Here is a 144,179-nt window from a genome sequence, read left to right as displayed (position 1 = left end):
AGCTACCTTCCCAGCCCAGAAGCTTTTCTTAAGCAAGTGTTCGTCCCTGCAATTTCCCAGACTCCTCAATGCAAAGGAGGCATAAGGGTCAAGAGCTGTGAAAAATAGACTTCCAGCCACAGGAAATGGATGGGGTCCATGGTGAAAAGAAAAGCTAATCTTCCCCCTGGATCCCATTCTGGGACTCCACACTCTTTCATACCTGTGACTCAAGTACAAACCTTGACACAGCCTTGAATGTCCTGCCAGACTTGTCTGAAGCCACAGAACTTTCACTCCACACATACCACCTGCTCTACACCACACCTCAGGACCTTTGCCCATTCTGTACCTTCTGCCTGAGGCTCTCTGTCCTGTTCCAAGCCTTAGAACTCCTGTGGAATTTTGGCACTGGTTATATCACCTCCTGGAGCAAATCTTTCCTTCCTTTCTCTCTCTAGAGGTGGAACTTGTGCAGGCTTACTGGCAAATTCTCTTTCTTGCTTGTAATTGTGATCCTCAGATCTCAGCCTCCTGAATAGCTGAGATTACAGGGGTGAGCCACCAGCAGCTGCCCTCCACCTCTTACCTCTCACCTCGGCCCTCCTCAGTCCCAGAAGAATATGTCTCACCAGGCTCACTTTTTTTTTTTTTTTGCCGGTCATTGGGCTTGAACTCAGGGTCTGAGCATGTTCCTTAGCTTCTTTTGCTCAAGGCTAGCCACCGTGCCACTTTTGGCTTTTTCTGTTTCTGTATTACTGAGGAATGGAACTCAGAGCTTCGTGCATGCTAGGTAACCACTCTACCGTTAATCCACATTCGCAGCCCAAGGCTGACTTGTAACAGGAGTTATGAGGGTGGGATTTATTGGCTTACCACTTTCAGCATAGAAATCGCTGACTATTTCATATCTTTGCCAAGATTTTGGTCCAGTTTGTGACTCTGCAATGAGGAATGATGAATTAGTGAGAGCCACCTGGCCCTAGAGGTCTAGGCTTACATACTACATAGGGATAGATAATATGGATCCAGAACCTTCAACCACTCCTACAGCCTAGGAAATCTGAGGGCTTGTCCCAGCTTGCCCAAGTTGGGTGGGATGAGCATGGGCAACTTGCTGAATGACCATCATCCATACATCATCCATCCATACACAGAGACATGGAGTGATTGCCTCCTTTTGCGGGGGTGGGGAAGTTCCGTGTTTGTACTATGAGCCTAGGCCCTGTCACTGAGCTCAAGGATAGCACTCTGAAACTTGAGCCATAATCACACGCATGTTTTTTTTTTTTCCCAGTAATCTGTTAGAAATAAGAGTGTCACTGATATTCCTGTCCTGGCTGAATTCAAAATGGCATTCTCTACATTCTCAGCCTCCTGAGGAGCTAGGATTACAGGCAGGAGCCATTGACACCTGGTTCTTTTCTTCTTGTTGCTCTTTTTTTAATTGTGACAATCTGAAATCTTCACGGTGTCATTCCAATGGTTTGCATTCGAAGTAAACTACCCAGGCTTGAAGTTTGAATGCTAGGACTGCCACCCACAAATGGAGGGAGATACTGACAAATTCATTCTTATTCATGTGAATGCTAATGGAATGCTATAAAAGTAATAGTTAAATTTGCAGTTGATTCATGATTCTATTTTAGAATGCCACACAAATATTATTGGATTTATATCTTCCATTTTAGCACCATGGTATGATTCCCCTAATGGTTGGATATTAACTAATATTTAATGAATGCTTTTATAAGTATTCAACCATGATACTTCATTAAATGGTGGCATAATGTAATAACTAATAATTGGTAATTATATATATATAATTTAATATCCTCACATTCCCTCTCTCTCTCTTCATATATATATGTATATATATATATATATATATAGACATATACACATATACATATATATCAATGTATATATTGGGCACTACTGTGGCTTGATCAAAGGTCCTCAGAATTTCCTGGCGGCTCAGTTTCCTGGAGGCTGGTGTGTTAAGACTGTGACCTCATTTATGGATTGGGTATTGTAGGCAGTGAGATGAAATCCCAGCATGGCCAAAAATTTATTCGTGGAGTAAGAAGACAATTTTGACACATTTTTTTCCTTCTCTGTGAAAGTCCTGGGTCTCAGTACAATGTATAATACATATGCAAATATAATCTAGGTGATATGATGTAATAAATGAAGTGTTATACGTGTAATAATACTACATAACTAAGGGTAATAAACATCATACGCAGTAAAGCCATGTATGTAAATAGCTCTCATATACGAATATTATTTTTTCCAGTGCTGAGGCTTGAATTCAGGCTCTGGGAACTGGTCTGAATTTCTTGTCTTCAAGGACGGTGAGCTTCCCCTTCACCCACAATGTCACAGAGTTAACCATGTCCCAAGTTCAAATCCCAGGCCTGCTAGAAAAATGGTGCAAATTCCAAGCCAGGGCTCTATTATTATTATTTTTTTTTCCAAGCAAGGGGCTTGAATTTAGGTCTTGGCACCTCTGCCACAATTAACCCTGGGATTCTAGGACCCAAGTTCAAATATCGGGGTGGAAAAAAAAAAACAAGAAGGATAAAACTGAGAAGTTCAAGAAGGTGATATTACTTTTTTTTCCCTTTGTATTGTGACCATCCTGGGTCTAAATGACAAGGCCCAGAAAGTGCACATGACCTTGCATTGCCAATGTTTGGCGGGCTATTAGGGAAGCCATAGCCAAAACCAGCAACTTGGGCCTGGAGGTCTAATCCTGTGACTTCCACTAATGAATGGTGGGAGGGTCTGAGAAACCCATTCTGTTGATATATCCATACAAATGGAATGTTATAAAAGTAACAATTAAATTAGTAGTGTATTGTTTTCATATTATAAAATTTTACACAATTATACTGCATTGAATAATTTTGAATTAATTCTTTATTATATATTCAATCATGATAATTTAAAAAAGGAAGGAATAATTTATTTGCCAATAATTAGTAGTAATATGGTATATGCAATTTCATAATATAGACAATTCTCTTAGTTTATTCATATTCATATATCTATCTACCAATCTACACATTTATCTGTTTATACATTTGTCACTCCTGGAGCTCATTGGTAGAGTGCTCCCCTAGTACATACAAAGCCCTGGGTTCAATTCCTCACTACCACATGCACAGAAATATCCAGAATTTGTGCTGTTGCTCAAGCAGTGAGCACTAGCTTTGAGCATAAAAGCTTAGGGACTGTGTCTAGACCCTTACACAAGACCCAAGACTGGCACCAAAAATAAAAAATAAAAGAATGTTCTGACCGCAACGATATAAGGATAAGACTGCAAATTTCTCATCACAGAGCAAGCTGGGAGTCTCATACTGACAGCTGTTATCTAACCTGACTTAGCCAGAGGTAAACTGGTGCAACCCAGCTCCATGGAATCAGATGCTGCTGGCCACTCACCCCTATCATCCAAGATAGTCCAGGGATGAGATCTGACACTGGTGGGTTTAGAACCCAGCCCTGGCCGGAATTCTGCGTAACTCTGAGCTGTGGCTCAAAGTTTTAGAGCTCTAGCCTTGAGCTAAAGGTCTTAGGACAGTAGCCCCATACTTTTAGTGCAACCCCATGGCTAACTCTCCCCTAAAACAATCCCACCCCTTTCAACCATTAGATGTGAACTTCGTGCAGTTTGTGACATTTTTCTGAAAAAAATGGTGATACTGATGAAAAAACCCTAATTCTAATGACAGCTTGTGGGATACAGCTATGTGATGAGTCCTTCATGAGGTGTCGTGTGCTGAGTCCTTCACGGGGTGCATTCTTCCATCTGGTCCTTGTAAAAGCTCCACAAGTAAGATGATTGTGCACATGAGAAAATTGAGGCTCAGATATATCCCCATGTCAGGGCGAAAATTATGTATGTACTGAAATCTAGTGACTTGTCTCCTGCTGACAATTGGTTTGGTTTAGTTTTCTTGGTCATAAATATTGAACTCAGGGCACTGACCTTTCCTTGTTGGGTTCATGGCTAGTGCCTTATTACGTGGAGTCACGGACCTTAGGCATCTGTAGCTGAGGTCTCTCATCCTGCCTACTCAGGAAGCTGAGATCTGACAATCTGGGTTCAAACTATCCCGGACACAAAAGGTCCCATGAGACTATTATCTTCTACTCACCATTTAGCAATTCGAAGTGGAAGCCAGGTGCCACAGACTCACGCGTGTATTCCTAGCTGCTCAGGAGGCAGAGAGCTGAGGATCAGGATACAAACCAGCCTGGGCAGGAAATTCCTTGAGATGGTTATCTACAGTGAACCACCAGAAAGCCTGAAGGGGTGCTGTAGCTCAAGTGGTAGAGTGCTAGACTTGAGCTGAAGTGCTTAGAGACAGCACCCAGGTCCAGACTTCAACTCCTCCAACTTACAAGAAAAGAAAGCAAGAAACCTGAAATGGAGTGCCGAGAATGTGTCTTAGGGGTAGAGTGCTTTGCATATATGAAACCCTGGGTTTGAATCCTCAGTACCACATCCCTAGAAAAAAAGCCTGAAGTGTCTCTGTGACTCAAGTGGGAGAGTGCTATCTTCGTACAGGAGAAACTCAGGTATAGTGCTCAGGTCGTGATTTCAATCTCCATGACTGGTTTATGCGCGCACGCGCGCGCGTACACACACACACACACACACACACACACACACACACACACACAAAGATACCAGAAGAGAAGCTCTGACTCCAAATGGTAAAGCAAAGTGCTTCTGCTCTGAGCTCATGATTAGCACCCTGGTCCTGTGTTCAACCGTAAAACCTAGCCACCCAGGGCCCAACTAGGAGAGGTCAAAGGTTTCAAAACCTGATGAGCTTCACCAGCCCTAGATGACCAGAAATGTTGTGATATTACACATGTACTTAGATTTAGCAAGCTTCTGGAAACTTAGGGATGCACCATTGCCAATAATGAATCATTTCATTAGGTTCAGCTCCCTAGTTGTCTGCCAGAAGGACTCTTGATTTAATTGTAGCAATTTGTTTCAACACAGGGACATAGTCTAACAAAGACAGGATAAGTGCAGGGAACTTGGCCTGCCAAGGGAGGTGGCACAAATAAAGGTTTCCTGTCAAAACAGAGCACTGGGAGAGAAAGAACTTGAGTTACAAAGAGGCCTTTCTCTCCTGGACTTCAGATCCCACCCACATTCATCCTCACTAATTGCTCCCTGATGAATTGTTTGCTTCACAGCTGTACAGGAGTGAGGCTTTTTGTCTGCCTGTTCCAACAATGAGGCAGACTTCCTCCAGCAGCCTGGGGTATGGAGAAACCCTTGGCTTCACTGGGAACAGTGAGGAGAGCCTCTGAACATACACTGTCTTGAAAGCACTCTCTGTGCTATGAAATCATTCTATTCAAAGCAAATTTCCTAGCTGGGTGCCTTTCTTCATAGAGACTTTGGATGTTCACCAATAGAAATACATGCATACATACACAGACACATGGAGTTACTGGCTCTATTTTTGTGTGGCAGATCCTGAGGCTTGAACTGTTAGCCTAGACATTTTCCTTGAATTGATTTTGCTCAAGGAAGCATTTTATTCTTAAACCATGATTACCCTAGGATAGGGTGCAGCTTTTACACCCACAGATGATCCAGGGATCCTAGAGCCTGAATTCAACTCTCAGCACTGGCAAAAAAACATCAAACCAACACAAATGGAGAAGGAAAAAACCAGGAAGTTTTACACAACCATTTTACCTTTGTTTCCTTTGCACTGTGACCATCCTGGGTCTCAGTGACTCAGCTTGAAAATTGAAAATTGAACGTGACCTTGCATGGCTGAAGGCTGGTGGGCTGTCAGTGAAGCCTGAGCCCAACCCACACATCTAGGCCCTGAGTTGGATCCTGGGACTGGCACACACTGCTGAAGATCCTAGGATACTCATTCCTATGTATAGGAACACTAATAGAATGTTTAAAATGTACTAATTGAATTACTAATTAGCTAGTCATTCTTGTATAAGATTGTATGCAATAAATACAGGCCATTGATTAATTTAATACTTTATTAAGTCTTGTACTGTGATTAATTGATGGAGGCATAACTTTAGACCAAATAATTGGTAGTAATAGAACATATAAAAATAAGATATAGACATCACTCTTTATATAGAGTTATACACTAGAATCTACATAAATACCTATCTGTCTCTGTATACATTTATAAATGCATGTACATATGTAAGTACACACACACACTTCAATCTACACATCTATGTGTTTATATATAGGCCACTCTTAGGGCTTGATCTCAGGTCCTCAAATTAGCCCAACAACTTCACTTGCATCAGATTGGTGGGCTAACATTGACCATTCATGAAGTGGACCTTCTAGGCCCTGAGTTCAAATCATAGAACTGCCAAAAACTTAATCCTGGTAGAAGAAGCCAAAAGTCTCACCTATTTTCCTTATTGGTGAAAATCCTGGGTCTCAAGAATGATGTATAATACATAGGCAAATCTATGTCCTATGTAATAGGATGTAAAAAATGTTATTATATGTGTAATCATACTCACTAAAATACATAATAAATAAATAAAACACAAAATAAAATGAATAAGTACACTAACTGAAATATGCAGTAAGCATGTGTATGTAAATATAAACCATGGATTTTAAATGTATATGAAAGCTAGGACTTGAATTCAGCCCCTGGGAACAGGCCTGACTTTCTTGTCTTCCAGAATGGTGAGCTTCCCCTTCCCCCACTCTGCTGCAGATTTACCCAGACCCTGAGTTCAAATCCCAGTTCTGACAGAAAAAAATGGCATGAATTCCCAGCCAAGAGCTTCAAATATTTTTAAATATTTTTAATGTATGAATATATGTATGTATATATGTATGTATGAATGTATGAATGTATGTATATATTTTTATTTTGTCAAGGCCAGGGCTTGAACTCAGATGTTGGCAACTCTGCCTCAGCTTCGATCACTCTAGCCTAGGGTGCAGCCACTGGACCCACAGCCGAACCTGGATCCTGGTCCCCAAAGGCTGACAGGAAAAAAAATATAAAACGACACAGGCAAAAAACCCAGCAACTTGCAGATAGCTGAAGGTTATACATTTGTTTTCTTTTCAAGGTGACCTTCCTGGGTTTGAATGACATGGCTGAAAAGTGTTGGTAACCTGGCATTTCTGAAGGCTTGTGGGCTTCCAGGGAAGCCACAGGCCAACATGGCAACATAGGCCCTGGGTTTGAAGCCGGGTCCTGACCTCTACCAATGGAGGGAAATCCTAAGGGTCTCATTCCTATTCATAGTAATACTATTGGAAGATTGTGAATGTCAAGGTTGAATTAATTGTTCCTGAATGATACTGCTATAAAATTAGAGTGATTTTAGGAGGCCAATGGATTTTAATGAATATTTTTGACACATTAAAAGAATACTATTAATTACATGGACACAATAATTCCAGGACAGTGATTGATTTAATTAATAATTCATTAAGGATGAAAACAATATTAATTACATAGAGGCATAATAAATACCTAAGATTTGGTAAGAATATAGCATATATCACTGAATATTGTGTAGACATCTCTGGCACTCTATACAGATCTATATTTATTTGTGTACTACCATCTGCATATCAATCTGTTCTTATTTTGTCAGCTCCTGTGGCTTGATCTCAGGTGCTGGGAGCTACTTGTCAGCTCAATGTGCACCAGGGTGGCATGCTGACACCCATTCATGCATTGAGCCTTGTAGGCTGTGAGTTCAGATGCCAGCACTCACAAAAATTGAATCGTGGAGTAAGAAGCCCATGGTGATGCATTTTCCTTTCTTGTGAAAGTCCTGGGTGTCAGGTGTGAAGTTTCATACATAGGCAAATCCATATCCTCTGTAATAAATGTAATAAATATTCCATGTGTAATAACAGTCAATAAAATAAATTGTATATAGATGAATAAAACAAAAAATTAAATGAATAACTACACTAGGCACAACATGGAGTCAGCATATGGGGCTCGATCTCAGGGCCTGGGAACTAACTACTTAGGAGCTGAATTCGCTAGAGGCTGCTGCACTGAAAATCACCCATTCATGAAATTCTAGGCCCTGAGTTTAGATCGCAGCAATGCCAAAAATGTAATCTTGGAGTGAGAAGCCGAGAATGACACGTTTTCTTTCTCTTTGAAAGTGCTTGATGTCAGGTAGGATGCATAATTCGGGTGCAAATCTATATGCTATGTAATAGGATGTCATAGGTGGAATAATTGTCACTACAATAAATGATGAAGAGTTGAATTAGTGTATCTTTGTAAATAAAATTAGATGCAATAATTATAGGATGTGTATTAAGTTTTATTAATATTTTATTAAGCATTAACAGAATAAAAATTACATGGAGTCATAATTAAATACGTATTATTTGGTAGTGACACATGATGCATAATTTAATTATATATAGACATCTGTCTCATTCTATAAAATATGTAAATATATGTATGTATATATGTACACATATGATGATAACAGGATATTGAGTAATTGTAATTAATGCTTTATTAATTGTTCAACTGGAACACATCATTAAGTGCAGACATAATTTAATATCTAGTAATTGGCAGTAATATCTATAAGTTAATAATATAGGGATATCTCTCTTTTTGTGTACATATTTATATACAGCAATCTCTATCTATTTATACCTTGTTCACTCCTGGCGCTCGGTGGTTGAGTGCTTCCCTAGTATGCAGGAAGCCCTGGGTTCAATTCCTCAGTTCCACATAAACAGAAAATCCAGAAGTTCTGATGTCATTCAATCAATTGAGTGCTACCCTGGAGCACAAATGCTTAGGGTTAGTGTCTAAGCCCTTACTCAAGGCCCAGGACTGCTTCCAAAAAAAGGTAGAATATTCTAACTGCAAGTATAGAAGGCCAGGACTTCAAATACATCACCACAGAGCAAGCTAGGAGTCTGGCGCTGACAGCTGCCACCTAACCTGACTTAGCCAGATGTAAACAGCTGCAACCCAGTTCCAAGAAAACAGAAGCTGCTGGTTTACCTCCGTCATCATGGCTGCTAGGGGGCTTTAAAACCCAGCCCTGACAGGAAGTCTGTGAGACTCCTGGAAATGTGGCTCAAAGAGGTAGATCTCTAGCTTTGAACAAATGGTATTAGAACAGTATCCCCATGCACTGAGTACAAGCCCCATTGGTAATCCCCCCAAAAAAACTACCCTACTAAACCAGTAGATTTGAACTTGTATGGTTTATGAAATGTTCCTCAAAGAATGGTGATACTGATGAAAGCACCCTAATTCTAATGACAGCTTGTTTAATAGAGCTATGTGCTGAATCCTTCATAGGGTGCAGTGTGCTGAGTCCTGCATTGGGTGCTGTGTGCTGAGTTTTTCATGTGATGCTCTGTGCTCAGTCCTTCAAAGAGTGCCATGTGCTGTGTCCTTCACAGGGTGCATTCTTTCATCTGGCCCTTGAAAGAGCTCTACAATTGAGATGATTATGCAGACAAGAATATTGAGGCTCAGATATGTCCCCATAGCAGGGACAAAATTTTGTATTACTAAAGTGTGGGTGAGTTTTCTCCTGAGACAAATATTTCATTTTGTTTTTTTCTCAGACATGAACCTTGAAATTGTAGCCTCAGCACTGACGCTTACCTCTTGGGCTCATGGATAGCACTCCACCACGTGGAGCCAAGGACTCCCTTGCAGCAGAGTGCCACGGCCTAGGGGTGGATATCTGAGGTCTATCATCCTGCCTTCTCAGGAAGCTGAGATCTGAGGATCAGGGTTCCAAACTATTCCAAACACAAAAGGTCCCATGAGATTATATCTCCAATTCACTAAGAAAACTGAAGTGGAAGATGGGATACTTGTGGCTCATGCCTGTTATCCCAGCTACTCAGGAGAATGAGATCTGAAGATCATGGTTCAAAGCTAGCCTGGGCAAGAAAGTCCTTGAGACATTTAGCGCCAATGAACCACCAGAAAACCTGATGTGGCCTCTGGCTCAAATGGTAAGGCAGAAGACATTAGCTGAAGAACTCAGGGACAGCACCCAGGCCCAGATTTCAACTCCTACAACCACCACCAACAACAACAAAAAGACAGACACAAACTAAAAAACCTGAAGTAGAGGGCTGGGAATGTGCCTTAGGGGTAGAGTGCTTTGCATATATAAAACCCTGGGCTTGATTTCTCAGTACAACATTACCAGGAAAAAGCCTCGACTGGCTCTGTGGCTCAAGTGGGAAAGGGCTATCCTTATACAAGAGAAACTAGGTACAGTGCTCAAGTCCTGAGTTCAAGCTCCAGGACTACTGTATTCACACACACACACACACACACACACACACACACACACACACACACCACACACACACACACACACACACAGAAAGCAGAAGTGAGGCTGTGACACAAAATGGTAAGGCACTATTCTTCTGCTCTGATCTCATGGTCAGCCCCCAGGCTCTGTGTTCACAATCAAAGCTAGCCAACCACGGCCCAACTAGGAGTTGTCAAAGATTTCAAAACCACATGAGCTTCACCAGCCCCATATGACAGGAAATATTGTGATATCTGACATGTGCTTGGATTTCCCAAGCTTCAGGAAACTTAGGGGAGGCATCATGGGCTCATCATCATCTGCAATGAAACATATCCTTAAGTTCAGTGCCCTAGTTGTGTTCCTGAAGGACTCCCGAATTACATTTAGCACTGTATATGAACACCAGAACATAGCCTCACAAAGGCAGAATAAGTGCAGGGAACTTGGCCTGCCATGGGAGGTGGCACAGATGAAGGCTTCCTGTCAAATCAGAGCACTGAGGAGAGAGAGAGCTTGGAGTACAAAGAGGCCTTTTTCTCCTTACCTTCAGAGCCCGCCCACACTCATCCTCACTAATTGGCTTGGATGGAATTGTTTGTTATATAGCTGTACAGGAGTGAGGCCTTTAGCCTGCCTGTTTAGACAATGTGAGAGACTTCTTCCAGCAGGCCTGGGGTGCAGAGAAACCCTCAAGTTACACTGGGCCTAGTGAGGGGAACCCCAGAACATACATTGTCATGAAAGCCATCTCTGTGCTATAAAATCATTGTATTGAAAACAAATTTCCTAGCTTGGTGCCATTCACAAAAGCTACTCTGGAGATTCCCCTATAGGAATACATCCATACATACACAAAGACATGGAGATACAGGCTCTTTTGGGGGGGCAGGTTCTGGGGTTGAACTATGAGCCTAGGGGTTGTCCCTGAGCTCCTTTTGCTCCAGGGTAGCTCATTACTCTTGAATCACAGTCCCACTTCTGGGTTTTTCTGTGATTTCTTAGAAATAATCATGTCAAGGACTTTCCTGCCTGGGCTGGATTCAAACTGATAATCTCTACATCTCATCTGTCTGAGGAGCTGGGATTATAGTCAGCAGACACTGGCACCTGCCTTTCTTTTCTTCTTCATTTTTTAATCTGGACAATCTGACTTCTTCACAGAGTCATTCCAATAGTTTGAATTTATAAGTAAACTACCCAATGTTCTTTATAGCTGCTTTCTCTGAGAAGGATTCGCTATCCTCATCTTCCCCTCTGGTAACAGGATAGAAGCCAAAAGTGAGAAATGAGTGGAGAATGAAGGAAGGAGAATGGACAGGCAGAGTAGAAGAAGGGCCTTCAAATCTGACAGATAGAGAATCAAAAACCGACTCGCTAAGATCAGAGAGCAGGGTTTTTGTATTCTGTTCCTCCCCTCTCCCACAATAAATTGGCTCTCTATTGTTAACCTAAAGATTGCCTGAGGCTCCCTTCACCTGAGGGAGGAAGGTTAATTAGTCATTGTTTGAAGAGGCTGATAAAAGCCTGACCCTGGTGTAACTCTAACAAATGTTTCAGGTTTCCCCTCATTGCTGGTGTGCCTGGAATGAATGAAGTGGTTTTGCAGCTCACTTCCCTGTTAAGTGAGTACAATCTGCCTCCTAATCCTGAGGCCTGGGTCTCTTCACCCAGCCTGGCTTTTGAAACTGTTTCCTGTCCTTCAAAGACAGTGTTACACCGGAGTTCTTCCTGCGAACAAGGCTAAGGCTTGGATCCTGAGAATTTCATTTGAACCCAGGATGGGTAAATAATGTTTCTTTCATGCTTCTATAGCTCAAGAAGTCTAAGAACATTTAGAGTACAAGTAACTTATCACCAAGGAAAAGCCAGTAAGCTCTTGAACGTCTGACCTCTCAGCAGTGGAAGTCAGAGTGTCATAGACTTTCCCTCCCTGGTTGGCTTCACCCTTTGATCCTCAGACCTCAGCCTCCTGAGCTAGGGTGACACTCATGAGCTATTGGTTCTCTGCTAGGTTCAGAACTGTAATGACATTGACAATACAAGTCAAATGCTTATCAAAAAGGGCTTCTGGAACATATTAAGCCTTTCAACATTGGACCTTTCAGAACCATGTAGGACACAAGATTATAATGCTAGAAACTGAAAGTCTGGTCTTATGGATGAGCTAACCTTGTACCTTGAGCTCTGACTCAAATTCTTTTGTACATCAGGATTCATTTTCCAGAGAATGTTCTCCTAATTATCAGATAGGAAAAGTACTTTGATTAACTCTCATTTTTCCAGTTGTGTGTCTTGAACTCAAGCCTGCGCACTGTCCCTGAGGCCTTCAGCTCAAGGCGAACACTCTAGACTTGAGCCACAGCACCACATTGAAGGTAAGATGCTAAGAGGCTTTCCTTGCCTAGGTTGTCTTTGAACTGTGGTCTTCAGATCTCCTGCTGAGAAGCTAGTGGTCCAGGTGTGAGCCACTGGCATCTGATCGATAGTTTTTGGCAGTTCTGGGACTTTATATTAGGGCCTTGGTACTGTCTCTGAGCATCTTTTTCTCAAGGCTGGCACCCTACAACTTGAGCCAATCCACAGTTTCTGGCTTTTTCTTTGTGTGTGGCACTGAGGATTCAAACCCTGGGATTCATGCATGCTGAGCAAGTTCTCTACCACTAAGCCACATTTCTAGCCCCACCCTTACAATTTTATCCCTCAATTTGCTTCTGAGTATAAATCATTTAAAGAAATCTCTATAGGAAATTGTCCGAAGACCCAGAAGACAAAGCTCATGCTTGGGAGAGACTCTAAACATGTGAAGACCATGACAATGCTTCCCTTTAATTATGTATCATGTTTCAACACAAAAAAGTATTAATGAAAAATGAGTCAATGTCATACTATTAATTTTTTGCCGTATAATTTCTTTTATTGTGAAAATACTGTGCAGAGGGGTTACAATTGCATGGGCAAAATAATGAGTACATTTCTTATCAAGTATTGTAGCCTCCTCCTTTGTTTCCCCTTCCCATCCTTTCCCAGAGTCTCCCCTTCCCCCCACCAAATCCTCCCTCTCCTCCAAAGTTGTAATGTTTGTTTTCAACATAACGACTTGTACATCTCATTGTTGCAGTGGGTCCACCTGTATCCTTATTTAAACGATTTCTTTTTCCTTTCCCCTCCACAAAGTACACTGACATCAAATACAGTGAAAGCAGAGGTTATACCGTGGGAAGGGACATACAAAGCAACAAAGAAATAATCTTACAAATGTGTTAGAAACAATAGTATGAAAGAAAAAAAACATTTGAATACATATCTTAGTGTTCATTTTCGTAACATCAACTTACCTGAACTTTTCTGCTTGACTCAGATATTTACTAATTATTGCAAATAAAGGAAACCATGGGACCTATGCTTCTTTGGGCTTGGCTTACTTCACTTAATATATTTCGTAACAAATGGGGCAATGTCATTCTTTCTGATGGAGGCATAAAATTACATTGTGCATATGTACCACATTTTATTGATCTATTCATCTACTGAGGGGCATCTGGGTTGGTTCCATATCTTAGCTATGGTAAATAATGCAGCAATAAACATAGTTGTGCTGGTAGCTTTAGTGTGGTCTTGTTTTGAACATTTGGGTAAATGCCCCAAATTGGGATTGCTGGGTCATAGGTGAGTTCTATGAGTTTTTTGAGGAAAATCCATACTGCTTTCCAAAGTGCTTGAACAAGTTCACAATCCCACCAACAATGCAGTAAGATTCCCTTCTGTCCACATCCCCTCCAGCATCTGTTGTTATTAGAGTTCTTGATTATAGCCATTCTAACTGGCGTAAGGTGGTATCTCAATATTATTTTGATTTGCATTTCTTTTATGTCTAGGGAGGTTGAGCATTTCTTAATGTGTCTATTGGACATCCTTCGTTCCTCTTCAGAATAGTTTCTCTTTAAGTCTTTAGCCCACTTATTTATTGGGCAGTTGTTTTTTCAAGATTGTTGTTGGGGGATTTAAGTTTTTGAGTTCCAGGTACATTTTAGATATGAGACCCTTGTCGGTTGTATGGCTAGTGAAGATCTTCTCCCAATCCGTGGGCTTCCTATTAATCTTGCTTGCTATGTCCTTTGCCATGCAGAATCTATGCGATTTCATGCGACCCCATTTGTCCAAACTTTCTTTGATTTGTTGTGTTTCTGTGTCTTTATTAAGAAAATTTCGCCCTGTGCCAAGGAGACCTAGGGTTTCTCCTATTCCATCCTGTAATGTTTTCAGAGTGTCTGCTTTGACTCCGAGGTCTTTGATTTGTTCGGAATTGATTCTGGTGCAGGGTGCTATATAAGGATCTAGATTTAGTTTTCTACAAGTAGTTAACCAATTTTGCCAGCACCATTTACTGAAGAGGATGTCTTTCTTCCATTATATTTTTTGAGCTCCATTATCAAAGATTAGATGGCTATAGGTCTGTGCATTCATTTCTGGGTTTTCAATTCTATTCTGTTGGTCTTGAGGTCTGTTCTTGTGCCAGTACCAAGCTGTTTTGATTACTATGGGTTTGTAGTAGAGTTTGAAATTTGGTATTGGTATGCCTCCAGCACTGTTCTTTCTGTTGCGAATTGTTTTTGCCATTCGGGGTCTTTAATTATTCCATATGAATTTTTGGATTGCGTCTTCTATTTCCTTGAAAAATGAGGTTGGAATATTGATAGGTATCACATTGAATTTATAGATAGCCTTGGGAAGTATTGCCATTTTCACGTTGTTGATCTTCCCAATCCAGGAGCATGGGAATTTTTGCCATTTTCTAAGTTCTGTTTTGATTTCCTTTTTCAGATTTTTAAAATTTTCATTATAGAGGTCCTTCACTTCTTTGGTTAATTCCTAAGTATTTTATTTTTTGAGTGGCTATTATGAGTGGAGTTGCTTTCCTAATTTCACCCACACTTTTCTCATTGTTGGCGTACAGAAAAGCCATTGATTTTTGAGGGTTAGTTTTGAATCAGCTTGATTAATTTGGGAGTGGGATCTGTGGGATTCTTTAAATACAAGATCATGTCATCTGCAACGAGGTAGAGTTTTACTTCTTCTTTCCTTATTTGGATCCTCTTTATGTTTGCATCTTGTCTTATTGCTGTAACTAGGCATTCTAATACTAGATTGAAGAGAAGTGGAGAGAGTGGACATCCTTGTGTCATTCCTGAGTTAAGAGAAAATGGCCTTATTTTTTCATCATTAACTATAATGCTGGCTGTAGGTTTGTCATATACAGCCTTTTTTGTATTGACGAATGTTCCATTGATTCCTAATTTTTCCAGAACTTTCATCATAAAGCGTGCTGAATCTTGTCAAATGCTTTTTCTGCATCTACTGAGATAACCATGTGGTTCTTATCCCTGCTCCTGTTGATGTGATGAATTATGCTATTTGAATTCCGTATATTGAACCAGCTTTGCATCCCTGAAATAATCCTGTTTGATCGTGGTTTATGATTTTTTGGATAAATTGTTGAATTCAATTGGCCAAAATTTTGTTGAGAAGTTTTTCATGAATGTTCATCCAAGAAATGGGTCTATGCTTCTTTTTCTTTCATGAGTCCCTGCCTTGATTTGGATGAGGGTTATGATAGCTTCATAGAATGAGTTCGGTAGTGATCTTTCTCTTTCAATTTCATTGAAGATTTGGAGGAGTATTGGTGTGAGCTCTGCTTTTAATGCCATTTAGAATTCTGCTGTTAATCCATCTGGTCCTGGGCTTTTCTTAGATGGGAGGTGTCTTATTTCTGTTTCTATTTCAATGCTTGATATGGGCCTGTTAAAATGGTTTAACTCATCTTGATTTAGTTTCAGCATTCAGTATTTGCTAGGAAAAGGTCCATTTCTGCCAAGTTCTCAAACTTATTAGCATAAGGTTTTGAGAAGTATTCCCTTATAAAGTTTTGAATTGTGGTTGTTTCTGTGGTGATGTTCCCATTCTCATCTCTGAGTTTATTTAGTTGGGTGTGTTCTCTTCTTTTTCTGATAAGATTTGCTAAGAATCTGTTAATTTTGTTAATTTTTTCGAAGAACCAACTCTGTTTTGTTGATTCTTTCTATGGTTTATTTGGATTTTAATTCATTTAATTCTGATTTAATTTTAATTATTTCTTTCCATCAACTGGATTGCTGTTTTTCTTGCTGTTCTTTTTCAAGGAGGCTCAGATATCTCATTAAATTGTTGGTTTCAGATCTTTCCAACTTGTTGTTGTAGGAACTCAGAGTTATAAACTTGCCTCTGAGTACTGCCTTTGATGTGTCCCACATGAGGTGGTAATTTGTGTGATCATTTTTGTTGAATATCATGAACTTTTGTATTTCCTTTCTAATCTCTTCCATGACCCACTCTTGTTTCGGCAGTGTGTTGTTCAACCTCCATGTGTTACAGGACTTTCTTTGATGGCTTTTGGTGTTGAGCTCTAATTTTATTCCCTGTGGTCTGAAAGAATGCAAGGAATGACTTTAATGTTTCTGAATTTGGACAAGTTTGCTTTGTGGCCTAAAATGTGATCTATTTTGGAAAAGGTTCCATGTGCTGCCGAGAAAACCGTGTATTCTGATGCTTCTGGGTGAAATATTCAGTAGATGTCTATTAAATCTATTTGATCTATGCAGGTGTTTAGATCTGTGTTTTCTCTGTTGAGTTTTTGTCAAGTTGATCTATCTAGTGTGGAAAGTGGTTGGTTAAAGTCCCCAACAATTAATGTCTTTGTATCTATGTGGGATTTGAGGGAAAGTAATGTTTCTTGGATACAATTTTATGCTCTGTTATTTGGCGAATACATATTTAGAATTCTTATATCCTCCTGAAGGAGAGATCCCTTAATAAGTATGTAGCGACCTTCTTTATCTCTTCTCACTAATTTTAATTTGAGATCTATTTTATCTGATATTAGGATTGCATCTGCCACCTGTTTATGGGGACCGTTTGCTTGGTAGATTATGTTCCAGCCTTTCACAGTGAAAAGATGTTTGCTTTTTGGGGCAAAATGACTCCTCAAGGCAGCAGATAGAAGGATCTTGCTTTTTAATCGAACTATACAATCTATGTCACTTAATTGAAAAGCTAAGTCCGTTAATGTTGAGAGATAGAACTGAGAAGTATTTGGGAGTTCCTGCTATTTTATCCACATTCTTGGGGGCGTGGCAACTGGGTTCTTTCTATGGTTCTTGGATTCTCAGTTTGGCTGCGGTTTCTTCTCCTTTTTGTGGTCTTGTTGGTTTTCTATGTAAGACATCTCTAAGAATCATTTGTAGGGCTGGTTTGTTGGAGATAAATTGTTTCAATTTTTCTTTGCTAAGGAAAGTTTCTATTTGACCTTCGGTTATGAAGGACAATTTAGCTGGGTACAATATACATGGTTGATAGTTGTTTGTTTTACAGCATGGCATATATCATTCCAGGCTCTTTTTGCTTTAATCGTCTTTGCTGAGAAATCTGAGGTGATTCTAAATGGTTCCCCTTTAAAAGTGATTGATCTTTTCTCCTTGACAGCTTTAAGGATGTTTTCCTTGGTCTTAATTGATCCTGTGAGGCTTATAATTTGAGGCTGGGTTGTCCTGTTCTGTTCTGGTATATTTGGAGTTCTAAAAGCTTCTTCTATCTGAATAGACCTACCTTTTTGCATGTTTGGGAAGTTCTCTGCTAGTATCCTGTTAAATTTCCCAGACCGTTAACTTCTGTCTCTAGGTGCTCCTCTACACCAATTATCCTCAGATTAGGCCTTCTTATGCTGTCTTCCAAGTGTTCAATAGATCTATCCTATTTCTTGGATTTGTCTTGGATGGTTGTATATTCTTTCTCTATAATATCTAGGCTGTCTTCAATCTCCAAAATTCGATCTTCTGCATGGTCTAACCTACTATCAAGACTTTCTACTTTGTTTTTTATTTCTTTTCCTTCTAGTTGGTTGGCTTTTATTGCTTCAAATTCTTTGTTGGAGCTTTGTTTTAGAACTTATATGAACTGTTTTACTTCCTTAATTTGGTTTTCAGTGTTTATTTTCAAATCACTTAGTTGCTTGGGTATGGTTTCCTTGGACTGCTATTCTTTCTGTTGGGTTACATTCAGCATTCCCTTTATGGTCTCCCTGACTTCTTTCAACTTTCTGTTTATGGATTCCATGAATGCCTTTAGTCATCTTTGTGTATTCTCATCTTGCTCTCTCAATTCCTGTATTCCTCTTTGATTAGCTTCCTCACATTCATGCAATTCCTGTAATTCTCTTTGAGTGTTCTCAGTCCTGCCCATTTGGGATGAAAGTAACACCAGTTTTGTGCTAGAACACTATCTTAACGCAAGCATCAACCAAAGTCTGTAGTTGCACCGTCAAAAGTCTGCAGATAAAATCTAGTTCAACAGATATATCTATTCAACATCCAACAACTATGTAGAACTGCAAAGAAGAATTTGGCAATCCAGAAATTATTAGGTTTAGGGAGAGATGTGGGTATTAATAGGAATCGAGGGATGTGGACAGGCAGAGGGAAGGTTAACTTAACTAAGTCCTAATCTCAAAGCGGGACATAGGTTGGATAGAATGATAGTAGAGAAAGAAAAAACGAAGAAAGAGAAACAGATAAAAGGAGACAAGAAAAAATAGAAAAATAAAATTTAAAAGTTAAAAAGTGAAACACTTTAAAACTTAAAAATTAGGCAAATTTAAAAACATAATATTCAGAGAAGAACATGGATAGGATAAGAGAAGGGTAGGGATAGAAAGGAGATGTGAAAAATTAAAAATAAAAATGCTTAAAATATTATATAAGTATAAAGAGGGAGTACTGCTATTAAGGAATTTAAGTCTAAGAGGTTTTGAATTGAGTAATAAATTTCTGGATTAAATGTGTACACAATGGGGACAAGTTCTAATAATTGACTATGGGTACATCTGAGGATGAGCAGAACATCAATTAAGTCATGCAAAGAAGAATAAAAGAGAAGAAAAGGTGAAAGAATGAGAAAGAAAGAAAAAAACGGATCAAAAGGTCAATAAAGCTAAACAAAAATACAATTTTACAAAAGAAAAAAAAAAGAGAAAAAAAGCACACACACATACACTCCTAAAATAAAAATTACAAGAGGAAGAAAAAAGTTAATAGAAAACAAATTTTTTAAAGTTAAAAATTAAAAAACAGTTTTAGAAAAAAATTCTTTATAAATGGTACAAAAAAAGAGTTCTTTGAGTTTTTTGGGTGGAATGGGAAGTTCCTGTATCTCCCTTGTTTCCGTAACTAGTCTCTAGTTGGAGTCTCTTGTCTGCTTGTGGTGTTAAGTTTTCCTGTGGCTTGGTTGGTTTCTTAAGTCAGTTTGTTTGAGCAAGAAGAAAAATGCTCTGCTTTACCCGGGATTTTGTGATCCTTCTCCCAGGCTAGTTCAATGGGAGGGAGATCTGCTTTGAGTATCACAGAAGAGGGAGATGGCTGTTATATCTAGTTTGGAGATGCTGGGGGGAGGCTAGGTTCTGGGTAGAGTTGAGGCCTTTCAGAAAACATTAGCTTTTCCCTGAGGGGGTAGCTTCTGAGACACTCACAGAGCCCTGCCTGGAGCCATTCTCAGGGTTTATGTTTAATGAATTTCAATTTATTGTCAAGGCTGCTGTAGAGAGGGGAAGCCTCTGTCTCTGTTTACCCAGTGAAGAAAGACATTTCTGAGGTTGGCCGCCCAGGCTGGGTGACTTTTCCCTGGGTTGAGCTGAGCCTGGCAGGTCAGGTTAGGTTCCTGTGACCTGCTTAATGACTCCTTTGCATTCTTCCAAGGCCTGAGTTGGAGCTAGCTGCTTAGCCAGGCCTTTGTCATTATCAAAAATTTAGATCTTCCATAGTGGGGGGGAGGGGTGGCCTTCCCTCCTCTGCTCCCTGTGAGAATGTCAGGCTTGTACTCAAGCCGGAGTCTTGGTTCCTGGGTCGTCTCTGGTCTGTGAACTGCAGGATGATAATGTGTGCTCCTTGTCAGTTCTTGCTGGTGTTGAGTAGAATCCACTCACTGGCCGCATCTGGTACCTTTGTCCTGGACTCTCTGTGTTGCAGGTATGGCATCTATGGCGGCTGCCAAAACTGCTGCAACTGCCACTGACACCGCCACTGTAGCCATGGCTTTTGGTAAGTGCTCAGATCTGTCTCCTTGCCTGGATTTTCCCTCTCTAGCCTAACACACTTTACTGTGATGGCACACTTTGTGTGATTCTCTGGCTTAGGACTGTTCATTGTAGCACTAAAACTGCTTTCTATGGGAGAGCTTGTTTAGCCTCCAGCTTCTCCTCCACCATCTTCCCGGAACTCAGCCCTATATTATTGTGTATAATTTTATAATAGATGTACAACATATATTAAATATTATGTGTATAATAATACTAAATAGGGGCTGGGAAGGTGGCTCACTGGTAGAGCGCTTTCCTTGCATGTATTAGGTCCTGGGTTCAATTCCTCAGCACCACATAAGCAGAAAAAAAAGCCAGAAGTGGTGCTGTGGCTCAAGTGGTAGAGCGTTAGCCTTGAGCTGAAGATCTAAGGGACTGGGCCAGGCCCAGAGTTCAGGCCCACGACTGGACTCTCCCCCCCAAAACACTAAATACAATAGACAATAAGTAAATGAATCAAGTAAAAACTAAAATAAATACAAAATCAATAATAAAAATCTTAATATGTTATAAACATACATAAGAAAATATATATCATATATTACACATATATAGAAATATTTTACCATTGCAGGGCCTTCATTCAGACCCCAGTAACCCTAACCTGAATTTCTTTTCCTCAAGGACTGTGAGTTTTGCTTTCACCCATGATGCAAAAGAGTTATCTGGATGGTGAGATTAAATCTCAGCACTGAAGGAAATATTGGCCCCATTTCCAAGACAGTGACTTAATTCTTTTTTTTTTTAATTTAATTTAATTTTATTTGAGAACATACTGTACAGAGGGGTTACAATTACATGGACAGGATAATGCATACATTTCTTACCAAGCATTGCAGCCTCCTCCTTTGTTGACCCTTCACCTCCCTTCCCAGCCTCCCCCTTCCTCCCCCCCGCCCAATCCTTCCTCCCCCACACACCGACATTGTAAAGCTAAATTCTTTTTAATGGAAGCAGCTATGATTATTCAGTTCCATAATGAACATTAAAATAAAATCAGTGTGGAATTTTGTACATCTATTCAGACCTCTTTCCCTTACCCCCGAACTGCTTTTCTGAGCACTACTTTTTTCATTTTTTATTCTAAAAATATTGTACACAGAGGTTACTGTTAAATGAGCAAGGTAATAATTATATTTCCTATTTAATATTATAGCCTCCTCCTTTGTGTTCCACCTACCATTCCCCCCTCCCATCTCCACATCTACTCCCCCTGCCGAGCTCAGTGACTTAATTTTTATTCTTGGCTTTGCACCGGGTTTGAATTCAAGAAGTGACAACTCTGCCCTTTCGTGCACATTGCTACAGAGTTCCTGAGACCTGAGTTCAAATCCTAGGCTAGGAAACAAAACTGGCAGAAATTCCAAACCAGGGAACTTTCTTTCTTTTTTAATTTAGTTAAATAATTAATTTTTAATTTATTCTTTATTTTGCCAACATGGGGCTTGAACTCAGGTCGTGGCAACTCTGCCTCAGCTTTGATAGCCCTAGGCTGGACTGTAGCCTCTGGACCCATAGCTGATCCTGGGATCCTAGGCCCACAGGGCTTGCAGGAAGAAAAAAAATGTAGCATAGAAAAAAAAGTGGTGAGCTGCAGAGGGCTGGGGGTTTTACATTTTTTTCTTTGCACAGTGCCTACCCAGGGTCTGAATGACACGGTTGCAAAGTGGACCTGACCTGCCATTGCTGAAGGCTAGTGGGGTATCAGGGAAGACATAGGCAAACCTTTCAACATAGGTCCCGGGTTCAAATCCCGGTCCTGACACCTACCAATGGCAGATCAGAAGAGACTCGTTCCTATGCATAGGAATACCAATTGAAAGAGTAGTTCATGCTTTGGTCTAGTCTAAAATTGGATGCAATAATCCTAGGAAGCTGATTGATCCTAATTAATAGTTTATTATGCATGAAAAGAATAATATTCCTTTAATGGTGGTATAATACATGCCTAAGAGTTCGTAGGAACGTACTAGGTGTCATTCAATCATAGATAGATGGCTCAGGTGTTCTTTACCAATATATATTTATTTGTATAGCACCGTCTGCCTATCCATGTATCACTGTTTTGGCCAAACCTAGGGCAGGATCTCAGTACCTGGGAATCAGCTGACAGCTTCATTGGCTAGAGGCTGCCATGCTCACACTCATCCATTCATGAATTGGGCCTGCTAGACCCTGAGTTCAGATCCTAGCACTGCTAAAAATTTAATCTTGGAGTAAGAAGCCGAGTGTGATACATGATTTCCTTTTCTGGGAGAGTCCTGGGTGTCAGATATGATGGAGAACACATCTACAAATCTAGATGCTATGTGACAGGATGTAAACAATGTAATAAATGGTAGCGGTGTCATCTGAGTCAATAAAATAATTGGTAAATAAATGAATAAAACAAGACATAAAATGAATAACCACACCAAACACAATATGGACTTAATATCTGTATGGAAATATAAATTCTATCTTTAAAATGGATATAAGGCGTATGTTTTCCAGGTCTGAGGCTTGAATTCAGGCCTATGGAACAGGCCTGATTTTCTTGTCTTCAAGCATACTCAGATTCCCTTCCCTCACAGTGCTGCATATTTACCCAGACCTTGAGTACAAATCCTTGGCCTGGCAGAAAAATTGGCACGAATTGCGAACCAGGGAGCTAAATATTTTTTTTTTAATTGTGGGCATTTAAGGAAGCCATAGTCCCACACTGCAACATAGGCCTACAGTTCGAATCCCAGTCATGCCACTTCTGGATGGTGGGAGATACTAAAAGACTCGCTCCCATTCACAGGAATAACGATGGAATGTTATCAATGTCATGGTTGAATAAGTTGCTCATGAATGATACTTGAATAAAATTAGACTTTATGATTTCAGTCTGCTGATTGATTTTATTTAATTATCTTATGAAGCATTAAAAGAATACTATTTCTCACAAGGACACAATAATTTCAGGACACTGATTTACTTAATAGTTTATTAAGGATGAAAATAATATCATTAATAACATGGAGGCATAATAAATACCCAAGAATTGGTAGGAAGGTAGTCTTTATACTGAATAATGAATAGACATCTCTGACACTCTATAAAGATATACATTTATTAGCATACTACCATCTGTGTGTCACTCTGTTCTTATTTTTTCAAAACCTGCGCCTCAAGTTAAGGTCCTAGGAACTGCCTGTCATTTCAATTTGCCCCAGGATGATGTGTTGACACTCACCCACTAATGAATTGGGCCTTCTAGGCCGTGAGTTCAGATGCCATAACTCCCACAAAATGAATCGTGGAGGAAGAAGCTGATGGTGACACATGTTTTCCTTTCCTTTGAAAGTCTTGGGTGTCAGGTATAATTGTAATACATATGCAGACGTATATCCTATGTAATCAATGTAATCAATGTTCTATGTGCCATAATAATCAATAAAATAAGCAGTCACTACATGAATGAAACAAAACATAAAATGAATAACTACACTGAAAGCAATATGGAGTCAACATATGTATGTAAATATAAATCAAATATTTACAATGTACATGAATAGGATGTTTTCTAGAGCTTTGGATACATTTCAGACCTGAGGTGTACACATGAATTTCATGACTTCAAGGAGACCAGCTTCCCCATTCCACACAGTGCAACAGAGTTACCCAGACTCAGAGTTCCAATCTCAGTCCTGGCAGAAAAAAATGGCACCTTTATACTATGGGAGGCCCAATTCTTAGGTATTTCATTATGACTCCATTTAATGAATGTGATTGTTTAAATGCTTCATAAAGTAATAAAATGATCAGTGTTCCATAATAAAATTGTGTATAATTTTATCCTAGAATCATTCAAGAACTGCCCATTCAGTCGTAACATATATCACATTCCATTGGTATTCGTATAGATAGGAATGAATTTCTAAGGCTCTCCTGACATTTGGAGGTGGCAGGTCCAGGATTCAAACTGTGGGCTCCAGCTCCCACCACTTAAACCCGAGGATAGGGAACTCACTGGTCTGTCCAAGAACAGCAAGATCAATGATTAAGCAGGAACCAGTGGCTCTCAGCAGTTCTCCTTGATATTTACAAGTTTGTGATAGGAGGATCATGGTCAAATTCACCCTAGGCAGGAAAGTCCTTGAGACCTCGGTCCAAATTCAGTGTCAACAAAGCCAGAAGTAGAGCTGTGTGGCTCCAGTGGTAGAGGGCTATCCTTGAGCAAAAGCAGCTCAAAGAATGTGCCCAGATCCTGAGTTCAAGGTCCGGGACTGGCAACAAACAGACATACACAACAATCTGTGCAACCATCCGGCTAAACAGGTCACCCTCTTGTACCCAACTGAATTGGACAGAGTTCCCTGGGAAAGGGGCTCCGCCCATCTTGATTCCGCCCATACTGCCTGCATCACAGAATTCTGGCCACACCCCCATTTTTTCATGGTTCTTTCTGACCAATGCGATACAAGAATTGTAGCCATGCCCACATTCCATGCTGCCCAGCACCAGGATTCCCTTAGTTGGTTGACACTACCACCAGCAGTTGAGGAAGGAAGAGGTGGCTGAGTGGTGAGCAGGAGACTCGAGGAGACTTTGGAGTAGAATAGGAAATTGACATCCTAGTCAGTGAGTGGGAGAATAGAGGATTTCCCAGAGCCTGGTAATGTGGCCAGCCCATCTTTCCCATCCCAGTGCTCAGATGTCTGAAATAACAAGACTCCATGAGAGAGCTGTGGACAAGAATCTACTGCCAGAACACCGGCAAAAGAATCCTCCCATCAGACCTGTAACATTCAAGAAAACAAAGAACACAAAAAAGAGAGGGATCCCCAAGACACCACTGGGGAGCGTGATTCAACGGAGCGTCTGGCCAAAGCTGATGCTGATTGTGGGCCTCCCTTGCCTTTGGACACAGTCACAGTCACCAGGTTCAGAGTGTCAATGTTCCCAATACCACCAAGGATCTGCAGAGGTGCTAGCGACATGTGATGCCCACCCTGGATTGCAGCAAAAGAAACCAGGCACTCTGTGCCAAGATACAACCACTGAAGCAGGAGACAGACCTGCCTGATTGACTAGAGAAAGAGAGAGAAGATAGCTCAGGTGCATGAAGCACCAAAAACAGAGCTAGAGATCCACAAGCCACCCATAGAAAGCTTGGTTTCAGCAGAAAGCGGTTTACAATCTGCACCTGCCCAAGTCAAGCAGACAGCCAATGGCAGAGAAATAGAGTAAGGAGTTCTCACCAGCCACCTGTAGGTCACAAAGTGGCTCATGGTGGAGCTGGAGATGGCGGCTTCTGTGGTCACTACTGCACAGAAGGAGATAGAAATGTTCTTCAAACAGCTGAAAGATGTCACACTTCAGCTCGAGGAAAAGACCAGATTTGATGACCTGTAGCAAGTGAACAGAGAATTTCAAGAGAAGCTGGAAGTGCTCTGGACACAGAAGAGAAACAGGAAGAACAGAATCTGCAAGTTCCAACAAGTGCTGGTGAGGTGTGGGTACTGAAGAGACTATTGGACAACCTGAGCTGGATGGTGAACTAAACAAATCTGGAGAGAGAGACAAGTTCACGGAGGACTTGAACATTGACAGGTCTGCATGGAAGGCGGAGGTTCCTTGGCTCACCGACCAGGTGAACCAACTGACAGAGGAGAAGGAGCGAAGGATGAGGCAGGTGCTGGACCTAGAGAATGAGCTGGGGGAAATGAGGAGGAAGCTGGCAGAGCCATCTCAGGCTGAGCGGCAGTTGCAGGTCCAGGAATACCATAGACAGATGGAGTTGAAAACCCTGGAGAAACAACTTCACATTCAGGTCAAGGAAAACCAGAGGCTCTATCTCCAGAATGCGGAGCAGCAGGAGCAACTACAGAGACTGGAAGAAAAGGCCAAGGATTGGCAGGAGATCCCCAAGACCCCATGAAGCACATGTGTGTGCAACCCATAGCAAGAGGAACAGCTGGCTCTGCTGTGGATATTCTCCACAGGATAAGAGATGAGAAGGAGGAGTTCACCAACATCCTGGACTCAGAGGAACAGGTGAAGAAACATCTGTGGGAACAGCTAGTCCACACAGAGGAGAAGATAGACGAATGTAAAGAGGTGGGTGAGAGAGAGAGAGAGCCAAGCAGCTTGGGAGCTGCAGGAGCGGCAGGAGCAGTCCCTGGCCCAGCTGCAGGAGCTCAGAGCCACCTGTGAGCAGCACATTGCCTCCAATGAGCGGCTGAACTCTGAGGAGGCCCTGCAATAGACCCTGCAGAGGCAGACCCAGCTGCTGGAGCAGCTGAAACAAGTGCAGGGCCCAACCAACTGGGGGGACCAGGTGGTGCCCCCAAAGTGGCAGGATACTTTTAAGTGCCTGGAAGTGACCACATAGAGGACTCCCCCATGGCGCACGTTCTGTGGCAGAGGAGATACTGCAGGCCCAGCTGAGCTTCCTGGCTTTCCCTGGGGAGGGAAAGCTGTGAGCCCTGGAGAAGCAAAAGTTGAGGAGGTGACTTCTCCCAACATGACCATCGCAGAAGATGGAGACATGCCCCAGACCTAGAGTGACATGGCTCTGCGAGCACTCTCTGAGGCTGAGATCCACAGGGGAAACTCCTGCTGCAGGAGCGTCGGCCCCACTGCAGGCGCCCTGCCAACACAGCAGCTCAGTGCAAGACAGAGCTGGAGCCACAAGCCCCCCGCCTCATGAGCTGCTACCACAGCAGACATGAGGATGGGAAGTGGGACACGTAGGCATCTGAGAAGAAAATCTGCTTCGTTCATGACCTGCATGATGAGGTGGACTTCCATAGTCCAGCGGATTAACTCCACCATGGATGCAGCAGCTGTTGGCACACATTTGCACCATAGAGGAGTCCTTCATGGCGTGTAAAGAGCAGATGTTAGTCCTGGGTGAGCTGTGTTTGGAGAAAGCCAAGCATATGTGCCGCCTCTCCCAGAAGATGAAGAAGAGAGAGCTGCAAGAGCTGCTGTTGCTCCTCGCAGGGGAAGGTGCTGACAGAATGCTCCAGATGCCTGCACAGGCTGAGCCCCCTGCCACCACTGCCCCTTCAGACACCTCAGGCTCCAGAGTGGACGAAATGAGGGAGGAGCAGAAAGGTTTTGAAGAATTGCAACTTCAAGACAGCTTGGAAACTGCCAAAGGAGATGTCGGGATTCCCGACCACATAGAGGACTCCCCCACGGAGCACATTCTGTGGCAGATGCCCCATACCCAGAGCAGCCTACAACTCAAGGGCTTTGGCAAGGAGCGCACCCTCCCTTTCTTCTGTAGACTCATGTGACATAATGACTCTCAAAAGCCTCAGCAGCCACCAGAAGTAGATTGCCAGTTGGCCTTCTCTCAGGCCTCCATCTGCCAGGTGATGGGAAGGGTAAACTGCGGGTCGGGTAGGGCAGAGACTGCCAGGAGGCGGCCCAAATTCAAGGGACATCTAATGGCCCATTGGTGGCCAGGGAAGAGGCCCGTATTATGCTTATCACAAAGAATAATTTGTTTTCAAAGGGAAAAAAAGCCTCCAACAAAGATTTGTTCTTCTAGTCCTAGGGCTTGAACTCAGTGCCTGGCCACTGTCCCTGAGCTCTTTTTGATCAAGGGTGTTGCTCTACCAGTTGAGCGCCACCTCTCCTTCCAGCTTTTTCTGTGTGGAATCAAACCCAGGGCTTCAGGCATGCTAGGCAACCACTCTACAGCTAAGACACATTCTCAACTAGGATGATCCCCTGTCCTCCCAAACCCATATGGCCATTCCTCTGATAAATAGAAAGTAGGGGCTAGATGACTATGAAGCACAAGTTTGGTTCACACAGAAATATTCCTCTGCCCCCTCTTCCCACACCCTTGAAGTTTCTCTTCTACCACTGAGGGATGAGGGAGAGAGGAGTCCTGAGAGAGGAGTACCAACATCAGTGCCCCCCTGAGCCCCACATCCTTCCCCACACAAGTGGTTCTCCAGATTCCGATCTTACCTGACTCAATGTGGAGTCTACTCTGACTCCCCATCCCTGCAAGGCTCAGCATGAAATAAAGGTCAGTCCTGGCCTCAGCCCACACTTAGCGTGGAAGATCCTAGTCCCAGACCCACTTCCACCTCTGACTGCCCGTGTTACCCTGGAACACCACCACTCACCACTATGTTGGCGGTGATGACATCACAGATGAATTCCAGGAAGAAGGTCTATGGCAAAGAGCAGAAACAGCAGGGTGAGCAGGGCAGAAGGAGGCGGGTTGATTGCTCTGGGATCTTCCTCCTTGAAGCCCTCCCGTCCAGTCAGGACCATGCTGACCCAGAGCATGGCCAAGGGCAGGGGGTGAGATGAGATGGAGGAGCCTGGGACTAAAGGAGGTACTGCTTTGTCTTGGAGCACTTGAAAATTCCAATTAAATTTGGCCCATGCTAATCCCAAAGCCAACATGCAATACCTCTCCTTGTTGTTGACTGTGAGCATTGTCCCTGAGCTCTTTTTCTTGAGGTTGGCATTCATCACTTGAGCCACAGGGCTACTTCTTGTTTTCTGATGGTTCATTGAGGATAAGAGTCTCACACACTTTCCTGCCCATGCTGGCTTGGAACCATAATGCTCCAGATCTCAGCTTCCTGAGTAGCTCAGATGACAAGAGTGAGCTACCAGTGCCCAGCATGTGATACCATTTGAAGGCTTCTTGGCCAGTCTGTGAAAGGAGCCCCAAAGGGCCTGGATAGACCTTGACCCAACCAAGGATCTGGGATGGAGGAAGGCTGACCTTCTATCCATTCATCCATTCTGTTCCCTAAAATCAAAGACGCCAGGTGGTGGTGTATGCATCAAACTCTTAGGCCAACAAGCACCAGGCTTAGTTAGGAAAAGGTAGAGAATACCTAAAGATTGCTGTGTAGAAATCTTTGATTTTGCATGCATGTGGTGTGTGTGTGTGTGTGTGTGTGTGTGTGTGTGAGAGAGAGAGAGAGAGAGAGAGAGAGACAGAGAGAGAGAGAGAGAGGGAGAGAGAGAGAGAGAGAGAGAGAGAGAGAGAGAGAACTAGAGAACTCAGGGCCTATGCTCTATCCCTGAGTTTTCTTGCTCAAGCCTAGCACTCTGCCACTTGAGCCACAGCCCCACTTGCTTTTCTATGGTTAAATGTAGGTAAGACTCTCAAGGACTTTCCTGTCCAGGGTGGCTTTGAAGCATGATGGGAGCCCCAGGGAAGCAAGAGTAAACACAACTCGCAGGTGCAATCCCTATGAGGGGAGACTCCTGCCCCATGGTGGCCAGACATGGGACATTGCCCCCCTTACTCCCCCCCCCCCCCGCCGTCATCGTCCTCTACAGTTCAATTTGGGAAAGTGACCAGGGCCAAGCTGATTTTTGCTCTCCCTGAGTGCTGATGCCAGAGCAGGTCTGTTCCACCCTAGGCCAAGAGAGCTCCGGGAGGCCAGGCTCCGAGGGGCACAAAGAAGGGAGAGGTCAGCTCCAGGCCAAGCTAAGAGCCTTTGCCCACGGACACCCCTACTTGACTTTTCTGATCACTGTGAGGCCTGTCGAAAACAACCCCCAAAAAACAAAATTGGAGCTGTGTCTCAAAATGGTAGAGCTTTAGCATTGAACCAAAGAGCTCAGAGTCAGGGCCCCCAAGCTTTGAGTTCAAGACCCCCAGCTGACCCTCCTCCATAAAACACAGGTTAGCTAAATGTGAACTAGTAGGATTTGTGAAGTGTTTCTGAAGAACGGTGATACTGAAGAAAGCACACTAATTCTAATGACAGCTGAACTTGTGACATACAGTTATGTGCTGATTCCTTCACGGAGTGCTGTTTTCTGGGTCCTTCCTACATGGGGGTTTTTTGTTGAGTCCTCAAAAAGGTGCTGTTTGCTGAGTCATCACAAAGGGTGCTATGTGCTGAGTCCCTAAGAAGGTTGGACCGTTCTGGGTTTTCCATAGGGTCCATTACAAAATGTACTGTATGCTGAGTCCTTCAAAAAGTGTGGTGTGCTAATTCATCCCAAAGGGTGCTGCTATGTGCTGAACCCTTGGGAAGAGAGGGATGAGGTGAGTTTTTCGAGTGCTGTGTGTCAAGTCCTTTACACAGGGTGCTCTGTACTGTCCTTCAAATGGTGCTGTGTGATGAGACCTTCCACAATGTGATTGTGCTGAGACCTTCAAAATTGTGCTTTATGCTGAGTTTTTCAAAGCGTGCTATGCACTGAGTGTTTTACACAGTGTGCTACGTACTCAGCCCTTCAAAGGGTGCTGTGTGTGGAGTCTTAACCCAGGGTCCTATGTAATGAGTACCTGGGAAAGAGTGCTACATGCTGAGCTTTTCAAAACATGTCATGCACTGAGTCCTTTACAGTGAGGGCTATGATCTCCCTCCTTCAAAATTGCTGTGTGCTGAGTACTCTACACAGGGTACTATCTGCTGAGTCCTTCAAAGTTAACTCTGTGCTGAGTCCTTTACACAGGGTGCTTTGTGCTATTTTTGGAAATGTGCTGTGTACTGAGTCATTCCAAAGGGTGCTATGTTCTGAGTCCTTAAGTGGTAGTTATACCCAACAATCACACACACACAAACCCAATAACACACACACACACACACACACACACACACACGAGGGTCACCATGCACCAGCTTGGTTTATGGAGTGGAGGGGGATGGAGGATACTCACCCTGTCCTCCTAGCTACTCAGGAGCCTGAGAGCTGAGGATCAGGGTCCAAAGCCATTCTGGGCAGGAAATTCTTGAGATGCACGCTACTCTCCAGCGACCCAACAAAAGCATGAAGAAAATCTGTAGCTCAAGTGGTAGCATACTTGGCTTTAGCTGAAGAACTCAAGGATAGCGCCCAGGCCTAGACTTCAACTCCTCCAACATACAAGAAGAGAAAGAAAGAAACCTGAAGAGGAGGGGTTAGACTGCTTTGCACGTATGAATCCCTGGGTATTGATTCCTCAGTACCACATCACTAAAAAAAAAGCCTATAGTGGTCCTCTGGCTCAAGTGGTAGAGTGCTATCCTTGTACAGGAGAAACTCAGGTACAGTGCTCAGTTCCTGAATTCAAGTTCCAGGACAAGTGTATGCACACACACACACACACACACACACACACACACACACACACACACACACACACACACAGATATCAGAAGTGAAGCTGTGACACCAAATTGTGGTAAAGCACTGAGCTTCGGTTCTGAGCTCATGGTCAGCACCCAGGCCCTGTGTTCACCCAAAAGCTAGCCATCCAGGGCTCAACTAGGAGAGGTCAAAGGTTTCAAAACATGATGAGCTTCACCAGTCCTAGATGACAGGAAGCATTGTGATATTACCCATGTGCTTCGATTCAGTGAGCCTCTGGAAACTTAAGGGGGCAACTTTGCTAATTAGGAATCTTTTAATTTGGGTCAGCTCTCTAGTTGTCTGCCATAAGGACCCTTGAATTAATTGTAGCAGTTTGTTTCAACACTGGGACATAGTCTAACAAAGACAGGATAAGTACAAGGAACTTGGCCTGCCACAGGAGGTGGCACAAATGAAGGCTTCCTGTCCAAAGAAAGCACTGGGGAAAGAGATAGCTTTGGATACAAAGAGGCCTTTTTATCCTGGCCTTCAGAGCCTGCCCACACTCATCCTCACTAATTGGCCCAGATGGAGTTGTTTATTACACAGCTGTAAGGAATGAGGCCTTTTTCTGCCTGTTCCATCAATGAGGCAGACTTCCTCCAGCAGCCTGAGGTGCACAGAAACCCTCAGGCTACACTGAGAACAATGAGGGAAGCCCCGGAATATGCACTGTCTTGAAAGCACTCTCTGTGCTATGAAACCATTTTATTCAAAGCAAATTTCCTAGCTGAGTGCCTTTCAACATAGGGACTCTGGATCTTCACCGACAGAAATACATGCATACATATATGGGTAGACATGGAGTTACTGTTTTTTGTTTTTTTTGTTTTTGGCAAGCCTGGGTGTTATACTATGAGCCTAGGCACTGTTCCTGAGCTCCTTTTGCTCAAGTGTATTGCTATGCCCTTGAGCCACAGCCCCAGTAATGCTTTTTTTTAATTCCTGTGGTCCCTTAGAAATAAGATTGTCCTGGGCTTTCCTGTCCTGACTGAATTCAAATTGTCATTCTCTACCTCTCAGACTCCTGAAGAGCTAGGATTACAGGCAGGATCCACTGACACTTGGCTTTCTTTTCTTCTTGTTCTATTTTTCCTCATGACAATCTGAAATCTTCACAGTGTCATTCTAATGGTTTGCATTTCTGAGTAAACTACTCAGGCCTGGAGTTGGAATGCCAGGACCACCACCTACAAATGGAGGGAGATCTTAAGAAAATCATTCCTATCCATGGGAATGCTTAATGGAATTTATAAAAGTTACAATTAAATTAACAGTTAGTTCATGATTCTCTTATAGAGTGCCACACAAAAATTATTAGATTATGTCTTCCATTCTAACACCCTGGTTTGGTTCTCCTAATTAGAATACTGACTTGTTTTACATTAATACTTTAGTAAGTATTCAATCATGATACTGCATTAAATGGAGACCTAATTTAATAACTAATAATTCATAATTTATATAATTTAATATCCTCACATTGTCTCTCACATATATATACACCAAACTATACATCTATCTATCTATCTATCTATCTATCTATCTATCTATCTATCTATCTATCTATCTATCTATCTATCTATATCTATCTATCTATCTATCTATCTTTCTATATCTATATCTATGCCTATGTCTAACAATCTATCTATCTATATATATATATATATATGTATATATATATATATATATATATATATATATATATAGCCGACTACTTTGGCTTAATCACAGGTCCTCAGAACTGGCTGGCAGCTCAGTTTGCCAAAGGCTTTTGTTCTACAACTGACCCATTTATAAATTATGCATTGTGGGCTGTGAGTTCAAATCCCAGCATTGCTAAAAGTTTATATGTGCAGTAAGAAGCCAATTTTGACACATTTTTTTCCTTCTCTGTAAGTCCAGTGTCTTAGTATGATGTATAATCCATATGCAAATACATCCATGTGATAAGATATAATAACTGAAAAAGTTATATATGTAATAATGCTAAATAAAATAAACAATGAATAAAGAAGGGTGATAAATGTCATATGGAGTAAACCCATGTATGTAAAAAGATCTTATATATGAGTATTATTTTTCCAGTGATGGGGCTTGAATTCAGGCCCTTGAAACTGGTCTGAAATTCTTGTCTTCAAAGATGGTGAGCTTCCCCTCCCCCACAGTACTACAGAGTTCCCCAGACCATGAGTTCAAATCCCAGGCCTGCCAGAAAAATGACGCAAATTCTAAGCCAGGACCTTAATTTTTTTGGCCAGGCCCGGGTCTTGAACTCAGCTTGTGGCAACTCTGCCTCAGCCTTAAACACTCTAGGCTGGGGTGCAGCCTCTGGACCCACAGTCCATCCTGAGATCCTAGGACCTGAGTTCAAATCGTTGGAGTGGCAAAGAAAACGTGAAGTGTTGGGAAGGTGGCTCAGTAGTAGAGTGCTTGCCTCGCATGCATAATGTCCTGAGTTCAATTCCTCAGCAACCCATAAGCAGAAAAAAGCCGGTTGCTATGGCTCAAGTATTGCTATGGCTCAACGATAGCCTTGAGCTGAAGAGTTGAGGGACAGTGCACAGACTCAGACTTCTGCCTGACAACCGACAAAAAAGAGGGTGAAAGAAGGAGAAGGATAAAACTGGGAAGTTCCAGAAGGTGGTTTTACATAGTTTTTTTTTTCTTTGAATTGTGACCATCTTGGGTCTAAATGACAGGGCCCAGAAAGTGTATGTGACCTTGCACTGCTGAAGTTTGATGGGCTATCAGGGAAGCCATAGCCAAAACCAGCAAACTAGGTCCGGGATTCAAATCCACGCCACCTATGAATGTCAGGAGATCCTAAAAAATGCATTCCAATAGACAGCCATATGAATGGAATGTTGTAAAAGTAACAATTACATTACTACTTAGTGTATGTTTATATTATAAAATTATACACAATAATCATAGTACATTGTCTAATTTTCAATGAATACTTTATTATGAATTCAAACATGATACCTAAATAAAGGAAGAAATAATTTAGTTATTGATAATTGGTAGTAAAATAGTATATATAACTTAATATACATACATCTCTCTCTTGTTTTTTATGTATATATATATATATATATATATATATATGTATATATATAAAACAAACCATATCTATTTCTACACTTGTCACTACTGGGGCTCAGTGGTAGAATGTTTGCCTAGTATGTATGGGTTCATTTCCACACTATCACATGCAAAGAAAAAGTCAGAAGTGGTGCTGTCACTGAAGCACCAAAAACAAGTTAGAAAGTTGTGACTGCAACTATAGAATGCCAGGACTTCAAATACCTCATGACAGAGCAAGCCAGGAGTCTGAAGCTGATGGCTGATATCTAACCTGACTTAGCCAGAGGTCAACAGCTGCAAACCAACTCCATGGAACCAGACGCTGCTGGCTCACCCCTAGCTGCTCAGGAATGAGTTCTGAAACTGGTGGTTTGAATACTCAACCCTGGCAGGAATTCTGTGAGACTCTGACCTGAGGCTCAAAGTCGTAGAGTTCTACCCTTGAGGAAAAGGTCTTAGGAGAGTACCCTCAACCTATGCATGCAATCCCCAAGGCTGAGGACCCTCCCCCCCATTAACCACCCCTCTAAACTATTAGATGTGAACTTTTGTGATTTGTGACGTTTTTCTGAAAGAATGGTGATACTGATGAAAGCACCGGAATTCTAATGAAAGCTTGTGGGATAGAGGTATGTGATGAGCCCTTCCTGGGGTGCTGGGTGCTCAGTCCTTCACAGGGTGCTATGCGCTGAGTCCTTCATGGGGTGTATTCTTTCATCTGGTCCTTGTTAGAGCTCCACAAGTAAGATGATTGTGCAGATGACAAAGTTGAGGCCCAGGTATGTCCCCGAGGCACGGTCAAATTTACATATGTACTGAAATCTAGTGACTTGTCTCCTGCTGACAATTGGTTTGGTTTAGTTTTCTCCATCATGAACCTTTAACCCAGAGCCTAGGTGCTGACTTTTCTCTTGGGCTCATGGCTAACACTGTACCACGCGGAGACAAAGACTCCCTTGCAGCAAAGTATCACGGCTTAGGTGTTTTTAGCTGAGGTCTTTCATCCTGCCTGCTCAGGAAGCTGAGGATTTGGGTTCCAAACTATCCCAGAAACTGAAGGTCCCATGAGTCTATTATCTCCTATTCACCACTTAGAAACTTAAAGTAGAAGCTGGGTACCAGTGACTCGCACCTCTCATCCTAGCTATTCAGGAGCCTAAGAGCTGAGGATCACGGTCTAAAGCCAGCCTCAGCAGGAGATACCTTGAGATGGTTATCTCCAAAGAAACACCAGAAAGTCTGAAGGGGCGCTGTAGCTCAAGAGGTAGAGTGCTAGACTTGAGCTGAAGAGCTCAAGAGACAGCACCCAGGCCCAGGCTTCAACTCCTCCAAATACAAGAAAAGAAATCAAGAAACCTGAAGTGGAGTGCTGGGAATGTGTCTTAGGGGTAGAGTGCTTTGCATGTACGAAACCCTGGGTTTGAATCCTCAGTACCACATCCCTAGAACAAAACCCTGAATTGGCTGTGTGTCTCAAGGGGTAGAGTGCTGTCCTTGTACAAGAGAAACTAAGGTACAGTGCTCAGGTCCTGAATAAAAGCTCCAGGGCTGGTGTATGCACATGCATGCATGCGCGCGTGCGCGCGTGCGCGCGCACACACACACACACACACACACACACACACACACACAAAGATACAAGAAATGAAGCAGTGATACCAAATGGTAAAGCAAAGAGCTTCTCCTCTGAGACCAAGGTCAGCACCCTGGCCCTGTGTTTAACCCGAAATCCACCTACCCAGGGCCCAACTCAGAGAGGGCAAAGGTTTCAGTACATGATGAGCTTCACCAGCCCTAGATGACAGGAAGCATTGTGATTTTGCACAAGTGCTTTGATTTAACAAGCTTCCAGAAACCTAGGGAGGCACCTTTGCCAATTAGTAATCTTATTAGGTTCAGCTCCCTAGTTGTCTGCAAAAAGGACTCTTGAATTAATTGTAGTAGTTTTTTTCAACACTGGAACATAGTCTAAAAAAGAAAGGATGAGTGCAGGAAACTTGGCCTGCCATGGGAGGTGGCACAAATGAAGGCTTCCTGTCAAAACAGAGCACTGGAGAGAGAGAGAGAGCTAGTGGTACAAAGAGGCCTTTTTCTCCTGGCCTTCAGAGCCTGCCCACACTCATCCTCACTAATTGCTCCACATGAATTGTTTGTTACAAAGATGTACAAGAGTGAGGATTTTTTTCTGCCTGTTCCAACAATGAGGCAGACTTCCTCCAATAGCCTGTGGTGTGCAGAAACCCTCAGGCTACACTGGAAAGAGTGAAGGGATCCCAGGAACACGCACTGTCTTGAAAGCACTCTCTGTGCTATGAAATCTGTTCTATTCAAAGCAAATTTCCTAGCTGGGTATCTTTCTTCATAGCGACTCTGTATTTCACCAATAAAAATACATGCATACATACACAGACACACAGACTTAATGGCTCTTTTTTAGTGTGGCAGATACTGAGGCTTGAACTGTGAGCCTAGACATTGTCCCTGAGATCCTTTTCCTGAAGGAAGCACTTTATTGTTTCTTAAACCATGATTTCCCTAGGCTGGGGTGCAGCATTTACACCCACAGATGATCCAGGGATCCTAGGACCCAAGTTCAACTCCTAGCACTGGAAAAAAACCATCAAAGCAACAAAAATGGAGGAGGAAAAAACCAGGAAGTTTTACACAACCATTTTACCTTTAATTCCTTTGCAATGTGACCATCTTGGGTCTCAATGACTCAGCTTGAAAATTGTACATGACCTTGCATGGCCGAAGGCTGGAGGCTGTCAGTGAAGCCTGAGCCTAACCCAGACACCTAGGCCCTGAGTTTGATCCTGGAACTGCCACCTACACATGCCTGAAGATGCTAGGAAACTCATTCCTATCTATTCCTATCTATAGGAAGACTAATAGAATGTTTGGCATGTACTAATTGAATTACTAATTAGCTAGTCAATCTAGTATAAGATTGTACACAATAAATATAGGTCATTGATTAATTGAATTAATACTTTATTAAGTTTTCTACCATGATTAATTAATGGATGCATAATTTTAGACCAAATAATTGGTAGCAATAGAATATATAAAAATAAGGTATAGACATCAATTTATATATAGAGTTATGCAATAGAATCTACACAAATGTCTATCTGTCTCAGTATACATTTATTTATAGATGCATATACATATCTAAATGCACTCACACACCACAATCCACAAATCTATCTGTTTATATATTGGCCACTCCTAGGGCTTGATCTCAGGTCCTCAAATTTGCCCGCCAACTTCACTTGTATCAGACTGGTGTGCTAACATTGACCCATTTATGAATTGGGTCTTGTAGGCCCAGAGTTCAAATCACAGAACTGCCAAAAACTTAATCCTGGTGGAAGAAGCTAATTGTCCTACTTGTTTTCCTTATTGGCGAAAGTCCTGGGTCTCAGGAATGATGGATAATACATAGGCAAATCTATGTTTTATGTAATATGATGTAAAAAATATTATATGTGTAATCATAATCACTAAAATAAATAAGAAATAAGTAAAACACAAAATAAAATCAATAACTACATGAACCGCAATATGCAGTAAACCTGTAAATATAAATAATGTATTTAAAATATTTACAAATATTTTTTTTCAAGTGCTAGGACTTGAATTCAGGCCCTGGGAACAGGCCTGACTTTCTTGTCTTCCAGCATGGTGAGCTTCCCCTTCCCCCACGATGCTGCAGATTTCCAGGACCCTGAGTTCAAATCCCAGGCCTGGAAGAAAAAATGGCGTCAATTCCAAGCCATGGGGCCTCATAATTTTTTAAATATTTTTAATGTATTTATTTATTTTTTATTTTGTCAAGCACAGGGCTTGAACTCAGATCATGGCAACTCTGCCTCTGCTTTGATCACTCCAGGATGGGTTGAAGCCACTAGACTCACAGCCGAACCTGGGTTCCTGGGCCCCAAAGACTGACAGGAATAAAAATAAATAAAATGAAGCAGATAAGGTTTCTCTTATTTGCAATAACTAGTATATGTCTGAGTCAAGCAGAAAAGGTCAGATAAGTTGATGTTAGGGAAATGAACCCCAAGATTAGTATTCAAAAGGTTTTTTTATTTCATTCAATTGTTTCTAACATATTTATAAGATGACTTCTGTGTTGCTTTGTATGTCCCTTCCCCACAGTATAACCCATGCTTTCACTGTATTTGATGGTGGTATAATTTGTGGAGGGGAAGGGAAAAAACAAACCATTTAAATAGGGATACAGGTGGACCTATTGCAACAATGAGATGTACAAGTCATTATGTCGAAAAACGAACTTTACAATATTGGTGGGGGGAAGGATCTGGTAGGGGGACAAGGAGGGCATGGGAAGGGATGGGAAGGGGGAACATAAGAGGAGGCAACAATGTTTAATAAGAAATATACTCATTATCTTGCCCATGTAATTCTAATCCCTCTGTATGGTATTCTTACAAAACAAAAACAAAAAAAACAAATCGGCAACTTGCAGATGGCTGCTGGTTTTACATTTGTTTCTTTGCAAGGTGACCATACTGGGTCTGAATGACATGGCTGAAAAGTGTTTCTAACCTGGCATTGCTGAAGGCTGGCAGGCTACCAAGGAAGCCATAGGCCAACACGGCCACATAGGCCCTGTGTTCGAAGCCCGGTCCTGACCCCTACCAATGCAGGGAGATCCTAAGAGTCTGGTTCCTATACATAGGAATACTGATGGAAGATTATAAATGTCAAGGTTGAATTAGTTGTTCCTGAATGATACTACTATAAAATTAAATAGAGTGATTTTAGAAGGCCGATGGATTTTAATGGATATTTTTTGACACATTAAAAGAATACTATTAATTACATGGACTCAATCGTTTCAGGACGTAGTTGATTTAATTAATATTTCATTAAGGATGAAAATGAAAATATTAATTACATGGAGGCATAATAAATACCCAAGAATTTCTAGGAATGTAGTATATGTAACTGAAGAATGTATAGACATCTCTGGCACTCTTTAAAGATCTATATTTATTTGTGTACTACCATCTGCATGTCAATCTGTTATTTTGTCAACCCCTGGGGCTCGATTTCAAGTGCTGGGAACTTCTTGTAAGCTCTATATGCCCCAGGCTGGTGTGCTGACATTCACCCATTCATGAATTGGGCCTTGTAGGCTATGAGTTCAGATGCCAGCACTCACAAAAATTGAATGGCGGAGTAAGAAAGCTATGGTGACACATGTTTTCCTTTACTGTGAAAGTCCTGGGTGTCAGGTGTGAAGTTTCATACATAGGCAAATCTATATCCTATGTAATAAATGTAGTAAATGTTTCATGTTTAATAGCAGTCAATAAAATAAATGGTAAAAAATGAATAAAACAAAAAATAAAATGAATAACTACACTAAGTGCAATATGGAGTCAACATACAGGGCTCGATCTCAGGGCCTGGGAACTGCCTGGCAACTGAATTGACTAGAAGCTGCTGTGCTGGCAGTCACCCATTCATGAACTGAGCCTTCTAGGCCCTGAGTTTAAATCTCACCACTGCCAAAACTGTAATCATGGAGTGAGAAGCCAAGTGTGACACGTCTTCTTCTTCTTTGAAAGCGCACGGTGACAGGTAGGATGTATAAATTGTATGCAAATCTATATGCTATGCAATAGGATGTCATAAAGGTAAGAAATGACATAGGTGGAAGAAAAACAGATTGAATTAGTAGTGAATCATTCTGGGGTAAAATTAGACGCCATAATTATAGGACTTGCATTAAGTTTAATTAATATTTTATTGAGCATTAAGAGAAAAAAAATTACATGGAGACATAATTAAATACCTAATAATTGGTAGTAACACGATGCATAATTTAATTTGTCTCATTTATAAAGTATGTAATTATATGTATGGATGTATGTACATATATGGTAAATAATAACAGGATATTGAGTAATTATTAATTAATGATTTATTAATTGTTCAACTGGGACACATCATTAAATGGATACATAATTTAAAACCTAATATTTGTTAGTAATATTATCTATAATTCAATAATATACAGACATCTCTCTTTTTGTGTATATAATACTTATATATAGAAAGCTCTATGTATTTATATATCATTCACTCCTGTGGCTCGGTGGTTGAGTGCTCGCCTAGCAAGCAAGAAGCCCTGGGTTGGATTTCTCACTGCCACATAAACAGAAAATCCAGAAGTTCTGCTGTTTTTCAATCAATTGAATGCTAGCCTGGAGCACCAACATATAGGGACATTTTATAAGCCCTTACTCAAGCCCCAGGACTGCCGCTAAAAAAAAGGTAGAACGTTCTACCTGCAATGATATAAGGACAGGACTTCAAATACACCATCACAGGGCAAGCTAGGAGTCTGGTGCTGACAGCTGCCACCTAACCTGACTTAGCCATATGTAAACCACTGCAACCCAGCTGCACGGAACCAGATGCTGATGGCTGGCTTAACCCCATCATCCTAGCTTTTTGGGGGCTTTAAAACCCAGCCCTGTCAGGAAGTCTGTGAGACTCTTTAAAATGTGGCTCCTAGTGGTAGAGCTCTAGCCCTGAGCAAATGGTATTAGAACAGTATCCACATGCTTTGAGTTCAAGACCCATGGGTAATCCCCCTCAAAAAAAACACCCCCTGCAAATCATTAGATGTGATCTTGTGTGGTTTGTGAAATGTTCCTCAAAGAAGGGTGATACAGATGAAACCACCCTAATTCTAATGACAATTTGTGGAATAGAGCTATGTGCTGAGCCCTTCATAGGGTGCTCTGTGCTGAGTCCTTTATAGGTGCAGTGTGCTGAGTCCTGCATTGTGTGCTGTTTGCTGAGTCATGCAAAGAGGTTCATGTGCTGTGTCCTTCACATGGTGGAGTCATTCATCTGGTCCTTGTAAGAGCTCCACAACTGAGATGATTTTGCAGACAAAAACGTGATATATATATATATATATATATATATATATATATATATATATGTATATATATATGTAATATGAAATTCTATGCCTCCATAAGAAAAAAATGACATTGCCATATTTGTTAGGACATGGAAAGACTTGGAAAAAAATTATATTAAGTGAAGTAAGACAGGCCCAAAGAAACATAGCTCCCATGGTTTTCCTTATTTGCAATAACTAGTATATGCCTGAGACAAGCAGAAAATGTCAGATATGCTGCTCTTAGGCGAAATGAACCACACCAAAAGGATTCAAATGTTTTTTTCTTTCATGCGGTTGTTTCTAACATATTTATAAGATGATTTATTTGTTGCTTTGTAGGTCTCTCCCCCACAGTATAACCCTTGTTTTCACTGTATTTAATGTTGGTATAATTTGTGGAGGGGAAGGGAAAAAGCAAATCGTTTAAATAGGGAAACAGGTGGACCCATTGCCACAATGAGATGTACAAGTCATTACATCTAAAAACGAAGTTTACAACTTTGGTGGGGGAGTGAGGGGAAAGGAATAGCAAAGGGAAACAAAGGAGGACGCAACAATGCTTACTAAGAAATGTGTTCAATACTTTGCCGATGTAATTGTAACCCCTCTGTACGATATTTTCACAATAAAGAAAAAAAGAAGTTTGATTAAAAAAAGAATATTGTGGCTCAGATGTGTCCCCATGGCATGGACAAAATTGTGTATTAGTGAAGACTAGTGAGTTATCTCATGCAGACAATTGTTTTGTTCTGGTTTTCTCAGTCATGAACCTTGAACTTGGGGCCTAGGCACTAACCTTTACCTCTGGGCTCATGGATAGCCCTCCACCTCGTGGATCCAAGGACCCCCTTGCAGCAGAGTGCCAAAGCCTAGGGGTCTATAGCTGAGGTCTGTCATCCTGCCATCTCAGGAAGCTGAGATCTGAGGATCTGGGTTCCAAACTATCTCAGACACAAAAGGTTCCATGAGACTATTATCTCCAATTGACCACTAAGAAACCTGAAGTGGAAGTTTGGTGCTTGTGGCTCATGTCTGTCATCCTAGCTACTCAGGAGAATGAGATCTGAGGATCATGGTTCAAAGCTAGTCTGGGCAGGAAAGTCCTTGAGACACTGTACTCCAATGAACCACAAGGAAACCTGAAGTGGTGCTGTGGCTCAAGTAGTAGAGCACAAGACTTAGGCTGAAGAACTCAGGGACAGCACCCAGGTCCAGACTTTAAGTGCTACAACAGACAACAAACAACAAGAAAAAGCAGAAACAAACTAACAAATCTGAAGTAGAGGGCTGGGAATGGGCCTTAGGGAAAGAGTGCTTTGCATATATGAAACCCTAGGCATGATTTCTCAGGACAACATCACTAGAAAAAAGCCTGAAGTGTCTCTGTGGCTCAAGTGGGAGAGAGATATCCTTGTGCAAGAGAAACTAGGTACACTGCTTAGGTCCTAAGTTCAATCTCCAGGACTGGTGTATGCATGCATGCACACAGACACACACACACACACACACAGACCAGAAGTGAAGTTGTGAAACCAAATGGTAGAGCACTGGGCTTCTGCACTGAGCTCATTTTCAGCACCCAGGCCCTGTGTTCAACCTCAAAACCTAGCCACCCAGGGCCCAACTAGGAGATGTCAAATGTTTCAAAACATGATGAGCTTCACCAGCCCTAGATGACAGGAAGCTTTGTGATATCCGACATGTGCTTGGATTTCCCAAGGTTCCAGAAACCTAGGAGAGGCATCATAGGCCCATCATCGACTGCAATTAAAAATTTTATTAGGTTCAGTGCCCTAGTTGTCTGCCAGAAGGACTCCTGAATTATACTGAACACTGTATCTGAACACCGGAATATAGTCTCACAAAGGCAAGATAAGTGCAGGAAAGTTGGCCTGCCAAGAGTGGTGGCATAAATGAAGGCATTCTGTCAAAACAGAGCACTGGTGAGAGAGATAGCTTGGGGTACAAAGAGGCCTTTGTCTCTGACCTTCAGAGCCTACCCACACTCATCCTCACTAATTGCCCCAGATGGAGTTGTTTGTCACACAGCTGTACAGGAGTGAGGCCTTTTGTCTGCCTGTCCAGACAATGAGACACTTCTTCCAACAGGCCTGGGATGCAGAGAAACCCTCAGGCTACACTGGGAACAGTAAAGGGAGTGCCAGAGCATGCAATGTCTTGAAAGCCCTCTCTGTGCTATGAAATCATTGTATTGAAAACAAATTTCCTAGTTCAGTTCCATTCATCATAGCTACTCTGGAGATTCACCTATTGGGATACATCCATCCATATACAAATAGATGGGGCTACACGATCTTTTATTGTTGGGGGGCCAGGTTCTGGGGTTGGACATGAACCCTAGACATTGTCCCTAAACTCCTTTTGCTCAGAAGTAACACATTAAAATTGAGTCACAGCCCCATTTCTGGTTTTTTATCAGATCTCATAGATATAATAGTGTCAACTTTCCTACACTGGCTGGATTCAAACTAAAGTTCTCTACATCTTAGCCTTCTGAGGAGCTGGGATTACAGTCAACAGGCACTGGCACCTGCCTTTCTTTTCTTCTTCATTTATTACTCTGGACATCTGACTTCTTATCAGGGTCATTCCAATCGTTTGAATTTATAAGTAAACTTTATCGCTGCTTTCTCTAAGAACAATTTTCTCTCCTCATCTTCCCCTCTGGCCACAGGTTTGAAGCCAAAAATGAGAAATGAGTGTCTCAGGATTTTGGAGCAAATGTCCACAGGACATGCCAGTTCAGTCACTTAGCATTGAGCTGCAGTTTCAGCACGAGAGGACTGAAACCTTGAGCAATTTTCATACTGTCTGCATTGCTCCTTTTGTCTATAAAATGACCTAAAAATTATGAAAGTTTTTTGTCTACACCCTTAAGTATCTAGAACACACTAGAAGCATCTTCCTGTTTCTGTTTTTCTCTAGTTTCTCTCGAGATTTAGACAAAAAGGTTTTGTGGAGCAGCATCTCAATGAATCCCTAGGGAAAGCTGCTTAAATCCTCCTCAAGAGATCACCATTCAAAGCCAGCCTGAGCAGGAAAGTCTGTGAACCTCTTATCTCCAATAAACCGCCAGAAAACCAGAAGTGGAGCAATGGCCCAGAGGGTAGAGCTCCAGCTTTGAGAGAGAAAGCCAAGCAAGAGATACTGTCCAGAGGAGGCAGGAAACCCTGGCTGGTGCTTATGTCCATTTATCGACCAGATGGCTGGACATGGAGCTGTGGTGGTGGTAGAATCTCAGCCTTGAGCAAAACAGCTCAGGAATGCATTGGACCCTGTGTTTAAGCCCTGGGATGCCCACAAAAAAGTTCAAAAAAAGAAGGCCAAGTTATGTACCAGTGTCCTCCTACCAACTTATGTGTGTATATTACTTCCCTGATTGCAAAGAGACCACATGCAATGCTTCTGCTTTTACTTATTGATTTATTTTTCAGATATGCTCATTGCGCATTTCAGGCCCATTGCTTTTCTCTTCCAGGCTCCACGCCTGCTTCCTTATATGATGCACACTTAAGCTCTCAGCAGCCTTTATTTACATTTTATTATGAGGCCCACGGAGGAACAGTCACAAATCAGGCAGGAGAAGAGAAGATCAGGGTTCATAGTTATAACAGATATTCAGAAAAATTAACTTGGGGATGAAAAATGGTAGCCTACTTATGTAAAAACTACCATTAAGAAAAAGATGAGGGGGCTGGGAATGTGGATTAGTGAGAGAGTGTTTGCCTAGCATGCAAGAAGCCCTGGGTTTGATTCCTCAGTAGCACATACACAGAAAAAGCCAGAATTGGTGCTGTGACTCAAGTAGCAGAGTGCTAGAGACAGAGCCCAGGCCTTGAGTTCAGCCCAAGAACTGCCAAAGAGATACCAGGTAGGTAGGTAGGTAGGTAAATAGATAGATAGATAGATAGATAGATAGATAGATAGATAGATAGATAGATAGATAGATAGATAGATAGATAGATAGATAGATAGATAGATAGATAGATAGATAGATAGATAGATAGATAGATGATAGGTGAATCTGGCCTTGGATGTCAGTAGGAAAGAAGGGAACACTTCCCAACCATGAGGCCTTCTGCAGTGTGCCAGGATACCAGCATCTCCTTCACATAACCACAGAGCAGGAAGACTATCTCTCTCCCACTTCTCAGGCAGTGGAGGGCCCCAGAGTCAAGAGGGCAGAGCCAGGCTCTAACTCAAGTGCTTGGATGCAGAAAAGAAAGTGCCCTGCCTCTCCTTGCACTGGGGATTTACATTAATGATGTGGAGAATGAAGGAAGGAGAATGGACTGGCAGAGGTAGAAGAAGGGCCTTCAAATCTGACAGATGGAGAGTTAAGAACTCACTCCCTAAGACCAAAAAGCAGGATTTTTCTACTCTGTTCTTCCCCTCTCCCCCGCTAAACTGGCTCTCTATTGGTAACCTAAAGATAGCGTGAGGCTCCCTTCACCTGAGGGAGGAAGGATAATTAGTCATTGTTTGAAGAGGCTGAGAAAAGCCTGACCCTGGTGTGACTCCAACAAATATTTCAGGTTTCCCCCCATTGCTGGCTGTGCCTGGAATGAATGAAGTGGTTTTGCAGCTCACTTCCCTGTTGAGTGTGTACTTTCTGCCTCCTAATCCTGCAGGCCTAGTTCTCTGCACCTAGCCTGTTTTTTTGAAACTGTTTCCTGTCCTTCAAATACAGAGTTGCATTGGAGTTCTTCCTCCTAACAGGGCTAGGTCTTGGATCCTGAGAACTTCATTTTTACCCAGGATGGGTCAATGATGTTTCTTTCCTGCTTCTATAGCTTGAGAACTCTAAGAACATTTAGAGTGTAAGTAATTCTCATCACCAAGGGAAACCCAGGAATTCTTGAACATGTGACCTTTCAGAAGCCCACTGGAGGACACAAGATGATTACAATCTTCACGTGAGTGGCTGGGCAGATGGATCTGCTACACTTGAACCTTGAACTCAGCCTGCTCTCCTAGTCCATGTCCTTCTTTGGTGCTTGTCCTGCTAGCTCCTCAGGAGCTTCCAAGATAGAAATAGATTGATCAAACCCAAAGGGAGTTACTGGCTTTTTGCTTCTTTTTCTGTCCTTTGCTTTAAATGTTTTGCAGATCTTTGGACTTGAATTGTGGATCTAGGCTCTGTCCCTGGGCTCCTTTGGCTCAAGGCTAGCTCTCTCCCACATGAGTCCCTTTCTGCTTTGTCTGTGGTGAAGTGGAAGTCAGAGCCTCATAGACATTCCTGCCCTGGCTGTCTTCACCCTGTGATCCTCAGATCTCAGACTCCTAAGTGATGGTGACAAGCATGAGCTTCTGTTGCTCTGCTAAGTTCAGAACTATAATGACATTGAAGTCATACTGTCATACAAGTCAACTGTTCATCATAAAGGGCTTGGGAAGCATATTAACCCTTTCAACATTTGACCTTTCAGAACCCTGTAGCACACAAGGTTATAATGCTAGAGAAAGAGAGCCTGAACATATGGATCTGCTATACTTGAACATTGAGCTCTGACTCCAATTCTGGTGTACACCAGCATTCATTTTCCAGAAAATGTTCTCATAATTAACAAATAGGAAAAGTACTTTATTTCCCTCACTTTTTTTCCAGGTATGTGTCTCGAACTCAAGCCTGGGCACTATCCCTAAGCCCTTCAGCTCAAAATGAACACTCTACCACTTGAGTCACAGCTCCACGTGGGGTCTTTTGGTGGTTCATTGGAGGTCAGAGTCTAACAGGCTTTCCTTGACTAGGTTGTCTTTGGACTGTGGTCTTGAGGTTTCAGCCTCCTGATTAGCTAGGGTTGTAGGTGTGAGCCACCGGCATCTGGTCTAATGGTTTTGCCAGTTCTGGGGCTTGAATGTAGGTCCGGGGTACTGTCTCTGAGCTTCTTTTTCTCAAGGCTAGCACTCTACCACTTGAGCCATTCCACAGCTTCTGGGTTTTTCTGAGTATGTGGCACTGAGGATTTAAACCCTGACATTCATGCATGCTGAGCAAGCTCTCTACCTATAAGCCACGTTCCCAGCTTCACTCTTACTATTTTATCCCTCAACTTGCCTATCCTCAAGCCTCTGAGTATAAATCATCTAAAGAAATCCCTGTAGGAAGTTCTCCAAAGATGAATAAGACAAAGCTCATACTTGGGACAGACTCTAAACATGTGATGACTGTGACAAATGCCTCCATTTAATTATGTATCATGTTTCAATACTGAATAAAGTATTAATGACTCAATGTCCTAAATTATTGTGTATAATTTTATAATAGATGTACAAAATGTAATAAATATTATGTATGTAATAATACTAAATACATTAAAAAATGAATAAGCGAATAAAATAAAAATAAAATAAATAAAAAACAGTGACAATAATCATAATATGTAATAAACATATATATGTAAATATATATCATAAATATTTTTCCGTTGCAGGGCCTTACTGCAGGCGTTGGGAACTCTAGCTTGAATTTGTTTTCCTCAAGGACAATAAACTTTGCCTTTACCCATGGTGCAAAAGAGTTACCTGGAATGTGAGATCAAATCCCAGCAATGGCAGAAATACTGGCCCCATTTCCAAGACAGTGACAATTTTTTTTGATGAAAACAGTTATGTTTATTCAGTTCCATACTGAACATTAAAAAAAAAAAAAGCAGTGTAAAATTTTGTACAGCTATTCAGACATCTTTCCCTTACCGACAAAGTGCTTCTCTGAGCACTACATTGTTTATTTTTTGTATGATGTTTATTATAAAAATGATGTACAGGGGGTTACAGTTATATGAGCAAAGTAATAAGTACATTTCCTATTGAGCATTGATGCCTCTTCCTTTGTTTTCCCCCTACTATCCCTTCCCTCTCATCTCCACAACTACCTCCCCCTGCCAAGATCAGTGACTTAATTTTTTAATTTTGGCTTGGCACGGGGTTTGAACTAAAGTAGTGGCGACCTTCCCTCACATTGGTGTAGATTTACCAAGACCCTGAGTTCAAATCCCAGGATAGGAAATAAAACTAGCAGAAATTCCAAATCAAGGAGCTTTATTTTTTAATTTAGTTAAATAAATAATTTATTTATTTATTTGTTTGTTCTGTTTTTGCAAACCATGGGTCTTGAACTCAGATCATGGCAACACTGCCTAACCTTTAATATCCCTAGGCTGGGCTGCAGCTACTGGACCCATAGCCAATCCTGGGATCTCAAGCCAAGAGGGCGTGTAGGAAGATAAAAAAAAAAAGTGGAACAGCACCAAAAGTAGTGAGCTGCAGAGGGTTGGGAGGGTTTATAATTTTTTCTTTCCAGGGTGACCCTACTGGTTCTGAATGACACAGATGCGAAGTGGACCTGCCCTGCCATTGCTGAAGGCTGGCGGGCTAACAGGGAAGCCATAGGCCCACCTGTCAACATAGGCCCCAGGTTCAAATCCCTGTCCTGACACCTACCAGTGGCGGAGATCCCAAGAGACTCATTCCTATGCATAGGAATACTGATTGAAATAGTAGTTCGTGCATTGGTTTAGTCTAAAATTGGATGCAAGAATCCTAGGATGCTGATTGATCTTAACTACTAGTTTATTAAGCATTAAAAGAATAATATTCCTTCAATGGAAGTATAATAAATACCTAAGAGTTGCTAGGAATGTAGTAGATGTCATTCGATAATACATAGTCGGCTCTGGCACTTTTTACCAATATATATTTATTTGTATATCACCGTCTGCCTATTCATGTATCACTGTTTTGGCCAAACCTGAGGCTCAATCTCAGCACCTGGGAACCACCTGACAGCTTCACTGTCTAGAGGCTGCCAGGCTCACACTCACCTATTCATGAATTGGGCCAGCTAGGCCCTGAGTTCATATCCTGGCAGTGTGAAAATTTAATTTTGAATTAAGAAGTCCAGTGTGACACATGTTTTCCTTTTCTGGGAGAGCCCTGGGTTTCAGGCATGATGGAGAACACATCTAAAAATCTAGATGTTATGTGATAGGATATAAACAATATAATAAATGGTATAGGTGTCATCAGAGTCAATAAAATAAATGGTAAATAAATGAATAAAACAAGAAATGAAATGAATAATCACACAAAACACGGTATGGACTGAACATCTATATGGAAGTATAAACCCTACCACACCGAACACAATATGGACTGAATATCTGTATGGAAGTATAAGTGCTATCTTTAAAATGTATATAAGGAGTATGTTTTCCAGGCCTGAGGATAGAATTCAGCCACCATACTAAGACAGTATGGAGGGAGATCCTGAGATATTAGTTTATGGACCTAGGAAGAGTCATGGAATACGATTGATGTCATCTTTGAATCAGTAGTTCATGCGTGATGGGAGTAGGAAATGACAGGCAAGAATCAGGGGGTATTCCTTATTTGCAATGAAGATTTGATGAACCATGACAATAATCATCAGTTTGAAATGGAGGCATCAGGAAAGATCCAAGAATCGGTAGTCACACAGTAGATTCGATTCCATCACAGGTGGCCATCTCTCCTACTCTATACAAATATGTATTTATTTGCATACTACCTTCAGCTTATGAATGGAGACTGCTGTGCACCCTCCCCCTCCCCCCTACCTGGAGGCTCAATCTCAGTTCCTGAGAACGGCCTAGCTCCTTAGTGGCTCACAGGCTGGTGTGCTCACGTGGACCCATTCACCTCTTGGGCCTGCTAGGCCCTGAGTTCAGACCCCAGCACTGCCAAAAGAATCATCGTGATGTCAGAAGCCATTCGTTTCACCTGTTTTCCTTTCCTGTGCAAGTTCTGGGTCTCAGCTAGGATGGAGAATGCATGGGTCACCCTGTGGCCATGGGAATTGGTTGTCATCAATGTCAGCGCAGTTATACCTATCATCATATACTCAAGAAAATACACACTACATCCATGAATAGCATACAAAATAGAGAGAATAACTACACTAAATGATCGATGCAGTCCACACACAGATATGAATATATATCCCATGTTTCAATGATACATTGATGTCTATTGTGGCCTCCCTGGGGCTCGATCTCAGTTCCTGGGAATGGCCCAGCTCCTTCATGGCTCACAGGCTGGAGTGAGCATGTGGACCCACTGGCCAGGTGGGCCTCCTAGGCCCCAAGTTCAAATCCCAGCACTGCCAACAATTCACCCTGATGTGAGAAGCCAGTCTTTGCACCTTTTCTTTTTCTGTGCTGTGCATGTTCTGGGTCTCAGCTAGGATGGAGAATGCATAGGCAACTCTCTACTTATGTGAATAGGTTGTCATCCAGGTCAACACAGTTATATTTGTCATTCTATACTCAAGAAAATACACACCACATCAATGAATAAGGCAAAATAATGAGAATGACTACACAGAACGCAAGGTACTGCCCACCCATGTATGGAAATAGAGGTCCTCTGTTTAAATTGGGAATTTATGACTATATTGGCCCCCACCCTGGGGGGCTTGATCTAAGGTCCTTGGAACAGCCAAGCTCCTTAGTGGCTCACAGGGTGCTCTGCTCACCATGTCCCATTCACCAATTGGGCCTGCTAAGCCATGAGTTCAAATCCCAGCACTGCCAAAAACTTCACCCTGATGTGAGAAGCCAATTGATCCATGTGTTTTCCTGTCCTGTGAAAGTCCTACGTCTCAACGCAGATGGAGAATACTATATAAGCAACTCTATAGCCATGGGAATAGTTTGACATCCATGTCAGCACAGTTATATCTGTCATCATACTCAATAAAACATACAATACATCCATTAATAAGACACAAAATAAAAAGAATAACTACACTGAATGCAAGTTGCATAACACACCTGTAGGTAAAGAGAGATCCTATGTTTAAAAAAGGTGGGCTTGTTATTTTGTCCAGTGCTGGGGCTTCAAATCAGGCCTGGAACATGGCCTGATATTCTAGTCTTCAAGGATGGTGAGCTTCTCCTTCCACCACAATTCAACAGAGCTACCCAGACCTGAATTCCCATCCCAGCACTGACAAAAGTTTCATCCTGATTTCAGAAGCCAGTCATTGCAAATGTTTTCCTCTCCTGTGAAAGCCCTTGGTCTCAACCAGGATGGAGAATGAATGCACAGGCAACCCTATAACCATGGGAACAGGTTGTCATCCATGTCAGCACAGTTATACCTGTCACCAATAAAATACATAATACCTCCATGAATTAGGAACAAAATAAGGAGAAGAAGTGCACTGAATGCAAGATGCTGCCTACACATGTATGTAAATATAGATCCTATGTTTAAATTATGAATTTATGACTATCTGGCCCTCCCTGGCACTCAATGTCAGGTTCTGGGAATGGCCTATCTCCTTCATTGCTCACAGACCTGTGTCCTCACCTTGACCCTTTCCTCAATTGGGCCTGCTAGGCTCTGAGTTCAAATCCCAACACAGCCAAAATATGAATCCTGATGTGAGAAGCCAATCGATTCACCTATTTTCCTGTCTTGCGAATGTCCTGGGTCTCAACTAGGATGGAGAACGCATAAGAAATCCTATAGAAAGGGCAATAGGTTGTCATCCATGTAAACACTGTTATATCTGTTACCATACTCAGTAAAATACACAATACCTCCATGGATAAGACACAAAATAAGAAGTACACTGAACACGAGATGCTGTCCACACATATATGTAAATATAGATCCTATGTTTAAACAATGAACTTATAACTATTGTGGCCCACCCTGGGGATCAATGTCATATCCTGGGAATGGCCTTCCTCCTTAGTTGCTCACAGGATGGTGTGTTCACATTGACCTATTTGCCAATTAGTCCTGCTAGGCCCTGAGTTCAGATTCCAGAATTACCAACAATTGGATCATGGAATAAGAAGCTGAGTGTGAAACTTGTTTTCCTTTTCTCTGAGAGTCCTAGGTGTCAGGCATGATGGAGAACACGTCTACAAATCTAGATGCTATGTGATAGGATGTCATTAATGTAATAAACAGAATGGGTGTCATCATAGACTGTAAAATCAATGGTAAATAAATGAATACAACAATAAATACAAGGAACAACCACACCAAACTTGTATGGACTGAACATCTATAGGTAAGTACAAAGCCTATCTTTATATAAATAGTATGTTTTCAAAGGCTGGGGCTTCAATTCAGGCCTAGTGAACAGGTCTAAAGTTCTTATCTTCAAGTACGGTGAGCTTCCCCTTCATCCACTGCAGATTTACCCAGACCCTGAGTTCAAATCCAAAACCTGGCAGAATAAATGGTGGGAATTGCAAGCCAGGGAGCTAAATTTATTTTATTTTATTTTTTCCAAGAGCGGGGCTTGAACTCGGTTTGTGGCAACTCTGCTTCAGCTTCGATCACTCTAGGCTGAGGTGCAGCCACTGGACCCACAGCTGATCCTGGGATCCTACATCCCTAGGCCTTGAAGGAAAAAAAATATCACAGGAAAAATGTGGCAAGATGGCCTTTTTATGTTTTCTTCCTTTGTGAGGTGACCCTCCTGGGTCTGAATGACACTGTTGCAAAGGGTATTTTACCTTGCATTGCTGAAGGCTGGTGGACTATCGGGGAAGCCATAGGACCATGTGGCAACATAGGCCCTGATTTCAAATCCCCGTCCTGACACCTACCAATGGCAGGAGATACTAAGAGACTCGTTCCTATCCATAGGAATGTTATCAATGTCACAGTTGAATGAGTTGATCTTGAATGACTCTCCTATAAATTTAGACAAGATGATTTCAGGAAGCTGATTGATTTTATTTAATATTTATGAAGCATTAAAAGAATACAATTACAGGAACACAATAATTTCAGGACACTGATTTCATTAATACTTTATTAAGGATAAAAACAATAACATTAATTATATGGAGGCATAATAAATACCCCAGAATTTGTAGGAATGTAGTCTATATAACTGAATAATGTATAGATATCTCTGGCACTCTATAAACACATATATTTATTAGTGCACTGTCATCCGCATGTCAATCTGTTCATATTTTGTCAACCTCTGGGACTCGATCTCAGGTCGTGGGAACTGCCAGTCAGCTCAATTTGCCCCAGGATGGTATGTTGACACTCACCCATTCATGATTTTGGCCTTGTAGGCCATGAGTTCAGATGCAAGCACTTTCCAACAATTAATCGTGGAGTAAGAAGCTAATGGTGACACATTTTTTCCTTTTCTTTGAAAGTCTTGGGTGTCAGGTATAAAGTGGAATACATATGCAGACCTATAATCCTATGTAATCAATGTTCTATGTGTCATAATAGTCAATAAAATTAACGGTCAATTCAAGAAAAAAACAAAAAATAATAACAATATTGAGTGTAATATGGAGTGATCATATGTATATGAATATAAAGCATATATTTAAACTGTACATGAATAGGATGTTTTTTAGTGCTGGGGATCCAATTCAGGCTTAAGGAACAGACTTGAATTTCCTGACTTCAAGGAGGCAAGCTTCCTCTTCCCACACAGTGCAACAGAGTTACTCAGACAATGAGTCCAAATCCCAATCTTGGCAGAAAAAAAATGCACCTTTATACTATGTGAGGTCCAATTCTTAGGTATTTCACTCTGCCTCCATTTAATGAATGTGATTGTTTAAATGCTTAATGAAGTATTAACTGAAATTGATCAGTGTCCTAGGATATAATTGTGTATAATTTGATCCTAGAATCATTCAAGAACTACTCATTCAATCTTGACATTGATCATATTCCATTGGTAATCTTATGGATAAGAATGAGTTTCTTAGGTTCTCCTGCCATTTGGAGGTGGCAGGACCAGGATTCCAACTGTGGGCTCCAGCTCCTACCACTTTAACCCAAGGATAGGGAACTCACAGGTCTGTGCCAGAATATCAGCAAGACCAATGATTAGGCAGGCACCAGTGGCTCTCAGCAGTCCTCCTTGATACTTACAAGGCTGTGATAGGAGGATCATGGTCATAGTAACCCTAGGCAGGAAAGTCCTTGAGACCCCTGTCCAACTTCAATGCCAACAAAGTCAGAAGTAGAGCTGTGTGGCTCCAGTGGTAGAGGGCTAGTCTTGAGCAAAAGCAGCTTACATACTGTGCCCAGATCCTGAGTTTAAGGTCCAGGACTGGCAACAAACAGACATACACAACAATCTAAAGCCAGTCACCCACTTGTCCCCAACTGAATTGGACAGAGTTCCCTGGGAAAGGGGCTGGGGGAGCCACTGTCATCTTCACTCTGCCCATTCTGCCTGCATCACAGGATTATGGCCAACTCCCATTCTTTCACGGTTCTTTCTGACCAATGGGATATAAGAATGGTGGTCACACCCACATCCCATGCTGCCTGATAGCACTGGGATTCCTCTGTTGGTGGACACCACTACCAACAGTTGAGGAAGGTAGAGGTGGCTGAGTGGTGATCAACAGACTCAAGCTGTAGGAGGAGAGGTCTTGCTCAGCACTGCCATGCACCTGCCCACACCCCAGTCCCCTTCAGCATTCCACGCAGCACTGCATTTCAAACCTAGCACTGCTTGCTTGGACCCATGGCACCTCTTGGAGTCCTCAGGTAATGGCATGCCACAGGCAGGCTTGTGGCCCTGACCTGATCCAGGCCAACCTTTCTCTGCTCCAGGCCTGAGTATTTGCCATGCTACTGCCCTTGCTGTTCGAACCCAACCGGATCTGCCTCCAACAGCTTCTCCCAGCAGCACATGTGAGTGGCCTCCTCCTGGGCCTGTACCCTGTGACCCCTACACCATGTGAACCCCCCTCCCGACTGGACCTCTGGATCCCCCATGCCCTACAGTCTGGCCAGGTCTCTGCCACAAATGTGCCCCAGGGGTGAGGGTGGCAGTGGGTGTTGACTAGGGGATCCCAACCCCATCCCTAGCTGCCAGTGTCCCAGGAAACAGGGAGATGCAGGGATGGGTGAAGAGGGGGCACCACAGAGACCCTGGCCTGGAGCAGTGGGATCCACACAGCCATGCATCTGCACCCTTAATCTTCCTGGTGGGAACCTGGTGGCTTTAGTCAGAGGTGGGGAACAGCACCTCCACACCTGCCTTCTTGGGTCTTTTCCTTTTTTGGGGGTTTGGGGGTGTTGGATCCAGAAGATAGGTCTCTCTTGCTGTGAGAGCCCTTGCCCTCTGTGCTCGGTCACCCTTTCACCTGAAGAGAGGTTCCCAGAAGAGCCCAGTAGGGAAGTGAGAGTGCTGGAGTTCAGAGCAGTATGTGAATATCTGGGAGGAACACCCCCCCCCAAACACACATACACATACACCCAGCCTGTCCCCTCCCCCAAACTGTCAACAGTTCTCACAGAGTGATTGCATTTCTTAGCTATGCCAGCTTCTGCTGGTGCTCCCATTCCATCTGGTCTCCTTGTCCTTCACAAGAATCTGCCATGTGGACCAGAAGCATGTAAGCTGGAAGTAGGGAGTAAGTCCATGTATGTAGCATTTAGCACCCTATCCATTTCCCCAACACCGCCCTCACCTCGGGTCAGACACCCCTCTAGGGTCACCATGACTCCCTGGTTTTTTCCTCTCCTGGCTCTGAGGAGCCACTTGTCTCGGGACTCTTTCACCCAGCGTCCTGGCCTAGGGTTTTGGTGAATGGGGAGTCAAGGTTCTGGCCCTGGAGAAAAGGATAGGCAGGGTGATGCTGCATCATTAGATTGTTGCTCCCCTTGGCTGGGAGCTCTTGATTCTTCCAAGGGAACCCCCGTGCTCCAGCTTGTACATTGTCCCAGATGAGGAACCAACGAACTCTGGAGAGGCACTGCTCTGAGACTGTGTTTTGTGTGTGTGTCTGTGTGTGTGTCTGTGTGTGTGCATAAGAGAGAGAGGGAGAGAGAGAGAGATATCATCTTCCTCTTTGTATAACCTGACTGTGCTCAGGTGAGTGATCACTTGGAAAATTGCAGGTGTTGCCTGGACGAGTCTTCTGTCACTGGTCTGGATTTGTGTGTGTGTGTGTGTGTGTGTGTGTGTGTGTGTGTGTGTGTGTGTGTGTGTGTGTGTGTGTGTAGAAGTGGGTTGTAATAAGGAGGCTGGGTCCTTTGGTAACTGCTGCCTGCTACATTTGGGGGATGCAAGGGCTTTGTGGTTGAGGTCTGGGGGCCTGGACGTGTGAGACGCTTGAAGGGGACTCAGCAACATTATATTATAAGACCAAGGGACTTGTGTGCCTTGGAGCTCTCTACTACTTTGAGCCAGGTTGGTGGCAGCTGGAGCATGGGAGGACCTGGGTATGGGGCCCACAGTGGTTGGCTTCCCAGGGGGACAGAGAGCATGGCCAGCACATGTGAGCCCTGCTGGTGTGGAGTGCACCAGCATAAGTCAGACTCCGGGTTTTCTCATCATGACTGCTGATGGGTGAGGCCAAACTTATTTTAAATCTTTTGCTGTGATCTTCATATATCAGCTTCCTGAGTAGCTAGAATTATACGCATGAGCCTCTGGCACCGGGACTCTTATTCTTTTTGGTGTATTAGGGTTTGAACTCAAGGCCTTAGGCTTGCCAGTCACGTCTTCTACCATGGTATCCAAGCCTTTCTGCCTTGGGCATTTCCGAAATAGAGACTAACTCAATATGTGCTCAGGCTGGGCTCATCATGGTCTTCCTATCTGTGATAGGTGTGCGCCACGAGGCCTAGACCTCTTTATTTGGGATGGTAGACATAGAGCGCCATGCTCAGTCATCGGTTTAGATGATTGTCCCAAACTTAGTTTACAGCAGCTGTAAAGCTCTGGGTTGGGCCTCCGCATTGTACCTCAGTCTCCTCCTGGGACAGTTGTGAGGAAACAAGGGATCAATACAGAGGGATCTCTGGAGCAGGGCCAGGCAAAGAGGGAGAGACTGTCAGATATGGTTCTTGGCAATTCTGTGAGCATCCAACAGGAAGATAACTGGGAAAGGGCTCAGATGGGGACTGTTATTAGTCGTTTGACATGTAAGGGATTATGAAACAAAATATGGTTCTCTTTCATCCTTATCCTATTCCCTTGAGGAAGGAGATCCTTCACTGTGTTCAGTTTTGTAGCTGGGTAAAATGAGGCACGGAGAAGCCAGGTGACCAACTCATGACCTCCAGCTGACAGAAAACTCAGCCTGACTTCTCTGCCATGTTCCCTAGGAGAATGTACGGTATTCAGTACACTTCTTGTGGTGGGAAGTCCACCTCTTGTCAGTTGTGGGGCTTGAACTCTGGGCCTGGGTGCTGTCTTTGAGCTCCTCAGCTCAAGACTAGCACTGTACCACTTGAGCCACAGTGCCACTTCCAGTTTTCTGGTGGTTCTTTGGAGTTAAGAGTCTCATGGACGTTCCTGCCTGAGCTAGCTATGAATCATGTTCATCATATCTCAGCCTCTTAGTTAGGATTATAGTCCTGAGCCACTGGCACCTGGCTTAATTGTAATTCTGACTTTCTTTCTTTCTCTCACAGGAACTGGTTGGATGGGTGCTGAAGAGGTGGCCCAGTGTCCCCATGTGGCTGGAACCCAAGGTGGCCCTCTCATTCTGGAGGTGGGCTGTGGGTCAGGAACTGTCTTACTCAGCCTGTTGAACCAGCCCCAAGAGGTAAGTCCCTCTGTGCCCTGGCTAGACCGTTACAGTTATTCATTGTCCATCCAGCCTTATTGGACTTAGTATTGTTTTCTACGTCCTTTTCTAGCAACTTGCCAATATTATGATACATAGTTATGGAATGAAAATATAATACCATCTTAAGAAAGTCATTTAGAGCTCTGGGAATGTGGCTTCATGGTACGGTGATTGCCTACCATGCATGAAAACCTGAGTTCAATTCCTCAGTACCACATAAATAGAAAAAGAAACACTGAAAGTGGTGCTGTGCCTCAAGTGATAGAGTACTAGCCATGAGAGAAAGAAAAACCTCAGGAGTAATTCCCTAGCCCTGAGTTTAAGGCCAAGGACTATAGGACTGGCAGAAAAACCGCAAAAACATTTTTAAAAACATTTAGTTATTAAATGCAAAATAAATAAACCATACTTGGAATATATATTGCTCCTTCCATACTAATACCTGACAATACTTCCTAATTCATGTACTTTACCTATATTAGGATACTGTGTTGAAAAAAAGTTTTGTTCATTAGGTCACAGCAATTAATGCTAAGAATGTGCTTAGATGTCAGGTGAAGATTAATTCTGGAAATTCAAAGATTCCAGGCTTTTGAGTCGTCACTGCTAATCACAATGAGAAGGATAGTCTAAGTGAGATTTGGAAATCTTTTTGGTCAGTCATGGCACCAAAAAGGCAGAGGCAAATTATCAGTTGGGACAAGGGAAGGAATAACTCTAGATGGAAGGAACAAATGATAGTAAATAACACATACCAGAAACCATTCTAGGGGACCATTTTTGGTTATTGAAGAACTAGTTATCAACCAGGCTTATACTTCATTGCCTTTAGCATTCTAAATCTCTTAAGCTAGGTCTTAATCTCTGTGTGATAAATGTATCTCCTCCTATGCTGTTTTTCCATACCTGATCTCTTTTGCTTTCTAAATATCTCAGTCTTTTCTGATACTAATTACACCTACACAGATGGCAAGGGGTTGCAAATGGAAGGGTCCCATAGCCCATGAGTCATTAATGTAACAAAATGGAATAGGAGGACTTATTTATTGCTACCTCAATTTTTCTGAAAGCTGCCATGTCATCATTTGATTCAAATTTCCATTCTTTGTCTACATAGTGTCATTAAGTACACTAAATGGAAATATGAGCTGGGTGATGGTGGCTTAAGCCTGTAATCCTAGCTAATCAGGAGATTGAGACCACAAGATTGTGGTTCAAAGCCAGCCAGCTCTGGAAAGTCCATGAGACTCTTATCTTCAATTAACCCCCAGAACCCCAGAAGTGGTGCCATAGCTAAAGTGGAAGAGCACTGAGCTTGTGCTGAATAGCTGAGGAAAAGCACCCAGGATCAGAGTTCAAGCCCCACAACCAACAAAAAATGCAAATATGACTTTAAGTTTCCCCAAAAGCAAAAACAAGATCAATAGTAATCTTCCAAAGCAGAAAAAAAATACCAAAATGATTCAGTGCACTTACATTTTCTGAGTTATTTAAGTTATGGCTTCTTGGCTGGACATATTCTCTTCTTTTAAAAATTGTCAAATATTAGCTTTATAATAAACTTCATTTAGTTTTTCTTGGTTCAAAACAGAAGTCTTAATACAGTTGATCTCAGTTGGCTTTATTTTTTTGCCAGTCATGGTGCCTGTACTCTGGCCCTGGGCACTGTCCCTAAGCTCTTCAGCTCAAGGCTAGTTCTCTACCACTTGAGACACAGCACTACATCAAGCTTTTTCTGCTCTTGTGGTGCTGAGGAATAGAACCCAGGGCCTCATGCATTGAAGGCAAGCACTCTACTCCTGAGCCATTTTCTCAGCCCGTCTCTTGGCTTTCTTACTATCTCAGTTCAAAGCAAACCCAGCTGGAGAGTCTGTCAACCCCTCATCTCTAATTAACCACCAAAAAGTCCAGAAGTGTGGGTTTGGCTCAAGCAGTAAAGTACTAGCATTGGGGGCAGGTGGGCAGGAAAGACATCTATTCAGGGACATGGCCCAGCTTCTGGGATCAAGCCCCAGAACCAGCACAAACTGAACAAACACTCAAACAAAAAACCCAGGTATTGCTTTGGGACCCTCCGTAAAGAACTACTGGTCTGAGAAGAAACTGCTTTTGCTGATTATACTCTCTGGATCCTGCTTTTTTGGAATCCTTATTGATATGGAGAACTCAGGACCAGACTAAAGAAATTGATAATTAAATCCTGCAACACAAGAATCATCTCCGGAGTGAAATATCCATCCATAAAGCACATTAAAATCTCCGTGTCTTTTTTTTCTTTGCAGCAGAACACTTTTAAAACAAAGTTATTTCCTTTTGTTCTATGCTGGTCCTCAAATGGCACATTATTTCCTTTTGTAATACTCTCAACCAGAAGTTTACAAACAAGTTTTTTATGAGTAAAAAACACACTTGAAAGTCAGGGACAGAGTTTCCCTCACGCCTTAGATCCTTTTCTTGTACAGTAAATAGGAAAGCACAAATTAACTTGAACTTTGCCATACTTCTATTTTCAATTCCTCTCCTGGGATCAGTTTCCACCATCAGTAATAGTTACTTCCAGTAACAATTTATGGTGCTGCTTGAGGTATAATGAATATTTGCTGGCTTCATTAAAATAGCACAAGGACACCTTTGGATATCATGGAGCAGTGTTTCAGAGAAAAATTGGTAAAGAGAAAATATGAAATTTAAATTGCTTATAAATACATTATCCATGAGTACATTGAGTTCAAACATCATAAGTGCTCTGCAAATTAATGTGAATTTTAAATGGGAAGAGGGTTCTCAGATCATTTTTTTTAATTTAATTTTATTTTATTTGTGAGCATACTGTACAGAGGAGTTACAATTACATGGGCAGGATAATGCATACATTTCTTACCAAACATTGCAGCCTCCTCCTTTGTTTACCCTTCACCTCCCTTCCCAGCCTTCCCCCTACCCCTCCAATCCCAATCCTTCTCCTTCCCGCCCCTTCGCCCCCCCACCCACACCGACGTTGTAAAGCTCGTTTTGGACATGACAACTTGTACTTCTCATTGTTGCAACAGGTCCACCTGTATCCTTAAACAACTGATTTTTCCCCATCTCCTCCACAAGTTATACTGACATCAAATATAGTGAAAGCAGGGGTTATACTGTGGGGGAGGGACATACAAAGCAACAAAGAGATAATCTTATAAATGCGTTAGAAACACATGCATGAAAGAAAAAAAACATTAAAATACGTATCTAAGGGTTCATTTTCCTGACATCACATTATCTGACCTTTTCCGCTTGAGTCATACATATACTAGATATTGCAAATAAGGGAAAGCATGGGACCTTTGTTTCTTTGGGCCTGGCTTACTTCACTTAATATAATTTTTTCCAAGTTTTTCCATTTCCTAACAAATGGGGCAATGTCATTCTTTCTAATGGAGGCGTAGAATTCCATGGGGTATATATACCACATTTTCTTGATCCATTCATCTACTGAGGGGCACTGGGTTGGTTCCATATCTTAGCTATGGTAAATAATACTGCAATAAACATAGTTGTGCTGGTAGCTTTAGTGTGGTCTTGTTTGTAAACATTTGAGTAAATGCCCAAGAGTGGGATTGCTGGGTCATAGGGGAGTTTTATGTGAAGTCTTTTGAGGAACCTCCATACTGCTTTCCAAAGTGGTTGAACAAGTTTACATTCCCACCAACAATGAACTAAGGTTCCTTTCTGTCCACATCCCCTCCAGCATCTGTTGTTGTTAGAGTTCTTGATTTTTGCCTTTCTAACTGGAGTGAGGTGATATCTCAAAGTTGTTTTGATTTGCATTTCTTTTATGGCTAGGGATGTTGAACATTTCTTCATGTGTCTATTGGCCATCCTTCCTTCTTCTTAAGAGAAGTTTCTCTTTATGTCTTTCGCCCACTTATTTATTGGGCAGTTGTTTCTTGAGGATTTGTTGTTGGGGGGTTAACTTTTTGAGTTCCAACTATATTTTGGATATGAGACCCTTGTCCATTGTATGGCTAGTAAAGATCTTCTCCCAATCCGTGGGCTTTCTATTGACCTTGCTAGCTATGTCATTTGCCCTGCAGAAGCTCTGCAACTTTATGCAATCCCATTTGTCCAACCTTCCTTTGATTTGTTGTGTTTCCGGGTCTCTATTCAGAAAATTTCGGCCTGAGCCAAGGAGACCTAGGGTTTCTCCTATTCCATCCTCTAATGTTTTCAGAGTGTCTGCTTTGACTTCAAGGTCTTTGATCCATTTGGAGTTGATTCTGATGCAGGGTGAAATATAAGGATCTAGCTTTAGTTTTCTACATGTAGTTAACCAATTTTGCCAGCACCATTTACTGAAGAGGCTGTCTTTCTTCCATTCTATTATTGAAGATTAGATGGCTATAGGTCTGTAGGTTCATTTCTGGGTTTTCAATTCTATTCCATTGTTCCTGGGGTCTGTTCTTATGCCAATACCAAGCTGTTTTGATTACTATGGCTTTGTAGTAGAGTTTGAAATTTGGTATTGATATTCCTCCAGCAGTGTTCTTTCCGTTGAGTAGCGATTTTGCTATTCGGGGTCTTTTATTGTTCCATATGAATTTTTGGATTGCCTCTTCTATTTCCTTGAAGAATAAGGTTGGAATTTTGATAGGTATTGCGTTGAATTTGTAGATAGCCTTGGGAAGCATTGCCATTTTCACGATGTTAATTTTTCCAATCCAGGAGCATGGGAGGTTTTGCGATTTTTTAAGTTCTGTGTTGATTTCCTTTTTCAATATTTTAAAGTTTTCATCATAGAGGTCCTTCACTTCTTTGGTTAAGTTAATTCCAAGGTATTTTACTTTTTGTGGGGCTATTACAAATGGAGTTGCTTTCCTAATTTCAGCCACACTTTTCTCATTGTTGCCATACAGAAAAGCCATTGATTTTTGGGGGTTAATTTTATACCCTGCTACTTTGCCAAAGTTTTGAATTAGCTTGAGTAATTTGGGAGTGGAGTCTATGGGATTCTTTAAATACAAGATCATGTCATCTGCAAAGAGGGAGAGTTTTATTTCTTCTTTCCCTATTTGGATCCCCATTATGTCTGCATCTTGTCTTATTGCTATAGCTAGGCATTCTAATACTAGATTGAACAGGAGTGGAGAGAGTGGGCATCCTTTTCTTGTTCCTGAGTTGAGAGGAAATGGCTTTAGTTTTTCACCATTGAGTATAATGCTGGCTGTAGGTGTGTCATATACAGCCTTTATTGTATTGAGGAATGTTCCACGAATTCCTAATTTTTCCAAAGCCTTCATCATTAAAAGGTGTTAGATCTTGTCAAATGCGTTTTCTGCATCTATTGAGATAACCATGTGATTCTTATTCTTGCTCCTGTTGATGTGATGAATAATATTAATTGATTTGCGTATATTGAACCAGCTTTGCATCCCTGAAATGAATCCTGTTTGAACGTGGTGTATGATTTTTTGGATGAATCGTTGAAGTCAATTGGCCAAAATTTGGTTGAGAAGTTTTGCATCAATGTTCATCAAAGAAATGGGTCTATAGTTCTCTTTCTTTTATGAATCCCTGCCTGGTTTTGGGATGAAGGTTATGATGGCTTCATAGAATGGGTTCGGTAGTGAGCTTTCTCTTTCAATTCCATTGAAGATTTGGATGAGTATTGGTGTGAGCTGTGCTATGAAGGCCTTGTAAAATTCCACTGTAAAACCACCTGGTCCTGGACTTTTCTTAGCTGGGAGGTCTCTTATTGCTGTTTCTATTTCAATGCTTGATATGGGCCTGTTAAGATAGTTTAACTCATCTTTTTTTAGTCTCAGCATGTCAATATTTCCTAGGAAAAGGTCTATTTCTGTCAAGTTCTCAAACTTATTAGCATAAAGTTTTGAGAAGTATTCCCTTATAATATTCCGAATCTTGGTTGTTTCCGTGGTGATGTTTCCATTCTCATCTCTGAGTTTATTAATTTGGGTGTGTTCTCTTCATTTTCTGTTAAGAATTGCTAAGGGTCTGTAAATTTTGTTAAGTTTTTCGAACAACCAACTCTTTGTTTTGTTGATTCTTTCTATAGTTTTTTTGGATTCTAATTCATTTAACTCTGATTTAATTTTAATTATTTCTTTCCGTCTACTGGATTGGGGTTTATCTTGCTGCTCTTTTTCAAGGAGGTTTACATGTGTCATTAAATTGTTGGTTTCAGATCTCTACAATTTGTTGATGTAGGAGCTCAGAGCTATAAACTTGCCTCTGAGTATAGCCTTAGCTGTGTCCCACAGGAGCTGGTAATTTGTGTGTTCATTTTTGTTGAATAGCATGAACATTTGAATTTCCTTTCTAATCTCTTCCATGACTCACTCATGATTCAGCAGTGTGTTGTTCAGCCTCCATGTGATACCGGACTTTCATTGATGGCTTTTGGTGTTGAGTTCTAATTTTATTCCCTTGTGGTCAGAGAGAATGCAAGGTATAACTTCAATGTTTCTGAATTTAGACAAGTTTGCTTTGTGGCCTAGAATGTGGTCTATTTCAGAAAATGTTCCATGTGCTGCTGAGAAAAACGTGTATTCTGATGCTGCTGGGGGAAATGTTCGGTAGATGTCTGTTAAGTCTCGTTGATCTATGCAGCTGTTTAGATCTGCGGTTTCTCTGTTGAGTTTTTGCCGAGTTGATCTATCTAGTAGGGAGAGTGGTGTGTTAAAATCCCCAACAATTAATGTCTTTGGATCTATATGGGATTTGAGGGAAAGTAGTGTTTCTTTGATAAATTTGGGTGCTCCATTGTTTGGCGAATAGATATTTAGAATTGTAATATCCTCCTGAAGTAGAGATCCTTTAATTAGTATGTAGCGACCTTCTTTATCTCTTCTCACGAATTTTAATTTGAAGTCTATTTTATCTGACATTAGGATTGCAACTCCCGCCTGTTTATGAGTGCCGTTTGCTTGGTAGATTTTGCTCCAGCCTTTAACATTGAAAATGTGTTTGTTTTTACGGGCAAGATGTGACTTCTGCAGACAGCAGATAAAAGGGTCTGGTTTTTTAATCCAACTAGACAGTCTATGTCACTTAATTGGAGAGTTCATTTCGTTAACGTTAAGAGATGGGACTGAGAGGTATTTAGGAGTTCCTGCCATGTTATCCACCTTCTTGGGGGCTGCGAAAACTGGGTTCTTCCTATGGTTCTTGGATTCTCAGTTAGGGTGCAGTTTCTTGGCTTTTATTGTGGTCTTTTTGGTTTTCTATGTGTAGGACATCTTTAAGAATCTTTTGTAGGGCTGGTTTGGCGGAGATGTATTGTTTCAAATTTTCTTTTCTATGGAAGGTTTTTATTTGACCTTCAGTTATGAAGGAGAGTTTAGCTGGATAGAGTATTCTTGGTTGATAGTTGTTTGTTTTTAGGGCATGGAATACATCATTCTAGGCTCTTCTTGCTTTGATTGTCTCTGCTGAGAAATCTGAGGTGATTCTAATTGGTTTCCCTTTATAGGAGATTAACCTTTTCTCCTTGACAGCTTTAAGGATCTTTTCCTTGGTCTGAGTTGATCCCGTGTGGATTATAATGTGACAGTGTGATGTCCTATTTTGGTCTGGCCTATTTGGGGTTCTAAAACTTCTTGTATCTGAATAGGCCTATCTTTTTGTATGTTTGGGAAGTTCTCTGCTAGGATACTGTTAAACGAATTTCTTAGACCATTAACTTCTGTTTCTAGGTGCTCCTCTACACCCATTATCCTTAGATTAGGCCTTCTGATGGTGTCTTCCAGGTGTTTGATAGATCTATCATATTTCTTGGAATTGTCTTGGATGGTTGTATGCTCTTTCTCTATAATATCTATGCTGTCTTCAACCCTGAGATTCGATCTTCTGCATGGTCTAACCTGCTGTCAAGGCTCTCTACTTTGTTTTTTATCTCTTTTCCTTCCATTTGGTCGGCTTTGATGGCTTCAAATTCTTTCTTGAAGCTCTGTTTTAGGTCTTGTATGAATTTCTTTACTTCCTTAATTTGGTGTTCAGTGTTTGTTCTCAAATCACTTAGTTGATTGGTTATGGTTTCTTTGGACTCCCATTCCTTCTGTTGTGTTCCATTCAGCATTCCCTTTGTGGTTTCCCTGACTTCCTTCAGCTCTTTGTTAATGTTTTCCATGAATGCCTTTAGTGATCTTTGTGTATTCTCTATCTGCTCTCTCAATTCCAGTATTACTCTTTGATCAGCTTCCTCCTGTTCGTGGGATTCCTGCAGTTCTCTTTGAGTGTTCTCAGCCTGCTCATGCCATTCCTCCCTTTCTCTTTGAGTATTCTCAAGTTGTTCATGCAAATCCTGAATCAGTTTTTGAGTAGCTTCCTCACGCTTATGATATTCCTGTATAAACTTTTGGGATGCCTCCTTTCTCTCCCTATCACACTCATACAGAGTCCTTTGTAAGTTGTCAAATTTTTCATTTATCATCTTTGCCAGCAGTGTCTGTAGAGCTATTTGGGAACTCTCCTCTGGATTATTCATTATCTGTTCTGTCCCCTGATTATCAAGATTGGGAATTGAGATACCCGGATTTGCCATTTTTCTTGTGTTTTTCCGGCTTACTCTGCCCATTTGAGATGAAAATAGCACCAGTTTTGTGCTAAAACACTATCTTAAGGCAACCATCAACCAAAGTTTGCATTTGTACAGTCAATAGTCTAGAGATAACATCTAGTTCAACAGATACATCTATTCAACATCAAACAACTATATGTTAATGGGCTTTGAACCGCAGAGAAGAATTTGGAAAACCAGAAATTATTAGGGTTAGGGAGAGATGTGGGTAAAAAATAGGAATAGATTGGTGTGGGGAGCCACAGGGAGAGTTAACTATGTCCTAATCTCAATGCAGGAAATAGGTTGGGTAGGATGCAAGTAGAGAGAGAGAGAAAAAGAAGAAAGGGAAAGGGAAATGAAAAGAGACCAGAAAAAAATAAAAACGTAAAAATTAATATTATTATGGAGATCAAAAGACAATCTCTTTAGAGAGGAATGTGAATATATTGAGAGAAGGGGAGGGACATAAAGGAGATGTGAAAAACTTAAAAAATGCTTAAAATATTATATAGGTATAAAGAGGTTGTACTGCTATTAAAGAATTTAAATCTCAGAGGTTTTGAATTGAGTAATAAATTTGTGGATTAAGTGTGTACACAAATGGGGATAGGGTCTACTAGTTAACTATGGGTTTATCTGAGGATGTGCAGGACAAGAGTTAAGTCACCTAAAGAAGAACAAAAGAGAGGAAAAGGTGAAAAGGATAAGAAAGGGAGAAAAAAATATCAGAAGTTCAGTAGAGCTAAACAAAAAACAAAAAGTTAATTAAAAAGAAAGAAAAAGAGAAAGAAGACAAGAAAAGAAAGGAAGACGCACATTCACATATTCCTAAAATAAAAATTATAAGAGGAAAATAAAAAGTTACTGGAAAACAATTTTTTTTTCAAAAAAGGCAAAAATTAAAGATTAATAAAAGTTTTAGAAAAGAAAAAAATTTTTATATATATATAAGTTACCAAAAAAAAAAAAAAAGAAGAAGAAAAAAAAATAGTTCTTTGATTTTTTTTTTATTTTTTTCGGAGGGGTGGGAAGAATCCTGTGTCTCCCTTTTGTCTGTAACCAGCCTCTTGTTTGAGTCTCTGGTCTGCTTGCGGTCCTGTGGCTTGATTGGTTTCTTAAGTCAGTTTGTTCGAACAGGCAGAAAATGCTCTGCTTTACCCAAGATATTGAGATCCCCCTCCCAGGTTAGTTTACTGGGAGGGTGATCTGCTTTGAGAATCACAAAGGAGGGGGATGCAGTGATGTGGCTAGGTTCTGGGTAGAGTTGAGGACTTTCAACAAACAGTAGCTTTTCCCTGGGGCTATTTTGTGAAAAACTCACAGAGCCAAGCCTGGAGCCATTCTTAGGGTTTCTGTTTTTCAATTGATTGTGGAGGCTGCTAGAGGGAGGGGCAGCCTCTGGTTCTGGTTACCCAGTGGGGAAAGCCACTCCTAGGGCTGGTGCCCGAGCTGGGTGACTTTTCCCTGGGTGGAGCTGAGTCTGGGAGTTCACTTCACCATTAAGTTCTTGTGACCTGCTAAATGACTCCTTTTATTCCAAGGCCTGAGTTGGAGCTAGCCGCTCCTCCGAGCTTTGACGGTATCCAACATGGAGATCTCCGGTACTGGGGTGGGTAGGGGTGGCCTTCCCTCCTCTGCTCCCTGATCAGGAGTGAGGACATCAGGCTTCTACTCACGCCGAGTCTTGGTTCCTGGGTCGTCTCTGGTCTGCAAACTGCAGGATGAAGATGTCCGCTCCTTGTCGGTTCTTGCTGGTGTTGAGTAGAATCTGCTCGCCCGCAGCGTCTGGCTCCTTCGTCCTGGACTCTCTGTGGCTCAGGTTTGGGTGCCCTGTGGTAGCCACCGCGACCCTGCCGCCGCCATGGCGGCTGCTGGCAAGCGCTCTGTTGTGTCTCCTTGCCTTGGCTTCTCCTCTCTTGCCTAATTCTCTGTCCTGTGATGGCACACTTGGTGTGATTCTCTTTCTTAGGACTGTTCACGGGAACTCTAAAACTGCTATCTATGCGAGAGTTGTTCAGATTCCAGCTTCTCCTCCGCCATCTTCCCAGAACTTCCTCCGAGAAGATCTCTCAGATCATTTTTTGTGAGTGTATGTGCTGTGCATTATTTTCCATGTGTACAAGAGTTAACAGTAAGAGAAACAATAGCAAAAATAGGAGAAAGAGTAGTTCTGTGTTTAAGGGTTCAATACAATATAGAAGACTCTACAAATAAGACAACATTGAAACAATGAAGCCAAGTTCAGTATGTAGATTTACAGAAGTGATATAGAGAAAGCATTTCTCCTAAGTGGAACATGAAGTATGAGGCCACTCTCTTTCTAAATCACACTTCCAATCGTGCAAATTTGTAAAAAGTAGAATAGAAAATGATTCTGGTTCCATGCAGGTCAGTTATAAGAGAATGGACTTAACTGGATAAAAGTCCACCTTGAAAGAGCAGGGATTATACTATCAATGAACCTGGAGGCAAAGATCATATTTCTTTTTGTTTCATATATATATATATATATATATATATATATATATATATATATATATATTGTTGTTGGTCGTGCCACTTGAACCCTTGGCGCTGTCCCTCTGCTATTCAGGTCCAGGCTAATGCTCTACCACTTGAGCCACAGTGCCACTTCCAGTTTTCTTGGAGTTAATTAGAGAAAAGAGTCTCTGGGACTTTCCTACCCAGGCTGGCTTTGAACCTCAATCCTCAGATCTCACCACAACCCAGCTTAAAATCACATTTCTAACAGTATACATTCAGCATATGTAATGTGTATGTTTATCTATATTTATATGAATTAATGAGTTAAAAATCTGGGCTACAGGTTAGACTTCACACTCACAAAAATGTTTGTAGTTTAAAAGTTGATACTCCTGGAAAAAATAAAACTTAAGAATGTAAAGGAGTCTGGGAAGTTCAGTTTGCATCCAGCCTCGGCAGAACAGTCTTTGAGGCACTATCTATAATTAACCAACCAAAGCTGCATTGGAAGAACAGTTCAAGGGATGGAATACCAATCATGAGCATGATGTTGAATAAGAGCTTGAGGCTTTTGCATACATACATACAAACATACGCATACACACAGAGGCACTTATATGTGCACACACGAATACACAAATGAAACAACTCTCAGAATATGTAAAAAAGTTAGAAAGCAATAGAAAATATGTCCTGCGTAAAAAAGTTTGAGACTATTACATAGGTAGGGACCAGAGATAGTAAGAAAGTCAAGTTATCATTATTAAAGGGATCAGATCCATGGAGGAATGAATCAGAGACCCCTGCATGTGCATCTGAAAATGTTCATACCCTGTATCAAATGTTAGAACGTCTTTCAAAATTGTACATAAACAGTCTGAGCAGTCAATGGATAAGATCATCAGAGACATTCAGAATTGCTAGTGTGTTTCTAGATTAAATAAACCAACAAACTATGGCAGGGCAATGTGATACAAGCCTGGAATTCTAGCACTCAGACTGACAGGAGATTAGAGAGTGGAATTACATAGTGAAACCTTCCCTGGACCAGGTAGTATAATTTTGTCTCAATAAAACAAACCAAACTACAAGAAAGGAATACACAGTTGGAAGTTTGGGCTAATTTTGTCATTATGTTTTGAGAAGTCAAGTTTTCTATTGAAATGCAACTGATACATTATCCTCAGTTGTGTTTTAAATGCTCTCTTCATTACAGAACATTCTTAGATGCAAAATAGCTCATGATTCCCATCCAAAATTTGAAAAAGTAAGTAAGCTTCATTCTGTTGGATGCCAAAGAAATGATCAAAGCTCACAAAACTTAAGCCCAGAGAAATAGTACAGTTCGTCTAATATAGGACTTTGTGGACCTTGCAAAATTAGAATTTAGATTCAAAATAAATAGTTTGTTTTTTTTGTAATTCCATATTCTATAGGATACTACAAAATTCTTTTTAAGTAGAGGTTTTAACGGACAAATTCACAAATGATTCTGGCATTCTATTTGCCTAGAAAATTCTTTCATGAGAGTTATAATTAGAAGTTAGTTAATAGATAATTCCAACAGTTCATGTATAAAATGATAATGTGAATAATCTATACAGAGTTGCCAACAAATGGATGATATTAATTTATAAATGTAGAAAAAGCATTTTTTGGGTTTGGTATAACATGGTATGAAGAGAATAATTGTGTGACATCTTCTTTCTTTTACATATATATTACACAGGAAGCAATTTCCTTAATTATGTGCCTCTGTATACAATGAGAAAAATACTAGGTTTGGGTTCATTTTTATTTCATTTTTTTTGGGGGGGGAGGTCCGGTCCTGAAGCCTGAACTCTTGGCCTGGACACTGTCCCTCAGCTCTCCAGCACAAGGCTAGCGCTCTACCACTTGAGCCACAGTGCCATTTCTGGCTTTTTTTCTTTTTGCTTATGTGGTGCTGAGGAATCGAACCCAGGGCCTCATGCATGCAAGGCAAGCGCTCTACCACTGAGCCACCTTCCCAGCCCCTTTTTCTAGGTTCTTATAGTAGTATATTTCTTTGGGATAAAATGACAATGCTAACTAATTTCAAAAGTTTTGTAAAGGTTATTCTATGTAAAGGCCTTTCTAAGGTGAAGATTTTACACACTGATGTCAAACTAACGTTTAATTCTAACACTTGCATATATTGTTACACTTGTAATTTTGTAATCAACTTGTTAATAACTGTTTTCATTTCTGCAACTGAAGAATGAAAAGTATGGAACACATCACAAATTTTCATATTATCCTTGTGCAAGTGCCATGTTAATCTCCGTATTGTTGTTATTTGGGTATACGTGCTTCTGAAGCATGTAGTATCATCTAAATTTAAGTAGTTAATGATGCAATCTTTATACAGGCTTATATCCTTGGGTGCCTATTTGTAGCAAGGAAACCTTATTGTTCCTAACAATACTATTGATCTTATTTCGGTAAAATAATGTGTATAGTGGAAAAAAATGATATTGTTCGGTCGATTGCTCACATATGCATTTTTTTGTCAATGACAATTTTAAGTCTTTTTCATTTTAGATTTGATCATACTTTGAAGCACTTATAGCTAGGTCCTAAGGTGAAGGCTTTTTCAAGTACGTATTTATGCAACTGAGTTAGCTTTGCAGAGCTAATGGATTCAAAGTAAGCCTTGCTTAAGAGCTACTCCTAAACTTCTGCAGCTGACATTTTCCCAAATGAGGTCTTACCTGCACAAAAGTCTACCTGAACCTTTTCTTTCTTCCATGTAGGAACAGACCAACCAGAATATCCAATCTTGACAGCATTGCAACAATAAGATGTACAAGCATTTATGTAGAAAACGAACTTTAAAACTTTGGTGCAGGGTGTGGGGAGCGTGGAGGATTGGGTGGGGAGTGGGGGGAGATGAGAAGGTATGGGAAGGGGAAATAGAGGAGGAGGCATTAATGCTTGTTAAGAAATGTACTCATTGTGTATATATTCCACAATTTCTTGATCCATTCATCTACTAAGGGGCATCTGGGTCGCTTCCAGATCTTAGCTATGGTAAATAATGCTGCAATAAACACAGTTGTGCTGGTAGCTTTAGTGTGGTCTTGTTTGTAAACATTTGGGTAAATGCCCACAAGTGGGATTGCTGGGTCATAGGGGAGCTCTATGTGGAGTCTTTTTTTTTTTTTTTTAAATTTTATTTTATTTTATTTGAGAACATACTGTACAGAGGGGTTACAATTACATGGGCAGGAAAATGCATACATTTCTTACCAAGCATTGCAGCCTCCTCCTTTGTTTACCCTTCACCTCCCTTCTCAGCCTCCCCCCTCCCCCTCACCCAATCATACCCCCCCTCCTCCCCCCCCACCGACATTGTAAAGCTGGTTTTGACATGACATTTTGTACTTCTCATTGTTGCAACAGGTCCACCTGAATCCTTAAACGACTTGTTAGTCCCCGTCTCCTCCACATGTTATACTGACATCAAATATAGTGAAAGCGGGGTTACACTGTGGGGGAGGGACATACAAAGCAACAAAGAAATAATATTATACATGCGTTAGAAACACATGCATGAAAGAAACAAAAACATTAAAATACATATTTGAGGGTTCGTTTTCCTAACATCACATTCTCTGACTTTTTCCGCTTGAGTCATACCTATACTAGATATTGCAAATAAGGGAAACCATGGGACCTATGTTTCTTTGGGCCTGGCTTACTTCACTTAATATAATTTTTTCCAAGCCTTTCCATTTCCTAACAAATGGGGCAATATCATTCTTTCTGATGGAGGCATAGAATTCCATTGTGTATATATACCACATCTTCTTGATCCATTCATCTACTGAGGGGCATCTGGGTTGGTTCCATATCTTAGCTATGGTAAATAATGCTGCAAGAAACATAGTTGTGCTGGTAGCTTTAGTGTGGCCTTGTTTGTGATCATTTGGGTAAATGCCCAAAAGTGGGATTGCTGGGTCATTGGGGAGCTCTATGTGGAGTCTTTTGAGGAACCTCCATACTTCTTTCCAAAGTGCTTGAACAAGTTTACACTTCCACCAACAATGAAGTAAGGTTCACTTCTGTCCACATCCCCTTCAGCATCTGTTGTTATTAGAGTTCTTGATTTTTGCCATTCTAACTGGGGTGAGGTGGTATCTCAATGTTGTTTTGATTTGCATTTCTTTTATGGTTAGGGAGATTGAGCATTTCTTCATGTGTCTATTGGCTATCCATCTTTCTTCTTCAGAGAAGTTTCTCTTTAAGTCTTTAGCCCACTTATTTATTGGGCAGTTGTTTCTTTGATAATTTCTTGTTGGAGGATTTAATTTTTTGAGTTCCAAGTATATTTTAGATATGAGACCCTTGTCCGTTGTATAGCTAGTGAATATCTTCTCCCAATCCATAAGCTTTCTATTGATCCTGCTATCTATGTCCTTTTCCATGCCGAAGCTCTGCAACTTCATGCAATCCCATTTGTCCAACCTTTCTTTGATTTGTTTTGTTTCCAGATCTCTATTAAGAAAATTTCGGCCTGCGCCAACAGAAAGAATGACATTGCCCCATTTGTTAGGAAATGGAAAGACTTGGAAAAAAATATATTAAGTGAAGTAAGCCAAGCCCAAAGAAGCATAATTCCCATGGTTTCCCTTATTTGCAATATCTAGTATATGTATGAGTCAAGCAGAAAAGTTCAGATAAGGTGAAGTTAGGAAAATGATCCCTAAGATATATATTTAAATGTTTTTTTTCTTTCATGCATTTGTTTCTAACGCATTTATAAGATTATTTCTTTGTTGTTTTGTATGTCTCTCCCCCACATTATAACCCCTGCTTTCACTGTATTTGATATTGGTATAATTTGTGGAGGGGAAGGGGAAAAACAAGTCGTTTAAATAAGGATACAAGTGGACCCGTTGCAACAATGAGAAGTACAAGCTGTCATGTCAAAAACGAACTTTACAACTTTGGTTGAGGGGGGTGGATTGGGGGGGCAGGGGGAGGCTAGGAAGGGATGGGAAGGGTAAACAAAGGAGGAGGCTACAATGCTTGATAAGAAATGTACTCACTATCTTGCCCATGTAATTGTAACCCCTCTGTACATTTTTTCACAATAAAAAAAAGAAATTTACTCATTACATTGCCCATGTAATTTTAACCCCTCTGTATAGTGTTTTACAATAAAATAATAAAACTCAACAAAAAAAGGAAAAAGAAAAAAAAAAAAGAAAAGAAACTTAACCTAACCATTACAACTTAATAGAACAATTTGTACAGCCTTCCACAACTTCAAAGCGGTAGTGATACATACTTATCCTTTTGGTAATATCAAAGGCAGTTTCTTCCAAGTTGTCCTTCAGACCTGGTTTGATATAATGGTTCAACAGAAGGAGATCCAGTGTATCTTTGCTATCTATATTCCCAGCAGCAAGATGCAAGGGAGTCAAGAGGCATTTAGTTTGGGCATTGGTATCTGCACCATGATGAAGTAAGAAAGACGCCACACTGGTATTATTCCACGAGTAAGCACTGCGCAGGGGTGTCCAGCCATTAACAATTATTGCATGAATATCTGCTGCTTGAGCCACCAACTCATGGACAATTTCTAAATGCCCACTGTAGGCTTCCCGCTGAAGAGGGGTATATTCATTGTCATCCCTAGTATTCACATGAGTGGCCTTTATGGAAAGAAGTCACCATACTCTAGTAAACCGATTATTTTCAGCAGCCCAAAGAAGTAATTTGCTTGGGTCCTACTCCATTTTTTTTTCTTGCAATTGATATGATTCCTCACTTTTTCATTTTGTTCCTCATCTTCATCAGAATTGCCTAACTAGAGACTTTCAGTGCCAGTGGGAATAAGGTGTCCATGTATTTCCCCAATAGTTTATATTGGTTGAACTTGTGAGAGAAATGCAGTGAATTTTCTGCATCTGTTTTTTTCATGATGATTTATTTTCTCTTTTTCCATTTTTATTATTCTAAGTCATTCTAACTGGAAAGTAGGGAATTGATGGAGAGCAGAGGAAAGATGTTCCTCCGTATTCAAAGGTACAGACTGAAAATTAGGATCAGTGTTGTCTTCATGTGCAGCTTCTTCTAGGAATGAGAAAAATAGAAGGTGGCTCAGTGGTAGAGTGCTTGCCTTGCATGTATGAGCAACGGCAGGTCATTTCCACTTTGCAGCCTTGTCATTCAGACGCAAGGTGCAAAGAAAAAAAACATAATACTCCAGCCCTCTGAAGTTCTCCACGTTTTGTGGTATCCTACTTTTTTTCTTCCTGCAAACCCTCAGGGCCTAGGATCCCAGGATTGGCTAGGGGTCCAGAGACTGCACCATAGCCTAGGGTGATGGAAGCTGAGTCAGTGTTCCCACGACCTGAGTTCAAGCCCCGTGGTTGTCAAAATAAAGTATAAATGAAAAATTAATTATTTATTTAGCTAAATTAAAAAAGAAATGATGGCCCCTGATTTGGAATTTCTGCCAGTTTCCTTCTTGGGATTTGATCTCAGGGTCTTGGTAAATCTGTAGCGATGTGAGGGAAGGTGCAGAGTTGCCACTACTTGAGTTCAAACCCCGTGCCAAGCCAAAAATTAAAAAAAAGTCACTGAGCTAGGCAGGGGGAGTAGTTGTGGAGATGGGAGGGGAAGGATGGTAGGGGGAAAACAAAAGAAGAGGCAACAATGCTCAATAGGAAAGGAACTCATTACCTTGATCATGTAACTGTGATAACTCTGTACAACATTGTTGCAATAAAAGTGTACAAAAAAGAAACAATGTAGTGCTCAGAGAAGCACTTTGGGGGTAAGGTAAGGAAGTCTGAAAAGCTGTACAAAATTCTACACTGCTTCTTTTTTTTTTCACATGTTCTGTATGGAACTGAATGAACATAACTGCTTTCATTAAAAAAAAATTAAGCCACTGTCTTGGAACTGGGGCCAGTATTTCTGTAATTACTGTGATTTGATCTCACCCTCCAGGTAACTCTTTTGCACCATGGGTGAAGGCGAAGCTTACTTTGAGGAAAACAAATTCAGGCTAGAGTACTGAGCGCCCAAATGAACGCCCTGCAATGGAAAAAATGTTTCTATACATGTGTAATATATGATATATAATTACATATGTATGTTTATTACATATTATTATTTTATTACTGATTTTGTATTTTATTTTTTATTTGATTCATTTATTGTTTATTGTATTTAGTATTATTATACACATAATATTTAATACATGTTTTACATCCATTTTAAAATGATTCACAATAATTTAGGATATTGACTCATTTTCATTTATACTTTATTAAGTATTGAAACATAATACATAATTAAATGGAAGCATTTGTCAGTCTTCACATGTTTAGAGTCTCTCCCACAGATGAGCTTTGTCTTCTTTATCTTTGGACACCTTCCTATAGGGATTTCTTTAGATGATTTATAATCAGAGGCCTTTTCTTGAGGATAGGCAAGTTGAGGGATAAAATTGTAAGGGTGGGGCTACAAATGTGGCTTACTGGTAAGGAGCTCGCTCAGCATGCATGAATGCCATGGTTTGAATCCTCAGTGCCACATACTCAGAAAAACCCAGAAGCTGTGGAGTGGCTCAAGTGGTAGAGCTCTAGTCTTGAGAAAAAGAAGCTCAGAGAGAGTGCCCAGGCCCTAAGATCAAGCCCCAGAACATTCAAAAATAATAGGCCAGATGCTGGGGGCTCACACCTGGAAAACTAGCTTCTCAGGAGACTGAGAGCTGAAGAGCACAGTTCAAAGAAAGGCTAAGCAAGGAAAGCCTGTTAGACTCTTATCTCCAATGTACCACCAAAAGACACTGTGGCTCAAGTGGTACTGTTTGCCTTGAGCTGAAGGGCTCAGGGACAGTGCCCAGGCTTGAGTTCGAGACACACAACTGGACAAAAGTGAGGGTTAATCAAAGTACTTTTCCTATTTGCTAATTAAGAGAACATTCTCTGGAAAATGAATGCTGATGTATACCAGAACCTTGAGTCAGAGCTCAAGGTCCAAGTTTAGTAGATCCATATGCCCAGCCTCTGGGACTCTAGCATTATAACCTTGTGTGCTACAGAGTTCTGAAAGGTCCAATGTTGAAAGGGTTAATATGCTCCCCAAGCCCTTCGTGATAAGCAGTTGACTTGTACTAACAATATCATTACAGTTCTGAACCTAGCAGAGAATCAGTAGCTCACGCCCATCACCCTAGCTTAGGAGACAGGTCTCAGGATCACAGGGTAAAGCCAGCCAGAGTAGGAAATTCTATGATACTCTGACTTCCACTTCTGAAAGGTCAGATGTTCAAGAGCTTCCTGGGTTTCCCTTGGTGATGAGAAGCTACTTGCACTCTAAATGTTCTTGGAGTTCTCAAGCTATAGTAGCAGGAAAGAAACATTATTGACCCATCCTGGGTTCAAATGAAGTTCTCAGGATCCAAGCCCTAGCCCTGTTAGCAAGAAGAACTCCATGTAACACTGTATTTGAAGGACAGAAAATAGTTCCAAAAACCAGGCTAGGTGAAGAGGCCAAGGCCTGCAGGATTAGGAGGCAGAATGTACACACTCAACAGGGAAGTGAGCTGCAAAACCACTTCATTCATTCCAGGCACAACCAGCAACGGGGTGGGGTGGGACTTCAAACATTTGTTAGAGTTACACCAGGGTCAAGCTGTTCTCAGCCTCTTCAAACAATGACTGATTAACCTTCCTCCCTCAGGTGAAGGGTGCCTCCAGCTATCTTTAGGTTACCAATAGAGAGCCAGTTTAGTGTGTGAGTGTGGGTGTGTGTGGGGGGGGAGAAAACAGAGTTGAAAACCCTGATCTCTGGTTTTAAGGAGTGGGTTTTTTACTCTTCATCTGTCACATTTGAAGGTCCTTCTTCTACTTCGGTGAGTCCATTCTCCTTCCTTCCTTCTGCACATCATTAATGCTAATCCCCAGTCCAAGGAGTGGCAGGGCCGTTTCTCTTCTCTCTCCAAGCACCTTAGTTAGAACCTGGCTCTTCCCTCTTGGCTATGGGGCCTTCAGCTACCTGAGAAGTGGGAGAGAGACAGTCTTCCTGCTCTATGATTATGTGAATGCGATGCTGGTATCCTGGCACACTGCAGAAGGCCTCATGGTTGGGAAGTAATCCCTTCTTCCCTCCTGAATTCCAAGACCAGATTCATCTATCACCTTTCTCTCTCTCTCTCTCTCTCTCTCTCTCTCTCTCTCTCTCTCTCTCTCTCTCTCTGTCTGTCTGTCTGTCTGTCTATCTATCTATCTATCTACCCACCCACCTACCTACCTACCTATCTCTTTGCCAGTTATCGGTTGAACTCAAGGACTGGGCACTGTCTCTAGTACTCTACTACTTGAGCCACAGCACCAATTCTGGCTTTTTCTGTGTATGTGCTACTGAGGAATCAAACCCAGGGCTTCTGGCATGCTAGGCAAACACTTTCTCACTAATCCACATTCCCAGCCCCCTCATCTTTTTCTTAATTGTAGTTTTTACATATGTAGGCTGCCATTTTTTGGTGCCCAAGTTAATTTTTCTGAATACCAGTTACTTCTAAGAAATTTGATCTTGTCTTCCCCTGCCTGATTTGTGATTGTTCCTGTATTGGCCTCATAATAAAATTTAAATAAACTCTGCTGAGAGCCTAAGTGTGCATCATATAAGGACACAGGCCTGGAACCCTGGAAGGGAAAAGTGATGGGCCTGAAATGAAGAATTATGATGCAGAATATGCAACAGGCATCTCTGAAAAATAAATCAGTAAATAAAAGCAGAAGCATTTTATATAGTCTGTTTGCACTCCGGGAGGTAAAATACACACATAAGTATTAAGGCACTGATACTTAACTTGGCCTTCTCTCTTTGAATTTTTTTGTGGTCATCCCAGGGTTTAAACTCAGGGCCCTATGCAATCCTGAGTTGTGTTACTCAAGGCTGAGGCTCTACCACTGCCAAAGCTCCACTTCCAGCCATCTGGTCGATAAAAATTGGACATAAGCGCCTCCCAGGTTTTCCTGCCTGTTCTGGCCAGTATCTCCTGCTTGGCTTTCTCTCTCAAAGCTGGAGCTCTACCCTTTGGGCCACTGCTCCACTTCTGGTTCTCTGGTGGTTTATTGGAGAAAAGAGGCTCACAGTCTTTCTGCTCAGGCTGGCTTTGGACGGCGATCTCCTGAGGAAGATTCAAGCAACTTTTCTCAGGGATTCGCTGAGGAACTGCTCCACACAAAACTTTAGTCTAAATCTCAAGAGGTACTAGAGAAAAACAGAAACAGAAAGATGCTTCAAGTGTGTTCTAGATAATTAAGGTTGGAAACACTCATAATTATTAGGTCATTTTATAGGCAAAAGGAGCACTGAAGACTGCATGAGGATCGTTCCAGCTTTCAATCCACTCATCCTGAGAGAGTAAATTTACTGCAGCTCAATGCTAAGTGACCGAACTGGCATGTCCTGTGCACATTTGCTTCCAAATCCTGGAACACTCATTTCTCACTTTTGGCTGCAAACCTGTGATCAGAGGAGAAGATGAGGAGAGAAAATCGTTCTCAAAGAAAGCAGCTATAAAGAGCATTGGGTAGTTTACTTATAAATTCAAACCAATGGAGTGACCCTTTTAAGAGGTCAGCTTGTCCAGAGTAAAAAATGAAGAAGGAAAGAAAGGGAAGTGCCAGTGGCTGCTGACTGTAATCTCAGCTCTGAGGAGGCTGAGATGTAGAGAGCCTTAGTTTGAATTCAGCCAGTATTGGAAAGTCCATGACACTGTTATTTCTAAGAGATCACAGAAAAGCCCAGATGTGGGGCTGAGACTGAAGGTTAATGCAATACCATTGAGCAAAAGCAGCTCAGGGACAATGCCTAGGCTCATAATCCCACCCCAGGACCTGCCCCCGCAAAAAGGGCCTGTACCTCCATGTCTTTGCGTATGTATGGATGTATTCCTTTAGGTGTAGCTCCAGAGTAGCTATAATGACCAGCACCAAACTAGGAAATTTGTTTTTAATACAATGATTAAATAGCATAGAGAGTGCTTTTGAAACAGTGCATGTTCAGGGACTCCCCTCACTGTTCCCAGTGTTATCTGAGGGTTTCTACCCACCCCACGCTGTGGGACGAAGCCTCACTCATTGTCTGAACAGGCAAACAAAAGGCCTCACTCCTGTACAGCTGTGTGACAAACAACTGCATCTGGGCCAATTATTGAGGATGAGTGTGGGTAGGCTCTGAAGGCCAGGAGAAAAAGGCCTCTTTGTACCCCAAGCTATCTCTCTCACCAGTCCTCTGTTTTGATAGGATGCCTTCATTTGTGTAACCTCCCTTGGCAGGCCAAGTTCCCTGCACTTATCCTGCCTTTGTGAAACTATATTCCGGTGTTCAGATGCAGTGCTCAATATAATTCAGGAGTCCTTCTGCAAGAAGACTAGGACATTGAACCTAATGAAATGTTTAATTGCAGGCGGTGATGGGCCTATGATGCCTCTCCTAGGTTTCTGGAACCTTGGGAAATCCAAGCACATGTCGGATATCACAAAGCTTCCTGTCATCTAGGGCTGGTGAAGCTTATCATGTTTTGAAACATTTGACCTCTCCTAGTTGGGCCCTGGGTGGCTAGGTTTTGGGGTTGAACACAGGGCCTGGGTGCTGACCATGAGCTCAGTGCAGAAGGCCAGTGTTTTACCATTCTGTGTCTCAGCTTCACTTCTGGTGTGTGTGTGTGTGTGTGTGTGTGTGTGTGTCTCTGTGTGTGTGTGTGTGTTTGTATGTGTGAGTGTGTGTGTTCCTGTGTGCATGCATACACTAGTCCTGGAGCTTGAACTCAGCACTGTACCTTGTTTTTCTTGAATAAGGATAGCTCTCTCCCACTTGAACCCCAGAGCTACTTCAGGCTTTTTTCTAGTGAAGTGGTCCTGAGACATCAAGCCCAGGGTTTCATATATGCAAAGCACTCTACCCCTAAGGCACAGTCCCAGCCCTCTACTTCAGGTTTGTTAGTTTCTGCTTTTTTGTTGTTGGTGGTGGTAGATGATGTATGGGTCTGCTTACTGTCCCTGAGCCCTTCAGCTAAAGTCTGGTGCTCTACTACTTGAGCCACAAAGCCATTTCGGGTTTTCTGGTGGTCTATTGGAGCTAAGTGTCTCAAGGACTTTCCTGCCCAGGCTAGCTTTGAACCATGATCCTCAGATCTCATCCTCCTGAGTAGCTAAGATGACAGGCATGACCAAAAGTACCAACCTTCCACTTGAGGTTTCTTAGTGGTCAATTGGACATAATAGTCTCATAGGACCTTTTTTGTCTGGGATAGTTTGGAACCCAGATCCTCAGATCTCAGCTTCCTGAGAAGGCAGCTATCGACCCCTAGGTCATGGCACTCTGGCACTCTGTAGCAAGGGGGTCCGTGGTTCCACATGGTGGAGTGGTAGCCATGTGCCCAAGAAGTAAGGGTCAGATCCTAGGCACTGAGTTCAAGGTTCATGACTGAGCCAAAACAGAAGAAAACCATTGTCTGCTGTAGACAACTCACTAGTCTTCAGTTATACATAATTTTGTCCCTGCCATGGAGACATATCTGATCTCAAAATTCTTGTCTGCATAATCATCTCAGTGTGTAGCTCTTACAAGGATCCAATGAAAGAATGTATCCTGAGAAGGACACAGCACATGGCACTCTTCGCAAGACTAAGCACACAGCATCCTGGGAAAGACTCAGAACACAGTACCCAATGAAGGACTCAGCACACTGCACCTTGTGAAAGACTTTGCACATAGCTCCCTGTGCAAGACTCAGCACAGAGCACCCTTTGAAGGACTCAGCACATAGCTCTATTCCACAAGCTGTCATTAGAATTAAGGAAATTTTAGAAATATACTGTGACATCATGAATATTGTGACATCACATTGCTAGATGTAATGACTGTTGTGTCACATTGTCACATCACAAATCTGTTCTGACTTCATCACATTTGTGCCAACAAATGCGTTTTGAAAACTCACAATCCCATTCTAAACTTATATACTCATTGTGAGTAAATGACAATTGAGGTCTGGAATGCCATTGTAACATCAGCAATCTACTGCGACATCACAAAAGTATTTTGAACTCATCACTATTATGGCATCACCAACTAATTGTCACATAACACTCTTATGACATAATTTGACATCATATTGCAATTGTGATATTACTGTACCATCATGCTTTCACAAATCTATTATGCCCTCATCACATCTTAGAATATTCATGGTCTTTGGGATATCAAGCTATTTCTATGAACGTGTATCATTGTGAACTTATAGCAATTGAAATTTGAAATAAGATGTGATATTACAAACTAACCTATTTTTATATCATTAACATTTTGAAAACTGAAACCTGTTAGGAATGCTAGCACTTTTGACAAAAAATATGGCCTTTGTGTCATCACAGTTCATTTGAGTATGTCATTATGATTTCATTCTCTAACCTCACTATAAACTAATGGCAATTAAGATCTGACATGCCATTTTGACATCACAAACACTTTGTGACATCATCACCAATGTGACATCAGACTGTCGTTATGACACGATCAGCTCATGGTGACATCACCAAGCTACAGTGACTTCATAGCATTATGACATCGCATTGCCATTTTGCTGTAATAGAGACACTGTGAATGTATATCCTATGATTTGATAATATTTCAAATGTGGCATATCAGTTGATATCAGAAACACATTGTAACCTCATAACCATTGTAACATTATAAACCCTGTGTGACGTCATAACCAGTGTGATGTCACATTGTTATTATGACATCTTTAGCTTATGGTGACATCACAAAATGACAATGACATTATAGCATTTGCCATTATGTCATTGTGACATCATAGTTACATTATGAATGCCTAATCTGTGATTTCATTGTATTTGAAATTTGGCATATGGGTTGATATCAGAAACTCATTGTGATGTCATAACCATTGTCACATCAAAATCCCTTTGTGACATCAATTTGGCAATGTGCCATCACAATGGCAATGTGATGCTACTAAGGCACTGTGATATCACAATGGTCATGAACTCACAATGGGTTTCTGATATCAACCAACATGCCACATTAGAAATAGAATCAAATAACATAATAGGCAAACACAACGTGTATATGACATCAGAATGACAATGCAGTGTTACAATGCTATAATGTCATTGTAGTGTTACATGACAAAATGGGCTGATGGTGTCATTATGGCAACATGATGTCACAATTATGATAATGTCAGAAAAGATTTGTTATGTTTCAATGGTATATATGATGTCAGTTGTCATTAGTTCCCCATGAGGATATGGATACAAAAAAAGTTCTGTGATGTCACAGAGATCACGTGTGCTTTCAAATGTGGTAAGAGGTCATAATAGATTTGTGATGGCACAATGTGATTCATAATGTCACAATGGAAATAAGATGTCACAATGGAAATGAGATGTCTTATTGTGTTTTTGATGTCACAGTGGTGATGAGGTCACAATGGTTTTGTGATGTTAGTTTATTTGTAATATCAGAATGATATATCTAATTTCAATTACTCATAATTCAATGTGAGAATACCAGGTGATAGAAGAAGCTTCATAGTATGAGGTCATAGCATGTAAAAACCCAATAGGACAGTGATTTCACAATGACAATGTGATGTCTCAACATCATGTTATAATAATGTTTTGAGGTCACAATTGGTGACGCCATACTGATGAGGGGTCACAATATATTTGAGATGTCCCAAGGGGTTGGTGATGTCACAATGGCTTGTAGGATCTCAGTTGTCATTAACGCACCATGAGTATATGAGTTTGGGAAGGGATTCTGATGTCACCAAAGTATATGTAGTCACAAAGGTGAAGAACTAACAGGTCTGAGATGTCCAAAGTGACACAATGGTTATGATGTCCAGTGGTGTGATATCATGATGTTACACCGGATTTTAGATAACTCATGTTATATCTGAAATATGAGGTTGAACACAGATTTTCAACTCACAAAGGGCCTAAGATATCACAATGGCATATCACAAAAATTATGAGGAAAGGAGAGGTATTTGATATCACAGTGGGTTAATGATATAACAAAGGCAATACACTGTGACAAAGAGATTTGATGTCAAAAAGGTTATGAGTTCACAATGGTTTCCTGATATCAACTCACATGGCACATTTGAAATTGAATGAAATAAAAAAATAAGCATTCACAATGGGTCTATGACATGAAAATGACAATATGATGTAAGGCAGCAATGTTTGATAGGATATGTACTCATTACCTTGCTCATGTAACTGCAATCCCTCTGTACACTATACTTACAATAAATAATACACAGAAGAAAAAAAAGAAAAAATGGTATGGTGTCATTGGGGTTTGGTGATGTCACAATGAGATGATGATGTCATGATGACAATGTGATTTCACAGTCATAATTATTGCTCAAAGTATTTGTGATGATACAATGCTATGTGTGATCACAATTTTCATTAGGTCACTATGAGGATATGGGTACACAAAGAGTCTGTGATGCCACAGAGGTCATGTGTTTTTGTAAAGGTGCTGAGAGTTCACAATACCTTTGTGATGTCACAATGTGATTGTGAAGGCACAACAGCAATGTGATGTCACAATGGGTTTGTGATGTCACAGTTGTGATGAGGCCAAATGAGTTTGTGACGTCACTATGAGTTTGTAATATCACAATGACATGTGTAGTTTCAATTTCTACTAGTTCACAATGAGGATACAATTTCGAAGAAAGAAATTTAAGCTCAAAAAACCTTGAGATTTTTTTTATCATAACTTGTGTTTTATGCTGCCATTAGGATATTTTAGGCCTTTAGTAAGTTTATAATGTTTTCAAACTCATAATAATTCAGGTATGATATATGATATTCGAAATTGACTCTGACACCATGAACATTGTGACATCACATTGATAGATATCAAGAACACCATGGTATCACATTGTGAACTCACAAATCTGTTAGGTCTTCATCACATTTGTGCCAATACATGACTTTGGAGACAATACAGTCCCTTTGTGAACTCATATCTTCATTGTGAATTTATGACATTCAAGATCCGGCATGGCATGGTGACATTTCCAACCAATTGGGTCAACACAAACCTATTATAGTTCTAATAGCCATTGTGGTAGCACAATCCCTTTGTGATCCCACATTTCCATTGTGATATCACTAACCCACTGTGAAATTCCAATCCTCTCATACCCAATCCAGGAATGAAATGTGATACCTGAATTCAGTGTGACATCTAAATCATGGTGACATCACACTGATAGATGCTATGAGTATTTTGTCACATTCTGACAACACACACCTGTTAGGACTGCATCACTTTTGAGACAACGCATGCCTTTGGAGACATCACAGACCCTTTGTGAGCTCATATACTCATTGAGAGTTAATGACAATTGAGATCACATGTGTCATTTTGATATCACCAACCTATTGTGACCCCTCACACCTCTTGTAAATTCATCACCAGTGTGGCCTCACCAATTGTGATATCAAAACATTATTAAGTCATCATATTGCAACATCCATTCCATTGTTTTTCAAAAATCTAGTATGTCTTTATAGCATTTTAGAAAATTCATGGACTTTTATATTTCAGTCTTCTTCTGTGAACTCATAGACTCATTGTGAAATAGTAGCAACTGAAATTGGACATGTGATTATGAGATGTGACTTCACAAAACTATTTGATTTTATCACCAATGTGACATCACAAACCCATTGTGAGCTTTCATTGCCATTTGACATCACTATCACATTGTGACATCCCAAACCTATTAGGACCTCTTAGCACTTTTGAAAAAACACATGGCCTTTGTAACATCACAATCGCTTTGTGTAACTATACCCTCATTATGAACTGACAATTGATATCAGACATGCCATTGTAACATAACGATCCCTTTGTGACATCATCAATGTGATATAACATTCTCTTTATGACAGCATCAAGTACTTTTGACATCACAAAACTACAGTGACAAGATAGCATTATGAGAACACATTTTCATTGTGATGTTATAGATAGATTGTGAATGTCTGTTTTTAATCTTTTGTGTGTGAATGTGGGTCGTGGAGCTTGAAATCTGAGCTTGGGTGCTCTCCCTGCTCTTCAGCTCTAGGCGAGCACTCTATCGCTTGAGCCACAGCGCCACTTCTGGTTTTCTAGTGTTTTTGATTGGATAGAAGAGTCTCATGGACTTCCCTGCCTGAGCTTGCTTTGAACTGTTATCCTCAGATCACAGCCTGCGGAGTAGCTAGGATTACAGGTGTGAGCCACCGGCGCCCAACTTTTTCATTGTATTTCAAATTTGACAGGTGTTTAGATATCAGAAACATAATGAGACCTAATAACCATTGTAGCATCATAAATCAGCAGTGACATCAAATTGTTATTATGACACCATCAGCTCATTGTGACATCAAATGGTAATGGCATCATAGCATTATAAATCACAGTGACATTGTTACATCATAGATGAAACAGTGTGAAGGCCTATTCTAGGAATTCATTCTATTTCTGAAATCCATTTTGACCATATAACCATTCTGATATCACAATCCTTTGTGACATCGCATTGTCATTGTGATATCATTAACCTGCTGTGCCATCACAAACCAGTCCTGTCCTTATAAGTTTTTTGACATGTTGCCATTGTCATATATTAGGCCCTTTGTGAGTTTATAATCTGTTTTCAATCTCATATTTCTGGTATGACATGTGATATCAGAAATCCCCTGTGACATCATACTGCCAGAGGTCATGACCATTGTGTCACATTGTGATAACACAAAACTGTTAGAATGACATCACATTTGTGACAACACATGCTTTTGGGGACATTACAGTCCCTTTTTGAATTCATATATTCATTGCCAATTAATGACAATTGAGATCTGCCATGCCACTCTGACATCATGAACCCATTGTGACATCACAAACTTATTGTAACCTCATCACGAGAATGGCATCAACAACTAATTGTGGTCTTAAAGCATTATTTTGACATGACATTGTGGAATTGCCATCACTTTCCCATTGTGTTGACATTGTGGTATTGTGATATCACTGTCCCATTGTGTTTTTCAAACCTATTATGGCCACATCACATCTTTGAAAATTCATGGCCTTTGAGACTTCAAGCTCTTTCTGTGAACTCGTGTACTTATGACCTCTAAGGCAAGGAGAAAAACCATCGAGTCACATTTAATATAATAAACCAATTTACACTAGAAAGGGGACTGTGATTACCTTATCCTGGACTTGATACCCAGGTCCAAGAACAGCCTTGACCACTAAACCTCAGACCTCCAATGGGCACCCTTTCTTAATTGGTCTGCAAACCAACATCCAAAAAATTATCTCCAAAGCTCCAAACTTCCATGGGCAAGGCTTTTTACTTTTCCATTCCTCCCTCCTTCGCCACAGACCTGTCCTTCCTTCCTGGTCTTCCCCTTTTTCCCTTCCACTACTTCCTTCTTCTCTTCAGGCCACTCCACTCTCCACAGGCTTGCCCTACTCTGCCCCAGTGACCACTTGCCAAACTTCTGCTCTCCTTCAACTTCCTCCCTTCTCAGGTTTTTTCCTTCCTGCTGTCCTACCACTTTCTTCCATCCGAGTCGCTACCATTTTTATTTCCCCTTCTAGTGCTCAGAAAATGCAACCTGTATATAGATTGTAACCCTCCTCACTCCAACGGGTCTCCTGCCTAACAGTTTTCAACCATCACTTCCCAAATTGCCCAATGCTCAATCACTTCTTGACAGCTCACCATGTGAGGTTTGACACCTCCACCCTTGGCAACATTCCCCATACTCTCCAGTGGGCCAGGCCAAGAATTTAAAATGATTATCAGCTCCCACAGATAATTCTGGCCCCACTGGTTATTACAGTATCCTCATAGTGAATTAGAAGAAATTGAAATTGTATATGTCACTGTTATATTACAAACTTGATGAGACATCACTATCCCATTGTGACTTCATCACCGCAGTGACATTACAAACTCATTGCGATATCACATTACTATTGTGCCAAAATGATCACATTGTGATATCCCAAACTTATTATGATCTCAAAAGCTTTGAAAAAAGCATGGCCTTTGTGATATCTCAGGCCTTTGTGTACCCATATCATTTTGAGCTGACAATTGAGATCAGACATGCCATTTTAACATCTCAAAACCTTTGTGACATCATCACGAGTGTAACATCACATTGTCATTATGACAACATCAGCCCATCGTGACATCATAAAACAACAATGACATCATGGCATTATGACACCACAATGTCACTGTGATGTCACAGATACATTGGAATGCCTATTCTGTGATTTCATTCTATATCAAATGTGGCAGGTTAGTTGATATCATACATACATTGTGACCACATTACCATTATGACATCACAATACCTTGATGACAACATATTGGCATTATGATATCACTAATCCACTGTGACATCACAAAACTGTCCTATGCTCATAAATTTTTTGACATGCTGCCAGTGTGTTATCTTTGGCCTCTCTAAGTTCATAAATTGTTTCCTTTGTTTTGTTTTGTTTTTTTGGTACGGTCGTGGGGCCTGAACTCTGGGCCTGGAAACTGTCCCTCACCTCTTCAGCTCAAGGCTAGTGCTCTACCACTTGAGCCACAGCGCCACTTCCGGCTTTTTTTCTGCTTATGTGGTGCTGAGGAATCGAACCCAGGGCCTCATGCATGCAAGGCAAGCTCTCTACCACTGAGCCAACTTCCCAGCCTTCATAAATTGTTTAACTAATACATCAGGTATGACGTGTGGTATCAGAAATCCACTGTGACATCATGACCATTGTGACATCACACTGCCAGATGTCATGACCACTGAGTCACATTGTGACATCACAAACCTGTTATGACTCATTAGACTTGTGCTAATATATTCCTTTGGAGAAATCATTAACCCTTGTGAACTTATATATTCATTGTCAATTAGAGATCTGGCATGAGATTGTGACATCACCATCCCATTGTGAAATCACAAACCTATGTGACCTCCTCACCTGTATGGCATCACCAACTATTTGTGACTTCAAAAAAAATACTATCTCATGTAATGGTAACATCACATTGTCAATGGGATTTTCACCATTGCTTTTTCACCAATCTATTTTTTCCTCATATTTTACAAAATTCATGGCCTTTCTGACTTCTAGCCCCTTATGTGAACTCGTATCTTCATTGTGATCTAGTAGAATGAAATTGGACATGTAATGGTGATATTACAAATTCATTGTGACATCACTATCCATGTGTGACCTTATCACCACAGTGATATCACAAACCCATTGTGACATCACATTACCACAGTGATATCATGATCACCTCATTACATCCCAAACCTGTTGTGACCTCTTAGCACCTTTGAAAAAGCACATGGTGTTTGTGACATCACTTGCCCTTTGGATAACCATGTCTTCATTGTGAACAAAGGACAACTGACATCAGGCATGCCATTGTACCATTACAAATGCTTTGTGACATCATCTCGAGTGAGATCACATTGTTATGATACCAACAGCCCATTGTGACATCCCAAAATGACGATGACATCATAGCATTATGACATCACATTTTCATTGTGAGGTCATAGAAACAATGTGATTGCCTATTCTGTGATTTCATTCTATCACAAATGTGGCATATAGGTTGATTTCAGAAACCTATTGTGACCACATCACCATTGTGACTTTACAGTCCCTTTGTGAACTCATATTGACATTGTGATATTATTAATGCAATGTAGCATCACAGACCTGTCTTGCCCTCATAAATTTTTAATAAGCGACTACCTTGACCTGGGCTGGATGCCCAGAGCTAAATTCAGTCTCAACAATGAACCTGCAGACCTCCAAAGAGCAGTTCAGCCATTTCTAACTGGTCTGCAATCAACCAAGCCCCAAAATAATGAACTCCAAACTCCACACTTGGAAGGACAAGGCTTTTTCCTTTCTCTTCATTCTCCTTCTCTACAGATCTGTCCTACCTTTCAGGTCTTTTCATTTTTTCCTTCCACTGTTCCATTCTTCTCTTCAGCTGTTCTGCTCTTGACAGGCCTACCTTGCCTTGTCCAGGTGGCCAGTTGCTGTCCTTCACCACCTGCTCTCCCTCAATTTCCTCTCCTCCCAGGTCTTTACCCTCCTGCAGTCTCATCACTTCATTCCTTCCAGGACTTTTCCCTTTTTCTCTCCCCTTCTGTTGCTCTGAACATGCAGCCTATATATATAGGCTGTGCCCTTGGCCCACTGGAATATATTTCCTGCATAAGAGTTTTCAATCAGAACTTCCCAAATGTCCCTGCCCAATCACTTCTTGGCAGCTCACCATGTGCAGCTTGACATCCTATATCCTTCAGCAGCATGTCCTTCCCCCTGCAGTGGTATGCACTCCCTTCTCTGGTGGTCCAGACAAGGAGGCTATGATGACTATCTGTTCCTGTGGATTATAGGGGCACTGCTGGTTATTACAGTGTCCTCATGGTGAACTAGGAGCAATTGAAATTGGACAAATAATTGTGATATTACAAAGTCGTAACATAACTAACCCATTGTGACCTCATCACCACTGTGACATCACAAAAGCATTGTGAAATCACATTGCTGTTTTGACACCAGGATCACATTATAACATCCCAAATCTATTATGACCTCTTATAACCTTTGAAAAAATACATAGCTTTGTGACATCACAGTCCCTTTGTGTACCCAAATCCCCACTGTGAAATATTAACAATTGAGAATCATACATGACATTTTAAATCAAAAACAGTTTGTGAGATCATCACAATTGTGACATCAAATTGAAGTTGTGACACCATCTGCTCATTGTGAAGTCACAAAACTAAAATGATATGATAGAATTAGAACTTCACATTGTCATTGTGACATTATAGACACAGTATGAATGCCTTTTCTAATTTCATTCTATTTCATATGTGGCCTGTAGGTTGATACCATAAACAAATCGTGAACTCATAACCATTGTGACATCTCAATCCCATTGTACATCACGTTGCCATTGTGATATCACTAACCCACCATGACATCACAAACCTATCCTGTCATCATACCTTTTGTGACATGCTGCAATTCTGGTACCTTAGGCCTTTTTTGTCCTCATAATCTGTTGTCGACCTCATTAGATTTCACATATGACATTTGATATCACAAATTCCCAGTGACATCATGACCATGGTGACATCACACTGCCAGATGTCATAACCATTTTGCCAAATTCTGACATCACAAAACTTTTAGGATTTCAATATATTTGTGACAACACATACTTTTGGAGAAGCCGCAGTACCTTTGTGCACTCATATACTCATTGTAAGTTAAAGACAATTGAGAACCATCATGTCATTGTGACATGCCCAACACATTGTGACATCACCAATCTTTTGTGAGTTCATCACTAATGTGGCATCATCAACTAATTGTGACACCAAAAGAATATTTTGACATGATCTAGTGAGTTGATATTGCCATGGTGATATCACTGTCCCATTGTCTATCCACAAACCTAATATGACCTCATAACATTTTTAAAAATTCATGTCCACTAGGAATTCAAGCTCCGTCTGTGAACTTTATGCACATTGTGAAATACTAGCAATTGAAATTGGACATGTGTTTGAGATATTACAAAATCATCATGACATCAAAAACCCACGATGACTTCATCACAACTGTGTATCATAAAGCTATCATGACCCATAAGTACCTTTGAAAACACACATGGCATTTGTGACATCACAGACCATATGTGTACCCATATCCTCATTGTGAACACATGACAATTGAATTCATATATGCCATTGTAACATCACAAATCCTTTTTGACCCCATCACCACATATTCATTATGACATCATTATTTCCTTGCAACATCACCAATTTACAGTGACCTTATAGCATTATGACATTATATTGTCATTGTGATGTTATAGACACATTGTAAATGCGTATTCTCTTATTTCATTCTATTTCAAATGTGGCATGTGGGTTGATATCAGAAAATCATTGTGATCTCATAAATATATGGCATCATAATCACTTTGTGACATCACAGTGCCATGGTGATATCACTAATACACCATGACATCAGAAACCTGCCCTGAACTCATAAGTCTTGAGATGTGCTACAATTGTGATGTCTTAGGCTCTTTATAAGCTTGTAATCTGCTTTCAACCTTATAATATTTGTTATGATATGTGACATCAGAAATCCACTGTGACATCATGATCATTATGACACCATACTGGCAGACATCATGAACATCGTGTCACTCTGTGACATCACAAGCCTCTTAGGCCTTCATCACATTTGTGACAACACCTGCCTTTGGAGATACCACAGTCTGTGAATTCTTATTCTCTGTGATTTCATGACAAATGGGATCCTTTATACCATTTGGATATCACCAACCAATTATGACATCATAGACCTACGATTACCCCTTATCTGTATGGCATCAACAAATAACTGTGACATCAAAACTTTTTGTGATGTCACAATATGACATGATGATCATGACATCTGTCAGTGTGATATCAATATGGTCATGATGTCACAGTGGATTTCTGGTATCTCATGTCATACATGAAATATGAGGTTGAAAACAAATTATGAGGGCAAAAAGGTTTAAGATATCACAATGTCAGCATGCCACAAAAGTTATGAGGACAGGAGAGGTTTGTGATGTCACTTTGTGTTACTGATAGCACAACGGCACTGTGATATCACAAAGTGATTATGATGTCAAAATGGTTATGTAGGCACAAAAGTGCGTTTCTCATATCAACTGTGATACCACATTTGAAATACAATGAAATCACAGAGTAGGCATTCACAGACTTTATATAGGCTGCTTGTTCAGAGCAATAGAAGGGGAGAGAAAAAGGGAAAAGACCTGGAAGGAAAAAAGTGGTATGATAGCAGAAGGGGAAAGACCTGGGAGGAGAGGATGTTGAGGGAGACCAGGTGGTGAAAGATTGCAGCTGACGACTCAGGCAAAGCAGTTCAGGCCTGTGGACATTGGAGAGGCCTTAAGAGAAGAAGGAACTGGTAGAAGAGAAAAAGAGAGAGGCCTCGAAGAAAGTATAGGACTGTGAAGGAGAGACAAAGGGAAGGGGAAAAAAGGCTTGTCCTTTGATGTTTGGAGCTTTTGATATCATAATTTTGGGGTTTGATGGTTTGGAGAACATTTATTATATTAACTGTGTCTCGATGAATTCTCTTGAACTATAGAGGTCCTAATTTTTGGAGACTCCATTGACATAATCCATTTGGATTGCATCAGGCCTTGGCCCCAGAGAAAAATCCTCATAGTAGAGAGTGTCAGCACTCAGGGTTGAGAGTCCACCTCGAGTGTCTGTCTCCAGAGGACCAACATGGACAAAAGTTATTTAGGTACCTCTAAGGATACGTCTGGGCAAGCTTGCCAACCTGTTTTGAAGACCCCCCCCCCCTCTGGAGGTCAAATGTGGCTTCCTTGGGAAGCCATCGGGGAACTCTTTGAGAGGCCGTGTAGGGCTTCCATGTGAAGCCATCTGGAACCTCCTTTAGAGGTCATGTAGGGCTTCCTTGGGAAGCCATCTGGAACCTCATCAAAAGTACATCTGCGACTTCCTTAAGAAGCCATCTGAGACCTACTCTGGAGGTCATCTGGAGCCTTCTCCAGGGGCCATCTTGGACTTTCTCCAGAGGTCATCTGGGGCTTCTTTGGGAGGCCACCTGAGACCTCTTCAAAAGTGGTCATTGGGGCTTTCTTAAGAGGCAATCTAGGACCACCTCCTGAGGTCATCTGGAGCTTTTTTGGGTGGTCATCTCGGGTTACCTTGATGAGAAATATATGACCATCTTCAGACATCATCTGGGACTTCTTGAGAAGCCATATAAGACCTTCTCTGGACGTAATCTGTGGCTTTCTCAAGAGGGTTATCTGGAACCTCCTCTGGGGTTCATATGTGGCCTCTTTGGCTATCTGGGAGCTACTCAAGAAGTAATCTCAGCCACATTGAGAGGACATCTGGGACCTCCTTTGGAGGTCATCTAACACTTCTTTGGGAAGCCATTTGAAACCTCCATGAGAGGTCATTTAGGGCCTCCTAGGAAGGACATATGTGACATCCTCCAAAGATCATCTGTGGCCTCCTCAAGAGACAATCTGGGACATTCTCTCTGTCATCTGGGACCTCCTGTAGAGGTCAACATTGAGAGGTGTGGGGAATGTGGGTTGTCAGTGGCTATTGGTCTGTGTGTGTATGCTGATAGTTCTGTGTCCTGTATGCACCTCTGTTTACTCCTTTTCTCAGGATGGGAGAACAAGGCCTAAACTTACCATAACCAAAAAATATTCTCCCCCAGGGTTATAGAGTCCCTCAGAGGAAGGTTCATTGATGTACTCTCTCTCCTGTTCTTTGCCATCAGCACCTCTAATGTTAAGTCCTCCCATACTAAAAGTGGTTACTTGTACCAGTCTGAGGTGGTACAATGTGGTATGTTACCCTTATTACCTTTGAGACAGGAACATGGAGGAGATGGTGGACAAACCTCATTTCTAATATATGTTTCCTTTACAACTAGTGACCTGTATAACTGGAAACAGCAAAATTCATCCTTTTCAGAAAAAAAGGTCTCATTACTTCATTAGAGACAGTAATTTTCACACACAAGCACATCTGGGATGAGTGTCAACCAATTTTACAGGTGCTTTTCACCTGGTAGAAAAGGGAGTGAATCCTGCTTGGTGACTTGAAGGTGGTCCTTGGACCAGAGAGTAGCCCCACTGTTGAACCAGCAAGTCTTTCCACAGACTTACCCAAGCTGAGACTAACAGCAATCGAGGTATGGAGGTGCTTACCTATTATTGCCAGGTTCTGTTAGCAGGGATACCGCAGTGGCTAAAAAGCGAAATCATCAATCTAAGGTGAGTGAGATTGTACAGTTCCCCAGTGAGTACCCTAATGCTTTTCTGAAACTTCTCCCAGAAGCCTATAGGACCTATAGGCCTATAGATCTTAAATCCCTGGAGGGTGAAAGAGCCCTAAATAGGGCCTTTGTTACCCAGACAGCTCCAGATATTAGAAGAAAGCTTCAAAAGTCAGGTTTTGAGGGGAAAGTTTATTCTAATTTGGAAGTAGTCGTCCAGAGGGTGTTTGCTAACAGACATACTCTGGAAAAAGAGTCTAAGAAGAGGGTTTGAGTTTTGGTAGGAGCACCAGAATAGGGATCGAGAAACCCTTGGCAAGGACAGTACAATTCATTTGCCAATGGCAATAGGGAACCTCTAGGCCTACATCAGTGTGCTTATTGCAAACAAAATGGACATTGGGAAAAGGAATGTCCAAGGTGGAGAAAGTTAGAAAATGACAGGTTAATTAATCACATTAACCACCTGGAAAATTTGTTCATATCTCTGGAGAAACATGCAAAGGAGCTTGGAGCTCCAACTATGTTCAATTTAAAAAGCAGCCCTTTTAACTTAAGAAATCTGGCAAAGAAAAAATTCACACCCTTCTATCTCAAAACATAGTCTTATAAAAGACTGAGTCTCCAATATGTGCCAGTCAAAACTCACCAACAGATTAAAAGCACATAGAAGAGCACATTGGAGATAACAGAGAGAATTATTTGATGAGAAGAAAAGATTTGAAAAAATAAATTAGGAACTTGTGAGAGTCGAAAATGAGAAGAAAATCCTCAAAAAGGTCCTAGAAAACACTCAAAATCTATTGAAATTCAAGTACATTAGCCTGGGTGAGCATACGGCAAATTAGGGGACCACAGGTCAGAGGCAAACAGAAGCACAGGACAGCAATGCTGCCATCCTTGCTAACCACAAGTGAGGCCAAGAAGAGATCCTGATGCTGCATTAAGAAATCATCGCCATGAAAAAGGAACTGGACCTGATATACGAATGTATTAGGCTGAAGTACATGTCGATTATAAGCTTTGAAGAGTGTCACCAGAAATTCAAAGCAACAGAGAAAGAAGGAAAGGGTAGTTAGCAGAGAAGATGGGGAAGTGCTGTGTCATAGAAGATGCAGCCATGAAAAGTGAACAGGAAAATATCAGGCTCAAGAAAGAGATTTTTTTCTTCAGAAAGAGTTAAAGGACCACATGCTCTGACAGAGAATGCTGGGGAAAGGGAAAGAGCATTAGGAACAAACACAGAAGAGCTAAACAAACTGTTGGAAGATCTGTCGCAAAAATACACTAAAGTGGAAAACTAGAAAGAGAAACTGCTAGAATAAAAAGCCAAAAAGACTGCTGAGATCTTCACCATAAATGTAATGCGGAAGATTCGTGTCCCAGTGGAACAGGTGAAGGTGCAAAAACACCTCTCAATAGCACCTTTGTGAACTTAAGGGAGGAGTTGAAGAGCAAGCAAAGGTGTTGTGAGAAGGAGCAGCAATTGGCCAGTCAAAGGAACTCTCCTGTGACCCTGCCAAAACACTTGCACGTTAAGGAGCACATTGAGAAGGAGGGTGGGATCATGAAAGCAAGTTTGAGAGAAAAGGAGGAGAATAAAATGGAAGAAGTCTCCAACGGTCAGAGTACTATACAGGAAGTAAAGAAACTAGAGACCCTAAGATACAGGGAAACATCTGAGCCGATCAGGTAGCTTGGGAGACCACTCTAAAACCAGTTGGTTCTCTAGAGCTACTAGTCGTTAAGATTAAAGGAAGAAGCAAAAACAGTGGTAATAAGTGTGCAAATGTTGATACTGAACTTGTGAAAATAGCATACAGGCTCAAGCTTTCTTTCAGTTTACATATAGATATTTTTACCCAGGTAAATTGAGCGAGGCCACTGCCTAAAACTTCTGAAAAGCAGTGGGGCCTCAGCCTGACAATTCTTTGTAATGCGTGTAGGTAATTTCCAGCAGGTAAATGCTGAAAAGCTGGAACATATGGAAAGAATTGATATATGAGGAACCTCAGATCGTGAATTTGGGAAAGTGGACTCCACAGAGGTAAAGCCTGGAAAGTATGAGTATTAGTGTCTGTTAGTAAGAGTGGACACTTTTTCAGGCTGAGCTGAGGTGTGTAATAATTCCTTGATTTGGCTTACCCTTAGCTTTAGGGTCCGAAGATGGCCCTGCATTCATGGTCCAAGTTCTCAATTATTAACTAACACCCTAGGAATAAATTGGAAGTTACAATCCATTTATAGACCTTAGAGTTCAAGGCACTAGAAAGAATGAATATGACCTTAAAGGAAACTAACTAAATTAAATACAGGTACTGGCCACTGCTAGGTAAGCCTCCTCCACTTTGCTCTCCTTAGAGCAAGATGTAGCCTCTATGTTAAAGGATTTAATCCCTTTGAAATACTTTAGTGTAGACCACCCCTTTGGTTCCTAAACTTGGGAAGGTTATATTAACAGAAATGTCTAACTACAGTTTGCAGGCATTACAACATATTCTTTTATGTACCTATCCTTTGGTAATCAAGGCCCCCTGGACACCTAAGAAAAACTCAACCTAAAGGGGAGGGGCCAAGATGGTGATGGAACAGCAGGGAAATACCTCAGCTCTCTCCAACCAAGTGACCCACAAAAAAGGCAATTACTCAGAGAGATACAGGAAGTGAAAAAAGAAAAGGAAAAAACTACACAGACAGTAAAGTGGGAAGACCCTTCCCCCACCCCTTGTTGGTGATTGGGCTCCACACTAAGCAGCTTAAGTGATGGGGTTTCATGCCAGGCTGCTTAAGTGGCCAGGCTCTGTGGACCACACACTCACAAGCATCCCAAGGCTCTCAGAAGACTCCCAAGAGGTGGTGCCAACCTAGAGAATACAAGCAGAAATCTCAGAAGGCAGAGCCAGCAGGAAAACACCTCTCACCCTCCCTGACATGGCGCCTCTGCCTGGCTGGTACAAGCAGACCAATCCAGTCAGGAGCAGCAGTAGCAGCTGTCAGCAGTGGCGAATGACCCTAGGCTGGCAGCGTGGCACCTCTGTCCTGGTGGTATAAACAGCCTTGCCTAACCTGGAGAAGCAGTGGCAGCTGGCAGTGGTGGCAAACCACCCAGACTCCAGGCACAATGTCTCTTGGCACTAGCCCACAGGAACAGCCCAGACCAGCCCGGGGCAGCAGCAGTGAATGGGACAGCGACAGCTGCAGTGAACAACTCCAGATCAATGACGTTTGTGCCTCTCCGTACTGGCCTGCATAAGGAGCCCAGCCTAGCCTGAGGCAGCAGCAGTGGTTAAGACCTGACTCATGATGGGGTAACTGTCTTGCATAAGACGGCCAGCTGATCTTGGGGAAGTGGCAGCATCTGGGGCAGTGGCAACAGCTGTGGCAGCAGTAGTGAACAACTCCGGACCTGTAGTGGGGTGCAGGGCTTCTCCATACTGGTTTTCATAAGCAGCCTAGCCCAGCCCATGGTGGCAAAGAGGGTGAACAACCCCAGACTTGAGGCAGTGTGTGGTACTGAACAACCCCAGAAAAGCCTCATGAACTTTCCTGCCTGGACTGGCTTTGAACCTGAATACACAGATCTGAGCCTCTTGAGTAGTTAGAATTACAGGCATTCACACCAGCAAGGTCTTATTCTTGCCAAACCCCTAATTTTTTTCTAAAATAGATCATTTCTTAGTTAATACAAGGAATTTAAGCAAATACAGGAGAATCGACATAATATCCTGTATTCTATCTGACCATAGTGGAATCAAACTAATTCTCAATAATAAAGCATAAAGTAGAAAATATTTAAACACATGGAAATTAAACAGAACGCAGTTGAACAATACATGGGTCACAGAAGAAATTTAAGAAGAAATTAAAAACTTCCTACAATTCAATGAAAATGAAGAAACATCACAACGAAATTTAGGGGACACAGCGAAAGCAGTCTCACTGCACACATCAAGAAAACAAAGGCCGGACTTCGAAAATGGCTCAATGGTAGAACACGTGCCTTGCATGCATGAGACCCTGGGTTCGATTCCTTAGCCTCACATAAGCAAAAAGAAAAAAAGCCAGAAGTAGCGCTGTGGTTCAAATGGTAGAGTGGTAGCCTTGAGCTGAAGAGCTGAGGGACAACGCCCAGGCCCAGAGTTCAGGCCCCATGACCATACCCTCTCCTCCAAAAAAAAAAAAAAAAGAAAAAAGAAAACAAAGACCAAGTAAACCATATTATGATGCAACTAAAACTGCTAGAGAAACAAGAAAAATTTGAACCTAAAGTTGTTAGACAGAAAGAGATAACCGAAATAAGAGCTGAAATTAATGAGATAGAGACTAAGAAAATTATAAATACAATTAATAAAATAAAAAGTTGTTTTTTAAAAAAAAGTCAATAAAACTGAAGGACCACTGGCAAGAGTAACTAACAAAATAAGAGAGGAGACCCAAATCAATAATATCAGAGATATCACAGGAAAATTACAACAGACATCCAAGACATCCAAACAATCATAAAAAAGTAATTCCAGACTCTACTCACAAAGAAGAAAACCTAGAAGAGAGGGATGAATTTCTACAGAAATACACATTTCTATTCCCCCCTTTCTTTTCAGCCATGCTTCTCTACCATGTATGGTGGGGGCAGCAGTTCAGTAAACAAACATCTTTTCCTGTCTGAATAGCATGTGGTGTTCTCTTCATTGGCTACCTGATGAAACCTACCTATTTAATATACCTTACATTTGGTGCCATGATTTGGATGAGGTTTTTGAGTTGGAAATGTTAGAATTTCCTAACCACTGCTTTTCTGTGAACCAAACTGCCTTGAGACTTTTAACCAATACTATTGCTGGCCTTCACATACATATCCACATCACTTTTCCAGTCTGGTGAGTGAAACTACTCTCTAAGGCTCTCTGTTGCTCAATCTCTTCGCAGATATGGCACCATGACAGAGAGCTCCTATGGCCTTTAGCCGAAAGGCTGGTCACCTACGAAGCTGAGGATGGTAGGTTGGGGCAGCTTGGACATTTCTCTCAAGAGGGCTCTGGAGGAAGTTGGGATGCCACTTCTGCCTGGTCAGCTCTCCTTCATTCACCAGACTGACTCTCCTACACATTTACTGGGGTGCTATGAGTCATGCCCGAGCCGTGAAACCCCTCTGAAATGCCTCCTGTGCTCTCTGGATAGCCAGAGCACCTAATGTTTTAATGCTATTCTCAGATTTAGACAATTTTTGCCTCTGCAATGGTGCATGGTCAGAAGCCTGTTTACTTTCAGTCTCTCTATGCTCTCTACTATTCATGTCCAACTTTCTATATCTCTCTCTTTTTTCTACAACTTTTTGGATTGTGTCCTGAAGAATGCCATATGGGCTGGGTCCCAGGGACCCCCGCTAGGTTCCCTCTCAAAGGCTTGCCAAACTAGGCTTGATATTGTTAAGGGTTTCTTTTCATTTTTTCAGAAATTCACCATCTTGAGTTCGACACATGGTGGGTTAAGTGTTTGGCCCCGTCCAACCCTTACCGTTCCACCAATCTTACTACTTCTCCACCCATCGATTCTAATGTGCCTTTTCACAGTTGCTCTTTTCACAGACCCTGGTAACTGAGGCCCACCCATCTGATGTGCTTTGTTAGCAAAGATGTCTAAACAACGTTGTCAAAAAATTTAGGTTTTGCCTTTTGCCTTTTTTGTTTTGTGTTGTGTTCTAGTACTGACAACATGATTCTAAAATATTGGGCATATTTGTCCTAAGATTCTCTCATCTAATGAATTTGTTCATTGCAGAATATTTGGTCAATTCTTGATAAGGACCAGGTAAGCTCTACTTATTCTATTTGATCTCCTTGTTGCTTTAGTTGGAAATAACAAAGGGCTTTTGTGGCAAAGATTGCAGTTCAAACCAGCCCGGGCTGAAAAATCCCTCAGACTCCATTTCTCAACTAACCTGAAACAGCCAGGCAAGAAGCATTTGCTCAAGCCTCTTATCTCTAACCAGCAAACACTGCAAGTGGTACTATAACTCAAAGTGGTAGAGTGCTAGAGCAGAAGTGCTCAGGCACTGTGAACAGGCCTTGAGTTCAAACCTCCTTGAATATCAACTGGGACAAACCAACCCAGAAACAAGCACCTAGACTCAGCCAGTCTGGGGAACAATGAAAAATGGAAAGGAGTAAGAGGAGATTATATTACATCATCCACGTTGTGCCTGCCTTTTCAAAATTAACCAGTGCTGGGAGATCAATAGAAGTAAAAAGACTGCCCATCTAATGTCAATACCTATCTAACTTTCAACTGGAAAGGAATTTATATTCTTGCCTTTGTTACTTGACTTATTCTCTACCTAGTCACCAGTTGTCAGAAATAGCTAGTGACATTTGTACCAACATTTTCAGCCCCAAGTCCTTCCTCTTGCTATTTATTTGCTCTATAGTATTTTTTTTCAGTCCCTCAAAGCCTGAGTCTTCTCCAGACTTCATCCAAGAGACTTGCCTCCTCTAGACTTCATCTAAGCACTCAATGCCCAAATGACAGCTGTTTCCTGCTTCCTTCTCCTAGAGGGGATCATATCTCAGCCTTTTACCCCTACTGTTGACACCCGTGAAAACAGGATGTAGCCAGAGAGAATATTCGCCCTTTTTCATAATTATCAAAAGGCTGGAATATAAGTTCTGAACAGGGACACCTCCCTCCCTCTTGGCCCACTATCTCAGCCCACTATCTGTTACATAGATAACTGGCAGACCTGGAAGCAGTCACCTTCCCCTCCTTCTAGGTCACATCCTGGGCCACCTCTGGTCACATGCCTCCCATCAGACCTTAGGAGGGTCCCAGAACCTAAGGTCACATCTGGATCCAGTGTGGCCACACCCTTCCCCCACCTGGCCACGCGTCCTCCTGTCCCTGGCCTAGAAAAGTCCTGGCACAGAGGTGGGTCACCCCTTCCTTTTCAGCCATGCTTCCCAACCATGCATGGTGGGGCAGCAGTTCGGTAAATAAATTCTATTCCTGCCTGAAAAATAAAAAATGTCCCAACAGAACCAAGAAGAAATAAATCAATTAAACATGTCAATAACATACAATGAGATAGTAGAAGTAATCAGAAGTCTTCCAACAGGAAAAGCCCTGGACCTGATGGATTCACTACAGAATTCTATATGGGCATTTTTTTAAATTTTTTATTTATTTTTTTATTGTGAAAATACTGTAAAGAGGGGTTACAATTAGATGAGAAGATAATGGGTACATTTCTTATCAAGCATTTTAGCCTCCTCTTTTGTTTCCCCTTCCCATCCCTTCCCAGCCTCCCCCCCCCGCCCGTCATCCAATCCTCCCCCACACCAAAGTTGTAAAGTTCATTTTCGACATGACAACTTGTACTTCTCATAGTTTCAACGGGTCAATCTATATTGCCTTTAAAGAGGAACTAATACCCATACTCTCTAAGCTCTTCAGAGAAATAGAAACAGAGGGAGTAATCCCAAACTCATTCTATGAAGTCAATATCACCTTGATACCCAAACGAGGCAAAGACCCAACAAAAAAATAACTATACACCAATCTCTTTTATTAAGACAGACGCAAAGCTCCTCAATAAAATTGCAGCCAACAGAATCCCGAAACATAACAAAAAATCATACATTATAACCAAGTAGGCTACATCCCAGAGATGCAGGGATGGTTTAACCTATGTAAGTCAATAAATGTAATCCATCACATCAACAGATCCAAGGTCAAGAACCACATGATTATGAACATTGATGCAGAAAAGGTTTTAGATGAAATTCAGCACTCATTCATATTAAAAGATATAGAAAAAATAGGAATATATGGAACATTTGATAAGAAAATAAAAGCCTTACATGGCATATCAAAGGCCAATATTATACTTAATGGGGGAAAACTACAACCAATTACCCTAAAAACAGGAACAAGGCAAGGATGCCCACTCCCTCCACTCATCTTCATTATAGTTCTGGAATTCTTAGCCAGAGCAATAAGGCAAGAAGAAGACATTAAAGGGATCAACACAGGAGAGGAAGAAGATAAACTATCTATTTTTTCAGATAGCATTATTTCATAAATTAATGATCCCTAAAGCTCAGCCCCAAACTCTTAGAGCATATAAACCAATTTGGCAAAGTAGCAGGATACAAAATTAACCCACAAAAGTCAGTCGCCTTTCTGCAAACCAACAATGTACAAGCAGAAATGGAAATCAAGGAAACAACCCCATTCAAAATAAAAAAAATATCTAGGAATTAAACTAACCAAAGATGTAAAGGGTCTATTTCATGGAAAGTATAAAAGCTTTAAAAATGAATCATAGAGTGTGAAGACTCAGGGTCTATGTTGAAGGGGCAGAATGATACATGCTCCAACCTCAGGATTATATGAGGATTGTGTTTGGGATTAGGAAAGCTCTTGGCACGCTGTGCTAGAGCGGGAAAAATATTCTCTTTCCCTATCTCAAAACACATGTCACAAACTCCTGGGAGCTGAGGAAGTAGCTCTTCTGCTTGCTTAAGCTTAGATGAACAGCTGGTCAAGCATTTTCCTGAGATTGGAGAAGTGGTTTGAGCTTGCTCTAAAATAGTTTAGATAATAATTTACCAAGACATTTTCTCATAGGTCAAGTAAAAATGTATCTGTTGAAATTTTTGTGTGAATGTCTTCTGACCAAATCTCGGCAAAGATCATGCTTGCTTGTCTTTAAATACCCACTAACAATAAAGCACAACAGCCAGTGGCAATTGCTGTTTGCACTCTGCATCCCCTGTGTCCTGGTGATTTCATGATCCTTACCCAGGGACCCCAACGCACTAGACGTTGACAATAGAGGATACCAAGAAATGGAAAGATTTCCCATATTCCTGGATAGGCAGAATTAATATGGTGAAAATGGCCATACTGACAAAATTAATAAACATATTCAATGCTATTTCCATTCAATTTCCAGTGACCTACTTTTCTGAAATAGGGAATAATCCAAAAATTCATATGGAACAACAAAAGACCTAGCATAGCCAAAACAATTTTAGGCAAAAGCAAGAATGCAGGAGGGATCATGATACAGGACTTCAAGCTATAATATAGAGCCATAATAACAAAGACAGCTTGGTACTGGCACAAAAAGAGACCCAAAAATAAATGAGATAGGTTAGAGGACCCAGAAATATAGCCGCATATGGACAGTCAGTTGATATTTGACAAAGGAGCCAAAGACATACAGTCGAAGAAGCACAACCTCTTCAACTACTGGTGTTGGGAAAACTGACCACATGCAGAAAACTGAAAGTGGATCCTAGCCTATCACAATGCACTAACATCAACTCAAAATGGATTAAAGACCTTAACATCAAACCTGAAACTCTGAAACTACTGCAGGACTGAGTATGAGAGACACTTGAGCTTATAGGCATAGGCAGGAACTTCAAGAACAGATGCCCAAGGTCACAACAAATTTGAGAATCACTCGATGGGACTACCTTAAAATAAAAAGTTTCTGCACAGATAAAAAATAGCAACCAGGGCTGGGAAGGTGGCTCAGTGGTAGAGCGCTTGCCTTGCATACTTGAGGCCCTGGGTTCAATTCCTCAGCACCACATAAGCAAAAAAGAAAAAAGCCAGAAGTGGTGCTGTGACTCAAGTGGTAGAGCGCTAGCCTTGAGCTGAAGAGCTGAGGGACAGCGCCCAGGCCCAGAGTTCAGGCCCCACGACTGGACCCAAAAAAATAAAAAAATAGCAACCAAACTAGAAAGAAAGCCAAATAATTGAGAAAAAATATTTCGCAGCAATATATTAGACAAGGGTCTAATAGCCATTTTATATGGTAAACTCAAGAAACTAACTCTTCACAAATCTAACAATCCAATCTTGAAATGGACAAGGGAGCTAAAGAGAGACTTCTCAGTAGAAGAGATGAAAAACAGCAAAGAAACAACTGAGGAAATGTTCATAATCCTGGCTGTAAAGGAAATGCAAATAAAAACAACTCTGAGATACCACCTTACTCCATTCAGAATGGCCCACATCCTAAATTCAGCCAATGACAAATGATGGAAAGGATACAAAGAAAGAGAAACATTACTGCATTGCTGGCAGTAATGTTTATTAATACTACCACTTTGGAAAGTAGTCTGGAGGTATCTCAGAAAGCTAAATATCGACCTGTCCTATGAACTGGCCATACCACTCCTAGGCATCTACTCTGAACAACAGGAACCAGTATACAAAGACACATCCCTCAATTATTATTCCAGCACTGTTCACAATAGCCAAGATTTGGAAACAACCCAGATGAGCCACTACTGATAAGTGGATCCAAACATTATGGTGCCTATATAAAATTGAATACTATGCAGCCTTTAGAAAAGACAAAATGATGGCATTTGCAGGGAAATGAATGGAACTAGACAAAATTATTTGAGTGAGGTAAGCCAAGAACAACAATACAAATGGCACAGTGTCTACCTGATATGTGGATGCTAAAGCAAAAATGCAAGAAAGTATGACAAAGTAAACAGGACTCGAGAAACAACGGACAGCCACTCATTTTGTTGTATCACCATTAATGACTCCATGTTCTTGACCATGTAGATGGTAGAAATATTCACGCAATGGAGGGAAGCCAGGAGGAGGAACACAATAAGTGGAAAATGGAACAACATACAACAAAGTGGCCCATAAGCTGCACTGGACATAGAAGAAAGATAACTAAGTAACCCAAACACAGTGATGGGAAGGGAGGAATGAGAGGAAAAGAGGGAAAGAGGGAATAGCCTACACTAAGCAAAAGGAAAAAAATGTAAACATCATCTGAGGTGGGAAAAATAATTTGGATTGTCAAAGCTCATAGAATTAACAAACTTTACACCATGATAACAATAATTTGCCTTGTCAAGGTTAAAAAGTGTTTGTGACTTTAACTAAGTATCACAATTCCACAATACTGTGAAATATGTGAAATATATGTAATCACCTATCTCAATTTTTACGAAACGTGTGAGAAGGGAAAGGTTATGAGGGATGAGTGACAATGTTGTCACACACCTTGTATCCATGTACTGTTTTGTAGGATGGGAACTTCTTTGTACAACTCCTTAAAGATAATAATAATAATAAAAAGTGTTTAAAAATAAATATACACTTGGATGACGATAAAAAATTTCAAATATAAAATAAGAAATTATATCCAGTTGGAAGGAAAATTACTTTGGGGAGAGTAATATAGTTTATACTATAGCAAGTCTCACTTCAGCATTAAATTCAAAAGCTAGACCTCAAGTAAATGAAATAAACTAAGAAATTGAGTTGAAAAAAGAAAAAAAAAAGAAACTCCAAACACTCTTCCTTGCCTGTACAGCTGGTGTGGGTAAAAATGCATCATGCTCCTGAATTGGAACAGAAGTGGCAAGGACCTTACTTGGTCGTGCTAACTTCACTATCGCCTATTATATTATTACGAAAACAGCATTAGATCCATCAGTCTCTAGTGAAATAAGCAGTGGATCCATATACAGAGAAGGCTATAAGATGGACTGTTCAGACACTCAGAAGATCCCTTAAGGATAAGACTTACTAAGTGTTAATTAGTAATAACTAGTGTGTTTCTATAATTTACAATTAAATTTACATTTTAAGCCTGTTCATTGTGTGGAGAGATGGGAATTTTTAGGATTTGGTAAGAAGGAATCAAGAATTTGATGGGACATGAAAACCAGTGGGGGATGTATAAAGCAGCAAAGCCCTAATAATCAGCATGACCCACTAATCAATGTGGCCCCATGTTCTGGCCCACAGGAGTGCATGTGTCATGCCACCAAAGAGTAAAGGGCATGCTGCTGGAGGGGGTAGGCTGTCATCCTCAAATGTGAAGAAGTTATTGAGGAATGCGCAGTTCATGAAGTGATGGTTGAAAACTGTTAGGCAGGAGACCCACTGGAGTGATGGAGGGGTTCAATATATATATAGACTTCACGGTCAGAGCAATGGAATTGGAGAAAATCAAGTGAAGTCCTGGAAGGAAGGAAGTGGTGAGATAGCAGGAGGGGAAAGACTGGGGAGAAGAGGAATTTGAGGGAGTGCAGGAGGGGAAGGATGCCAATTGGCCACCAGGCCAGAGAAGTGTAGGCTTGTGGATACTGGAGAGGCCTAAAGAGAAGGAATTGATCGAAGGGAAAAAGGGAAATGAAGGAAATGTCTATAAAGAAGGAGGGAGTAAGAGAAAAGGAAAAAGCTTTACCTATTGAAGTATGGAGTTTCAGAGATGATAATTTGGGGGTGTGTGGTTTGCACACTAATTAACTATGTGCATGGCTGCCCATTAGAGGTCTGATATTTGGTGGTTAGGCTGGCTTGTCACTGAGTGTACAGCTCAGGACAAGGTAAATTTCTAGCATAAATAAAGTTATCCTCAATGTGCCTCATTAGATTGTCTTGTGTTTTATGCAACATAAGTATACGAGTTTACAAGTTAATAGTGTCAAAAGCCACGAATTTTGCAAAATGTTATGAGGTCATATTAGGTTTGCAAAACCCAATGGGACAGTGATATCACAATGGCAATATTATCTCACAATATCAATTCATAATAATATTTTGATGTCATAATTAGTTGGTGATGCCATAATGGTGATGAGGTCACAATAGGTTTATGATGTCACAATGAATTGATGATGTCACAATGGCATGCTAGACTTCAATTTTCCTTAACTACAAATGAGAATATAAATTCAGAATGGGATTGTGAAATCTACAAATTATGCAATGGCCTAAACGTTATGAACTCCCAACAATATGTAATGTCACATTGTGATACAATGTTCATGATATCTGACAGAGTGATGACATAATTTTCATGATATCAGAATGCATTTCTAATATCACATATCATACCTGAAATAAGTAAAAAACAGATTATGAGATCAAAAAGGGCCTATGAATCACAAGGGCATCATGTCAAAGTTATGAGCAGAGGACCGGTTAATGATGTCACACTGGTGATTCTGCTTCAAAGGGTTTGTAATATTACAATGTTATAACTGATCTCAATTGTTAGACCACAATGAATATGTGGGTAAACAACTGAACTTTTTTGTCACAAAGGCCATATGCTGTTTCAAAGGTTCTAAGAGATCATAACCGATTAAAATGTCACAATGTGATGGTGATGTCACAATGGCAATGTGATGATGCACTCGGTTTGTGATATCACGGTGGACATGAGGTCACCCATGGAATAGTGATGTCATTATGAGTTTGTAATATGTCTGATTTCAATTACTACTAGTTTACAATGAGGATAAGAATTCAAGGAAGGAGCTAGAGAGAAGTCCTAAAACCCATGAATTTTCTAAAATGTGATGTCATAATGGGTTTGTGAAAACAGAATGGTAGAGTAATATCAAAATGTCAATATGATGTCACAATATCATGTCATAATAAAGTGTTAAGGGAGTTCTGAGGAAGATGGTGGTAGAAAAGCCTGAGGCTAAACAAGCACTCTCATAGAAAGCAGTTTTAGTGTTCCAGTGAACAGTCCTAGAGTACAGAATCACACCAAATGTGGCATCACAGTACAGAGAGGGTGGCCAGAGAGGGAAAATCCAGGCAAGGAGACAGATATGAGCACTTGCTACTAGCCGTGGCTGCAGTGGCTGCAGCGGCAGCAGCGGCGGCCATAGCCACCATCCCTACAACAGAGAGATCCCAGGACAAAGGTGCCAGACACAGCGGAGGTGTGGATTGTACTCAACACCAGCAAGAACTGAGAAGAAGCAGATACCTTCATCCTTCAGATTGCAGACCAGAGAGTGATCAGGAACCAAGATTGTGACATGAATAGAACCCTGAAATCCTCACTCCTTCTCAGGGAGCAGAGGTGGGAATGCCAGCCCTCTCCCCTACCACCACTGGAGATCTCCATCTTTGATACTGACAAAGTCCAGGCTGAGCAGCTAGCTCCAACTCAGGCCTTGGAAGAAAACAAAAGTGTCATTTTGCAAGTCACAGGAACTAGAAGTGACCTGCCAGGCTTAGTTCCACCCAGGGGAAAGTCACCCCGCCCAGGCAGAGAAAACTCTGCCCTCAGAGAAGTGACTTTCTTCACCATGTAAACAGAGCCAGAGTCTACCCTTCCCTACAGAAGCCTAGACAAACAACTGAAATTCAATAAACATAAATCCTGACAATGGCTCAAGGCTGGACTCTGTGTCTCAGGAGCTAGCCCCTCAGGGAAAAGCTACTGTTTGCTGAAAGGCCTCAACCCTTCCCAGAACCTAGCCTCATCACAGCATCTCCAAACTAGAGGAAATTGCCATTTCCCTCTTTTGAGATACTCAAATCAGATCTCCCTCCCATTGAACTAGCCTGGGAGGAGGATCACAAAATTCTGCCTAACACAGAGCATGTTCTGCCTGCCCATACAAACTGACTTAAGAATCCAATCAAGCCATAGGAAAACCAAACACCACAAACAGACCAGAGACTTGACCAAGAGACTGGTTATGAACACAGAGGAGTTACAGGTTCTGCCCATTCCGCTTCCCCCACCCCCCAAAAAAAAACACTTCAAAAAACCAAAGAACTCTTTGAAGAATTTTTTTAATTTTAATTTTTAAAGTGTTTTCTGTTAATATTTTTCTCATAATTTTTATTTTTGGTGTATGTGCATGTGTGTGTTTAATATCTTTTGATCTTTTGGTCCTTTTTATTGTTTTCATATTTTCTTTTTCTTTTTTGCATGACTTAATTGCTGTTCTGCTCATCCCCTGATATATACCTGTTGTTAATTATTACACCTTATCCCCCATTTTGTACATAATTAATTCAGAAATTTATTACTCAATTCACAACCTCTTAGGCTTAAATTCTTTATGAGCAGTCTCATCTCATTTTATCTACGTAATTTCCTAGTAACCAATTTAAAAAAATTTTATTTCTTAGTTTTACATGTCTCCTTTCTCTCCTCCCCTCTTCTCATTCTATTCTTTTCTTCTCTCAATATCATTTCTTTAAACTTACATAAATTGTAAGTGTTTCAGTTCTTAAATTTAAGTTTTTGTTTTTCCATTTTTTTCTTTAAAAATCTCTCCTATCATTCTGCCCAATTCATTTCCCTCTCAGAGATTAGGACTTGGTTAAATTTACTTTCCTTTAATCTATCCACATCCCTATTTCCCCCCACATTTCTACCTAAAGCTAATAATTTCTGGTTTGCCAAATCCTTCTTTGCTGTTTGTAACCCATTAATCCATGGTTGTTTGATGTTGAATAGATTGTATCTGTTGAACTATACTGTATTTGAAGCCATTTTGATTGTGCATCTACAGGACTCTGGTTGATGCTTGCCTTAAAATAGTATTCTAGCACAAAATTGGTGTTACTTTCATACCAAATTGGCAGAATAACTTGGAAGAACACAAGAAAAATGGCAAGTCCAGGTGTCTGAAATCCCACTCATGATAATCAGGTGACAGAATAGTTAATGAATAATCAAGAGGAGAGTTATCAAAAGCTCTACAAACACTGCCGCTAAACCTGGTGAATGAAATGATTGAAAACTTGCAAAGGACTCAGTGTGAGTATGATAGAGAGCGAGAGGAGGCAAACAAAAATTAATACAGGAATCTTGAGAGCATTAGGAAGCTACTTAAAGATTAAAACAGGAATTGCATAAGCAGGTTGAGAACAGTCAAAGAGAAATACAGAGATAACATAAGAAAGCTGAAAACAGTCATAGAGAATTACAGGAATTGTGTGAATGTGAGGAAACTTATCAAAGGGTAATACAGGAATTGAGAGAGCAGGATGAGAATAGACGCAGATCAATACAGGTATTCATGGAATCCATAAACAGACAGCTGAAACAATTCAGAGAGCCCACAAAAGGAATAATGAATGAAGCCCAACAGAAGGAATAGGAGTCCAAGTAAACCATAACCAATCAACTAAGTGATTTGAGAATAAACACTGAACACCAAATTAAGGAAGTAAAGTTGAAACAATATCTATAACAAATCTCCAACAAAGAATTTGAAGCCATAGCCGACCAATTAGAAGGAAAAGAAATAAAAAAACAAAGTAGAAAGACTTGACAGTAAGTTAGACCATGCAGAAGATCGAATCTCGGAGATTGAAGACAGCCTGGATATTATAAAGAAAGAACATACAATTATCCAAGACAAATCCTACAAATATGATCTATTCAATATTTGGAAGACACCATCTGAAGGCGAATGTAAGGATACTGGGTGTAAAGGAGCACCTAGAGACAGAAGTTAATGGTGTAGGAAATTTATTTAACAGAACTTTCAGCAGAGAACTTCCCAAACATGCAAAAATATAGTCCTATTCAGATACAAGAAACTATTAGAACCCCATATAGACCAGACCAGAACAGAACATCCAACCATCACATTGTAATCTGCACAGGATCAATCCAGACCAAGGAAAGGATCCTTAAAGTTGTCAAGGAGAAAAGATCAATCGCCTCTTAAAGGAAAACAATTAGAGTAACCTCAGATTTCTCAACAGAGATGAATAAAGCAAGAGCCTGGCATGATGTATGCCATGCCCTAAAGATAAATAAGTATCAGCCAAGAATACTGTTCCCAGCTAAACCCTCCTTCATAACCGAAGGTCAAATAAAAACAGTCAATTGCAAAGAAAAATTGAAACAATATATCTCCACCAAACCAGCTGTACAAAAGATACTTAAAGATGTCCTACACATAGAAAATGAACAAGACCACAGTAAAGGGCCAGAAACTGCATTCAAGGGAATAAAATTAGAACTCAACAACAAAAGCCAAAAATGAAGTCCTGTAACACATGGAGATTGAACAACACACTGTTGAATCACAAATAGGTCATGGAAGAGATTAGAAAGGAAATACAAATGTTTATGATATTCAACACAAATGAACACACAAATTACCAGCTCCTCTGGGACACAGCAAAGGCAGTACAGAGAGGCACGTTTATAGCTGTGAGTTCCTATATCAATAAATTAGAGAGATCTGAAACCAACAATTTAATAAGACATCTGAACCTACTTTAAAAAGAGCAACAAGATAAGCCCCAATACAAGAAATGGAAAGAAATAATTAAAATTAAGTCAGAATTAAATGAATTAGAATCCAAAAACACCATATAAAGAATCAACAAAACAAAGAATTGGTTCTTCGAAAAATTTAACAAAATTGATAGACCCTTAGCAATTCTTACCAGACAAAGAAGACAAGATATCCAAATAAGCTCAAAGATGAGAATGGAAACATCACCACAGAAACAACCAATATTCAGAACATTATAAGGGAATCCTTCTCAAACCATTATGCTAATAAGTTTGAGAACCTGGCAGAAATTGACATTTTTTTGCTAGCTAATATCGACTTGCAGAAACTCAACCAAGATGAGATAAATCAAGTAACATGACCATATCAAGCATAGAAATAAAAAGAACAATTAGAAACCTCCCATCTAAGAAAAGCCCAGGAACAGATGGATTTACAAAAGAATTCTACAAGGCCTTCAAAGCAGAGCTCACACCAATACTCCAAACATTCTTCAATGAAATTGATAAAGTTCACTACAGAATTCTTTCTATGAAGCCATCATAATCCTCATCCCAAAGCTAGGCAGCGACTCATCAAAGAAAGAGAACTATAAACCCATTTCTTCGATGAACATTGATTTAAAACACCTCAACAAAATTTTGGCCAATCGACTTCAACATTTCATCCAAAAAATCAAACACAATGAGAAATCACTATTTATTTCAGTGATGCAAAGCTGGTTCAATATATGCAAATCAATTAATGTAACTCATCACATCAACAAGAGCAAGGACAAGAACCACATGGTTATCTCAATAGATGCAGAAAAAGCATTTGACAAGATCTAACACCCCTTTATAATGAAGGCTCTGGAAAAACTATGAATCCAGGGAACATTCCTCAATACAATAAAGGCTGTATATGACAAACCTACACCAGCATTATACTTAATGGTGAAAAACTAAAGCCATTTTCTCTTAAATCAGGAAGGAGACAAGGATGTCCACTCTGTCCGCTTCTCTTCAATCTAGCATTAGAATGACTACCTACAGCAATAAGAAAAGATGCAAATAAAAAAGGGATCCAAATAGGGAAAGATGAAGTAAAATTCTCCTTTATTGAGATGACATGATCTTGTATTTAAAGAATCCCACGGACACACTCAGAAATTACTCATGCTGATTCAAAACTTTGGTTAAGTAGCAGGATATAAAATTAACTCTCAGAAATCAATGACTTTTCTGCATGTCAACAATGAGAAAAGCGTGGCTGAAATTAGGAAAGCAACTCCATTCATAATACCCCACAAAAAATAAAATACCGAGGAATTAACTTAATCAAAGAAGTGAAGGACTTTTATGATGAAAACTTTAAAAACCTGAAAAAGGAAATCAAATAAGAACTTAGAAAGTGGCAAAAACTCCCATTGCCCCTGGATTAGAAAGATTAACCTCATGAAAATGGTAATACTTCTCAAGGCTATCTACAAATTCACTGTGATACCTATCAATATTCCAAACTCATTCTTCAAGGAAATAGAAGAGGCAATCCAAAAATACATATGGAACAATAAAAGACCCTGACTAGCAAAAACAATTCTCAACAGAAACAACAGTGCTGAAGTAATATCAACTCCAAATTTCAAACTGTACTACAAAACCATAGTAATCAAAACAGCTTGGTACTTGCACAAAAACAGACTTCAGGATCAATGGAATAGAATTGAAAACCCAGAAAATGAACACACAGACCTATAGCCACCTAAACTTTGAGAAGGGAGCTAAAAAATAGAATGCAAGACAGACAGCTTCTTCAGTAAATGGTGTTGGCAAAATTGGTTAATCACTTGTAGAAAACTAAAGCTAGATACTTATATATCACCCTGCACCAGAATCAATGCCAAATGGATCAAAGACCTCGGAGTGAAAGCAGACACCCTAAAAACATTACAGGACAATATAGAATTTACTCAAGGTATCCTTGGAACAAGACTAAATTTTCTTAATAGAGACCCATAAACACAACAAATCAAAGAAAGTTTGGACAAATGGGATTGCATGAAATTGCAGAGCTTCTGCATGGCAAAGGACAAAGCTCCCAAGATCAATAGAAAGCCCATGGATTAGGAGAAGATCTTCACTAGCCATAAAAGGGACAAGGGTCTCATATCTAAAATATATTGGAATTCAAAAAATTAAATCCCCCAACAACAAATCCTCTAAGAAACCACTGCCCAATAAATAAGTGGGCTAAAGACTTACAGAGAATCTTCTCTGAAGAGGAAAGTAGGATCGCCAATAGACACATGAAGAAATGCTCATCCTCCCTAGCCATAAAAGAAATGCAAATCTAAACAACACTGAAATACAACATCACTCCAGTTAGAATGGCTATAATCAAGAACTCTAATAACAACAGATGCTGGACGGGATGTTGGTGAGATTGTAAACTTGTTCAACCACTTCGGAAAGTAGTATGGAGGTTCCTCAAAAGACTCTACATAGAGCTCCTTAATGACCCAGCAATCCCACTTTTGGGATCACAAACAAGAACATACTAAAGCTACCAGCACAACTGTGTTCATTGCAGCATTATTTACTATAGCTAAGATATGGAACCCACCCAGATGCCCCTCAGTAGATGAATGGATCAAGAAAATTGGTATATATACGCAATGAAAGTCTATGCCTCCATCAGAAAGAATGACATTGCCCCATTTGTTAGGAAATGGAAAGACTTAGAAAAAATTAAATTAAGTGAAGTAAGCCAGGCCTAAAGTAATATAGGTCCCATGGTTTCCCTTATTTGCAATAACTAATTTATGTCTGAGACAAGCAGAAACGGTCACATATGTTGATGTTAGGCGAAATGAACCCCATGGTAAGGACTCAAATTGTTTTTCTTTCTTGCTATTCTTTCTAGCATATTTATATGATGATTTCTCTGTGGCTTTGCATGTTCCTACTCCACGGTATAACCCCTGTTTTCAGTATATTTGATGTTGGTATCATTTGGGGAGGTGAATGGATAAACAAATTGGGATACAAGGTGACCCATTGCAACAACGACATGTATAAAACCTTATGTCGAAAACCAAACTTTATAACTTTGGCGTGCCGTGGGGGAGTGCAGAGGGGGGAGATGGGAAGGGATGAGAAGGGGAAACAAAGGAGAAGGCAACAATGATTGATAAGAAATGTACTCATTATCTTATTGGTGTAATTGTAAACTCTCTATGTATTTTTACAATAAAAATTACGAAATAATAAAGTAAAAATCCATGTCCATTTTTTTGTCGGTCATGGGGCTTGAACTCTGAGCCTTGGCACTGTTCCTCACCTCTTCAGCTCAAGGATACCACTATACCACTTGAGCCAGCGTGCCATTTCTAGTTTTCAAGCGTTATATTGGAGATAAGCGTCTCACAGACTTTTCTGCTCAGGCTGGCTTTCAACCACTATCCTAAGATCTCAGACTTTTGGGTAGCTAGGTTTACAGGCATGAGTCAACAAAGCCCAGATCCAAGAAAATTTTAAAACAGCAAGCATATAGAAACTTCTGGCTTTTTCCAAGAAACAATCTTACTTTTTCAGCATTAGTTTATATCTATGAGTTACTTTTAGATGTAACTGTGAGTTTTTCAATAGAATCAAATATAAGTTTTATTATTACTAAGTATCTCAGAAAAATCCACTGTAATTGATTTCCTCAGTCAATTATTTCATACTATATTACTCACTATTATTGTTAGTCTATATTACATATAGTGTGAAGTGAACCATTTCATATAAATTAGTAGATGCTATTTTAGCATTATAAATTCACATCTGTGATTTTAAACAAAAGAAAGAAGATTTTCAAGTTAAAATGAGATATGAATGTGTAGTGTGTCCCAACTGAACCAAAAATTCTGAGTTCATACAGACAGAATTATTTTCTTTGCACTAAAGACTTTGAAGTAACACTATTAGAAATAGTGAGGCAAGAGGAGGAAGAATTTTTTTTTGCCAGTCCTGGGGCTTGAACTCAGGGCCTTGGTACTGTCCCTGAGCTTCTTTTGCTCAAAGCTAGCACTCTACTGCTTGAGCCACAGTGCTACTTCTGGCTTTTTCTGTGTATGTGGTACTGAGGAATAGAACCCATGGCTTCATGCATGGTAGGCAAGCACTCTACCACTAAGCCACATTCCCAGCCCGAGGAGGAAGAATTAAAATCATGTCAAACAATGTGTCTGTTATTCTGCTAACCCCCCCTCTTTGATGACCTGCCAATTCCCACTTTGTCACAAAGCTTCAAGTGTCTCTCTTAGAATTCTATTTGGAAAAGTTCTCAATCACTGATTCTTTTTGTATTTTCTGTTATATGAAACAAAATATAGACACAAAACAATTGAAATAAAATGCACACATATGTTGAAGTCACCACAACTGGAAAAACAACCAACAAAGTAGAACTCCCCTAGGAACAAAAACATGTTGTGTCCAGTTTTTTTTGAAAGCACAAATAACTCAAATACATGTTAATTTGGAGTAGAGCCATAAAGATAACTGTGTCTCAAAAATATGGTTGTTTTAATTTGTAACTAAATTCATCTAGATGAACCTAATATAGCAAATCCCTTGAATGGATAAAATTGTTTAAAACAAATGTGACTGTATGTGGAGTGAGATCTGCACATATTTAAAAGAATAAAATAACAAAATCAGGACATACTTTAAAAATTCAGAAATGCAATGAATAAGTCCAATAATATCCATATTGAAAACTAATTCCTACTGATTTAACAAGAAAAAATATGCAACTAATACAATCTGAGCAGTATACATGAGTCTACATAATTTTAAACTACTCCAAATTACACTTTGTAGAAGACTGAATGTGGGTTATCTAAAGGAAAACTTCAACACATGATATAAATGAATTAAAAATCTCATGAAAAGAGAGAAGTAGTTACTGGAAAATACTAGTTTTATAAATGGTGGTCAAAATCTTTCTATTACTGAAAAAATTGCACACCTATTTAGTTAGATCCAGAAAAAGATGAAAGTTATTAGAGTGGTGCTCCTTTGGGTGGGAGTCACTAGTTTGACAAAAAAATCCTTGTGGTCCAGCTTGTACCTTGTCCCAGAAGAGGAACCAACAAACTCAGGAGAGACACTGCTGAGTCTATTTGTGTGTGCGTTTGTGTGTGTGTGTATGCATGAGAGAGAGAGAGAGAGAGAAAGAGAGAGAGAGAGAGAGAGAGGGCTGGAGGGAGAGAGAGAGGAAGAGAGAGAGAGGGAGAGAAAGAAGGAGAGAGAGGTCATCTTTCTCCTTATACCTGCCTGTCTGTGCTCAGGTGAGTGATCAGTTGGCAAATTGCAGGTGCTGCTTGGAGTCTTCTGTCACAGGTCTGGATTAATGTGTGTGTGTGTGTGTGTGTGTGTGTGTGTGTGCGTATGTGTTCGAAGAGCAGGGAGAACAATGAAAACATATTTAAGTCACTGTGTCTAAAAAGAGCAAAAGCATTTTATGTGTGTGTGTGTGTGTGTGTGAGTGTGTGTGTGTGTGTGTGTGTGTGTGTATTTGTTCTTCTTTTCTCATCAATGCCAAGTATGAGTCCAGCCATAATTTTTGTTTTCTCCTTCACCGTTTCATGGCTCCTTTGGGGAAATTTTCAGTAGACGTTCCTTTCCACCTACCTCTTCCCCTTTTCCTATAGCCCACAGTAGCTGCTGGGCCTGTGTGGGTCTCCCCTAGGAGGCCTGTGCGAATTGCAGACCACAGTGGACAACTGTCCTTCTGTCTTCAGCCAAAAGGCTCATGAGGCAAGTGTGAATGCAGCTGTACTCTTCTAGATAGACAGTCTGCTCTCATGTGTATAGTTGGAGCTAATTCAAGGGTTGGGAATGTGTCTGCCAAACATAATTAAGGAACTAGATAGGGGGGGAGTAGGGCAGGGGCTGTGAGGATAGGAGAGTCTGGGGAGTGGCAAACAGTGTGACATGGCACATGGTTCATCATGACCGAGGATGAGATGGCAACCATACCCAGGGCATTGACTGTGTCCATGGGCATCTGGGAAGGGTGTTCCGGGCCCCCACTGGTGACATGGATTCTGTCCTGGGGCATTGTACCAGTGGTCAATCATCCCTGGGGCCCTGCAAACTCCAATCTGTGTGCCGCGTGGGCAGTTTCCAGCTGGGCAGTGCTAGGTAAGTACATTCCCCCTGCAGAGCCTGCTCGGTATCAGGCCATGGCAGTTAGCTAGGGCTCTCTGAATGCCAGTTTCTGTAACCTGCTGTAGGCTGTCTGGAAGGAAAAGGGGACCGCTGACTTTGGAACCCTTTGTTGGGACAAATTAAATACCATGTTTTCCAGGGTTTTATCGTGAAGCTGGCAATTTCCACTAACATCTGGGATTATGGGTCAAATTAGATGGACCATATCAGCCACCAAACAATGACGTTCAAAGCAGCACAGTCAGAGTTCCCTAGCTAGATGGTCTCCTGCTATGAACATCATGCCTTGACTGCCTTTCTCTGGTAGGTGTTGATTCTATTCCTGCTCTCTCTAGGGTGACCACCACAGTTGACATCGTGGAGAACAGAGATTGTGACCTCACCATCCCCAGCCTGCTAGCTGTGAACAGAGATGATTCCCAGCACCTGCACTGGACTCTTGGAGATTCAGAAATCCGAAATGCTTCGAGGATCCTTTCTCTGCAACATGAATCTTGGGTGGCGGATATGGTAGACCATCCTGGCTTGCCCCATGGGGAGAAGAGGAGGCCACTTCAGCCAGGCCTTCAGCTCAAGGCAACCTCATTCACACCTGTTTGGGGAATTGAGTGCCACAGTGATGGTCAGCCGCTGGACAGAGATCTTTGAGAAGATAGGCATCCCAGTGGCGCCGGAATCCAGCAAGTCCATGGTGGCTCACTGCCTCGGAGCCAAAACAGTTAAGTGCAGTGGCACCAGGAGGGTGGGAAGAGGGAGGATGGAGAACTGTGGGAGAGCTACATCAGGCTTCACCCCCACCAGGATGCTTACATGTATCAGATGTGAATTTTCTGTAGTATTGTCATAGGAAGATGCTCATTTATTTATCCAACAAACAGTTACAGTGTGAGCCAGGCTCCGGGGGGTTCATAGACAATGAAAGGTTCCAGTGCTGGTTCCACAGCACATGAGGAAACCTTGGTTTGAGCTGGATGCCGATGCTTCACACCTGTCTTCCTAGCTACTAAGAGGCTGAGATGGGAGGATAGAGGCTTAAGGCCGGGTCAGGAAAGCTTGTAAGACTGTTATCTCCAACTAACTAACAAAAATAAAACAGCATAAGTGGATGTGTGGCTGAAGCTGTAGTCTGTTGGCCTTGAGTAAAAAGGCTCAGGGACATCACCCAGGTTCTGAGTTGAAGGCCCAAGAGTGAGAGAAAGAAAGGAAAGAGAGGGAGGAGGGAATTACAGAAAGAGAAAAGAAAGGAAGGAAGGAAGAAGGAAGAACATGCAAGCCTTGGTTTGGAGTCCCTGGATCAAGGGAGCCAACGATTCACACTTCTGTGGGGACAGATTCAGAGCATAAAGGCAGTATGTAGGAACAAGCCACCAACCCCTCAGCAACTTCATGACATCCAGGAGCCTTGTGGTCACCGACTGCAGAGGGAAGCAGCCTCGGGCAGATCCTTGGACTCAGGGTGGGTCACCAGGTTTCAATCATCTCCAGCCCCAAGGAGTTTATTTTCTGGTCAGATAAGAAGGAAATGCCTAAGGATTGGGAGGTGTTGGGGTGATGGAGTGTCAAGAGGGGGGAGAAAGGGATAAAAAGGAAGATGAAGAGAGAGGATGATCCCAGGTCAGGTGTGTCAGGACTTCGCCTGTCAACCTAGACCATCAGTGATAGAGCTTTTGACCCAGCCACCTTGCTATTAAATATCCTGGTGCCTGTTGACCACCTGGCTACCATCCACCACAGGATGCCTGTGCAGTATGACTTTGGGGACTGGGATTTCCAGGCTCAACCTGAAGATCACATCCCTGGTGTTCATTTCTCGACCAGAGACAGAGGTAAGCATGCCACTGGCACAGGACAGACAGGGAATGAGGGCGGGAGTCGGGATCAGTGGTGACCCAAGATTCCTTGAGTGGGCGTTAGGACCCCGTGACTGCCATTTTCAGAGGCAGAGGTGGGTGTTTTTGCTGGCTCAGCTTTTAGTCTAGATGGCAGATCTGGGACTCAGAGAGGGCCAACTGAAGGTGGGGAAGGGTTGGATAGAGGCAAGTAGGTAAAGTAGAGGCACTAGGCTCTGAGCAGGGTTGTTTCTTTGAGGATACTCACCACCTAGGAACATTCCTGGGATGGATGAGCCCTTTTCTCCTTCCTGAGAGAGAGAGACCCTTGGCCCAGAAATCCTTTCGTTCCCACATCTTGTGGTTGGATAACTAGAACTCACCTCACTGCCCAGTTTTGAGGCAGTACAGTGAGAGATCCTGAGTGTTTGATAAGGTCAGGGGAACCTCAGTATGAGATTGTACTTGAATGTCCTAACTAGGTGCATGGTCAGTCCCATCTAAGACTGCGATGATGTAGGACATAGAATCTAAAGAATCAGAGCATGATGGGGCCTGTTCTGGGAGTCTTGAGTATTATGTGCTAACTTCGAGCTCCCATGTGCCAACCTGCTTCTCTTTCTTGGGTGGGTCTTTGCTAGAAAAAGCATGAAACTAGGGACTGGTCCTATCCCTTGGCTTTGATGCTGAAAGCTAGCACACTACCATTTGAGCCACAGCTCCACTTCCAACTTTTTTTGGTTGTTTAATTGGAGATAAAGAGTTCTCATGGACTTTGGTGCCAAGGGTGGCATGCAACTACAGTCCTCAAATCTCAGTCTCCTGAAGGGATAGGATGACAAGCATGGAAAATATGTTTCGCTGGATGCCAGTAGCTCATGGCTGTCATCCTAGGTACTCAGGAGCTGAGATCTGAGGACCATGGGTCAAAGCCAGCCTGGTCTGGAAAGACCCTGAGACTCTTGTCATCAAGGAACTGCCAGAAAACCAGAAGTGGTCTGTGGCTCAAGTTGTTGAGTGCTCACTTTGAGCTGAAGAGATCAGGGACAGCACCCAGGTCCAGAGTTCAAGCCCAACAACAGAAAAAAAGGAAGAGAGTAAGGCATCTTTGTCTGCAAAGGATGGGGAAGGTGGGGGGGTGAGGCAAGCGGATGCTTGATTTGGAGAGCAGGTGCTGGCCTGACTCTACAGACATTTCTAAGAACTCTCCAAGTTTGCCCCAGTTTGAAGCCACAGCTTCAGGATGACGTGGCCTGTGGCAGGCAGGGATTGGGCGAATGGGTGCAGGGGTGGGATTTTTATGTCTGTATTCTCTACATTGAAGGATGGATTTGGATGCTGGTATCAGAGTCTGAAGTGAAGGTTTGCAAGAAGTTTGTGGCCTGACGAATTGGGTTTCCTCTGTGTATATGAAGGTGGCTGAAGCCAGAAGTTGCCAGTGCTCAAAACTGTCATCCTAGCTACTCATAAAGCTGTAAAGACCATGGTTCAAAGCCATCTTGGGCAGGAAAGTCTGTGAGAATCGATGTCCAATGGGCCACCAGAGAATAGGAAGTAGTGCTGTGGCTCAATTGGGGTGTGCTCATCTTCAGCTGAAGAGCTGAGGGACAGTACCCTGGCCTAGAGTTCAAACCCCATGACCAACATCAAAATAAGAGGTGACTAAGTTTTCTGTATAGCAGTGTGTATGGTATGAAATTCCATGCTGGCTTATGAGACATTTCAGATATGTGAGAGGCTCATTTTTTTTGTCTACAGTGGGTCTCAGGTCGGGAGTGCCACCTTCTTGGGGATGAGATGTGACCCTAATGGAGGGAGTTCATGGTTCCATTCTCAGGGACTGCTGAAGCCTTGGGCTATACACGTGTGTGTGTGTGTGTGTGTGTGTGTGTGTGTGTGTGTGTGTGTGTGTGTGTGAGTGTGTGTGTGTGTATGTCTGTGTCTGTGTCTGTGTGTGTGTCGGTGTCTGTGTCTGTTTGTCTGTCAGTCTGTCTGTGTCTGTGTCTGTGTGTGTTTGGAGATAGAAAAACTGGGCCTTGAACTCAGGTCCTAGGTGCTGTTCCTGAGCTTTTGTGCTCAAAGCTAGTGCTCTGACACTTGAGCCACAGCTCCACCTCTGGCTATTTGGTGGTTCACTGTGGATAAGAGCCTCACAGACTTTCCTGCATGAGCTGGCTTTGAGCAATGATCCTCAGATTTCAGCCTCCTGAGTAACTAGCATGACAGACAGGAGCCACCTGAGCTGGCTGTGTGTGTGTGTGTGTGTGTGTGTGTGTGCGTATGTGTATGTGTGTATGTGTGGTGTGTGTAGAAGTGGGTTGTAACAAGGAGTACCTGAACCTTTGGTAACTTCTAACTGCTGTCTTTCGGGGGTGAATGGGCTTTATGGCTGAGGTCTAGGGGCCTGGAAGGGTGAGATGCTTGAAGGGGACTCAGGACCTCTAAATTATAAGATGAAGGGATTTGTGTGCCCTGGAACTGTTCACTCCCTTGAGCCTGGTTGGTGACAGAGGGAGATTGGGAGGACCTGGGGGTGGGGCCCACAGGGGGTGGCTTCCCAGGGGGACAGGGAACGTGGTCAGCACTTAGTATGGATGTGAGCCCCGTTAGTATGGAGCATATTGGCATGGGTCACACTCTGCGTCTTCTCATCAAGAGGTCTGATGGGAGAGGACATCCCTATTTTAAATGTTGACATGTAATCTTCAGATCTCAGCCTCCTGAGTACCTAGGATTATATGCATGAGTCTCTGGCACTGGGCCTCTGATTCTTTTTGGTATATTAGGGTTTGAATTCAAGGCCTTAGGCTTTCCAGTCAGGTTTTCTACCATGGGAGCCAAGCCTTTTGGTCTTGGTCATTTCTGAGATAGACACTCAATATATGCTCAGGCTAGGCTGGATTGCAGTCCTCCTGTGACAGAAATTGGCCACCATGTCTGGTCCTCTGTAATTGGGATGCTAGACATGTAGCACCATGTTCAGTCATCGGTTTAGATGGATTGTCCCAAACTCTTAATCCGTGGCAGCTGATTCTTGACCACAGTTGAAGCGCTGCTTTGGGCCTCAACCATCTGACCTTAGTCTCCTCACAGGACAGTTGTGAGGAAAGAAGGGATCAATACAGGGGGTCTGTGGGGCAGGGCCAGGCATAGAGGGAGCAGTCATAAGATATGGTTCTTGGCAATTATGTGAGCATATGACAGGAAGATACCTGGAAAGAGCTCAGATGGGTCCTATTATTTATCGTGCTGCAGGTATGGGATTATGAAACAAAACATGGCTCTCTTTCATCCTTACCCTAGCCTATGAGGATGGGGATCCTTCAATGTTCAGTTTTGTAGCTGGAGAAGATGAGGCACAGAGAAACTGGGTGACCTATTCATGACCCCCATCTGACAGAAAGGTCGGCCTGACTTCTCTGCCATGCTCCCTAAGACAATGAATGCTATTCAGTCCACTTCTTGTGGTGGGAAGTCCACTTATTGTCAATTGTGGGGCTTGAATTCTGGGCCTGGGCGCGGTCTCCAAGCTCCTCAGATAAAGGCTAGCACTCTACCACTTGAGCCACAGCACCACTTCTGGTTTTCTGGGGGGTCTTTGGAGATAAGAGTCTCACAGACATTCCTGTCTGGGCTGGCTATGAACCATGATCCTCATATCTCAGCCTCCTGTGTAGTTACCATATAGGCCTGTGCTACTGGCACCCGGCTTAACTGTAATTCTGACTTTCTCTCTCTCTCACTCTGTCACAGGAACTGGTTGAATGGATGTTGGAGTAGGTGGCCTAGGGTCCCCATGTGGCTAGAACTCAAAGTTTCCCTCTCATTCTAGAGGTGGGCTGTGGTTCAGGAGCTATCTCGCTCAGCCTGTTGAACTAGCTCCTTGAGGTAAGCCCCTCTGTGCCCGGGATAGACTGTGACGGTTATTCTTTGTCAGTCCATCTGGTGAGTCCTTCCCCACTATCCTCTGCTAAGACAGTTAAAGGAAAGTGGATGAGGAAGTGTCGCGTTGTCCAACTGGACAGCACAATCCTGGCCTCTGATCCTCACTGCCACCTATTTGGCCAGACCCTGATTATAAGAAAATGAATTCACTCTATGTCTACTTCACTTTGATGTGGTGTGTTGTTTCAGGGAGGGGGGGTCAGTGTGCAAAGGAAAAACCCAAGAACTAACATCTCCGGGGGAACATTTGTTCTTGTGACAGAGCCAAGTCTTTGCTGTGGATAAGGAAGAAGCAGCCATCAGACTGACCCGGAACACTGCTCAAAGGTAGGTAGGCTGTTCAAGTATCAAACCCACTCATGTCTGCTTCCCACTCACAACAAGGGGGGTGCAGTGAGGGTGGCCCAGCACTGTCCCTAGGGGATTATACACGGATAGTGGTGATCAGGTGCCAGTGGCTCTCACCCGTCATCCTGGCTATTCTGAAGCCTGAGGTCTGATGGTCATGACTAAGAGCCAGCCCAGGCAGGAGAGTCTGAGAGATTCTAATCTTCCATAAACCACCTCTCCCCCCACAAAAAAAGCCAGATTTGGTGCTGTCGCTCAAGTGTTAGAGCCTCAGCCTTGAGTAAAAGAAGCTCAGGGCCTGAATCCAAGACCTAGGACTCACAAAAAATAAAATAAATGAATAGTGGGCACCTGTTATCCTACTACCCAAAACGAAGGATTCAGTCTTCTCTCTGGTACTTGTAGCCAAAGGTAAGGGGCTTCCCTTGATGTTCCTCTAAACCTCTCCTTTTCTCTATTATCTCTCCCAGCTTCAGTTGCGGGATAGAATTAAGATCATCACACTTTATGTGACTTTATGTACCCTATTCTACCCACCTTCCTTGAGTGGAGATCCTGGATGTACTCACCACTGGGAGAATGAAGCACCAAAGAGATGGGGGTAGGTATCCCCGAAACTCATACTCAAACACACACACACACACCTAGCCAACTCAGACTAGCCTTTTCCAAAAACAATTAATCTCCTTGGATTAACTGACCTAGGAGAGGAACTTGATCCCCTGTAAATGGCTATTTTAACAAGGGCTTGTTAGTTGACATGAGATAAACAAAAACTCAAAAGAAAGGCCCTGATGCCTGTCACCTCTGGCTCAGGATCACACCTGACAACCTGGCTCTTCGAGAGGCAGAGATCTGAGGATCAAAAATTGAAGCCAGCTATAAGCTGAAAAGTCAGTGAGACTCTACTCTCTATGGAACCAACAAAAATCCAGAATTGGAGCTGTGGCTCAAGTGGTAGAGTACAAGCCTTGAGCATGAAAACTCAGAGAGACAGCTCCCAGACCCTCAGTTCAAGCCCACACAAAGAAATGACTCCATTTGTTACCCCCAGACTGCCTGGGCCTTGAGTGCCTTTTCACGGAGTTAAATACAGCACCGGTACTTGGGTAGTGTATCAGAGCCTTCAGAAAGACATTGGGTGGTGGAAGCCAGACCTTCCCCTTTGTGCACTCTCAACCCACATCAACTGGAAGGCAGAGCATGACAAGACCAGCAGCTTGCAGAGTGGAAAAGATCTTCCTCTTCCAGAGTTTGTGGAGTGGGCTTCTTAGAGACAGCACTTGAAAGGGGGCATTGCTTAATAAGGAGGATCTGACAGGAAGCACAGAGAGCAAAGATGCAATAGATAAAGGACAACATAGTGGAGTGTGTTCATTTCCAGCCAGGGCTGCTGGTGAAAAACTCAGTAAATATGTGCAAGACAGCCCCAAGGGGTCACAGAAGCACAGCTATCCAAGGTTGGGATTGTTTCTTAGCAGTAGTGGTCTCATGTGGCACACAGGAAACCCTGGTTTTGTTTCCTAGGTTCTGCATACACAGAAAAAGCCAGAAGTCGCACCTTGGCTCACGTGGAAGAGCGCTCACCTCGAGCAAAAGTAACTTGGGGACAGCGCCTGGGCCACGAGGTCAAGACTCAGAACTGTCAATATAAAACAGCACTCCACGAGTCCTGGGTGACAGGTGGATGGCTATGACCTGTAGCTCTTAGTAGATCAATCCATGCATTGTGTCTCCTTCTTTGACAGAGGGGATCTGGACACTCCTCTGTCCTGAGCACTCCTGGACCCACTTATCAGCAACCCGCCCAACATTTTCCACCAGGACATGGAGAAGCTGGCCCCAGATATTCTCAGGTACTGGTTGGGTGGGGCGGGGGGATACAGGGCAGGCTGCAGAACTCCTAGTGGGTCTGATCTACCCCGGAAGACCAGGCCATCCAGAGGAGCCAGATGGGAGCTTAGAGAGGGGTAGTGATGTGAAGGGGGCCCTTTAATACCCATGGCCCTACCCAGATTCCGAGCCTCCGTTTGCCATGCCTGAGGGAGGCAGAGTAGTGTCTAGATGGTAGTGTTTATAGGAGAACGAGTTGGAAATTCTAAAGAATGAGAAACCTTAAGTCCTGCGCTGGTGCATCATGCCTGTGATCCTGGCTACTTGGGAGGCTGAGATCCAGAGGATCTTGTTTCCCAGCCCAGGCAGGAAAGTCCCATGAGAGTCTCATCTCCAATCTCCAACCAGAAGTGGCTCCATGGCTCAAGTGGTAGAGCACTGACCTTGAGGAAAAATCATCATCAGGGACAGTACCCAATCCCTGATTTCAATCCCCTCAACCAAAAAACAAAAAAGAATGCATCCCTTGATATCAAGAGATGGAAAAGGAATGCGGTTGCTATGGTTGGGAGAACAGGTGCTGGCCTCAGTGTGCAGACATTTCTAAGAAATCCCCAGGTTTGCCCCAGTGTGAAGTCACAGCAGGGTGTGCATTGCCTTACCAAGAACTCCAGAGGTTGTGTCCTAACTTAGGCAAGGAGTGGGTGAATGTGAGCAGAGGTGGGATGGTAGTGTCAATTTTATTCTCTCCATCCAAGGAAGAATGCTTTTGGATGCTGGTGCCAAAGTCTGAAATGAAGGGTTGCATGTGCTTTGTAGCCTGACAAGTTGGGTTTCCCCTGGGTCTAAGAAGGTAGCTGAAGCCAGGCGCTGCCTGTGGCTCACAAATGACATCCTAGCTACTCAGGAAGCTGAGATCTGAGGATCACAGTTCAAAGCCTGCTTGGGCAGGAAAGTCTGGGAGACTTTATCTCCAGTGAACCACCAGAAAACCGGAAGTGACGCTATGGCTCCAGTGGTAGCGCGCACACCTACAGCTGAAGAACTGAGGGACTACACACAGGCCCAAAGTTCAAACCCCATGACTGACAACCAAAAATAAGGTGGCTGACTTTTCTTCATAGCATTGTGTACAGTAGGAAGTGCCATGCTGAGTTATGAGCCATTCCAGATGTGTGAGAGATTCTGAGTTTTTTCTACATTTGGTATGAGGACTGTAGAGCCATCTTTCTGGGGGTTAGGATGTTCAGGTGATCAGGGACTGCTGAGGCTTTGCCTTACCCGTGTGTGTGTGTGTGTGTGTGTGTGTGTGTGTGTGTGTGTGTGTGTGTGTGCGTGCGTGTGTGTGTGTGTGTGTGTGTTTTCCTCATCTTTGTCCACTTCCAGGGTGCCTGTCTGTCTCTTCCTGAACTCGAAACGTGCCCCTCCTCCAACGCTACCTTGCATTTAGCCCCCTATCAAGGTCTACAATGAGTCCTAAATTGTCAGAGACCTGCATATACCAGCTTTTCTTTGGGGCCCAAGTCTGGCTGTCCATATCTTTGGCTACCTCCAGGGGATTCTGGATCAGCAGGGCCAGCTGGCATATGTTCTCCCCTGCCTCTGTGGTGGCAAGTTCATTTATGCATTGTCCTGTCCTTTTCCTCTGGCTGCATGTCCCACTCCAAGCAGGCTGGCAGTGGAGTGAGGAAGGGTGTTTTCCTGTGGCTCTAGCCAGATTGAGCTTGATAGCTGACTGAAGGCTGCCCAGCAAGGATGATCTGGGGCTACATGGGAGGTGAAGCCAAAGTGGCTTGGAAGTGTTGGTCAGTATCAAGGAAAAGTCAAGGTACCTTATCACAGGCAAGTCTATCTTCTGGGCCCAGCTGAAGGTGCCTCTTAGGTCCTTCTAGACGATTGCGGATGTCCAGAATACAGAGGCACAGACTTTAGATTCCAGGGCCAGGGAACTGTGGGATAAGGGACTGGTATGTACCAGTACCTCAATGTTCTGTGGCATTAGCCTTGACCTGGCTATGCCCCACTTGTGTAAGTTCACTTCTTAATCCAGTGCTGGCCACACACCAGCTACTTGTGCTGTGGAAGTGGCAGGATCAGAAATGAGATCTAGGATGACCAAAATCTGGATTTATGGCTGGATTGGGGTGGGGGGTGTTTTTAAAAAAAAGCTTAGAGCTGGAACTCAGAGCTTGGCACTGTGTGCCAAGCTTCCTTTGCTCAAAGCTAACACTCTAACACTTGAACCACAGCTCACCTTTCATGTTTTTTAGTAGTTTAGTAGACATAAGAGTCTCACATACATTACTGCCTGGGCTAGCTTCAAGTTGCCACCCTAAGAGCTCAGCTTCTTGAGTAGCTAGGATTGCTGGTATGAGCCATGGGCACCTGGTAAGGTTGTGTGTGTGTGTGTGTGTGTGTTTCCTGGGGCTTGAACTCAGAGCCTAGGTGATATCCTTTAGCTTGTTTGCACAAAGTTGGTGCTGTACCACTTGAACTACAGTAGCTCCTCTTCCCATCATTTTGGTGATTTATTGGAGATAAGAGTCTGACCAGGCTAGCTTTTAATCTTGATTGATCCTCCTGTTTCAGCCTTGAGTAGGCAGGATTATAGCCACTGGCATCCAGCTGCAAGGATATCTTTTCATATTCTCTTATATTCTAACAGCTGTCTAATTGTCCTGGCCTAGATCTCTGACCTCCACCAGCCCCTGATTGTGTGGAGAATACAAAGGTCAAACTGATACCATTTCTTTGTCCTCAGGGGAGGAGGCTATGTTTCTTCTGAAGCCTGGTGTAGGAGAGGTGGCTGTAGATGAGTGCTCAGCTGGGAGAGAGGTAGTCTGCTTTAGCCAAGAAGGTAAGTGTGGCCGCATGCTAATAGCTCATGTCTCATATTCCTATCTCCTCAGGAGTCTGAAATCTGAGGATTGCCTTTCAGAGGAAGCACAGCAAGAAAGATCTGTGACTTATCTCCCAAGAACCACCTGAAAACTGGAAGAAAAGCTGTGGCTTAAGTGGTAGAGAGCTAGCCCTGAATGAAAAAAGTGAGGGACAGAGCCAGGGCCCTGAGTTCAAGCCCTAGTATCAAGATGCATACTTGTTCATCCACACACAAACATACCACACACACACACATACACACACACACACACACACACATACAGAGGAAGGTGGTAATGATGAGCTGAGCTAGAACTGGGGGCAGTCCTGAGGCATACTCACAATAAACTCTCAAGCCAAATCAAGTAGTTTCTCCCTAAGTCCTTCTTGGGCTGAGGGGTCTGGGCCTGGCAGTAAGTTCCACAGAACCTACCCCTCCATCTGTGCATGGGGCCACAGGACCAAGTGAAGGACATTAGGGATGCTCATTTGTAATTGGCCCACGATTGCAGATCTTAATCTGCACCCAAGCAATGGTGAGGAAAGCAGGACTCCGAGCCCTGGAATACTTGGGATAGTGACTGCTACAAGCAGCAGCCAGTTGGCTGTGGATTCCTGAGCCTACAAGCCTTTCATGAGCCCAACTCAACACCTACCCCAGGTGTGCCTGACAAATTCACACACTTGTGATACCCGCATGAGTGGACATTACTTGGTGTGACATCTTGCACCTCCTGCCCCTCCTGGCCCAGAACCATGGTCTGAGATGGCGATTTACTGCTCAGATCCACATTGCACCCATGACAGATGCAATTCTGATGATCCCCATGCCACAAGGCTCTACCCTTCTCTGGTACTGTGGCCCGCTCTGTAGGCAATGGCCTCCAAACAGGCTCCACTCAAGACTTGTAGGACACCTACACATTGGGAGACCTTCAGGGGGCCCACTGGAAACTACATTGCCTAGAGCCTCAAAGTGAGGTCCAAGCAGGCCAGGTGTTGGTCACGGGGCTTGAACTCTCGGCCTGGGCTCTGTCCCCAGCTCTTAAGCTTACCACTTGAGCTACAGAACTACGTCCGGTCCTCTGGAGGTTCCTTGGAGATCAGAATCTCCCAGACTTTCCTGCCTGGGCTGACTTTGAACTGCGATCCTTACATCTCAGCCTCCTGAGGAGGCAGGAGGACAGGTGTGAGCCACCGACGCCCAGCTGATCTGGCCTTTCACCAGAGTGGACTAGGAGCTCCTGAAAACTTTTCTTTATTCTTCTGTGCCAGTACTGGTCTTGAACTCAGAGTCTGGTCTCTGGTCTCTTAACTTTTTCCCTCAAGGTTAGCACTCTACCACTTGAACCACAGCTCCATTTCTAGTTTTTGGTAGTTCATCTGCAATAAGTGTCTCACTAACTCTCCTCTCCTGATCTGGCTTGACCCTCGATCTCTATCTCAGTCTCCAGAGTAGGTAGGATTTACAGGGTTTGAGCCACTGGTGGCATTGGGCTAGAAGCTTTTCTTAAGCAAGAGTTCTTCCCTGCATTTGCTCCTGACTCCTCCATGCAAAGGATGACTGAGTGTTAGGAGCTGTGAAAAATAGGCTTTCAGCCACAGGAAATGGCTGAGGTCCCTGGTGTAAAGCCAAGCTAATCTTCCCCCTGGGCCGCATTGTAGGACCCCACCCTTTGCCCTGTGATTCAAGTACAAACCTTGACTCAGCCTTGAATGTCCTGCCAGACTCTTTTGAAGCCACAGAGCCTTCATTCCAACCACATCACCTGTTCTACTGCACACCTCAGGACCTTTGTCTATGCTGTACCATCTGCCTGAGGCTCTCTGTCCTGTATCCACATCTTAGAACTCCTGTGTTATTTTGGCACTAGATATATCACCTCCTGTAACAAGTCTTTGCTTCTCTTCTTCCTCTTTTTTTATATTGAGTTGCTAGAGATGTAATTTTTCCAGGCTGACTGGCAAATGCTCTACCTTTGTGTGTGTGTGTGTGTGTGTGTGTGTGTGTGTGTGTGTGTGTGTGTGTGTGGTGTGTGTGTGTGTATGTCTGTGTGTGTGTGTGGTGTGTGTGTGTGTGTGTGTGTGTGTGTGTGTGTGTGTATGCCTGTCTTGGGTTTGAATTAATGGCCTGGATGCTATCCTATTCCTGAGCTTTTGTGCTCAAGGCTAGCACATTACTACTTGAACTACAGTTCTATTTCTGGCTTTTGGGGTGCTTAATTGGAGAAAAGGTTCTCATATAGACTTTCTTGCCTGCAATTGGGATCCTTAGATCTCAGCCTCCTGAGTAGCTTCCAAGAGTGATCCACCAGCACCTGCCTTCTACCCTACCTCTTACATATAACCTCGGCCCTCCTCTGATTCCCAGAAAAAATATGTCTCACCAGGTTCACTTCTTTTTGTGCCAGTCTTGGGGCTTGAACTCAGGATCTGGGCAAGTTCCTGAGCTTCTTTTGCTCAAGGGTATCACTTAAGCCACAATGCGTCTTTTGGCTTTTGCTGTTTCTGTGGTACTGAGGAATCGAACCCAGGACTTAGCGCATGCTAGGCAAGCACTCTACCACTAAGCCACATTAGCAGCCCAAGGCTCACTTCTAACGGGAGTTATGAGGGTGGGATTTATTGGCATACCTCTTTCATCATAGAAATTGCTGACTATTTCATATCTTTGCCAAGATTTGGGAACAGCCTGTGAATAGGCAATGAGGAATGATAAATGAGTGATTGTCACCAGGCCCCAGAGGTCTAGGCTCACATCCTACAGAGGGATATAGAATATGGAGCCAGAAACTTTGACAACTCCTACAGTCTAGAAACTGTGGTCTCCCTGGAGGGAGTGGCCAGCTGCTAGGTGTCACAATGGGACACCTCAGCCAGAATATCAAGCTTCAGTTATTAAATGGCAGAGAAGGATACTTTGTTCAAGTTTCTGGCTCAGACTTAGAACTCTTCAGGGCTTGTCTTAGCTTGCCCAGGTTGGGGGGCTGGGCATTGGCAACCTGCTGAATGCCCATCATACATACATCATCCATCCATTCACAGAGACATGGAGTTATTGCCTCCTTTGCGGGGGGGGGGCAGTTCCGCGTTTGTACTATGAGCCTAGGCCCTGTCCCTGAGCTCCTTTTGCTCAAGGGTAGTGCTCTGCCCTTGAGCCACAGCCCCATTCATGTTTTTTTTTTCCTGTAATCTCTTAGAAATAAGAGTGTCCTGGAATTTCCTGACCCAGTTAAATTCAAATTGGCATTCTCTACATCTCAGCCTCCTGAGGAATTAGGATTACAGGCAGGAGCCCCTGGGTCCTGGTTTTCTTTTATTCTTATTGTTCTTTTTGTAATTGTAACAATCTGAAATCTTCACGGTGTCATTCCAATGCATTCAAAGTAAACTACCCAGGCTTGGAGTTCAAATGCCAGGATTGACACCCACAAATAGAAGGAGATCCTGACAAACTCATTCTTATTCATGTGAATGCTAATGGAATGTTATAATATTAATAATTAAATTTGCAGTTAATTCATGATTCTATTTTAGAATGCCACACAAAAATTATTGGATTTATATCTTCCATTCAAGCACCATGGTGTGATTGCCCTAATGGAAGGATATTGAATAATTTTTAATTAGTTCTTCTATAAGTATTCCACCAGAATACTTTATTAAATGGAGGCATAATTTCATAACTAATAATTGGTAATAATGTATATAATTTAATTTCCTCACATTCCCTCTCTCTTTAAGGATATATATATATATATATATATATATATATATATATATATATACACACACACACACACATCTATCTATCTATCAATCTATCTATCTATCTATATATCTATCTACCAATCTACACAATCAATCTGTTTATACTCTTGTCACTACTGGGGCTCAGTGGTAGAGTCCTTGCCTAGTACATACAAAGCCTTGGGTTTAATCCTCGCTACCATGTGCACAGAAAAATCCAGAAGTTGTGCTGTTGCTCAAGCAACGGAGCACTAGCTTTGAGCATAAAAACTTAGGGACTGTGTCTAGACTCTTACTCAATACCCAGGAATGGCACCAAAAAAAGATAGAATGTTCTGACTGCAACTATATAACGATAGCACTGCAAATACCTCATCACAGAGCAAGCCAGAAGTCTATTGCTGACAGGTGCCCTCTAACATCACTTAGCCAGAGGTAAACGGCTGCAACCCAGCTCCACAGAACCAGATGGTGCTGGCTCCATCACCTCTGTCATCGAAGATGCTTGGGGGCTGAGATCTGACACTGGTGGGTTTAAAACGCAGCCCTGGTAGTAAGTCGGTGAAATTCTGAGCTGCAGCACAAAGTGGTAGAGTTCTAGCCTTGAGCAAAAGATCATAGGACAGTACCCCCAACCTTTCAGTGAAATTCCCATGTCTGACTCCACCTCCCCCAAAAAACCCATCCCTTTTAATCATTAGTTGTGAACTTTATGTGGTTCGTTATGTGTTTCTGAAAGAATGGTGATACTGATGAAAGCACCCTAATACTGACAGCTTGTGGGATACAGTTATGTGATGACTCCTTCATGAGATGTTGTGTGCTGAGTCCTTCACGGGGTAAATTCTTTCACTTGGTCCTTGTAAGAGCTCCAGAAGTCGATTGTGCAGATGAGAATCTTGAGGCTCAGATATGTCCCCATGTCAGTGCCAATTGTGTATGTACCTAACTCTAGTGAGTTGTCTCCAGCAGACAATTGTTTTGGTTTATTTTTCTTGGTTGTGAACCTTGAACTCAGGACCTAGCCACTGAACCTTCTCTGTTGGGCTCATGGCCAGCACCCCACCATGTGGAGCCAAGAACCCTCTTGTAACAGAGTGTTACAGTCTAGGCATCTGTAGCTGAGGTCTGTCATCCTGCCTACTCAGGAAGATGAGATATGACGACCTTGGTTCCAAACTATCCCAGACACAAAAGGTCCCATGAGACTATTATCTCCTATTCACCACTTAGAAACTTGAAGTGGAAGCTGGGTGTCAGCAACTCGCACCTGTTATCCTAGCTACTCAGGAGCCTGAGAGCTGAGGATCACAGTCCAAAGCCAGCCTGGGCAAGAAATTCCTTGAGAGGCTTCTCTCCAGTGAATTAACAAAAACCTTCAGGGGTGCTGTAGCTCAAGTGGTAGAGCACTTGTATTTAGCTGAAGAGCTCAAGGACAGCACCTAGGCTTAGACTTCAATTCCTCTGAGTTACAAGAAAAGAAAGAAAGAAACTGAAGTGGATTGCGGGGAATGTGTCTTAGGGTAGAGTGCTTTGCATGCATGAATCCCTGGGCTTGATTTTTTAGTACCACATAACTAGAATAAAGCCTGAAGTGGCTCTGTGGCTCAAGTGGTAGAGTGCTATCTTTGTACAGGTGAAACTCAGTTACAGTGTTCAGGTCCTGAGTTCAAGCTCCAGGACAAGTATATGCACACACATTCATGCACACAGACACACAGACACACAGACACACACACACACACACACACACACACACACACACACACAGATACCAGAAGTGAAGTTGTGACACCAAATGGTAAAGCACTGAGCTTCGGTTCTGAGCTCATGGTCAGCACCGAGGCCCTGTGTTCAACTCCAAAACCTAGACACCCAGGGCCCAACTAGGAGAGGTCAAAGGTTTCAAAGCCTGATGAGCTTCATCAGCTCTAGATGACAGGAAGCATTGTGATATTACACATGTGCTTAGATTTAGCAAGCTTCCAGAACCTAGGAAGGCACTGTTGCCAATAATGAATCATTTTATTAGGTTCACCTCCCTTGTTGTCTGCCAGAAGGACCCTTGAATTTATTGTAGCAAGTTATTTCAACACTGGAACATAGTCTAACAAAGACAGGATAAGTGCAGGGAACTTGGCCTATCACAGAAGGTGGCACAAATGGAGGCTTCCTGTCAAAATAGTACTGAGGAGGGAGATAGCTTGAGTTTCAAAGTGGCCTTTTTTCTCCTAGCCTTCAGAGCCTGCCCACACTCCTGCTCACTAATTGGTCCAGATGGAGTTGTTTGTTACACAGCTGTACGGGAGTGAGGCCTTTTGTCTGCCTCTTCCAACAATGAGGCAGACTTCCTCCATCAGTCCCTGGTGTGGAGAAAACCTCAGGCTACACTGGGATCAGTGAGGGGATCCCCAGAACATGCACTGTCTTGAAAGCAGTGTTTGTGCTATGAAATCATTTTATTCAAAGCAAATTTCCTAGCTTGGTGCCTTTCATCTTTGGGATTCTGGACCCTCACCTATATAAATACATGCATACATATATGGGGAGACATGGAGTTACTTTTTTTTTGGCAGGTCCAGAGGTTGTATTACGAGCCTTTTGCTCAAGGGTATAGCTCTGTCCTTGAGCCACAGCCCCACTCATGGCAATTTTTTATTTCTGTGATCCCACAGAATTAACAGTGCTGTGGACTTTCCTGTCCTGGCTGAATTCAAACTGCCATTCTCTACCTCTCAGACTCCTGAACAGCTAGGATTACAGGCAGGCACAAATGACACCTGGCTTTCTTTTCTTCTTGTTCTTTTTTTCATTGTGACAAACTGAAATCTTCACAGTGTCATTCTAATGGTTTGCATTTTGAAGTAAACTACCCAGGCCTGGAGTTCGAATGCCAGGACTATCTCCTACAAATGGAGGGAGATCTTGAGAAAATCTTCACTATTCATGTGAATGTTTAATGGAGTCTTATAAAAGTAATTATCTCTGCATGATTCTCTTATAGAATGTCACACAAAATGTATTGGATTATGTCTTTCATTCTAGCACCATGGTGTGATAGTCCCAATTAAGGAATACTGACTACATTTACATTAATGCTTCAATAAGTATTCAACCATGATACTTCATTAAATGGAGGCATAATTTAATAATAATTCATAACATATATAATTTAATATCCTCACATTGTCTCTCTTTCCTATATAGCAAACTACACATTTATCTATCTATCTCTATATGAATCTCAATCTCTATATCTATATCTATCAACCACTACTATGGCTTGTTCCCAGGTCCTCAGAAGTGGCTGGCAGCTCAGTTTGCCAAGGGCTTTTTTTCTACACTGACCTTTTCATGAATTGGGCATTGTGGGCTGTGAGTTCAAATCCAAGCATGGCCAAAATTTTATATGTGGAGTCAGAAGTAAATTTTGACACATTTTTTCCTTCTCTGTGAAAGTCCTGGCTCCCAGTATGATGTATAGTATAACCCATATGTAAATATATCCATGTGATAAGATGTAATAAATGAAATAAATGTTATATATGTAATAATACTAAATAAAATAAAAAATAAGGGTAATAAATGTCATATGGAATAAACCAATGTATGTAAATAGATCTCATATATGAATATTATTTTTTATCAGTGCTGGGGCTTGAATTCGGGCCTTGGAAACTGGGCTGAAATTGTTGTATTCAATGACAGTGAGCTTCCTCTGCCCCACAGTGACACAGAATTGCCCAGGCCCTGAGTTCAAATTCCAGGACTTCCAGAAAAATGGTGCAAACTCCAAGCTAGGGCCTTATTTTTTTTTGGCCAGGCCTGGGGCTTGAACTCAGCTCGTGGCAACTCTGCCTCAGCTTCTATCAACCGAGGCTGGGGTGCAGCCTCTGGACCCACAGCCCATCATGAGATCCTAGGACCCGAGTTCAAATCTTGGTACTCGCAAAAAATAAAGGAGAAGTACTGGGAAGGTGGCTCAGTAATAGAGTGCGCTTGCCTTTCATGCATAAGGCCCTGGGTTTGATTCCTCAACACTACATAAAAAGAAAAAAAGCTGGAAGTAGTGCTATGGCTCAAGTGGTAGAGCGATAGTCATGAGCTGAGAGGGAGTTGATGGACAGCACCCAGATTCAGAGTTCTGGCCTCAATACCGAAAAAAAGAAAAAAGAGAGGGGGAAAAAAGGAGAAGGATAAAACAGACGTTCCAGAAGGCGGTTTTACATAGTTTATTCCTTTGCATTGCAACCATCCTGGGTCTAAATGACAGGGCCCAGAAAGTATACATGACCTTGTACTGCGGAAGTTTGGTGGACTATCATGGAAGCCATATCCAAAACCAGCAACCTAGGCCCGGGGTTCGAATCTCAGGACTGCCACCCTCAAATCGTGGGAAATCCTAAGAAATGCATTCCAATATATATTCATACGAATGGAATATTGTAAAGTAACAATTACATTAGTACTTAGTGTATGATTATATTATAAAATTATACACAATAATTAAAGTACATTGACTAATTTTCAATTAATACTTTGTTATGTATTCAACCACCATTCTTAAATAAAGGAAGGAATAATTTATCGATAAGTGGTAGCAATATTATATATGAAATCAAATAATATACAGATATCTCTGCCTTGTTTTATACATACATGCATAAATATATATTTCTATATATCTATGAAACAATCTATATATCTGTTTCTACATTTGTCATTCCTGGGGCTCAGTGGTAGAGTGCTTGCCTAGTACATACAAAGCCCTGGGTTCGATTCCTTTCTACTGTATGCACAGAAACATCCAGAAGTCATGCTGTCACTCAAGCAGCCGAGCACTAGCTGAGCATAAAAGCTTAGGAACTGTGTCTAGACTCTTACTCAAGACCCAGGAATGGCACCAAAAAAAAGATAGACTGTTCTGACTGCAGCTATATAAGGATAGCACTGCAAATACCTCATCACAGAGCAAGCTGGGAGTCTGAAGCTGATGGTTGCCATCTAAGCTGACTTAGCCAGAGGTCAACAGCTGCAGCCCAACACCATGGAACAAGACTGCTGGCTCACCCCTAGCTGCTCAGGGGATGTGGTCAGACACTGATGGGTTGATAACTCAGCCCTGGCAGGAAGTCTGCCAGACTATAAGCTGTGCCTCAAAGTGGTAGAGATGTAGCCTTGAGGAAAAGATCTTAGGACAGTACCTCCAACCTATGAGTGCAATCCCGGAGGCTGATGATCCTATCCACAAAAAACACCCCTCTAAACCGTTAGATGTGAACTTGTGCGGTTTGTGACATGTATCTGAAAGAATGGTGATACTGATGAAAGCACCCTAATTCTAATGACAGTTTGTGGGATACAGCTATGTGATGAGTCCTTCCAAGGGTGCTAGGTCGTTCATGGGGTACTGTGTGCTGAGTCCTTCACAGGGTCCTATGTACTGAGTCCTTCACAAGTTATACAATTTCATCTGGTCCTTATAAGATTTACACAAGTAAGATGATTGTTCAGAGGCTCATATATGTCCCCAAGGCAGGGTCGAATTTTTGTATACACTGAGCTCTAGTGATTTGTCCCCTGCAGACAATTGTTTTGGTTTAGTTTTCTCCGTCACGAACCCTGAACTCAGGGCATAGGTGCTGAATTTCTTCTTGGGCTCATGGTTAACGTTCTACCATGTGGAGCCAAGGACCTCCTTGCAGCAATGTGTCATGGCTTAGGTGCTTTAGCTGAAGTCTATCATCCTGCCTGCTCAGGATGCTGAGGATCTTGGTTCAAAACTATCCCAAATCACAGTCCAATGCCAGCCTTGGTGGGAAATTCCTTGAGATGGTTATTTCCAATAAACTACCAGAAAGCCTAAAGGGGTGCTGTAGCTCAAGTTGTAGAGCAATAGACATGAGCTAAAGAGCTCAGAGACAGCACCCAGACCCAGACTTCAACTCCTTCAACTTACAAGAAAAGAAAGGAAGAAACTAGAAGTGGAGCACTGGGAATGTTACTTAGAGGTAGACTGCTTTGCATGTGTGAAACCCAGGGTTTGAATTCTCAGTACCACATCCCAGCGAAAAAAAAGCCTGAAGTGGCTGTGTGGCTCAATTGGTAGAGTTCTGTCCTTGTACAGGAGAAAAACTCAGGTAGAGTGGTTAGGAACTGAGTTCAAGCACCAGGACTGGTTATGCACACAGACACACACACACACACACACACACACACAAGGAGGCACCGTTGCTAATAATGAATAATTTCATTAGGTTCAGCTCCCTAATTGTATGCCAGAAGGACTCTTGAATTAGTGGTAGCAGTTTGTTTCAACACTGAAACATAGGCTTACAAAGACAGGATGAGTACAGGGAACTTGGCCTGCCACGGGAGATGGCACAAATGAAGACTTCCTATCAAAACAGAGCACTAGAACGAGAGATAGCGTGGGGTACAAAGAGGCCTTTTTCTCTTGACTTTCAGAGCCTGCCCACACACATCTTCCCTAAATGCTCCACATTAGTTGTTTGTTTCACAGCTGTACCGAAGTGAGGCTTTTTCTCTGCCTGTTCCAACAATGAGGCAGACTTCCTCCAGCAGCCTGGGGTATGAAGAACCCCTCAGGCTACACTGGGAACATTGAGGGGAGCCAGGGAACATGCACCATCTTGAAAGTACTCTCTGTGCTATGAAATCATTTTATTCAAAGCAAATTTCCTAGCTGGGTGCCTTTCAACATAGCAACTCTGGATGTTCATGGATACATTCACAGACACATGGAGTTACTGCCTCTTTTTTTGTGGCAATTCCTGAGGCTTGAACTGTGAGCCTAGACATTTTCCCTGAGCTTCTTTTGCTCAAAGAAGCATTTTATTGTGTCTGAAACCATGATTACCCTTGGATGGGATGCAGCTTTTACACCCACAGATGATTCAGGGATCCTAGGACCCAAGTTCAACTCCCATCTCTGGCAAAAAAAAAAACAAAAACAAAAACAAAAAACATCAAACCAACAAAAATGGAGGAGGAAAAACACCAGGAAGTTTTATACAACAGTTTTACCTTTGTTTCCTTAGCACTGTGACCCTCCTGGGTCTCAATGACTTGGCTTGAAAATTGTATGTGACCTTGCATGGACGACGGCTGGGGGCTGTCAGTGAAGCCTGAGTCCAATCCAGACACCTAGGCCCTAAGTTCGATCCCAGGACTGCCACCTACACATGGCTGAAGATCCTAGGAAACTTGTTCCTATCTATAGAAATACTAATACAATGTTTGAAATGTGCTAATTAAATTGCTAATTAGCTAGTCATTCCAGTATTTGATTGTATGCAATAAATATAGGTCATTGATTAATTAGTACTTTATTAAGTTTCCTACTGTGATTAATTAATAGAGGCGTAATTTTATACCAAATAATTGGTAATAATATAATATAAAAATAAGATATAGATATGACATTTTTTATACGGTTATACACTAGTCTCTACATAAATGTCTATCTCTGTCTCTCTGTATCATTTATAGATGCTTATACATATGTAAATATACACACACACACACGCGTGCACTCACACACACACACACACACTGCACTCTAAACATCTATGTGTTTATATATTGGCCATTCCTAGGGCTTGATATCAGGTCCTCAAATTTGCCTGCCAACTTCACTTGCATCAGTCTGGTGTGCTAACATTTACCCATTCATGAAGTGGGCCTGCTAGGCCCTGAGTTCAAGTCACAAACTTCCAAAAACTTAATCCTAGTGGAAAGCCAGCTGTCCTACTTGTTTTCCTTATCAGTGAAATCCACAGTCTCAGGAATGATGTACAATACATAGGAAAATCTATGTCTCGTGTAATATGATGCAAAAAATGATATATGTGTAATCATACTCATTAAAATACATAAGAAATAAATAAAACACAAAATAAAATGAATACATTAACTGCAATATGTAGTAAATATGTGTATGTAAATATAAATCATTTATTTAAAATGTATACAAATATTATTTTTTCGAGTGCTAAGACTTGACTTCAGGCCCTAGGAACAGGCATGACTTTCTTGTCTTCCAGCACGGTGATCTTCCCCATCACCCACAATGCTGCAGATTTACCCAGACCCTCAGTTCAAATCTCAGACCTGGCATAAAAAATGGCCTGAATTCCAAGTCAAGGAGCCTCATAATATTTTAAATATGTTTAATGTATGTATGTATGTATGTTTGTTCAGATGAAATGGAAATAGAGCAACTATGAACTCAAAAGGAATGTGCAAAGAAGACATAGGCATAAAGTAGAATGTGCCAAGAAATGCTGAAGTATAATTTCAAATAATATGCTCAGGTTTGAGGGTGTGTTCAAAGCACAGCTTCAGACAATGTAGTTGGATATCTTGGGGAAAAAACTGCTTTAAACTATTCTGGGATAATTGTACAAGTAGACGCCCCTAACTCTGACTCTAATCAGCCACAACATCATCAACTTAGGGACATTTTTCCAAGTGCAAAGTGAGAAAAAGAAGGCTCATCACAGTTAGTGTTCAGGTTGAAGCAATGGCAATCGCATAACTTTTCTTACAAGTGTTCATTTATTTTGGAGCATTAAAGTAAGTAAAAGCCAAGTAAATATTCTGCGTGTTGCTAAATTAAGTGGGACGTACTATATTGGAAGTTATAGATTATTTCTTTTTATACTCTAACTTGGGACAATGATCTACTGTCAGTTATTTTCTTCTCTTCCCCTATTTTGCCTTTCCACTTACACAATTATTATTTAAAGAGACATGCTTGAGCTTGCATTTCTAAATTCTTCAAAATTATCTGAACGATATCATACTTCTGGAAGTCTCCTATATCTTTCTCAAGGGAAATATTTTGTCACTACCATTTTTGTCCTATATGATATTGGATATCTTCTTGCCTAATTCAGTCCAAGATATACATTAAACTCATCCAGATACTTCAAAAATTGTACCACTATAAAGTACTATCTTACTTAGAAATGATTTTAGTATATCTGGTGAGGTGGCATCTGTCATTTTTGAATGACCCTAAAAAATACTTACATGCAATCATGTTTTAAACCAATATGCCACTCAGTAGATGAACTAATTGACATACACACGGTGGAATTCTATGCTTCTAATTCATAAGGAAATAGAAAGACTTGGAAAAATCCTACTAAGTAAAATAAACAAGCAACAAAGAAGCAGATTCATGGTTTTCCTCATTTGTAATAAGTAGGAAATGTCTAGGATAGTCCTAGCAGATGAACATAATTTCCCAATAGCTATGTATATATGACCATATAAGATGATGCTGAGCAAAATGAACTCCTGGATATTGAAACAGAGGTTTTTCTTTGTGGTTGTTGTTTTTATTGTACTAGGTGATTTCTTTTTTCTTTTGTGTTTTCCCCTATGGTTTATCCCCTGCTGTATTTGATTTCAGTATCCTGTGTATTGTGTATACATTTATCTTAATTTGACAAGGGAAAAGGCACAACAAAATGGCTAGACAAAGGACAAAGGGCAAACCAATGCAATAGCAATACTCACAAGACAACATGTTGGAAATTTACATTACAACTTGTCAGGAGTATTGGGGTGAAGGAAAAGTCTGAGAAAAATGAGGAAGGGTGTAAAAATTTCAACATGTTATATATTCACTACCTTACAATTACTACAACCCCTTCTATATATCACCTTGACAATAAAATTAAATTAAAAAATGAGCTGCATAATATATAATTTCACTGTATTGGTATAGTAAATATTATTCTATGTGTATTACCTTTTTTTAAAAAATGAACATTTTGGCTGCTAATTTGAATTAATTACCCCTTTCTTTATCAGTGGAACATCAACTGGAATGTTATCAAACTATACAATATTTTCAGATATGCTTGCCATTATTTTGAAAAAAATATTTTTAATGTTTTCTCATACTAAATCAGAAAACAGTTCAATTCTATGGAAACTCCTAACTTTTAAAACTTACTAATTGTTAAGAGGACAGGATATATATGATCTTCAACATTCCTATGACTACTAACTACTCATTTTCAAATTCTGAACATGCCATACCAGAGACATTCAAAACAGTACCTGTTTGCATTTTATTTAAATCTGCAGTATATGCAGTTTCCAATGAGGCGTTACATATTTAAAAGTCAACAGAAAAAGTACACACATTTTGGTAGAAGATAAAACTATGAAGTATCTATAATAATTAATTCCTCAAAAGTAAACATTTGTTCATCAGATAAGCTATTATTTCTATGAGAATCAATCCCAATTTTTTTCCATAAAGTCATCTTAGACCAACAGTTTCCAATTTGTAAGGTACATCTTAAAATTCCCTAAATTCACATCATGACTAACTTATCACTATTGTGAAGAAATACTACACTTCTGCTAATGTGATGCCTTCGTCTTGTGGAAAGAACACTATACTAAATTTTGCTGCATCGTTTCCCCCCCAGTGGAATTCTTGAGATCAAAACACTTGCAAATATTATTTTATTTTTATTTTACTATATATTTATATATATTATCTATCATAGATATTCAGGAGATCTGAATATTAAGATCTGAAGATTATGGTTCAAAGCCCACCCAAGCAGGAACGTTCCTTAAATTCTTATCTCCAATAAACTGCTCATGAAAATCTAGACACAAGTGGCACTGAGTTTCAAATGGTAGAGCAGTAGCCTTTAGCAAAAAAGGCTCAGGGACAGTGTCCAGACCCAGAGGTCAAGCCCTAGGACAAAACAAACAACAAAAACAAAATAAAACCAAACCCCCAAACCTTGCATTTTCTCATTGTATACAGAGGTAAATAATTAAGGAAATTTCTTCCTGTGTTTTGTATAAGTAGAAGAAAAAAGATGTCACACAATTACTCACTTTATACTATGTTACACCAAAATCTCAAAAGATTGATCATTTTCTATATTATAAATTAATATCAATTTGTTTGCAACTTTGTCATGCTACACATGAACTGTTGGAATTGTCAGTTAACTATGTTCT

General features: G+C 41.6%; 1 pseudogene; it reads right to left on the bottom strand.

The window, feature by feature from the left end:
- Window positions 1–71,508: 71,508 nt before the first annotated feature.
- LOC122115122 lies at window positions 71,509–71,608 on the bottom strand (annotated as a pseudogene).
- Window positions 71,609–144,179: the final 72,571 nt, after the last annotated feature.

Source organism: Dipodomys spectabilis, unplaced genomic scaffold (assembly GCF_019054845.1).
Source record: "Dipodomys spectabilis isolate Male_0828 unplaced genomic scaffold, ASM1905484v1 ptg000116l, whole genome shotgun sequence".
Lineage (NCBI taxonomy): Eukaryota > Metazoa > Chordata > Mammalia > Rodentia > Heteromyidae > Dipodomys > Dipodomys spectabilis.
Note: the sequence above shows the minus strand (reverse complement) of the source record. Positions and strands in the feature narration are given on the sequence as shown.